This window comes from Ptychodera flava, chromosome 12, assembly GCF_041260155.1.
Source record: "Ptychodera flava strain L36383 chromosome 12, AS_Pfla_20210202, whole genome shotgun sequence".
NCBI classification, from domain to species: Eukaryota; Metazoa; Hemichordata; class Enteropneusta; family Ptychoderidae; genus Ptychodera; species Ptychodera flava.
In genome coordinates, this window is record NC_091939.1 from 34,097,397 (window position 1) to 34,234,736 (window position 137,340).

Below are 137,340 nucleotides of genomic sequence, written 5' to 3' on the forward strand. Positions count from 1 at the left end.
TACAGATGCACGTCGATTTGTTTTGTGATACGATCCAATATGGCCGCCAGGCGGCCATTTTATTACGATTTTTAGCGACGAAGTTACGTAACTGAGGAAGCTTATAGAGTTGAGAGAGGCGAAATTGACGTCATTTCCGTCAACAACTTCCGTAAAACTATTTTGTCACACCACGTGATCAGTGTTATTTAACGACTATAGCATACCTCCATGGCATACCATTCACGTTGCACACTCACTATCAGCGAAAATACCAGATCGTGTTGAATTGACATTATAATTGAACTTAGAGCGTACGTGTGAGTGTATTGGCTTACATGAAAATGCGATAGACAATGATGCATTTACGTTAGAACGTCCATGCTCGATCATATTGTTTTTGTTCTGTCAGTGTAAATTACGAGATTGATGAATGTTGACGGACATCATGCGTGCGTTTGGTCCTGACATGCATGTCGTTTCGATCTCCTTTTTACTGAGCAGGGGAGAATGAATTACGTTCCTCATGGGTTTCAAATATGTCAAAAAAATACGAAGTTTTGAGTGGATTTACGATTTCGTTTGTAAAATTACGAGCGAAAATTTCAGCTTCCCATTTCATCGGCGCAACCGTGCGAGAAACCTCAAGTGTCCTACTACCTCCATGATCACATGTTGTACCACACGAACATGAAAGGCGTGTGGAAATTTGCGTAGTGTTTTTTCTCATTTAATTTGGCAAATTATCAGCAAAAACCTCAATAATTCAAGGTAACCCTTTCTTCTCAATCGCTTCCTGGAGTTTTACATGTAAATTCATACCAACGAAAATGAGTGAAAAATTTCGATGCAAAAATCATGCATCGACGAGAGTAACATGCGTAAGCTTAAAGAGACTGAGAGTATTCGTAGAAAAATAGCCCATGATTCGAGCTTGGTTTTCCTGTTTTTCGTTTGAATTTTGGCCAAATAGTCGCTTTTTAGCGGGTTTTGAAATTTTTAAAGCATCTAAAAATATTAAAATGACTTTTCATTAACTAACGAAATAAAAAAGTAAGAAATTCAATTATTTATCTACAAAATAAAAATATTTTGGCAGGCTGAATCATATAGCTAAAAAGTGAACAATCACGAGTACATACGTGTGAGTGATTTTTCGCGAGGATTCCCCGACTGTTCATTGCTGTGGCGCTCGAATACGCAGGCAGTTTCCGTGAAACGGGATGAAATTTTCTTTCAGGCGAGGCGATTCAAGTTACTCTTGAGAAAAGTTACTTATTTATCAGTTGTTGTTTACTGTTTCATGACACATGTTTCTGATTCAATCACTTGTTGACCTGAAAAACAACGATATTTAGTACCCTTTTTCAACAGACTTTTAGTAAGTAGCCGCGGTACAGCTGCAGTGTTCGAAATAATCGGTGGCAATGGTGACATTTGCCACCAAAAACTGTCAATCTGCCACCAAATTTTTTTTCTGGTGGTATTTTTCTGCCACTAAATTTTGGATCATCATGTGTCAATCCTACGGCTTGAATGAAGGAACACTGAAGGAACACGCGTTGTCTGACGGCGGAAAAACTCATTAGCAAAAAAAACCCAAACTAATTGCGACATTTTAGCATGAATGAAAACATAGCGTGAATCCAAACTTGTGATTGGCTAATCTCCATATCGATGACAGCAGCTTTTCTACACTTGAAATGTTGTTGCCCTATGTGATAGCCGCATATGCAGTCATATGGCACAAGATAAAAGCATGTTGTGACATTTTGAAAACAAAGCCAAACTGCAGCCATCATTAAATAATAATAAATAATTGCAATTCATTAGCCAGTACAGGGCTCAAAAATTCCTATCGCCCGACGATCGTGGCTAGTGAACTTTGCGTTCGGGCAAGTAAAATCAATATACTTCCCGTCGGACGGGCAAGTGCACCAGCGGTTGAATCAACTATGAACTAAGCTCTGGACAATTCAAGCTTGAAAACGTATTTCATTAGGTCCTTCAACTCTCAGGAGTTTTTTCTGAAAACCCTTGAAAATCCGCCCGACATCGCAAAATAATCGTTCTTGCTGTTGTAAAACACAAAAAGTCGTAAAAATAGAGTTTTGCGACATGTTCTCTCCGACGACACGGCGTGAACTCACTGTTTTGTATGTGTGCCATAAAGTGGTATGCTCTTGACAGTGGTTGCAATTCTCTTTGTGCATGTGCATGACTCGTATGACAATCGATCGGCTTTACGGGATAGTGACGTTGCACCATGTGCTTGGTTAAAATGGATGTAAACTTATTCGAAGCCATGGATCTCGGCAATGCTTACTGTTCAACGTAATTAAATCAACACCCAGTTGAAAAGTACAAGTTTACATCGTAGTCGAAACGGGCTCAGTCGACCAAGGAGGCCACATATTGCAGCTACGTAGTGTGTGAGATGCAGACAGTTTCAAATTACGTGACCTTGGTTGTTAGGGATCGGCTCTCACTTACAGAAAACAAATCTGCACTGAAGAGTAACGAAAATGAAACTTGAATCTGCTCTCTTGACGAATACATTTATCAAAATAAAACAGCTGTGCTCAGTGAGCAAACATGTAAACAGGTAAAAAGGTTGAAGATGTACACGTGCGTATGCATTGGCAGATAAACACTAGCAGAGCAGTTGTCTGTGATCTCAGCTTGATGGAGCAGCAGCCAGCCATGCACATTGTAAATCACACAATCTTATTACTCTTATGCAAAGATTTTAATTTGGATTAGGTTGTGGAAAAATTCCAAATTCAAAGATGTTTTCTGGATGACCAAATCTACAGAAAAGACTTAAGTATTCTCACATTTCTTCTGCGACATTTCAGATTTGGTAATAGTCCTTCATTTTAACAAGATGTAGTTCATGTTTGAATCTGTTTTTTCCCTCTTTGAATTCACTTCATATGGCCAAACTCTTGCTCTCTGTTACAAATTACTAGTACAGCTATTAGAAATTTAGGGCAAGTAATTTTCCTCTCGGGCAAGTAAAAATGAAATTCACGTGTCCCACGGTTAGAAAGTTTGAAAAAAATTTTCGAGGCCTGCAGTATGGGTTGACTTTTTGTGACGTGTACTCACCATATTTTCAAGAATTTATAAATTAGAATGAGTATGTGGCAATGACAAAATGTTTTATTATACCGATCACATGATGTGTTAAACTGCCACCAGATTTTTCATAATTGCCACCTAATTTTATATCCGGTGGCAAACTTTTGCCACAAGAAATAAAAAAGTATTTCTATCCCTCAGCTGTCAAATTTTGACACTCAAAATACTATCGTTTTCAAAGTACATTTTGAGTGAACTTTGTAAATGAACATTCTGAACCATCGTGTAATCTATGCTTGGAATTTTGTTGCTTTTGAGGTTTATTCGTGGTTTTTTGTTTCTTTTCATCATCAAACATTGACAAGTAAGCTTGTAAAACTAGCCTTAAAGAATTATGTGTTACTTTCTGGTTTTGTAACATGTAAAGAAATAAATAAGTTGATTTCTTTTGATCCTTTCCACTTATTGGTATTTTTTCCTGGTTTAAAGTTACTAATATCCTTAACCTTTAGTCTCTACAATCTTAGAAAAAATGAAACGATTGATTTAATAAAAGAAACTTATTGTGACACAGTTCAGTCATTTTCATAACTCTGGTTCAAAATTCAGTGTGCTATACTCATATCTTAGCAGTGCTGAACTCTTCTATCATAGTATCTGTAATTGAAGAATTACTTCACGTAGAATAATTTGTAAATGTAAATCAGTGCTGTTTCCGACGTATTAGAACTTATTTTGTAATTACTACATGGCAGAACAATGTCTTCTTCATTTACATAGAAGAAGAACAGTTTATTTCGCTAAAATGTGGTGAAATATGGCGAAAAAAGTCCCGCGTGTCAATAGCCAATTTTTTTCTATTGACAGGCGCCTGTCAATAGCCGGATTCTGTCTATTGACAGGCGCCTGTCAATTATCACACTCCGTTATTTTCAATTGTCAGGGTGTTGCCAAATCTTGTGTTTATATAAGTATGTCCAGTTCTGAGATGAGCTATATTGGCATACAAAAGGAATTTGTTGATAACTGACAATTTAATTAATACAGTCAATTTTGAAATTTACTCAAAACTTTTCATTTTGAGACTGAATTTGAAATTTTACTACAAATTTTCGGTAGCTAGAGGGGAAACAGACATACCAGTGTGATGGGCGGACCAGAAAGTCCATGGAAATCAAGCAGGTTGTTCTTACATGAACATTGCTGTTTGGTGTGTTGTTTTGTAACACACTATGCCAGCATGTTTCAACACCCAAGGAAACATTTGTAACTTTATAGTCAATGCCTATTAATAAAATTATTTTAATTTTGTATCGGAATATCACAAAACAATGTTGTGATCATCGCAGTCCAGCTAGCTGTTATGAGTAAGCATGTGTACTTGGCTGGACCGATCAAATTTCTGCAAAAAATCATTTCACCATCAATGACAAGCTAAAGTGACGTCTTTAATAAATGTGTCCATTCAATATCCAAAGAAAATCAAGGCTATCAATGACACGAAGAAAGTTTGTTTAGAATTATATTTTCGTTTTAAACTACAGTTCTTTGATGCAGTGTGGTCGTCTGGCAATCCACCATCACGGCAGATGTAGTGCATGCAATACACAGTCCACACTGTCCAATCATGCGTGCTTATTTTCCTGTTATAATTCAATTGGGTCAGAATTTTGTAGCAAGGAACATACAAAATCTTGCAGATAAATCAATTTGGATGATCTATGTTGATCTATGCAAATTCCAAGTTTGGTGGACATGTGAAAATTATGTTTTTTGCCTTCATGTACAAGATGGCATGTTTACCAAGCTGGATGCTCACTGCTAAAAAAACAATAGGTTTTATTACAGTTTCACACTTCAACCCTTTCTTTGCATCTTTCTCAGCAACATTCCCCAAACCCCTCTCCTTGCATCCCTAGTGCATTTACAACATTCCCCAAACCCCTCTCCTTGCATCCCTACCGCTAAATGCACTGAGGAGCACAGTGTCATATCATTGACGCTATTTTTTCATGTACAGAGCCATAACTCAGACATGTTTCAACCGATGTTATTCAAAGTTGGTACAAGGATCGACATTGACCAATGTCATAGATATGCATGTCATGTTGTTTTGTGATACTATCCAATATGGCCGCCAGGCGACCATTTTATTACGATTTTTTCATGTACAGAGCCATAACTCAGACATGTTTCAACCGATTTTATTCAAAGTTGGTACAAGGACATTGACCAATGTCATAGATATGCACATCAATTTGTTTTGTGATACGATCCAATATGGCTGCCAGGCGGCCATTTTATTACGATTTTTTCATGTACAGAGCCAGATCTCAGACATGTTGCAACTGATTTTATTCAAAGTTGGTACAAGGACATTGACCAATGTCATAGATATGTATGTCAATTTGTTTTGTGATACGATCCAATATGGCTGCTGTGTGGCCATTTTGTTACGAATTTTTCATATGCAGAGGCATAACTCAGGCATATCTCAACCGATTTTATTCAAAGTTGGTACAAGGACATTGACCTATGGCGGGCTTATGATGAACAACGAAATAGATGCTTTGCGAAATCGCCAAATAACGAAATGACAACATTTCCACAACCCCCAAATTTTTTCTTCAATAAAATCTAATATTTAAATAATGTCCGTGACCGCAGCAGTTGGTTTGCTGGGTTTAATGAACGGATTAGGTATGTAATGGAATATTTTGAAGTGACTTCAATCACGGTCGAACTACAAAGTGATACATGGCGAAATAATGGGCCGCCATGAAAATATCAGTATGAACACGTACTCCCACAGTCACTACAGTACCTGTTTAGTCAGGGGAGTTGTGAAGCTTCACAAATCTCTCTCGAAATAAAGCCATAACATTTTGGAATTGAGGTTTTTAATCTTCAAACACTGGCTGTCGAAACGCAGCTATCTGTTGGCGGGTAGCGTGCGTAGCTATGCGGTGGCAGGGTTGACCTTTGATCCGCAAAGCTCTGCGTGCATGGCAGGGCACAGGCGACCCAATAAGTATTACTGAGTTTTTCACACTGTTTTCTCTATCATTTTCTCTTCTTTCTTCATGCTCTGAATGATCGGAATAAATAAAACAAATGGTTTACATAACCTAACCTAGCCTCTGTGACTCTTTTTAAATTTACACTCCATTACAAGGACGTATATCTCTCATACACACATGCTGTAATTAATTAGTCAACACAACTAATTATGCTAATCCGTGGACTTATCAGGGATTTTACGGGATGATCAACATCGCGAAAGATAGGAATGGAATACTAAAACCTATCTTTCCGATGTTGACCAACGTCTGATAAGTCCACGGATTAGCATAATTAGTTGTGTTGACTAATTTATTACAGCATGTGTGTATGAGAGATATACGTCCTTGTAATGAAGTGTAAAGTAAATAGTCACGGAGGCTAGGTTAGGTTATGTAAACCATTTATTTTTATTTATTCCGATCATTCAGAGCATGAAGAAAGAAGAGAAAATGATAGAGAAAACAGTGTGAAAAACTCAGTAATACTTATTGGGTCGCCTGTGCCCTGCCATGCATGCAGAGCTTTGCGGATCAAAGGTCAACCTTGCCACCGCATAGCTACGCACGCTAACCCGCCAACAGATAGCTGCGTTTCGACAGCTAGTGTTTGAAGATTAAAAACCTCAATTCCAAAATGTTATGGCTTTATTTCGAGAGAGATTTGTGAAGCTTCACAACTCCCCTGACTAAACAGGTACTGTAGTGACTGTGGGAGTACGTGTTCATACTGATATTTTCATGGCGGCCCATTATTTCGCCATGTATCACTTTGTTAGTTCGACCGTGATTGAAGTCACTTCAAAATATTCCATTACATACCTAATCCGTTCATTAAACCCAGTAAACCAACTGCTGCGGTCACGGACATTATTTAAATACTAGATTTTATTGAAGAAAAAAATTGGGGGTTGTGGAAATGTTGTCATTTCGTTCTTTCGCGATTTCGCAAAGCATCTATTTCGTTGTTCATCATAAGCCCCTATGGCGTACATATGTACGTCGATTTGTTATGTGATATGATCCAATATGGCCGCTAGGCAGCCATTTTATTACGATGTTTTCATGTACAGAGCAATAACTCAGGCATGTTTCAACGGTTAGAACGGATTTTATTCAAAGTTGGTACAAGGAGATTGACTAATGTCATACATATGCATGTCAATTTGTTATGTGATACAATCCAATATGGCTGCCTTTCGGCCATTTCGTTACGATTTTTTCATGTCGAGGGCCATAATACTCTAAGGCATATCTTAACCGATTTTATTCAAAGTTGGTACAAGGACATTAACCTATGTCATACATATGTATGTCAATTTGTTTCTTGATATGATCCAATTAGGCTGCATGGCAGCCATTTTGTTACAATTTTTTCGTGTCCTTAGCCAAAACTTGGGCATGTCTCAACTAATTTTATTCACCGATTTTATTCAAACTTAGTACAAGGACATTGACCTATGTCATACATATGCACATTGATTTGTTTTATGATACAATCCAATATGGCCGCCATGTGGCCATTGTTTTCCGATTTTTTCATGTCCGGAACCATAACTCAGACATGTATCAAGCAAATTTATTCAAAGTTGGTACAAGGACATTGACTTATTTATACATATGTATGTCGATTGGTTTCACGAGATGGTCCAATATGGCCACATGGTAGCAATTTTGTTATGGTTGTTTCATGTCGAGAGCCATAACTCTGGCAAGTCTCAATTGATCTTATTCAAAGTTGGTACATGTACATTGACTTACGTCATACATATACATGTTGATTTTTTAAACAGTAAGATCAAATATCGCTGCATGGCAGTGATTTTGTTACAATTTTCAGATGTACAGAGCCATAACTCAGACATATTTCCACCAGTATCATTCAAAGTTGGTACAAGGACATTGACCTATTTCATACATATGCTCATCAATTTGTTTCACATCATGTAGCAGCAACATGTCAATTATTGAAGTTTTGTAAGTAGGCTGATATGTCAAGAAATACGTACTGCATCAAATTCATGAAACTTTATACAGATATTAACTGATGTTAAGCTCACATTGCTTTAACATTGAAAAAGACATTTATCAGTGTCATTTTAATTAATTTGTAATTGCATAAGTAATGAACTTTCCTAATTAGGGTGATATAGCCACAAATTAATACAACGTCAAATGTGATGAAACTTGATACAGATGTTGATCTCATAGTGTTGTAAATACTGCATCAAACTTTATGAAATATGGTACCAGTGATAATCTGTCAAGTGTTAGAATTGTATGCAAAAATGTTTTGCAACATCCTGTTGATTAATTCCTAGTTGACTCATTTTATGAACTTTAGGATGGTGGCCTACATTGGTTTTATGTTTTCATCACCATGGAACTCATTCTTGGCCATTGAGCGCCATCTGTATCAAAGTATTTTTATCACAGACCTAATTAATGAAGAGGACTCTATCCTCTTAGGACATGTAATCAAAGTACCCATTAACAAGTGGGGACTGTGTCATCAACGATGACTTGTATCAAAATGTTTTCCTTTTTTTGTGTACATTTTATATTTACAATCAACATCTGTTAACATTCTGAAAACTTCCTTGTTGTGGATATCCCATCATCATGGACATAAAACACTGTGTTTTAACGGACAACTTCCTGGAAGGGAAAATAACAAGTCCAAAGTATGGTAGGAAGTGTGCCTTGGAAATTCATCAGCTCTTACTGGAGAAATGTTTTCCTCATTTATATAGGGGGGAGGGGGTGGAGAGAGAAAAAGAAATTGAGTGATTAATCACAGAAATGGGATGGTAAACCTAACCAGAGTACATGCTAACTAGGCAATTTGGAATGTGTTTAAACGGTGATAGGGGCCAGCTACTTGTCTCATAAATTAGCCGTTCTCTAACCATTAGTACTTGTACTACATGCCGAGGTTCTGTACACACTACTTGAAAAGCAAAGTGGGAGAGTCAGGGATTGCGGCCTCTCACGACAACAATACCTCTCAACTTCTGAAGATAACATGCAATCTACCATGTATAGTGTAATGACCAGAGCTTGGTGACTTTAAAGGGAGAGGGGGGTGAATTAATATTGGGTGTCAAGTAATATTATACAGAAATGCACCAGTTTCTGAATAATGATTAAAGCCTCAGAAACAGTGACTCAAACCTACCAATCATATCAATTGTTAATCTATATATACTAGTAACTACAGTTTCTTGTTCAGCTCTGTACAGCATGCAGAAATATCAAATATTTAGCATGTTAATGTGGCTTCTATGTCTATTAGGGGCATAGTTCTTGATGTTGAGTAAATTTTTATCCAGAAGTTAATTTTATTGCACATTGTTGTCATGTTTGAAAAGCCAAATGCTGAGTGTTCTAAGTGCTGTGAGGAATACTGCTTCAGGAAAAAAGAAAAGAGAGAAAATGTATGTGTGTGTTTGTGTCTGTGTGTGTGTATCTGTGTGCATGCTCAGGCGACTTGCAGTTCACAATGTAAAGATAAATAACAGTATATGTTGAATTATGAAAATCATAAAATTATTATTATTACCATACACTTCCAACAAGTAAAACAATTTTATGTTTTAATATATTTTTTGGCTTTCATCTTGCCCTTGCCCATAAATATAGACATTAATGATCACTGCGGCGTCCTTTATTCCTTTAATATATAGAGTATTTGCATGAGTGATGTGGATTCCCCTAATTTTACACAATGTACATAAAGGGACCGCACGCCTCATGATTTATGACACGCATAAAATAGGATTAGCAAGATGAATTTTTATCCATCGACCAAAGGGTTGATTGATTGTTTTTTTTCCGGTACAACAAAATGGTTCATCATCACACAGTCAACGCTTCATAATTTTTTGATGAGGTTGGTCACAGTGAAATTTGCTCAGTTCATGGAAAGTGTCTTCAAATGATAAATAATAATTTGCATATGTAAATGTGATTTTTCTGTCCATAGAACTGACAGAGATAATGTATACACACAGAATGAAATCAAGTAACACATGGCTCACTGTAATACACTGTACATCTGTTTTCTATGAAACCAAAATAATATTTTTATTAATTTTAAGGCAAATGTATCAATTTCACCATACAGCTCATTCTGAAAAATGATTACTTTTGTAGAATTGAAAATAAATTCTTTCAATACCTGCAAAATTTCCCGTTTACAATTGAGAAGTATTTTAACCTTCTGGAACCACAGTCAAAATTCAAAAAATTACAAAATATGTAAACATCTCCTGACCTTCAAAAATTGCTCAAAAACTTGACATATACTTTCTGGGACAGATTTAGTCTATCCTCTGTCACTCATTCCCAACTATAATAATTCAATCGACATGACAAATGGTTAGGTGTTCTCTGCAGCTTCTATTACTGGTAATCTTCAGTCTCCTCTCCTTTTCATGTATTTCCTGAAATGACAGAAAAGAATTAATCTTAATGATTCATTATTACAGGTCTTGTATATGGAACATCGCTCATTCCATAGGATTCAATGGTAACTCGACGATGACATCGCAGGCCGTGTAGTCATCACTTGACAGAAGGTAAACTGGAACTATTTTGAACTTGACAACTTTGGGATTAAAACATTGTAAAATTACATGTTTTACACAGGAAATACCGTTTTCAGAAAATTATGCTTCAAAAAATGGATAAGCTCATAACAGTGATATCAATATATTATCGCACCATTTGACGATGAAAATCGTCCTATTTTTTAAGAGATTTTTGTCTGACATGCAAATAAAGCACATGATTACCAAATAAACCCAAATATATATTAAGTGAAAACTATGTAAGAGAGGCATGTAATAAAAATATTATAGCCCAAACAAGGGACTATGTACCCTCGGGGCAGGAGTTCATTTGCCTGACATCAAGATGGCAAAAGGTCACTTACCCTTTGGAACATAGTCCTTTGTTTGGGCTATAATATATAATACTTGAATTATCGCCCATGAATAACTCAGAAAACCAAAACTTTTTGCCTGTGTTGCAGTTTCAGTGCATTGATGCCATTGCAGAGATAATTCACTTTGAATGCTTACCAAGGGAGGAGTAGGGGGGAGGGGGGCAAATCACTTTCATTTGTCTGGCTGTGCACAAATTGGAACAGATAGTGATCTGACAGCCATACTGGAATGTATTGCAAAACAAATTGACAGGCACACCTAAGACTATCTTGGTTCAAAAGAGTGCAAGTCTAGCTCTCTCAAGTAAAAGCCAATTTGTATTAGATGTGAACACAATTGACAAACTGATTGTAACCAGGTGACACAACTCAATTAGTTTACACAATATTTGTATGATTCCATTGTTTGGAAGAATTAAAGTCAATCCACATTTTGTAAATATAGCTGTGAACATGACAGAATCATATACAGAAGTACTCCTTTCTTATACCATATAAATTGATGTACATGTTGAAGTTCAATATTTGTCCATTTGGGAAGTTGAGGAAAACCAGTCTGTATCACATCGCAATTTATTACCCCTGGCAGACAAAATCTTCCTAATATATGACATGCACACTGAACTGCTTGTCTTGAGGTCAGTGTCAATTCTCAGAGGCTGTCTTCTATTTCTCACAGAAAAAGTTTTGAAACATCTAAACCACATACCATTGATGCATATCAATGTAGGGATTTGTTTTACTGTCCTACTAGCCTTAAAACTTGATATTTAAACTATTTCTTTTTTCCAGTGAAGCTGTCACTGGCACATGTACCTTTCCTTTGAGAGACATCTGGATATTCATTATACAATCACAGTTAAAACATTGTTAAAAAGCTGTAACAAACTCATACATATCTCTCAAAGATGGACAGCAACAGAAATATTCTTGACATTTCACATAAAAATGCTCCTCTGACGAGTTATTAAAAGATGATATACAGTTCATAAAAGTAGGTTTCATTTTCAAAACAGTTATAAAATCAACTGATCATTTGTGTTTCATGGAGATAGAGCAATTAGACAGGACAGCTGGCAGTGGTGTGAAAGCAACTCGTACGCGACATGTACAACATTAAACCTAAGTTCAAAGTAAATGGGGATCCCTTTTGACTTCAGAGGGTAATAAACAGATGAGACTGCCACTGGGGTCACGAAAACCAATTTTCTGTCAAAAAATAACGATCTCGCCACCTGAAATTGTTGCAGAACCACAATAACTGGAACCTAAGAGTTTTGAACCAACAGATATTGAAGTTGATCTTTGTACGAGTCAACTTGCATAACAACCATGGATAAGATCCAGCCAACTCAGTTTTAACCACAAATATATCCAGTTTCTTTACTACTAGAATAAACAAACAAGTTTAAGGCAGATACAAAGCATATTACATCTTAACTTTAACAGGTGGTAAGGAGTACTTTTAATATATTCAGCAAGTTACAGATGCTCCCTCTGCCGTTGACATTCATTATTAGGTCCGTTCTCTTAAAAATTCATAAATTACATATCTAATATTTATAATGAGCACACAAGGGAAAAATATCAAAGCTTAATTGCCTGGATACATTAAATAGGATCTAACCCCTTTATCATTAAGCTGTATTATGGCCCTAGGATTGGTCCAACACAAAAAGACTGAGCCGCACATCAGCTCCCAAAAAACTTTTCTGGCAAAGTATTCACATATGTTCAGATATTAAGGTGTGTATCTGGCAAAAACATTGCTCTGTAAACTATCATGGACGGCTGGTACACAAGGTTTCTGTTATTTTCCACACTTGCAGTGACAATGGCACAGAAAACATGTAACATGAACAAATGCTGTTATAATCTCTATGGTTGTTTAGTTGACTCACAACGTAGTGAAGTCTACTGCCTGTATAGTACGTGTTACCGAGTGAGTAAAACAGTCGTCTGTTGAATGGTTCAGCTGTTTCTAGTGGTGATTTGTGTGGTTTCTGACTGAGAGTGTGTGACCAAGGGACATATTTCATGGTAATTAGTGATGTGTGACTACACATAGGGAACACACACACATGCGTGCCTTTTATCATATGGAACGAAAAAAAAAGTTGGCTGAAGGGAAAACACACAAATATGGGCCATGACATGTTTTGTACACACATGATTACAACTGTACCCTAGTTGAGTACTTAAAGCTTTATAACTCTTTCACAAGTAAGGGTAACGTAGTTCTACAGAATGGCGCAGTGATTGACTTTTTCCATTCATTTTGATTTATTTTCACTTTCTTCTTTTTTCTAAAGATCTGTTTCTTGCTGCAGTAAATTTATGTGTACATGTAACTGACGATACATGGATTACAGTGAACAGTTTCAGGGAAGAGCAAACGATATCTGATATGCTCAAATCTGAGGTCTGAGTAGTCTAGGATTTGTCTGGCATTTCAATACACAATATACTGTCGCTATACCAACTGAGGTATGAAAACTCCAGAGAGATTGGAGACTATAGGACCTGTGGGACCACCAAATGACTCTGATTTTATACCATGTACTGGTTTGTAGATCTGTGAATACTAATGCACTTGTATGAATGAACTTGAACTTGTGCACCGCTTCTATTTCCTATAATACAGGTAAACACTCACCATTGACAACAATGGGTTTGGGCCAAACCATCAGTGGTTGGTGAAACTGATAGAATAGCCTGCAGGACTGCTCGCTCACAGTGATATAGGTCTGAAGAGTATCTCCCAGTAATACTGAATTTATTTGCTCAAACCTAAAGTATGAATTTTTACAAAACTGCCAATGAATCTTGTATTGTTTCAATACAAGTGATATGCTCTGTTAAAAGTTTTTGCTCTGTATGGTAGTTAGTGCTAAAACATCTAATTTTGGAAAGAATTCTAGTGGACTTTTACCCTCAAAAAGAATGTAAAGTTTCACTGACAATGCTATACGTCAGATGACAAATCCTGTGGCTAATATACCCATCACATACAATTGAAATTGAAGATGTTTCTTTGTTAACACAGATAGACTTGAGTTTATCATAAAATTTAACTTTGCATGATACACAGACATGAAACTGAATTAAATATTCATTACAGAATCTTATTTGATGAAGAGGTGATGAAAACAAAACACACGTAAATAATCTGTCTACATGATGTTTTCCACCCGGCTATAAATATGAAATGTCATTTTTTAACTCGGTGATAAAAGAATGGTTGCAGTAAAAGCTAGCACACATACACAATCTGAAGATATCATATTCAAGCCTGCATATTAAATGATGTTCTTTCCATAAATTATTTGGTCACTGCTATCAATGGAACAATCATGACAGAAACCATATCATATCTTTCAGTTGTAAGAGCATGAATTGCTCAAGTAGATAACTAGTTGTTTACCAAAAACATTTGAAAATAATCGCACAAATTTTTCTTTCATATTTTGACAGTGATACAATCTTACCACCGTGACATTGTAGCTGAAACCATCATCAACACTGGGATAACATTTGCCCGATCAGTTTTCATTTCATTATTAAAATAACCTCTGGTAGTGATGGTGAGGTCTTACAACCAATATCAATTACTACACATCGTAACAGCTGATATGCGGTCACTCGTAAACAACAAAACAGTAAAAAGACACCGATAGTCTGAAGAGGCAACCAAAATAACTTTCTCTGGCCTGACTGGGGCATTCTGTAATGCTACAAATCAATGTTGCCATGAGATTCATCGGGGTCAAGTACTAGGTCTGTGACATCTTTATTGGGGGGGGGGGGGGGAGGGGGAGAGAAGGACTGAAATTTACAGAAATGTACACAGTGATATATGGAGAAACCCAAGGTCAAAAGGTCAACAGAATCATCAAAATAACCCTTATTTATGGTAACTAAGTAACCAGCCCTCATAAAAGTGACAAAGTGATGGAAGGCAAGGGGAACATTAGTGACAAATGTAAATCAATGTTCTGGATAAGAATCTGAAAATGACAGCGTGTCAACAATCAATGCATCTGTCAGATTTTTTTGTTAGATTCTGATTGTCATAGCAACTCCCCAGCTGGAAAATAACTTTGCCTTGAGTTGAAGAATATGTTTACTTTCTTCTGAAAGTGAATGCATCATAAAAAAAAATTTGCGATCAAGTGTGGGATAAAGCAATGCTAATTTTTGCTTACGCTTTGGTCTTTTGTTCAGGCAGGTCTAATAGAGTTCAGACCTGTGCCACTGAGATAACACTGTACTAATACTTTGGTTCAGATTGGTGGAGGGGGGGGGGGGAGGTGGCGCCCTGCACTACATCACACTCAGTATCTGACCCGATAAAAATGATGCCATTAACCAATTACTGTCAATGAACTATAAATTTCACAACACAGGTGAGCACAGCCCCTGGGGAGTCCTCACTTGGAAAACGATAAATACTGCCTCCCTTATTCAGATGTTACAGGGAAAAAAGTAGATGATGCTAAACTGATAATCAGTGTTTGTTACTTTGATATAGGCTCAATAGGTGTAAAGGTATATACCCTGGCATGTCCCGGAATGTGTTTTAAACAATGATTCATTTGTACTGCTGGGATGATGCTAAAAATACTCTTAGATAAGTGGACTGCCGCTAATTGATGGTTATCAACAGTAGGGTAGTTTGTGGTAGATCTCCTGGCACACGCCTAAATCAAAAGAGGGTTGATATTATGATACAATGTGTGTGGCTGAAAGATGACTACCTGTGCAGGAAATCTTCCTCATTATCACGCACGGCTTCATGGGAAAGCGGCTGCATTCAAAAGAACTGCATTGTGGGAACTGACTCACATGAAGAAGACCTTGAGATGACCCCTGTCTGATCAGCATAGAATGTAACCTTTTATCTAAGTGATTAAGTGATGAGCATGTCAATGTATTGAAATCAGTCAGCGGCATCCTGATGACCTCACCGGTAGAATCACATCCAACACATTAAAGACCCATTACTACAGACTCACATGACATAAAGTGTCCAATGTTTGATAATGTTTAAAAAAAAAACTGTGGAGGTAAATTCATAAAAATTACATTATCTGTTGCGGTGTGCAGCATTTAAGAATAGACAGGGTCTGGTTCTAATGCATTGGTTTCGGTTTAATAAGATAGTGACCATAGAATAATAAAATATCAGACTATAAACCACATCTGTTCCTTGTCTTGTCACCTTCATTAGCATGCAAAAAACATTTTTCTTGTAGTCAATGAAAAGTGAATTACAAAAAAAGAAATAAACAAATAAGCAGTAAATACAAAAACAAACAAACAGATAAATAAAAACATAGATTATATAAATGAATGAATAAATAAATAAGTACCATTGATAACCATATTTTCTGAAATAGCATTCAAAATTATTGAGTTTTGGTTTTCTCTTGTTTGATATTTGCAACTGAGTAAAATCAACAGGGTTCTCCTGTCTCTGAATTTATGATCAGTACAAAACATAGCATTTTTGTTTATATGTTCTTCATTGATATTTGTCTGTTCTCCGGAGGTTCACTGTTTATTAAGGATTGAAAACATTACCACTTCAGAGATTCTCAACTGAAATTCTTGATTACTCTCTTTAATGTTGTATTAGCCTGGAGACACCTGCACTCCACTCAACACTGCTGGTTCCAAGCTCTCGACTTGAGTCAGCTGATCGTGCCAAAGTACGCTCTCTGCCTTGGCAGAACACATCAATTTTACTGGGAGCAACCAGTAAATCGACCTGTGCCGTTTTTCCTATCTGAGGAAATACAGTACATGGCGGAATATGATAATGTTGCCATGGAAATGTTAATACCGCTAACCTCATTTGGCAGACCTGGACACAGCAACAAATAACAAGCCTTTCTCAGTGGTCAAATTAACGTGGGCAGACTGATAGCCGCCATGCCGAGATATTTTGACTTTTTTAAGTGGTATGAAAAGAGGAACACACAAAATACTGCACTCATGAGTTGATACCCTACAAAAACATATTAAAGGATACAGGAACAATGGAACAGCATAGATTCCCTGTCAAACTGTTTGGAGATGTTCATCAAATATGTATGTTTTTTAAAAAAAAAATGAGGTGTAAGTTCTCATTTTAAACAGCATCCATAGAAACACAGAAAAATTACACAGACAATTTACAACTGAAACACTGTGATTCAACATATTCACTTGTTGGGGGAAAAATAACTTATGGGAAAATACTTTTTTTATAAAGTTTGAATTATTTGAGTGGTAAGTTGTGCTGTTTGATCATGTCTTGAAATATGCAGAGTGGTTGACTGAATATCATACCTCCAAATCACCTTACAGATAGAACAGATTAAAGAAGATATGACAAAATTGTTTGTAGCTACCAGATTAAATGGACAGATAGCTGCTATATACTCAACTAACAACTACACAACACAGTGGGCATGTACTTCACTCTGATAACACTGTATAAAACTGCAATCAGAATTTATATGATTTTGTTATTGTTTTCTAACTTTTTGTTATAAAAAACAAGGTTGACAAAGAGCAGATGCCCTTCCCCCCACCCTCCCATTTTAGAAAAAAAGCACTATGAGTTGATATACTGAATAAATACACTCCTAGCTACTGTTCATTTGGAAGTTTATGAAAGAACACAAGCCATTGACTGCTGGGTTTTCTACCTTGTCATCTTACGGTGTCAAACATAGTCCTCCAAGATTTGTAAATATTGTCCAACGTTGTTCGTGTCAATCAATCTGACAAGATGTGGTTTTTAAGGTAAACAAGTGATGGAAAACGCACTGATCTTTGAAGTTTACACACTCTCAGTACACAACCTGTTCTGAGCATGCTCACAAGTGAGGTTTTCATTTAATCAGATTGCCTATAGGAGATGTTGTTGCAGCCTCCATGTTGCTTGGTGACAATATCACATTATTAACGGAAGTATGACAGAATTGCTTGTCTGGAAAATTTGTCAGAGTCTGCCCATAAGGTGAACTGCTTTTTTCGCACGTAACAAAACAAATAGGGTTATTTAAACATTCCTCCACTTTTGATCAAAGCTCACATGAAAAAATGAAAATTTCCCACACCCTACTTCACAAACTCCAAACTTACATTTGTGTTGACTTCAAAGCAATCGATTGAAAAGGGAACTGCATTGTACATTTATATATTTTATTTCATTTTTAAACCGACTATTCTATATATAAGACACATTCAATGTATCAAAATGGCAGCAGTAACTCCAAATATATTGATTGGTAAATGTATTTAAACATTCTTGAATTAGTAGTTTCTGTGATTTCAAATCCGAGCATATTCAAAGCTACACAGGTCAAGATTAAGCAACCCACTTTCCTAGTTTACATAACACTGTCAAACAAAATGTCCATAATCAAAGTAGGACGGAAAGTGGGGGGGGGGGGGGAGGGAGATTGCTGCCACAGCTGACCTGGGTAGTACAGGGATACTCAAGCTTCGTAATTCTTATGCAATGTGTGTATCTTAGAGCTTTTTTTTTAGTTGAAAATTTCTAAATCTGACGTTTTTTATCCAGACATCGATCCAGACACAAACGCAAATTGGTCTTGTTGGAAAGAAAGAAATAGAATGATAATCCAATTAAACATACTATTACCTTTTTTCACTTTTTTCAAATTAACCTGCATATATTGTCCACCCTGTATGCAAATTCCAGGATGGGATTCAAAATCACTAATATCATTGACGGTGGATTAACACATAAATTTCAGATGCCATTTTGATGTTGCCATGTGAAAAAGAGAGAAAAAAACTGTAACAGTATTCGTGTAGCATTAGTACCAAGATAAGCAATAAGCTATACTTTGTCTTCGGCTGAAACACCAGTTTATTACATTCCTTTTACGAGCACGAAGTTTTAGATAGTTGGAGATTATATAACCATGACAACGTCTGCATGTAATTTATAAATTGCGTAAAAGAAAGCTTCTCTTTGTATTGAGAATTTTGATTTGTATCGCAAGAGAAAATGGAACTTAGAAAATGATTAATTGCTGGCAAGCTCTGTCAAAACCCCCCACTGTTTAATTCAGACCAAATCTAATAAAGCTGCTTCGGTACAGAGTATTAAAAAGGCAATTTATCAAACACAAAACCTAATCACTTAGTTAAGAAATGACCAAACACACATATAACACTTGGTTTCATCTACATCTCTCCCGTGGTATGGTGATCCAGTGTACATACCGCCACTGTCAAAGTACCTTGTACCGACTGAATACTTTAATCATAACCTGGGTGCCGAGAGCATAGGCCGCCGGTTACCATAATAACGCACCGGGAGAGAGCAATGTTTGTGCTACCAATGCCGATGAGAAAGCGCTGCTGACACGACACACCTGATAAATAACTATCTCACCCAGGAACACATACTGAATACCATACTGTTTCTCTGCTGGACCAGCTGGCCATAGGTCAAAGGTCACACAATTCACACCTTTGGCTGGACAACTAAAAAAAAGCCATATTTGGGATTCACATACAGACTTTTACAGTAATTATAGAGTTATGAAATGTTTTCTATGAATAATATGCAAAAATTGTGCTCGTACTTGATGTAATCTTAAAAGGGCCATTAACTTAACTTTTGATGATTTTTTTTCACAATTTATGTTTTCAATGTCAACTACAATTTCTTGTTCTACTCTCCAAAAAATGTTGAGGTACACAGTATTCAGCTTGTCAACCCAGCCTACACATGTACAAACTGCATTGTTATTGTTGACAAGTGAATTCTGATCCAGACTAGAATTCATACAACAACAGTACATTTTACACCTATAGATGCTGTGTTGACAAGCTAAATAGATGTGTCAATATGCTTTGGGGAGTAGAACAATAATTTGCGATTGACATACAAAACAAAAATAGTGAAAAAATCCCTAAAAGTTACAGCTGCTGGTTCAATGGTGGAGCCTCTCCATTGTCTATGGCTGTACCCGGTGAGTTTGTAATTTCACTTCTGCAATTTGGTTGCATGCACCTAGAGCACATAATTTGTCAAATATCATAAATTCAAATTTTTGGCGATCTGATGAAGAATGGAGATTCCTATTAGTTTCACTCATTGATCATAAAAGGGAATAATATACAGTACATGTTCCTTGAGGTGAAAAGGGATCAAGAATTTCATTCATGAAATTCTGCCTTTAAGAAATAATTAAAGGCCTGAACTTGCACAAGAAACTGCCAACCAATTTCTTGATGTTTATGTTAATTGGCTTACTGGCTTTTTAACTTCTTTTGAATAATTTCTGATGATTCTTTTATTTCATTATAATAACATTATAATTTGATCATCTAAATATTAAATATTATGGCTAAGTAAACTTCCTAGTCACTGATTTTACATTCATTAAAAATTTGTATGTAGCAAAACTTAACTTTGTTGCGCTGCTTATTTACATTCTGTTATGTTGTTTCAGTTTTATTAAAATTTTCCATTCAAATAGAGGATTACCTATTCACAAATGGAGAGATGTTTTCCACGGATGACTTTCTGGTGACTGGTATGGAACAGGGTAATATAGAGTAATTGCCACAGGGTAATACGTCATCAAAACTTGGCCATTATTCACAAGCTAAGCTATAAATTGCTTTTATCGCCAGATCAAAGGCTTGTTACAATTTTTAAATAATTTATTGACCAATTTCCTGTTTCTGTTCCTGACTTTAATAAATATCTTTTTTATTGACAATTACTTGGAAACAAACAAATGGAATCAATGAATGAATGAATGAATGAAACCACATCTGAAGCAGCAGATAATATTAACACTGTATATATCAAGACTTGTTTATCATACTTTTTTACCAATCTCCTATTTCTTATGATTAAACAACAGCACCATTTCTATTGTCATTCCCTGCCATACCCCCACAACAATTTTGATGTAGGAAGTTTGGAGCATTTCTAATGTTTACAAGAATTTTACGGCATACTGAGATGATTCAAAGCTTGAAATTCGCAACAATGTTCCTTCTATCACCTATATGATAGGCAGTTTGTCCATAATCAATCCTTTGCTTACATATGTGGTTTTGAATACCATTTTCCCTTGAGATTTCATGCAATTCTAACATCTTTTATGGAAGTTTGTTCAGGCTGAGTTTGGTATTGGTGTTTACAGGAGAGCCACACAGATCTTTTATGTGAAATTTGTGGATGTAAATACTTTAATCAGGGCGTATGACATGTGGACTGGACAAAAGAATTTATTGGGTGAACAGAAACCGTGCCAGTAGGTGGTCCAGTGTCTCCTCCCCCTTGTCTCTGATTTACCATAGACCCCTATTTTTAATAAGATCTATGGATTTACTGATCATCAAACAGTTTCTTGCAAAATGGAGTCTTTTCTATTTTAACTGGCAATGGGGGGAGGCTAATGCATTATTGATTATCATAGAAGAAGACTACAACCATCCTATTCACTTTTTACATTGAAGAACTACTATGTGTGAAGTACATGTAAAATGGGTTTGGGGGACTTTCGAAACTACTCCTTGTGTTCCGTAAAAGGGAACTTAACAATTCTGAAAATTTGTTTTTGTCGCATTACTCCCTAACAACTGACTTCTGAAGAATAGACAGACAAACACAAAAACAAATTAATGTCTGGTTACTTAGGTTTGACATTATCAATTCAGCAGTTTCATTTTGTTTTTTCCACATATTTGAACACTCTAGATCTTTTTATTACAGGTATAAATTCCGAGTAATCCTCCATTTCTTTGTATTTCTTGTAATGCCAGACCCGTTCTAATTACAATTCATATGACAATTTCCTCCGAAAAGCACGCCTTTACAACACAAAACCATAACCCCTATCTGAAGTGGGTGTAAGCGACTTCCAGCGGTTTTCACTGGACATATTAGACATTCCTGCATAATTGCGAAACAAATCAATTAGTCGCACTTCCAGAGTTATTGTCTCTGCTGATGTGACAACGACTTGTTGAGTGCAATGAATAACCCACTCAGACTGGTTTAAGTATCATCAATTTCAACAATCTCATTGGCCTTTCCTGTGATCTATTTAGCATGATTGGCTTACCGGCATTACAACGGAACGCCTGCGAAATTAACAACAATATGATAAAGTCACCGTTGATTGAACTAAAACTGAGACTGATATACACGAGAGGATGAACAGACGATAGCAGCTCAGAGATCACACTTTGTGTACGTACGCACCGCGCTCCAGCCGACAATCTCGGGCTCCATCTCACTAACGTTATGAAAAATCGCTATTGCGCTATGCCAGAGACACTCCCGACATATCAAGCCCAAATTTTAAAAACTAAAATATTCATTATAATATTTCATAATCTGAAACTTGAATTTTTTAAAACTTCCCAAATCCAGTCAGAGAACAAAATACGTTTTTAATGAAAAGTGCGTTTCGAGCATTCGAGTTGTCGTGGGACAAATAAGGATACGACCAAGGCTGAAAAGTATAAGCATGGAATACATATAAATTTGTTATTGCGACCAGCGGGACTGTAAAATCTGTATCTACGTCATGGTTTTAAAGTTTAATGTCAGGGCTGTATAATCCACCCGCTGGGTAACTGTGGTTACGAGGCATTCACTTTAGGCCTACCGGCAACTTTTTTACCGCCAATGGACGTGTGCAGGGAAGACGACAGAACGCCAATATACGAGCGATCAGGTTCGCTATGTTGCCCGTCGGCCTCGGGATTTAACAAGAGACCAGCGAGGTGATATAAAAACAAACCGACCTAAAACTGAAACCGCCACGACGAAAGCTGTAAAGTTACCATGGATGGAGGTCAATGGCGGGTCAACTATAAAAACAAGTACCCCGGAGTCTCGTCGGCGCATATACGATATAGGCCTACATCGTGATGTTATAAAGAAGGATTCAAGCGAACGCTAATCAAATTTCATGACAGCAGTAAAACTCAGCCATAAGCCGATATGGCCGATAAAACCAAGGCTGGCATGACATTTAGGCCGACATCGGCATGAAATTTCTTTTGCGACGGCACGAACCATCGTCACAGCAGTGTTTAATATTTAGCTATTCTATAGTGATGGCCCGATAGATACAAACCTTACACAATGCCGGCAACCATCAAAAGTTAGACAATTTCGCAGTTGTGTGGTGATTCTGGCAAGTACCCGTGAACTAGTGCCGATCAGTTGTGTTTAGGACCGCTTCTGACCCGGAATCACTTGCCCGAGACAGGAAGTATCGATATAATCAAGAGTTAATGATATTGTTTGTCGGCATGCGGCACACACAAAGATATCCGATTTCAAAGGCGCTGAATTGAAATTAAGTCGAGAAACCGACAGCCAATTACAGACTTTTATTAGCATGATCACGTGTCAACGCTGTTTATTACACTGAGTGAGTGTTCCTTAGTGGATTACCTTCCGCGAAATAACAAAGTTCCAAAAATTATATTATTTCCGATCTGTTCGGTTGATAACGCTTATTTTAATCCCCCCACAAATTATAGTAGATGGTTTTTGGCAATGCATATGATAGATATTAGCAAAATATATGTAAAACAGCAAATTGTCCTGGCGGAACGATTTCTTTGTTTATAAGTGATCCGTCCCTTCGCATGTGTATTATGGAAATAAGTGGTTTAGATCTATTACACTGAAGGTAGCATGCATAATGCCATTTCTCAACTATGTTGTTGAGGTTCAGCCGAGAGATCTACCGACGTTGATGCCCTGTCTGATGTATGATCGTACTACTAGGAGGTGATTATGCCTGTTGTTTTCCGGCCGAGCGGACGGCCGAACGCCGCGGTGGCTCTCGGATCGTGTATTATAGGCTGGTTTCCCTTGCTTCTGATATTCAGTCAGTTTGACGGTAAGGTTTTAACGTTTGTTTGTGGCATCGATAGATTAGCGGCGTAATTCGCTATTAAGTACAAACCCCTACACAGACAAGTGTATACTAGTACAGCGATCTCGTTGTCGCCGCCGAGCCGCGATCGTCGACGGAACTCACGGCAACGTTACCCCTGTTACTGATCACCGAAAAGAAATAATAACAATAATAATAAATGTGTTTGTATATTCGAGGGGAAAGTAAATCGACACTCTGGTACGCGCTGAGAAGTCGAGTCCTTATCTCGATAGAAATCTGCACCCCGTAGTGAATTGAAACCGGCGTAGGCATTTCATTGGAATTGAAACACCGCTTTTAGAATATCACTGACAGGGAATGCTGTTGATTATAAAGTGGTGTTCTAGTTGCATGAAAGCTATACCGATTTTCGAAAATACCTCACGAGCAGTACTTGCAACTCGTGCGCTTCGCGTATCATGAGACAAGAGCGCAGCAGTGCGGCCCTCTGCAGCCGCGATTCAATGAAGTGTCTCCCTGCTAGCTGTCCACTGTGAGGTCGTACGTTTGAAAGGAATCCCCGACCGGCGATATTGCAATTCCTCCCCAACTTTCACTGAGCGCGTCGAGTGAGAGTAACCATCTCACTATGCACTTTTGCAAGGTAGTGACAGAAGACGGCTTTTGAGTGTTGCTCATGCATTTGGCAATAGGTAACAATACCTGTGATGTTTTTATTTGAGCTAGTGTCATTAGCATGCAGTACAGGGCTTTTCGATTTGACAGCTTTCAAATACGGCAAGCCCCAACAATTGTCTTTGCCACAAACACAGAAGGCTCAATTTCTAGAGTTCGGGAACAGTAAAGCCTTTCTTTTGGGAACAGTCCACGTATTACTCATGGTACCACTTTACTGCGTTTAGTTTAAAAGAATGTACTTGCCCGTGAGCTGGTTGTTGACTAATTCTCTGTAGTTAAAAACGACGCACTGATAGATAGTGTTCGGGACTGTGTGATAAATTATATTGAATCTTGGTTAAACTGTACCGAACTTTACAAGTGTGTGTGGCCTTGTGTCGCCTCTGTCAATGGTAGCGACGTTTGTAAGTCTCTACAACTTTCAAGACGTGTACGCGGTTCCAATGACAGGGATTGAGTACATGTATATAGGAGCTAGATATGTTTGCGGTGCGAAAATAATCTATTTACCGACTCTATTATTCACCTACAATGTGCTTTGCATATGCGCTCAGAGTTGTTGGGGGAAAAAAAGGAAAGTTCTCTTTGCCGCCGTGTGCTGATATCTCATAGACGACCAGCGTGAAATGTTGAAACCGTCCGCCGTCAAAATTAGCAGAGCCCGGGGAAGAAACCCTACAAAAGCTATGCGCGGTTAACTAAAAGGTCGTCTGCTAGGAAAAACATTTGTGGAAACTGTGTCTGTATCAAGTTGCCGTAGAAAGAATTTTCACGTTAAAAATTATGCCAAGGAATTTTCCCTTTGTTTGGATTTTGTGGCTTATCGTGGTTAGAGTCGGGTCACTTTGCTAGTTGAATGGCGGAGTTTGTAACGCAGGTAGCGCGCCAGACACGCAAGGGGTCCTTCTACCCACATCATCCCAAGCGGTGAAATTCTCAGCTGAAAGGTGAAACCACCCGGAGGCGTTCGGAAGATACGGAGAAAAAAACACGCAAATCTTCTGTACGTGTGACAAAAAAAGTCTTGGTCGGTTTGTTTGATGATATGACCATGTTAGCATTTTATGGCCATTTAAATGGTGCTGTACGTAGAGCGGCCCGGCCCATTGAAGTGTAAATAGTTAGTTAGAAATGCACTGAATCGGTTTTGGGAGTGTGCCATCGACTGTGCGTGCAATACTACCTATGTGTTTTAAGTTGAGCAGTTTTATGACCCTCAATTCCAATTTCATGTAACCGTGGCAAAATCTTCACACTTGTTAAACATTTCTTTGAATTCCACAACACCACATTGTTGAGAAAATCTTCCAATTCTTCAGAGAGGTGAAATATGGGAAAGCTTTACTTAAACTTTGATTAGTGCGCACACATTTTGATCTCGAAAGTATATGAAGCAATTGTGTCCTGCGTAGACACTAAAGCATGCATGTATAAAATGAAATCGGCAACAAAGTTATCTGATATTGCAGCTTAGGAAGGTGAATTATCCAACTCAAATCTGCTAAAACTTAAAATTTCCTGTATGAAAATATATTGCTGTTCAGTCTGAAGCTAAATCAGGTGAAATTGTTGAGAAAAGAATTTTGAATCAGATGAAGTGAGTATTCAATTGCTGCATATCTCCATATATTGTTTCCTTTTAGTATAGGAGAGATCGTACATTTGATGAACGACAGATAAAGTTTTGAATACATCGATCATTAGACCCCCCAAGTTAATATGAAAACCATTTGTACACTATGTTATCAGCATCTTTAGCCATAGACAGTAGACAGTATAAGGGAAGACCTACTCTCAATATGGTTTAACATTTCTCAACAGAAAACCGCTGAAGAAAATGTTTACATTTAGAAATGAAATGTTTCATTTTAAAAAGGTCAGACTGTTGTTGTTTTTTCCTCTCTTCATGTGGTAGATTACCTAAATATTTGCAAAGTACTGAGCCCCCCCCCCCCCCCCAATGCTCACTACTGGCGAGAGCATTTGGTGGTGGATAGGCAGAGATTTTGGTATGCATTTTAACTGTACCGTGTGACTTTTTTAAGGGGCTTCTTCTTGAGGAAGCATAAACATCTTAAGAGAGAGAGCCATACAAGGGAACATTCAGCTAGCATGACACAGCTGTACAATTGACGGTCATAAAATTTTATAAACCCAACATGTCGTAAAAAAGACCCCTGTCCACAATGGCCCACTGGACTCCTTGGAAACAAAAGCGTAGTGGCCATGAACGTTTGAGGCTGATCCACTCCTCTTGAGAGACTACACAGATTATTGGGCAAAGTACAAAGTTGTAAATTTTATTCAAAACCATATTTGTTCAAGAGTGGACAGTCATTTATTCAGCAACTTCAAATATTCTGACACGAATTTTGAAACACCATGAAAAGTCACTGGTATGAGCATGAAATTTAAGGGCTGTGGTTTTTGAAATTTCTGACCCATCGTTAAAGTCAGACATGCAAAGTGAATCGCCTCCCCTCTTCCAGAAATAGAGTAGGACCCAGTTTTATTATGCCCAGGAGATGGTGTTTGCACTGACATAAAACCAGTCTAAGCATGTAGTAACCTACCCTTCCTATGTCTGCCGTCTTTATCTCCGCTTCAATCATAAAAAGTTATACCTTTTCCCCATTCAGTCTTTATGTCTCCTCTCAAACTTTTATTTCGCCTGACCTCTGCTAGCAGACCCCCTAGGTCAGTGGTTGTATGTGCCATGCCTGTTCTTTGCACCAGGGGTAAGGAATAACAAGACAAATTCTTGTTTAAATGCAGACTACATTTGTGATCTGAGACACAAGATATGGAAAGAGGATTTTTAATTTTAATTGCAGGAGCACAACACATGGTACACCTTTATCCATTGCTGTACTTTGCATTCTTTAGAGCAAAATTAACCTCAGAAATTCTTTAAACAATGTTTACAACTTGAAAACAAAAAACTTAGCCTTGTTTCATATGTTACACAAACCGACGGCATTCAGAGAAAAAAAATTGTAAATTTTATTATAAACACAAATTTCATCATTTTGCATGATTCCAAATTTATGATGAACATTTAGAAAGATTATGGCAAGTCTTTTCAATTTCAACGTAGGTAAAAAAGAATTTTCATTCCGCTAATTAGAGGTACACTGGCTTTTTTTTCAAAACTTTTCTTGCATGGGAAAAATTGTTTGGTCTGGGCATCTCTGCATTTGGCAGGTGTTGGGCCCACAAGATTATGCCTCTCGTACGGATATGAAAAAAAGAAGCAATTGAAAAGAAGTCTAAAATTCGTAGCTGTGAGGTGCAAGCATTTTTAAAAGCACTTCTTTGTCATTGCCTTGATAGCCGGGCCAATCAGAAGCAAAGACCTGCCTGAGATAGGAAATTCTGACCCCAAGCTGCAGATTGATCCGTGTGTTCCCACATATCTTCATCCTAGCCAGGGGTTGTGCACAAGGAAGAGAAAAAAATGTCTGGTATATTTGACCTCACTGAGGTGAAATCAGAGACAGTAAAAGCCGAAATGCCCCGCTTCCAGAATATATTATTCTGGAATACTCTTTGTGCATTCTATAATGGATAAGAGATAAAAGCAAGCATTAAATATTCCGCTTTAGGTGAGAAAGCAAAACCTGTGTTGTCTACATGTACCTCTGTCATGTTTCTAGGACAGCCAATGAGGTTGAATGGCAAAGGTATTAATTTTCCAGGGTGTTTTTTGCCAACATAATACCAGAAATGCTATGTATGAGAAATTCAAATAGGCACTCGGGCCACTGTGCTTTGGAGCTGAAGAAGAAAAAAATTCTATGATTTTAAAAATGGTAATCTATCTCAACACATTTGGTTGGAGGCCATGGAATGCATTTAAGTCAAACTCTAGGCTTCAGTGTGAGCTTCATTTGTTGATGTGTTGCTTTTAGGTATGTTGGGATCTGAGTATTTTCTGTGAATGACAAATACAAACTTCTCCTTTGTGCTTGCCGGCTTATGCCTTTGATACCAGAATATTACCCACCGACACGAACTCACACACCCACTCACACATACAAAACAGCATCAGAATTTCATCCTGAGTTGCTGTGGATATAGTCTGTCATCTTGCTATGTAATTGCCTAGAAATCTGAGAGCGTAGCCAGATATGACCGTGTAAACTATACCCCGCCATGACCACATTGTTGAAATTAAAAAAAAATCACACGACCTACTTTTTTTCTGTAACATTTCTGAAGAAAATGAATTGCCTTCATCAGTGTCATACCCCTTCTGTCGTCAAGTCCACTTGCTGTCAGTGAACAATTCCCGGGCTAGTCACGGTTCCAATCTGCCTCCATGCACAACCTTATAATTACACCAAGATTGGGGTCAGGGGTCATCCATCACCTGTTGTTGGGTTAATTAAGAACTACACACCATATTGAGTGATGGTGAGCAGAGACTTGGTTTTGATGCGACGCTTTTAACTTTGTTCCATCCCATTTTTTCCCGGTTGAGGTTTTGGTCATAATTTGCTCCCTAACAAAAGTTCTCCGTTAACAATTTTGCTAGAATGAAATATTATCTTGATATCAGCTGACTTATACATAAATTAGAATGATTTTAAGAAAAATGGTTTGTCTTCTGGCAAAATCCAAAAAAATTCTCTTAAATAGAGAAATCTTTGCAAAAGATTTTCTACAGTTGTTTGTTTTAATAGGTAGATTTTTTGACAGACATGACAAATGCTTGTCTCCAGACTGATTTGTAGTGGGCTTGGCCAAGGCACTGCATGATAGTACCAGTAGTACCAATGAAACATTGCGGAGGTACAACTTACAGATGAGCATATTTCTTTGGTGTCTGCATGTATCAGACAGGAGTCTCAGTGCACAAAACACACAAGCCAAATATGAATCTAAACCAGCATAACAGGACCTGTCTATAGGCAAGGCCAGACGGTGGGGATCATGTACAGCTCATTTGATCTCACCTGAGACCACCTGAACCCACAGGGATATGCCACACAGGCATCCAGTTTCCCACCTATCTTAAGACATGAAATAGAATACCTTTGTGACTGAGGATAAGCTGCTTTTTTATTGCGTGGATAGAGTGAAAAGAAGGCTTTGCTTTGGTTCAATATATGAGGTTTCAAGTCTCCTGTTGTTAGGTCCTCGGGTTCTGAATGTTGTTGCCATTCTCTGCTGTAGCCTATGCCATCGAGTTGCACAGCGTCGATTGGCATGTACCTCCTTCTACAAATTGCTATTGCTCTCATATTTGCCAATCTAAAAGACACTTTTGCTGTGCCTTTTATCATTTCCACAAGCTCAATTTTCATCACTTTTGTATTTACCCTGTCTCTACTTTTCCCAAAATGAAAATACTGTAATTTGGCAGCAGTCCTATGTAAATGAGGTCTTTGAGATGAAAGAATAGCTACGGACCAAGTCAACCTTGGAAAAAGATGATGGTGATGTATCGTTGGTTTGTCTTTTAGTCAGAGATGCCATGTCGGCTTTTCTGTCAAGGACTTTGGAGTCTGCCTCATGTTGAATTCAGAGGGTACATTTTTACACAGATGAACTCAAATTTCTAATGTGGCCTTGTCTAAAGTTTCGATGAAGCCATTTTGCGTTGAATGCTTATAACACGAAGCCAGATATTCAGGGATATGTCTGAATTGGCCGATTGATCTTGCATGTTTTTAATCTGCGTTGGTTACCAGTGTACCAATATGCCTGCATTCATCCATTCACTGCCTTTATCTGCTTGCAGACATGCACAACAGTGCTTTCTCTGCTTTTGCCCCCTCTCTGTCTCTCCCCAGCAATCCATCATAATTTGAACTTGTCACTTCAGCTGTGAAACAGTCCATTCTCTGGTGTGGGCATCTAGAAGCTTTGGGGTCCCTACAGGTCCTGACCTGGTTTCTACCAGTACAAAGAGAGCAGAGAATCACAGTAAACTGACAAGTGAAAGAGACAGATATGCTAGCCTGTGTGAAAAAAAACCTCCTCTCGCTTGAATTACTTATGAGGGTAAAGCTAATAGGGTAAAGCATGCACAACCCAAGATCTAGGACAGCTTTACATGAATCTGACAACCCTGTCCACGCAGAGAGAAGATGCGAGCCAATCATTCAGGTGTGTACATCAGTGGGCACTTCTATGCGGACAGTCAAATCAGCTACAGAAAAAAGCCCAGGCTGTTTTGATTGGATCAATAGAAACGCCAATGCTTTTGGTTATTGTTTCATTTTGAGTTGAATGAGAACCATAACACAGCAAATTAGCGCATTATCTTTATTCAGTAAGGTCGTCATTGCTTTTCAAGTAAGCATGGGAACATTGTTTTTCTTTCGTTAATTGGTTTCCCATATTACTTTGCAAGTGAAAATAGGCCTTCCTTAATTAGCATCTTTTTTTTTTTTCACTGCCCCAATGTCAATTTTCAAAAAATCTGTTATATGTTCCACTGAAGTTCAGTGTCCAGGTTCATATTTCTGTACATAAAAAAAAAATTGAGAAAAGTGACTGCGTATTCCAGAGTAAATCTTTCACAGAGTGTATATACACATACATACACACAAATAGGAAAACAATCTTTTGTATTGGTTCACCCAGAGTGTCTTTTCAGGAATCACACAAAGTTCAAAAGTTGTTTTGCCACTTCAAAGAGTTTTTGAAATCCAGTCGCCCAAAAAAGAGCTGGTGTGAGGAAAGTTTGCCGCCGAAAAACACTTATTGAAAGACTATCTGGAGTTTCACTGCTCAGACAACACCAAAAGGTGAAAACAGCTCAGTTTTTGTTTTCGCCAAGCTAGGTGGTCTCAGACTCGTAAAGTCAACTAAGTCAGCCTGCAGTGCCATGGTCAGTTTACAACCATCTCTCGGCTTTGTCACATTTGAATTCTTTCTATGGCTGCGGGTGCAAACATAAAAATTGTGCTTCCTGTGTTGGATGGCTGGCTTCGCTTTTTTATTAGCAAGCAGAACTCTTGTCTGCTGTTTTTATGGGAATTTTGCTTAACAGAGGCTTCAAAGGTGTTTTTCCAAAGAAGGTCAGCTGTGAGTGAGAATTGAGCATTGCAGTTCTCTGCAAGGAGAGGTGTAACTTTCTACTTCAGGTCTGAGACCCGATCTCTTTTATTTGACAAAGAGTCTGAAATTCACAAGTGTTTACAAAATTCACTACGTTCAAGTCATGACTATAACCCGCTGCATCTAATAGTTCTGTTGGTGTTGTTGGGTGGATGGAATATGTCAATAATTTCTCACTCACCTGACAAATTCCAAAACGAATGCAGACTTTCTTGTGTGATATCATCTGTGCTTGATTGATTGATTGAAAACACAACCAGCAAATGCTGCTGAAATGAAGTTGAGAATTTTAACCGTCAATATTCAGCTTGGAGGCAATGTTACCAATTTTTAGGCTGTGAAAAGGTACTAATTGATCAGGTCTGACCCGATTCAGCCAGGGCTAATTGGATTTTCTGAAAGTCATTTCAGGCCGGGTAATTGCCTTGGTATAGAATTCTGGAGTTGACTCTGACAGATTAAAGTGAAGTCTGATAAATATCTCCCATCGATGCCTCGAACTTTTGACATAAAAATTGTTCTTCTTCCAGAGTGACATAACAAGGGTTAAAAAGAAACTTTCACAAAATCTTACCTACATAATAAAACGATAAATGAATGTCGCAATCAGTGGATGTTTGTGTAAGTGGACATGACTGAAATAGTTGCATTTCACCCATGACTGTGCCATATGGAATGAATGTTGCAGAAATAGAAATTTAAACCAAATGAACAAAGCTGTCCGTGAAATACCGAAATACCGTTTGTTGCACAGCAATGGTTTATAAACAGAACCTATCGTGAATGCAGTCAAAGCCAAGTACCAGTATACATGGAGGGGTGGGGAGGGGGGGGGGGTGAGTGTTAGGAGGTGGAGGGGGAACTGATTTCAAAGGTTTCACAGAACATAGCCTATCAGGCTAAAGGGCCCTTGTGATGAATGCCTTTTACAGAGGTTTACAAACTTGTACTTTTGAGAGGGTGTTCAGATGTTTTGTCAGCTTTTCAAAGCATCTGTCATATTTTAGACCATTCATAGTGACAGCTCTGTCAACCAAAGAATGAAGTAAAACCTGCCAACTGTATCACTATAACATATTTGAACATCAGTGCAAAGTGTGTTTGTGTTTTTGTTCTCATTAATAAAAATTCTTTAAAAACGCATTTTTCTTTTCCTTTTTTTCCCCAAGTATTTCTGTCAAGAACTTAACCTCCAGGGTTATTTATCAGATATCACATGACAGTGTGTCAATCACTGTAATCTAGCACTTGAGGAATTCTCGGTGTTGACAGTTTTATTCTCAGCCTGACACTAGCCCGTATGCAACCAGAGGCAATTGCTACCATTGCGCAGTGGAAATGTATGAAAAAGGACTAAAGCTCTCTTGTCGGGCTTATCACATCTGATGCATGCCACATTTGTGTAAACTAAACTCTCAACATCTTGCACGCGGCAAGCTTCAAAGGCTTGGAACAGGATCGCCCGTACATGTTTTTTTGTGATATTAATTTACTTTTGCTGTTGACCAGACACCAGAAAATAAAGCCTCAATTTTTTTTGTCATTTTTCCCCCACTTCTGCAAGCATGCACAATATGTATACGGTGTGAAGAGGTGCTATACACATGCTCTTTGATGCTTGGATCTTGTTGACTCACCATGCTATCTCATATTAATTTCAGCTTGGCAAATATTGAGCCCTGTAAGTGAGCAAATATTGATCCAGAGTTTTAAGTGCTGTTCACATGAATGTCCAACATGAATTTTAAAGTATCTTGTCTTTTTTCTTTCCTTTTGTAGTGACCACATCCAGCAAGCTCAATAGCAAAGAGGAGTGGAGCTCGTTGTCACAGCTACAAGCAGAGTTCTCTGTGCCAGATCCGAGAGGGGTGTTCTTTCTTAAAAATCGTGCGTTTGATAGCCAGAGCGGCAGACAAAACTCGACAGAAACCTTTTCTGAGGTTCTCATTGGAATAGTTAATCCTGCTAATCATGTAGTGCAGGCCTCATACGGACCTTTCAGTGTGGAACAGGACACACTCAAACAGAACACATCGAAAAAGTATTATTCGCATGTTGATATTGCGACGTACATGGTCAAATCCACCGTCAGAGCTTCAAGCTCAGTCGTCAAAGTCTTATTCCACATTACACATGGGTTAGAAACCCACAATAATGGCGCCACAAGTACGAACCTTAATAAAGAAGTACCCTGCCTTAAACTCTACCTTCTGTACAATGAACATGAGCAGACGGCCGCTTGCAAGCCGCACGGCCGCAAACTTATCTGCCTTTTGGAGGTTGAGATCCCCAATAGCTGGTGGATTGAAATGGAGACTGGGGGACATGATCAGATCAAGGTTTACTACACCATTGAAGACTATGAGGAAAACTCTTCATGTCAACAGAGCAGTGGAAATTCCATCCGACTGGGAAAACTTTCTGACAATGGTAAAGAGCCTCAGCTCTACCGCGTCGGTGACGTTACCATGATGCGGTCGGATCCAGAGTTCAAGTTGGTGAAGGATAACCCACACATCTGGCTGGAAGTGCCACAAGAAGATCTTTTCCCTGGAACAAAATTTGTTATCAGTGCCCTGCTCCTGCCAAACTCGACACTTTCATCGTTTTCTATTAAGTAAGTCTCCTGCCTGACAAGCTGTGTTCTTGCATTTATATACATATAAATGCAAGAACACACATATATGTGGCCTTTGCGTTCAATGAATAGCAAATGTTGTTTGTAAAATGTAATGTAACTAGAGGAAAAACTCACATGTCAAAATTTTCTAACTGAACATAAATGAGTATCATTTTCTTGGAAAACTGTTTAACATACAAAAGTAAACAATTTCGTCATAAATGACAGCATTTATCAATTCTCAATAGAAGCGGTGACTCTGTTGATTCATCGATTTTGAAGACATAGTTGATATTTTGTTCTTGGTTCAACCAGCAGACAATATTCAGATTTGTGTGGCTGAGTGAATGGGTATACGAGTGTGCTCTTGTATGTGCACCAATGAAGATATACGCATACATGTCATTTGAAGATGTGGCTTTGCATAAAAATGCTATAAAGCCGGGAATTTTCATAATAAGGATAAAATTTGTATGTTGTAGAATCAAATGTGTGGTAGACCTTGGTATTTTCGATTTGGTTCCATTCAAAGCAGGTTGCTTACATTGAGTATGCATTGTTCATATGGAAAGAGTTAGCATCCAACAAGCAATTGTATGGTTTCACTGTGTGACCGTACAAATTGTTGACTGTAAGTCATCTGTGTTTCATCGCTTGCAGGGATGGATTCCGAGTTGTTTCAGTGTTGTATTTTTTTAAGAATTAGTAGAGATGTGGAAAGGATTCCATCAAGCAAAGGGATGTATAAACTCAGACATGAAATTTTGTAAATTGTTGATGCAGTTTCCGTAATTTCCTTTGAGCCAAATGACACCAGACAGTATGTTACTTGTAAGCTGCTCCTAAGTTGTTTTGAATTTGTGTCCAACCTGTGTACAATACATCGATTTTTACCGGCTGACTGCAACACATGTCGGCCAGATTTCAGTCCCATTGTGCTGATTAGAAGAAATCACCTCTTCAAGACTTGTAACTGTGTGACTCATCATGCTTGTATCACTAGTGGCAAAGACTGAGGACAAATTTAGTTGCCTTCTGCCTGTTACTAGAGTTCAGATCGACGCTGCTTTTAATATCCCTAAATGTCGTTATCCAAACATAATCTGCCATGAATGATTGATTAGAACATGCTTAATCAAATACTGATAAGGAAAAGATTGCCAAGTTCTAAATGATTGAAGAATTATCTCCCCCCCCCAAAAAAAAAAACAGAAAGAAAGAATAAAGAAAATAAAACTGAAGACAGACAAGTTGAATTTCAAGAATGTATGACAACTGTTGTTAGTTGCTGACATTGCTTTTGAGTGAAGTGATGATAATATCCGTGTTCTTGCTTTGCTGTCAGGACTAGGCGCTGCTAGCTATCAGGCTGTTTGGAGTTTGCACAGTGGTAGGAGGCTTTTCCTCATTTGTGTAGAGTTTGCCATTTATCAAACTTTAATGAGAGCCACTGGGAATACTTATGGGTTATCTAGACAACAGACCAGTTGATGAGCTTTGCAATCAGTTTGGTGTTCCTCTCAAGCCAGGTTCTTACATAATAAGCCACTGGGTCCAAAAGTCCCTTCTACTCGTCCCATTGCCTGATAAACGCCGTTACAAGATAACAGCTAGTGGTGACATCCTTGTTTAGAGAATGAATCAGGCGAATTGAATATGCAACAGTGGTTGCAATTTAAACAGATTTACAAAAAAAGCACATTCCATCAAACTTGTAAGTGGTTTTACTTCCAAATTGCATGCCAGGGCTTCGAGTGTATTGTTATAAACGACAGTTACAATCAATTAGACCAGTACATGTTTGGCTAGACACAATGCCAAGTTCTGTTAAGCAAGTTCAAGTATTTTTTTGTCGCAGGATTAATTATTTTATTCTTGAGTTGTGTAACACAGGGTCAAGTTGAGAATCAACAGATTTTGTAGAGTTCATTTGGTTACAGAAGAAATGGTATTTCAGGATTTACATATTATAGTTTGGTCACACAGAATAACAAATTTTGTTTTTTACCAGTTTTCTCTGTCAGGGAAAAGAACAGATGCATACGCTATCTTACAAGCATACCATTGCCAAACAAATATCCATGGCTTACCAGCTACTTCTAGATATTTCCAGCTGATAAAGTGCATTTCTTATCAGTGTCAGAAGTTTTGGTCTGTGGACCAAAATCATTGATAAATTTTCAATCACGTTGAGTTCTGCAATGTTTCTGCAATTGACCAAGATTCAATCATAGTGGGTTTGTGGTCAAGACTACATAAAGTCCAATGATTTTATCGGCAAAGTTGATCAAATTTTTCTTCAACTTTATATTTTTAATAGTGAACAACTTCCAACATTTGATCAATTGAGAGTAATGTTACATCCACCATAGATCAAATCAGCAGCTTATTTGTGTCCCCTTGAATATTTGCCTTTTCAAGTAGTATAGTGAAATGTCAACTAGTACATTTGGTTCACACTATCTCCATATTGGGATTATCATATACAATTTCATGATGTCTTACATTGTATCTACATTGATTTAGTCCTCTAGCTTTCAAGAAAAGGAGGTTTTGGGGAGGAATTTCTAACTCTCTCAGATACCACTGCTTGAGACAGACAAGAAACATCTCGGAGGGAAATGGACTTTCCATTCACTTGCAAATCCTTGTTTGTGTATACCTTTTCCTGATGATGCCAAAAATGATCCAGATACTATAGTAGCTGTTAAAGCTTTCCTTTTTCCAACTCAGCAATGTTTTTAAAAGGCTGGTTTCTGTGCACGATTGTATGATGGCAAACTAGAGTCGAATTGCCAAGAAATCAGAGCGTCAAATACATAGTTGCTAAGTTTTTGACCCTGCCTATTCAGGGAGCCAGAATTCATGTATGCAGAGAAAATACAGTGCTAGACGACTGATTGTACTGGGCATACAAAAAAGAAAAGCACAGGACACAGGTCGTAGTGGCGAGGAATGTTTTTCCAAGCAGAGTTCTGAATTTGATCTGCATTGTGCATGCATAGAGATAGACCAAAGCAACATCAGCTAGCTTTCCATGGCCGCAGGGGGAGGGGGGGGGGAGGAGTTCTAATATGGAGGGTGAGAGTGGTATAGAAGGTGTCTGAGCTGTTTGAGATGGATTAAATTACCAGGTAAATGGAGACGATACCACAATTGTTCCCGCAGAGTGGCTTCATGAAACTGATGAATGGTTAATGAAATGGCTGAAATTGTATCGCTAGATTCACAAGGTTGCCCCCAACATTTCAAACTTTCCAGAGTTTTAAATACAAAATCGTAGGTGACCAGGGAAGATGGCACATGCCTTTAAGTGACTATACTCTTAGTTTGCGTGGTGTTGAGCTCTCTTTCTCTCACTCTCTCTTTCTTTCTCACCTTTTGTCTAGACTATTGTGAGGATGCTGAAGTCAGTATTAAGTATGTGGCCAGCCTTTTATGTGTGTTCTGTTCACACAAACTGACGTCACCACGGCAGGCCTAACAAAGCCCGGCCTGGCAGTACCCCATGATTGGCTGCATGTTGCATGGCTGACAAAGGCCACGGCTGCAAATGACTGGGTGTCCATAATAGGATTGTGTACCAATGCACCCAGGTTTTCAACATTAAAAGTAGCCGACTCAAACCTGATCAACTGAACACCATTCTGGACTTCTTTTAATATGCAATTAGCTAAGCCTTTTTTCCCCTCTTGAAAACAAAAAACAGGAATCAGAAAAGAGTAGGAGATAGTTAGCTGTTTGCATACAGTTCATCTAATCTACTTACTATAGCTTTCTGTGCTCATAATTATTGGTCCAATAGGCCCAGAAACAACACTTGTCATTGACATGAAAGAGAATCTCTCGAGTGAAGCCTTCTCCTTCACTAGTATATTGTGATTTTGCTTTTTAAAGTGAAAGCCTCCTCCAGCGTCACTGTGATGTGTCCAAAGCAATGCTCTGAAGTCAGCCGATCCTCTCCCCAAAGATACAACATTTACTTGAATCAGGGATTGAGAAATGGATTTTGGCAGATTGGTGAAATTTCTTTTTTCTATTTCACCAGAAAGGGAGTCTCTATTTTTCAGTCAAGCTTTGATCTTGTGTCGTGTTAATGTGTCTTGGCCATGGTTGTCCACTTGTGTGTGTTAGTCTTTCTTGGTAAATTTACTCTCAGTCTTAAGAAAGACGTGCTGAGGGGATAGATATTTTGAGTTCTCAAAGTCTTACATTTCTTCCCTCAGGTCTAGAGCTTGTGCAAACTCATTTTGAAATGTAGAGAAAATAATTTTCATCATCATGTTTGTGTCAAAATGAACAAAAATAATGTTTTGCTCAGAGAGTTACCGGGGGAATTTGGCAGCCATTTTGAATTTCATAGTCTGGTACCATTTAGGTAATTTGCCTTCCCTTTTGTGTCAAAAATGTATACAATGTTCTTAAATCACTGATAAGAATATTTTAAAGTTTGCATGAACAGACATGAGCACCAGTTAAACTCGTTTTCAAGGTGTTCACCATACTCACCCATACTTGTCTGTCAACCAAACAATTTACTTTCAATTTCATGCACATTCATACAAAATATCACTGTTGTCATAAAAATCATTATGAAGAGATACACACATTCACACAAAGGGTGAATAAAATCTAGGACAATTACAGGGAGTTGAAGTAAGTTCAAACGCCAGGAATCATTGTGAAGTGCGCAAATTGGGAATGTTTCCGTTGAAATGCATTTATTGCCTCAGAAAAAATTCTCAGCAGTATAAATATTTGCTTCATGCATGCCTCAGCAGTTTACTCATAAAATTTAATACCTTTGCAATGAAAATCAACACCAGAAAATGTTTGCATCTCTCAAGCCAAGGGTGTCATGTAGTTTGAGAAATTCAAAAATCTCTAACAAACAATTCCTTTGACGGAAGGTCGGAAGACGTTTCTGTTACAAAAATGAGTTTCATTGTCAGGATAAGAACCTGTTCTCCCCGTTATTCCAAAGTAAATAGAGAAGTCCCAGTGGCTGTTAAAAGTGCTAGATCATACCAAAGTGCACTGCAGTAGGCAAAGTAGGGGGGTTTTAAATAAAAATGAGAGAATAATGAATAGGCTGCACGCGAGCTGCCTGAGTGGATTCTTTCTTTATTCAGTGTATTCTTGTTGTTCTGCCCAATTGACGAGTACTTTTTTCGGGGACTCTTTGCACCCAAGTGAAAAGAACTGATTAAGAATGAACTACAATTTGCCATACTTCTCCTGCACTGTAGTACAGCATAGGATACTAAGTAGCAGTCGAGAGTAGGAGTCTGGTGCATGGCAAAATCAGCAGGGAGTAACTATTAAGACGAATAAACTATCGTTTGTCCTTTCTTGTCACATGCAGGATTTATCCTTATATAGTGTCACAAATTATTATTAACCCCTAGAGACGTTGAGTGTTACAACACTAGTTCTCCAGAGTGGCAATTTATTTATTTTCTATGCAAATACATGGTATTTGATTTTCTGTTGTGGGAGTAGGGCTAACCTTTGACCAAATGGAAGGTCGGCGGCAAAACAAACTTGCCAATCTTGTTCCTGATATGATAAGAGCTCTGCATAGCTATTGATCCGACATGGTTAATTATGTTTCCAACCTTGAGTGGTTTGAAGAGGGACTGCAGAGCCTGTTAGAGATTTAATTTGATCAAAGTTGTTCCAACCTGATGTAATATGAAACTTTAATTTACAAAAATTCAAAATGTATTGTAAGCATATGCGTGTCCGATCAGAACAATTTTGTACCGCAGAGTTTTGCTTCAACATGACATTTTGAATGATAGGGTGTTTTGGGTTGAGGTACATGTTTAATGATTGTTTGAGGAGAGAGGGATTGCTCCGTTGACAAGGTGGAACATGACAGCTTGATGCGTATATCGGCGTTTTATTAAGGACTTCATCATGTAATTACGACCAGGTGACAAGTCAACAGGAATATGAGAGTAAAGAAAAAAATTATCAGTAACATGGTTCCGATGTTGACAGTGCTGTGTCTGTATGGCCATGTACAAAATGGGTTTGAACCCTCTGACCCGGTGTGAGACAACACCTGTATTCACGTCGATAGTGTTGTATCAGATGTAGCCATCTTGTTGATTCAGCAAAACTATTAACCAATTATTGCAGGGAATAATTATAAGTTTGCAAAATTTGAAATTCACCGAAGAATTTTCGTTGTCTTTGCAAAAATTAAACAATTGTTCCTGTCTCAGTACTCAGCTGTTGTAAGTGTTGAAATGTAGTGAATGAATTTCTAGATATTTCCAACAGTGTGATCAATCATAGTAGGGTGTCAGGCAAGTCATTCTTAATAACGATTGTCTTATCGTTTTCTTTTTTTTCTTTGGCCAACAGAGCAAAGGCCAAAAAAGGCATAAGATTCAGCTCTATCAGCCCACACGATGGACATGGTTGGGATTTTGATTTCACCTTCAATGATAAACAGTCCAGTGTGTTGATGTTCCATGGTGTATATACAGAATCTGATTCAAGGTAAGTCTTGTGCGTTAGAAATGTACTTGCACTGCGATGGTCATCTCTTTACCAAATTTAATTTTATCACTTCACAAGAAGTCTCAGCTGTGCTTTGTAAATGTAGAACATCAAATGAGTGGTTGAGTTCAAGAAGTAACATTTTATTAGTTTTGCATAATAAATGTGTACGTGTAAAACTGTACGTTAACAGGTAACCGTTTTGTAGAGGAAGTTTTGTTTTCCTTGTATTATCTCACGTTATGATTGAGGGGAGGGGGCTTCATGCTTTGGCTGAATAACAACCCCCTTCCACCTTTCCGACAGTAGAATAGGATGTGTAGTTCATGTACATGTAAGCTACATATAAAAGTGTTTTAGTTAGACTTCTGTGCGAGTACACGATTTGTTCCAGTGATAAGCTGAATGGGCGTAGCTGACCACACTATGAACTACCAAACACACTGCATGAACTCCTCTGTGACGATTTTTACTTTTTCTATCGTGAACATGAGATACAGTACATCTGTCCTCCTCTTTGCTCCCTCAGTAAAACTAACCTTCCCTGTTATCTGCCAAGTCCCTCCTTCCCTGACCCCCACCCTAAACCAATCGGCAACTTTTAGAATTGAAAAAACTGCATTGTGATCCATGCCTTATGGTGGTGTTATGCGATACTAGTGGGGGGTTTTTGACGACATACTGTCTGCCAGACAGACTTTGTTTGGATTGCATCTCCTCAACTTCAAGGCCATTACGTAACGAACAGTGGTGGTTTAGTCTGTATCCTCCTCATGCTGGGAGAGAGTCTGGTAGAAGTCTGAGAGAAATCCCATCCCCCATCATGCAATTATCCCCATGGGGGTATTTCTACTTCTGTGTTTCAAATACTTGCAATAATAAATTAGAGTAGCTCTAAACAAAGATTGCTTCTACTGTAAGATGAAGTGAATTGCCTGTTGTTCAGGATTTGAGAGGCAAGCCAAGAAACCATTCCAATGTTCATCATTGGTATGTCTCTCTCATTGATCATTTCTGGGGTTCATCCAAAGGGTTTCTTCAACCAAAACTATTTCTGAATATTTGAATAAACAAATTAGAACTTCAGACCGAGAAATGCCAATATTGATACTCCTAGGACGTGGATGTAGTTTTTTCAATCAAAAAAAAATTATTGCAACTAATACAGTTGACTGTCTGGGAAGATTTCACATAGTCTAGATTCCATCCAGCTAAGTTTGGGGTCTTTGTAAACCCCAGCACCAACTTACCAGCTAGATCCTAGACTGAAGGATGGATTTTTGTCAAGATTTTTACTACCAAACTGAAAGTCTTTCTTTATATGTTCATTTCTGTTGATTTCTCAACTTGAATTGATGTCTTTATTCAGCCATTAATTTTGTGGAGAACTTCAACAAAAACAGAAGAGCATCTTCTTTCATCCAGATTTTCTGTTGATAAACTCAAACATCTTACAAGGAAAAAAACTGTTACTACTTGCCATTCTTGTAAATCTTGCAGAAATACTTCAAACCAGTAAAAGACAGCTGTGTATATGCAACATCAACTTCTCTACCTTAAGGTACATGCGGGGATTGGTCTTTGGAAATACAGTGGATTCTTGACTTTAAATTCTCATCATATTTCACTGTTTTGTTTTCTGAAGTACTCACTGCTTTGTCTCAAAATATCAGTGCTACAGTGCAGATATTATGCCTCATTCTCACCTGTATTTGGAGGATTATGTTTGAAAAATTCTCCACTTAGTAAATAGTTTGTGTGTTTTACTACGAAATGTCAAAAAAGTTGCCATGCAGCATGTGTGCCTCAAACACTCTGGCATTGAAATCACCTCTGAAAATGTCAAGCAGCGAGCGCCACTTCCATCCCAATTACAGTGACACAGACTGGAAAAGATTAAAAAATAAGGTCTTTTGAGGACAGATGCCAACCGATGTCCAATCATCTGTTTGGTCTTTTGTGTAACTTTCTTATGGAAAAAAAATTTGATGCAGGGCCGAACACGAAAACACAATTTTGCCCAGGGGAAACTTACATCTGTGAATGTTGGACAAGGCGTTGTCATAGTTACACTGAAATTGCTCACTGCCGGTAATTAATTGATGATAAAAGGTATCTGCTGGGTAACCCAATAGAAGATAGCAAGTATGTATCCCATCATGCAAAGCATTCTAGAAGGTCTTGCTACTGTTCTCCGATAAAAAGCACCAAAAACTCCTTTTTTCTTATCTTTTTTTATCACTTTTCCTCTTGGCTTTTTAGTTGGATATTCTATGTTAATAGGGTGTTCCTGAGATCTTATTTTTTGCTTTTTCATGAGGGTTCAGGACAGGTGATAACCCCTAAAGCCACATTCTTGGAGAAAGTATGTAATACACATGAGTAGATCTTGTCAGACTACCGTGGCAGACCTAAGGAGTGGGTTCTATTGGTCTTCCATTGCCAATTGAACTGGAAAGACAGACCGTAAATAAGGAAGGCCTTGGTTTGTACAAAGGCAAATCAAGTATTTTTTTCTCTTTTCTTCCTTTCATTCCCTCCCCCCTCTCTTCTGAGGCCATGCGGATGTAGAGAGGCGTTGCAGTGGAGTGTGAGTTCTGGTTGAATGATTTGAACATAAGGCCCAGAGAACACCCAGTCACCAGCAACCGACCATGAAATTGCATACTCAGCCTTTGAGTCGCTGCTTACAGCTCATTCTTTTTTGGATCCCTGGCACATAATGTACGCGCACTGCCCCGCGACATTCCTACTGCAATGAAACAATTTCTAGCTTCTCAAATGGTGGCAGTTTTCAACTCAGTGTTATGGACGAAGCTGTTGTTTCCCCCTCAATATTCTCTGAGTACCCCCACCTCCCTTTCCCCCTCTCTTGTATACTATTTTTTGTCAGCTTTGGTCTGTGACAACATCGTGGTGCTACGGCTGGATGGATTATGTTTCAAGGGCGGTGTATGCATGTATGTGCGCCGACATCTAATTCTGTAAAACCTGCAACTTAACACTCTCAAGGCACACATACCTGGAGAATACATGTATTAAATATTCATGTGATGGCACACAAATAATGCAAAGATGGCAACTGACCATTCACATCCAGTGATTTCACGCCGTGTTGCCTTTAAAGTCTTTATGTAAAACACAGATTCAAAAGAGTCACTATTTGACATTTTCAGTCCAAAAGTTGTTAAGTCTGATGTTCAAATTTAGTTAACTTACAAATGATTGAGATGGGTTCAGTCCACATTGAACAGGTCATTGAAGGAGTCGTTGATAACAATGTCGTGATCAATTCCTGCAGGATTACCAATGGTAAAATTATATCAGACAAGCTACACTTTTGCCAAATCTTTTATTTTCATGAATCAATCTAAAACTCAGTATGGTCAGATCTGGCTTGTAAACCTGTCAGAAGGTCATCTCAAGAGTCAAAACTCTAATTGTTGTGAGCAGTAACAGTAACAACTTGGACAATTCATCTATAGTATTCTTTGCTAAACCCTTGTCTTAGCTTACTGTCTTAATAACAAAAACAGAAAGCGTAACTGAAAAATTTACATATGTGTGAGTCGGTGAACGGTGGACTGGACACAAACAACAGTGGAGTTGTAGTTTGCATATTGCACCACAACTTGACTTGCCTGCATGGCTTTCAAAGTCACCCACTTTCAAGATTAAGCTGAATTGAAAGATTCTGCTTCTTTGAAGTAAAGAGCATCAGTTTTTCCACAAAGCTAGAGCAAAATGCTACTATTTTTCAGATTTTTAGGGGGATACGGAAGAGAGATGCAGAAAAAAAGAAAGAATGGAAAAGGTTACCTGGAGTGATTTTGGAAATAGCTAACAAACGTCTTTATAGGCATTGTCTATGGGATATTAGCCATGTCCACCAGACAGACTTATACATATTTACTCGACAGCTTTCTCAGCAAGACAAAAAAACTTAAGATGTGAGATTATGCGGGTATATGGCCCCTAAGGCGAACCAGGGAGACCAGCGGAGCTGATTGGCCAATGACGGCCACTTTCTTGGCTAAGCCTCATTGTGGGCCCAGATTCACTTATCCCCATTGGAGGTGTATAGCCAATCGGGAACAAAAGCAAAGAACTGGCAATGAGACCAGCCAAAGTACTTGGGCGAGCTCTTAGCAAGCACTAAGCAAGGGAAGTGCCAGTGGGCTTGACTATTTAGGATTTTTGTTTGCCCCTACTTAGCAAGGTTTGGGAGTGGAAGAGGTCGTGGTAATACAAGCAGTAGGTCAGTTAGAGGCTTTGAGAAGCATGCAGTAACTCCACAATCAATGCGAGGATTACTTTTTCTTTAGTCCTTCACTTTGTTATTTTTCTATTTACTCCGAAGCCTGCCTCTTTCAATCAATTTTTTTTTCTTTTTCCCCCTTTCCTTCACGATGGGTCTTTTTGTTCTGTAGGTGTCCACAACAACATAGCTCAGGTCAACTACATATGAATTTTTATATACTTATGGCTAAATGTATTTGTGCTGAAATGTGCAAGAAAGAAAGCGAGAAATTTTTTATAAGCAGTGATATTAATTTTTGAAAGATTTTGGCCAAGGTTGCTTGCTTCTGCTGCAATGGGGCTTGATAGCCCATTCCGTGTGAGAGATTTTGTTCTTCTAGGCAGGGTTACGGGATGGCTGTCAGTTTGTGATTTGACCTCTGACCTAAGGTGCTGTCACTGATGCTTTGTAGACGTCCATGCTTAAATGACAGAGAGAGAAAGTGAGAGAGAGTGCATCTGAATATGAGCGAGAGAGATGAGAGAGACTCAGAGTGTTTGTGTGTGTGTGTGTGTGTGTGTGTGTGTGTGTGTGAGAGAGAGAGAGAGAGAGAGAGAGAGAGAGAGAGAGAGAGAGAGAGAGAGAGAGAAAGGCCAACCTGAAAGGTTGATGAAAATGGGTCAAACTTAGTAATTCTATCCTCTATCCTCCTCTTTAACCCTCCAACCCCAAGTTGTGGAAGAGTCCCCATCATGTCAAGCTGATCTGTTCACCCCTTCATTCTACCACCTCCTGATTTGGTATCATCCATCCGTGGTGTGGCATCACTCTGATCATCCAGAAACAACTAATATGTCCCTGATAATTCCAGGAGGGAATATAAGGTTTCGGAGGGAACGTTCCACATTAAAAACAAGACAATGTTAGTTGCTGTTTGTTAGAGATAGAGGTACCATCCAAACTTAAAACAGTGGCGATATTCACCATAAGTTTTAGGAGAAAACGGAAGCAAGTAAACTATAGTCGGCCAAAAGAAGGGAATATTTACAAACATTCAGCGGATGTGTAGATAAGTTAGGTCATATTTTAAAAGGATGATAATGCAAAATAAATATTTGTTCCTGATTGGTCGGTTACACCCACTGGTTGTAGTGGAAGTTACAATGTGGATACTTTCTTCCCTTTATGAACTTCCTTCCCAGAATGCATTGGGTCATTCTTCTTGAGGCAGGGAACCTTCAGTTTGGTATTTCATAATACAGGTGTTGACATCATAATTTGCATGTGTTCGTAAAAACAGGATGGAAATCAAGTTTATTGACTGGTTCTTATTTAAAATGAAAAATCAAAGTAATTCAAGTTCGCGGCTTGATACTTAAACTCTTGTAATTTATTTTACCATATGTATTCTTTTATTGATGGTCATTTTGGTGTTTTATTATTTTTATAATTTATTTTAACTATTAAATACATGTTTTGAATTATGGATCTGTCAGATTTATTATTGTAGCATGACTACCGTAAATCAATTTGAAAACAGAAAAACAAATATGTATGACTTCTACAAGATAAAGGGATGTACAGTCTCTGATTGTCTCTCTTTCCTCCGAATTTAAATCATTCTCTTAAGTTTAAATCTCTTGTCTGAAAGTCACAAACATGCTCCACGAGTCCTTTTGAAAATATTGTAGAAAATAGAAATTACTGTAAAAGGGAGCCAAACAAACTTGTATTCCAACAAAAAAATTTATAATTCTTGGGAGCAAAGTGACAGGGTAACACAAACTTTTGCGGAGATCGTGATCAGTGTATAGAGATAGGTAATAACATTGCTGATCCCATTTCATGTATATACACTTCTCAAGGTTTAATCTTTTTAAAGTGTAATTATGACGACTGTGCTGTAGCTTTAATTAGAGAAACTCTAGCTTTTTGTTGGTTATCGCATTACGCACAAAGTATGCCAATCTTACAGGCTCTAGCATGCATTCTGCCCATTCAACCAATGTGACCCAGCCTATTCATCTCGGGAAAACTTCAATTTTGGTCCGCAAAAGATAAAAAAATGAATAGAGTGAAGGGGGGAGGGGGGGGAGGGGGAGAAAAGAGGCCTAGTGATGATGAATAAAAGTCACTGTAATTAAATAAGTGACAATCAGACAAGATGTGAAGAGAGAAAGATTCTTAAAAGATACAAAAAGTTGACTAACAATAAAGGCTGTGTTTTGTGCCAACTAGTGCAGGGACTTATATGGGTCTGTTTGTTGATGGAAACTGAGTGGGTTTTTGTGGCGGGGTTACCCCTATTGATTATTTCATTCCTGAGGTGAAATTAACTCCGGCAGAAAGGGATCTCATAGCCGGGTAACATGAAGCCCCTTAGCAACAATACCAAGGGAACTCAGGGGAGAGCACAAAAAAGGAAAACTTTGCACGGTCCGATGGATACACTTTCAAAATTTTGTGACACGGCTTCAACCAGGAGCACAAACATTAATTTTTGTGTAAATTAAAAATAAAACTAAACCATATGGGTGATGGTTTCAGCACTTCATTAATGTGTTGGAGTCAATGTAATGGATAGCATGCTAACTAACTCCCGGAGCAGTCAGATTTCCTCCCTGTAACCCACCCAACATGGAATAGTGAACTAGCAAACACATTTTGCGTGTATGCCAAGCGGCAAGCATTCCAGCTCACGGTATCAGTTTCAAATCTATGCGATGACTTCATGCAGTACTTGTTAAGGTGTTTGAAACTCAAAAAGGACGAGCAGTACCACTCACTTGTTTCAACTTTAGACGGTAAACATCGCTGTTGTATGCACGCAATATCTGAGTGTTTTTCTCTTGACTAAAAAAGCACATAAAAGCCAATAAAAGCCAATCAATAGACATAATTGTAAATGATGTTCAGCTCTGAAGTCTAAGGAGCTATGAAAATTTCTAATATCTTCTCCATACCTGTATTAAGCTGCTCTGGTGAAAGATTTGAATAGTTTGGTGGGTATAGTTTTCAGACACTGCAAAAAAGAAAGACATTTTTCCACCCAGTGTTTGTTAAGGTTTATACTTGTGAGGCAAGTTGGTCTTACAGTTTATTAAACCAGTAAAAGAATGTTTAATCCTCTTGATTCCAGTATTCACAACCATGGAAATTGTTTACAACGCCTGCTTCTTGAATTTCGATTGAATGATGAGTACTGTGTGTTTTGTAGCAAGCCACCAGGCAAGCTTGCCATACATTCCCTTGCTCAGAATGAGAGTTATTACATTTGCAATATTTTGCACAATATTTTATTATTCTTAGAGTAATTTCCATATTTGATAATAATTTCCTCGTCACTATGACAACAGTAAGATTAAAGTGTCCATCGACCCACCACCTGAACTTGGTCAGATTTGGCCAGATTGTGATAAACTATTCTGTGTCTTCCTTGGTTTCTCTTCCTCGTATTTTTCCTTAAAAGCTTTCAGAGGCCAAATCCAAAGAACTAGGCAACCTTTTCTATGCTGCGGCACTAGGGCAGAGTTCATTTCATGCAAGGAAAGGTAGTAATGTTTTATAGCTGCAAACTGATATATTTATGAGCTTGCTGTGTGCAAAAACAAGAATCCATATTATCCTTCCTTCAACCGTAAATCTTCTTCCGTCAAGAAAAAGGTCTGCAATAATATGACCAGGACAAGACTGATTCTCAACTGTTAAGACCAAATTTTATTACAGTAAGTATTATTTATGATCATCTGTACAAATTTTGGAAACAAATAGCAAAGTTGACGACTGCTCTTTAAAAACGAATGGTGATGGTGCTGAACAAGCAAAAAGTGTCTAGGATGGAAAAGAATTTTTTTACGATTGGAAAAAGGAATTTCTCTGGTGTAGAGTTAGTGATTATGAGGTTTATTTGATTGGTCATGAGTTGTGTGCGATCAGGGTATCAGCAACAAGAAAGTTGTTTGTATCAATGGTACACATAGTCTTTCTGGTATTCATGGTTCAGCTTGAGTGACCGCAGTTTTCCAGTCAATTTTTCATGCTTGCCTTCACAATGAAGGCGGTGATTTCGGTGTCCTCAAAAGTCCGCCTTTGTCCCCCTGCACCATCCGGCTCCCTGCCAGTCTGAGGCTTAGCCAACCAGAAAGACCCTGCATTATGCTGCTGCCATCCGTTACACTCTCTGTCGACTTTTGGATTTCATCTTGATACACAAATAATTGTCATTCTATAGACTGGTGGAGAAGAGGCCAGCGTTTAACTGATGAGTGGCTGTGAGTTTGTCTTCAGTCCTGTCACACGGTGGATGGATCCCAGACTCCAATCAATGATCACTCATGGACAATCATGACAATCCGTGAGACAAGAATGTTGAGGGCCTCTGATTTGCTTGACAGTTTGTTTTTAAAATGTTTACTGATTTCACTACAGTGTTAACATAGATTTTCACCATTTTAGGTGATATATTCTTGTCTGAAAACACACAATGGTAGATTATGGATTGCCGTAACTTACCCAACTCAGTACAGGTGTTAAAATAGTTTTCTTTCTGTAATCATGATTATTAAAAGCCTGGCATGTGATGTTGTGGTTATTTTCCGCCAGTTTGTTACAATGTTTCTTGTTCACGGACCCCTGATAAAACAGAGATTCAGAGAAAAATTCCTACACGACAAATATGAAGCACTTTTGTAATCCGGTAACGTAAAAGCAGCAGTTAAACAGACCTCAGGGTTTCAACTTACTTGCCTATTGGAATAGGGTAAAATCTGCACATATGTACTTCATAATGTGAACACTGAAAAATATGTAATCATTTTGTTTGGAAGTATAATTTCAGACTAATTAGGGATTTTGGGTGAGAATAATCATATTACTGACTGGTACGGTTGAAAATTGTGGGAACATTTGTTTCTGGAGGAATTGCGCTGACGCACCAGGGACATCTGTTCAACACTTCTATCATCTGCCTCCAGTGGTGTACAACTGAAGACTGAAGGAGGATTTTTCTGTCGGCATTGCAGTATCAATAACATGCTTCATTCTATATAGAACCGAAATTCTTGACTTGCGGGGATTGTCACCGTATATTCTGAATTTCAAATTTCATGCATAAATAACTGTAGGATACTGCTTGAAATTTTGTGCAGTTGTTAGCTGTGTGTGGCAGGATGTTGCTTGATTCTGACAGCCTGAAAATGTATGGCTAAGTCGTAGACTGCCTGTGAAATATTTGACTCTAAATGTGTTCTCTCTGAAAATCACAGTCTCCACAGAGAGGTATATGCACACTTGCAAACCCTCTGGTTTTCAGTTGCATGATCTGACCATTCCATTCATGCCTTCTGGTACAGTTGATCCTTCGTGTGGAAATTGAGGTGAAGTCAAGTTAAAAACAAACAGTCGGTGTTATTATGCCCCAGTGTCCCTGTGAAAATAAAGTTGAACAACATAGAAGCAAGTGGTCTTAAAGTGGTCACACATCTCAAAATTTTGAAATTTGGGACCAATGACCATGGATACCTTGTTTAACTGGAAGGATTGAATGCCTATCTAAGCTCTGCAAAAGTGTTAAAAAATTACCTCACCCATTTGATGGAATGAACTAACCACTTGGTATTCTTTCAGAAAGTTTCTTATGCCGGTCGTCCAAAGTTTTTCCGCCCTGCTGCTCCAGCGTAGACCCTGGCATGTTGTGTGAATGTGTTTGATTTGGTGTTGATTTTAGGTGGGATGCAACAGATAGCCCTAATGGACATCCATCAATGCAAACAAGACACAAATGATAGTGTTCCCAAGAAATTATGAGATTTGGAATGGGTTTGCTGTCACTAGTCTACATGTTGGATTTATTGGCATGTATGGGGTGAAAGTTCAACCTACCACTGACAGAGCTTGTTTCCACTACTCATTCAAGCTATAATATACCATGGCATACAAGTTTTGCCACAGAGCTTTTTCAGAATGTTCATTCTTTTTATGTATTCAAAGTGATTTTTTCTAGCCTACACTTCAGTTTTCCCTTTTCCCCTTCCACATAAAGCCTTTGTCGTCCATGTCAGTTGGTAATAATTACCTTTCTCTCACATCATGTGGTCTATGGATGCAGGCCAATCAAAATACAAGAAAATCAAAGTCATGTAAATATTTGCATACATTTGCATAATTAATGAAGTCAAACATATGCCCTCTTGTCACCTGGTCCTTTCGAATTTCCAAATGTTCATATATGGTATCCAAAAAAGAATCATATCATATCTGCCATGTTTTACTGTATTTATGGAATACAGTTCTGGTAGCACACATATTAAACCGTTGCCATAGTGATTATCAATGACTTGTCCTGTAGTACAGGGGTGATACTTAACTCAGCAAACATTAGAAAAAAGAGTTTTTGAGAAAAAAATCATAACATGCCTTTGTTTCTATTTTGAAGGGTAAAAATAACACTTAAAATTACAATGGAGCCATTCTACTTGGGCAGTCGGAGTCTATTCGTCACAACAAATTTTGAACCACTGAAAGATAAATGTACAGTACATTAGAAGGTGTGGAAAGTTGCCCCACGAAATGTTTTGAAGATAAAGATCTTATCAGGAGGTAATCGAATAGAAGAATATTATGGTTGTTTCAACATATATATCTTGGCAAAGAACTGACTTTTTGATGGAAATTTTGGGTATGAGATAGTATAATTTTTATTTTGTCCAGGTTTGGACTCTGTGAAGTTTTTATACCTCAAAAATAATGTAAAAAAACTTAAGCACCTACAGTTGTCAATAATTTAGTGTCAGTTCAGTTATTTTTGTCATATGTAAAATTGAAGGAATTGTGTTGGAATAATTGAACAAAAAAAACTCAAAACTCCTGACTATGAGAAAAAGCAAAGGAAGTGAAAGGCAAGGAATAAAAGATTCTTTGAAATGCAGAGAACGTTGTGTAGGAAAGTTTTGCTTGCTCAGAAGTAGTAAACAAATATGAAGTGGATTTCAAAGAGTTAAAGACCATGTAGATAGTCAGTTGCTTTGGCTTCTGTGTGCGTGTGTCCCTCAACTATTTTGTTGACATACTTCTCATGCGGAGGCAGTTCGGGTTACGATATAATGGCAGTGTGTACGAAAGTCAACTCAAAGGCTGCACCATAGCTCCCCAGTGCCACCATTTGTAAAGCTCTCTTTTGCTGGTCCTTTTTATCAAGAAAGAGCAGAGTGGTTCACCATTGACAAATACCTCAGATTTGTCTTGTGTTTGCTCCCGACTGGTAAAAAGCCCAGGGAAAGCACGTTGCGTGAAAACATTTTGTTGTACACGATCCAATACAATATCCATCCGTCTTGTATTTGGCTGTTAGCTTCAGACTTATACAGTCAGTGGGGAGACAGTTTTGCAGGGTTCGGAAATGATGATAAATGGATTCAAGGCTATCCCCTCCCCTTCATTCCATTAAGAGGGGGGGGGGCTTTAATTACCAGACTGACCATGATGTAATCCCAGGCAATGATTTATGGTTGAGGAGGGTGCAACTGGTGTGTGTTTGTTTGTTTACCGGGGCTGCAGCAGTGGCCTTGCCTTTTATCTCTACTTTCACTAGGGGGAGTGCATTTTCAAGAAACACCACTGATTCAACCACATGAAAGCAAAGCTGAAAATGTAATATTCATCGTGATTGGTTAAAAAACATCCATGTTTGGCAGGCAGTCTGCCATCTGACCAATTCGCACAGATGTTGCATAGAGAAATATTCTTCAAGGTAGTCTAGCTCCTGTAAGCCACTGATTAAGTTGATAGCCATTCTGGTTTGCATGTGTCAATTTCCAGCAGGACTTTCTAAATTGGCTGTCAGACTACATCAAATGAAACGGATTAAAAAAGCTGACTCCATGGCAAGATGTTCTCACTTGTCAGATTTCATTAAAATAAGTTTCTCAATGTCTTGTGCTCACAAGTGGTAATTGTGATTGTACATGTATGTCATTGTATTTAGTGAAGGACATAGCTGTCTGGTATGTATATTGGCTGGGTGCAGATCGAATACACTGATACTAAACAATGAAAGCATGAATTGCAGACTAAAAAATTCAAGATTTACGGTGATGTTCTGTGTGGAAAAGCAATGAACAGATAATTTTTTGATGTAATTTATCAGGAAATTCAGGAGTTGTCAGTTGTGTATTTAGGGATTTGCATTTTACTGAACCACAATGCTTTTCAGTACACGCTACAGAAGTTTTGGTGTGGAAATTGTTATTTGACCTGATATCAAGTTTCTGGAGGGATTTTCAAGTGCCAGGTCGAGTGTATTGTTGAAAAATTTAGTACCCTAATTTCACTGAATAGTTGTCTGCTGCCAGATTGGTGTTGGAATTCATTTCAAAATTCTGTTTTATGTTTTCCTGCATCAAAGATGGAAGCATCAGAGATTTATCATGAATCTTGAAAACTTGATTGTTTGTCGAGCTTTTGCTAGCCAACATCAAACTTGAATCATGCATGGACTCCATCATGCCATGGGTTTTCAGACAATGTTCACGGTTGATATAGTCTGAAACTAGATTTCTGACCAGCAAACCTTGTCAGAAACACATACAAACATCACAAAAAAGACTGCAGGTTCACTGAAATTAGATTCACCATGTAATCTGCCTGTTTTCATGGGCTATTGTCAACACAAAGGCTCCTTCAGTTTGAAAGCTATTCAACACTTGTTTAATCTGGAGTTGGAAGCTTTTGTGGGATTGAACTTGAGAATGTCAAATCCCCCTCTTGTCTCAGATGAAAATTAGATGATACGTTTGTTGTGTGTGTGTTGTGAGTGTGTTATAGGGTGGATATGAACAAATAGATCCTGCGTGATTCTGCTCAGATCACGGTGTAAGTGATACTATTGCTGTTGATGCGGCCGGTATCAGTGTTGGATTGAACAGCTTTCCCAGAAGACACTGCTGTGGTCTTGTGTGGAAAGAAAGGAAGCAGGTGTGTCCGTTGCCTGGGATGCCTTCAAGTTGGTAGAAATCTGATATGGAATGGGGCTTGGGGAAATTAAACAAAACAAATATATAGATGGATTACCAAATTGTTCCGATTCAAACGGCATATTATTTACCTATTGATATACAATATATTTATAATTTAAACATATTAATTAGTTTTGTAACAAGGTTATTAAGATGTATATATTTGCAAATAGTGTTAAAAAAAAGAGTTTGATGAATGTGTATGTGTAATGAGGAATTGAAATTTCAGTTAAGTTTCGGAGATGTTACTGTTAAATTTCCAATAGACATTTACTATTGTTTGGCCAAGTGTGATTTGCAGAACGAGATTCCGCTTTGAACGCTTTTTAGCCTGTAATGGTAAAATTTCTGAAAGATGAGGAAAACGCTTCTCCCACTACCCCCCCCCCCCCCCCCCCCCAAAAAAAAAATGGAAGCTGACAATTATGAAAAATGTGGAAGTAGGTTGTTGCACACAACAATCTGCTCAGAGTACGGCATGATATGATGAAGGAAGACAACATAAGACATCGGAGATGTTGCTATCTCTTGTTGCAAACCATCAGCAGTCATGAAAACAAGTCAGTCAAAGGATTGCTCCTTCATGTTAGCAATGATCAATGGATACAAAAACAAGCCAGGCTGTGATAGCAGAAGCTGCAAAGTCACACTGACCTTTCACTTGTCCCTGGTTCTTTGAAAACAGTATTATCATGGAGACTGCTGGGACAACAATGCTGGTTGCAGATATGAATAATATGCACCATACTGAGATAAATTTGCAAATCATCAGCAGGTCTTGTTGCTGTTGTCAGTTAAAGGGTAGATCTTTGTTGACGATATGTTGTGCAAGAATGAGCTGTTAAACTTGGTTAAAAATGGCGACATAGAATAAAACTCTGCAGTTCTCATCTTGATCATTTTGTGTTATTCAAAGACATGCCTGTTGGTTTTGTTTCAAATCTGCTATATCTGCCGTTAACAAAAACTATTTCCTACTGGTTCAAATTGTCTCAAACTCTAAAAAATCTAGTGTTGTGCTTACAGAGAACCCAGGCTTAGTTTCTAGACAATGCTATTCAGTTTAAGACTCTCGTAGTCTGCCCACATCATTCTCCATATTGTCATGCTGGGCTATCTTTAGCAAAATAATTTTCATACCATCCAACATCACCGCAGGTGGTGCCACAGAATGAAACACTTCTCGCCGGGAGGGAAAAATGCTTGGCAAATTGGACCGTTGTCGGCTTTGCTTTTTCCTCCAGATATGAAACTTGGTGAGACTTTGTGGGAAGTGAATCAGTGGCTTTGAGAACTTTGTTAGGCAGCAAGGGAAATCCCTGATCTCAGATATCGTGCCTTGCAATGGCAAAACTGTTAGTATCAAGTGATACCTAATCCAGGTGATGACAGCCTTTGGCTAGCAGATGCCCATTCCAGATTCCTCTGTCTGTCCCCTGGGCTCCCTAGGTCAACCACCAATAGACCCAAAGGTCTGAGTTGCCCTGTAAAGTCTGCAACCTTATGAAAAATATAAAAAGTTGGAAATTTTTAGACAGTGGGTGCCAGATGATGATTTTCTTCTTTACTTTTGAAATTCTCAAAGTTATCAAATGTCTGCAAATGATAAAGATGAGATAATGTACATATCTAAATTTTCCCTGCTGTGTTCACTCTCTATGATACAATGCACAGTGTACTGTGTAGTATGTTGCTGTACTATCTCCAATACAGTTAGCTAGAGTGGACACCACGTGATGCACGTAACATGGTTTTTTGGGGCTCTGCAAAACAAAATGGAGAATGACAACCAGATTGTGGAGGAAAAATGATCAGGCCTTGAGGTTGACACCTGGTCTTAATGATTGAATGCATCCTGATGTCCAGTTAAAGTTTAATTGGGTAGAACCTTATGAGCAAGGACGCTCATAGATGGTGACAGGAAGAAAATGGCCCTAGGGCAGGCTGTTTTGGTAGCTTCACAGCCTGCGTCACACCAAGTCAAATTTTAAAAATGCAATGATTGTACCATTAAAGGCAAAGACTCTTTTGACATATTTTTAGTCAAGCATCCATACTGTCTACATTGGGTTTTGTTAATCCAAAAAGAGTTAATGGATGCTCGACTAAAAACCTTTTGCAATAGATAATCGCAAGTTTGAAGTGTCCTTAAATATCTTGTTGAAATATGTATATTCTTATATAAATGGTCCAGCAACTTTGAACTTAGGCCAGCCTCTTCCTGCCTACTACAATCTGTTCAAATTCATAGCATGCAGCTAACTAGCTAAACAGTGACAATATCCATCATGGAACCAAAGCTGATCATGCGGCCGATTGTGCTGATATGTGAGTGTGTAATGCATGGCTTTCTGAAAGAACATCACTGGTGTGCCAGGCCTCTGCTATTTTATCAGTGAGAAATCTTAAGTTACAAGATATCACTGCTCAACATGGCCTTTCCACATGAAGTAGAAAATATGGAACGGTTTAACTTCATGTTAGTCCTGAGAAGTGGTCTCCAAGGCACACAAAGTCAGTTTCGTTGCTGCCCATGTAAATATTTTGAAGACTTGCAACCCACAAAATGTGAGAAAATACAGAGCTGATATTCCCATAAGGGCAAAACAGAGGAGTGTGTGATCGGCGTATCAGTTGCCAGCAAATGTTTGCTGCGAGAGATGTTAGTTTCCATACGCAGTGAAATTGATCAATCCTTTTGAATTCCGCCCCTAGTCTCAACACCATCTGTTTCAGCCGTGTACAGCTCTCTCTCTCAGCCATCAAAACATAGGGAAAAAGTGCAGCCTATTTCTCTGAAGCTGCATTTCCATGGCAACCAAGCTCTCTCAATTAAAAAGTAATAACGTCACCCTAGACCCTTCTAAAAGCGTGAATTTCCAACACATGGAAAAATGAAATCCAGACTTAGCCAAATTTCGAAAAATAGTACCAAACGGATTAAATAATTATCGTGCCTCATATTTTTCTTTTTTTGTCTGATTAAAGTGCTCTGGACTGAAAAAGGTGATTTTCTTTTTAAGTACCTGCCTTTGTGAGGGAACATTTAAATTTGAATTTTCAAGCTGGTGAGTGAAAGAAGGATGCCCAGCTTATGAGCCATATTGCCAGTGAGCCTTTTAAACAGCACGCGATGATCAGAGTTGGTTGGAGACCAGTCTACTCTGAAAGATTCATATTATGGATTGAACGTATGGTCCCGGGGCTATTTCATCTGTGCAGAACACATTCATGCATGTAAATAGAATACCCAGTTATAATATGCAGAAATTTCAAAATGTGTCATTGAAACTGGTCCCCCGTAACAGAATATTGTTGCCTGTGTGTATCATATCGCCCTGAATAAGCAGCTGTGCATGTTTTTCCAAACAAATAATGTCAGGCAGGCCTACATTGCTGGTTTAATCATGTAGAAATATTTGAAATAAAAGTATGATTTGAAAGAAAGGATGACTGGTCTCTCTGCAATCACTGTTGTTTACTTGTTTCTACACATTCCATTTCAATGTTGTACGTCAAAATAATTATTCTGTCTTTTCTGGTAAGGGATGCAGTAACTTTGAGTTAAATTTTGTTTGTATAGAGTTAAAGGTCCCTTTCAGTCGTGCTGAAAATATATGTTGTCTGTTTAAAAGGTAATATGAAGTATCTTGAAAATTTTGACATCCTGGATTCATAAAAAGCAGAAATACATGCTGCAGAAAACCCATGAAACTGAATAATTTCATACAACAATGTCTTTTGCATGTACTAACACATACTTGCAGTACAATCATATATGATTTATCAGTCAGCTTTCAAGTATGCTCAAGAACCAACCTTGGGTGTACATACCCACAATGCAACACTTCACAATTTTGATACAAACATTTGTGGGCTGTCCTAAATGTTTGGTATAGCTCAGGTCAATCTGTAGAGAGAAAGCTCTTCACAAAGATTATGAAAGGTATTGTAATGTGTTGCGGTAACATTTCCCAACCACAACCAAAAAAGCTTCAACAACTTCAAAGACACAAAAGAAATTTAGAGAAATTACAGAAATTTTCGTCCTGTTTCATTTTCTTCAGGCCAACGGAGTCCGTGAACATTTGTGACTTTGAGTTTGAAGTTGAGAATATGACCTCAGCAAGTGCAGGTTCACCCCATGTTAGCTGGAGAATAGACGACAGACTGAATGAAGAAAGTGTTCCCACCAGAATAAGTACTGTGTTTTCAAGAAACACTGGAATGATTGAAGCACTAGTGCCATTGAGAAAGGTAAGCCTTGTTACTACACAATAACATTGAAGTATGTAACTATATAGAGCGCCCTCAATCATCACTTAAGGTAGTTTGCATCTCAAAAGTGAAAGACTTAAACTTTTGCTCAAACTTTCCTCAATGAAGCTTTTGACCATTCTCTTACCAAATCAAAAATAATAATCAGGGGTCACCGTGCAAAATTTGGTACCAGAGAGAAAATTACCTGAGATTTCTCAATATTTGAAATTCAAAATGGCCGCCATCCCTGTGTTAACTTTAGGGGGAAAATAACATTTTCGATTTTTGAAAAACTAAGATAATTAAAAAAATTCTCGTACACTAAGAGCTTTAAAATTGAGCCCCACAAGTGGTAGTTCAGAAAAGAATTGTAAAAGTTCTAGAGCTTGAATATCTGTGCCTGAGGCACGTTCTACTTTAAGTACTTTATGAGTTCCATCCCTTCATATATAATTGTACACTCATATATAAATTTGATCTTTAGGAAAAGAATTTGGTGAACACTGCATTGCTGAATGGGGAGAAAGTGTCATCCCCACTTAGTATCATCAGAATTGGTTATTCAAATGAGATGGAAGATGTCACAAATACAGCAAAGTGTGTATCCATGAACCCCACCGTACTCCAGGTATGAGATATTTCATGCTTCCATTAGTTTTTTTGTCATCGTTCAAAAGGAAATAATGTGTTCGATTTTGTCAATTTTAAGATTCTGATAGACAATGGGTGAGTATGAACTCCAAGAAAAGGGGTAGCTTTAATTTGATGATCTGCTTTTGTAGTTTTGTAATTTATTGTAATTTGAAGAGTATAAATGATGACACCTAGTTAATATCCGTGTGATGCCAGAGATTCCAATGAATGATTTCAGTGCAAGTAATACATGTTCAGGCTGATTGCATTGCACATACATACAAACATACAAAACACAGAATTATCCCCGCCTTGAGAAAAGTTTATCATTCTCAGTGGTTAAACTTCAGCCACAACATTTGGCATGTATATCAACATTAAATTTCCATCATATCGCTGCCCTTCATTTTCAAGTAAATGACCGCTAGCTCATCACTCGAAAATCCAATCTTCCATCAAATATCGGTCAGTCAGACAGAATCAGTCAATAGAATTCATTTCTTCTCAGGCTGCTGCCGACTGCAGTAATGTCTACCTCGATGGTACAGAGAATGATGGCGCCCTCAGTGTCAACATCAAGGTGACTTACAATGGAATCACAGAGGACGTTACCTACACTGTGTGGGTGCCAGAACTACCTCTGACTGTCACACTCACTGATGAGAAACTTAGCTTAATCAAGAGTTGGAAAGTACCAGAAATGGATTTGATGAACAGGTGTGTAGAAATATTCTGTTTCATAAATAGACCTGTTGAATGGTTTGTTCATAATTTCCGGGGCTGATGACCATCTAGTCTTGTCATAAACTGTCTATAGATAAATTGTACACATTGATGACTACCAATATTTCATTTTAGGTTTTGTGTTAGTTTTGATAGAACTTCATTTACAAAAATTACGGCAACTGTAAACAGAGTAATTCCATCTTCCATGTTAATTTTGATGAAAAAGATGACAATTTTGCTTCATTTGACTAAAACTATGTATGTCTTTTGCAATTACAAAACATCCGCCTATACAAATGTAGTAATGATTTTGTCAGCATGTTTTCAAACCTTGTCATGTGAGAGCTTTTTAGTTTCTCAGAATATTGTCTGGAAAACAGTGTTGATTCATATCATGGGAAGCTGTCAAGATGAAAAGTTCATCTGACAAGACTTGGAATTCACATGTGTGATGAATTTTGAAAGGAAAATGTAAATCTGGATTGATCTCGTTTCAGATTTCCCAGAAATACAGATTTCAGCAACCCGACATCACTATTGAAGGAGGACACAGGACGTGATCATGAGCGAAACTACCGATGTCACCTGCGATACCAGGATTCGGAAGTGGACGTCTACACACGGTTCTATGCCCCTCATGAAGATACAGACAGTAGAGCGTACTTATTCAATGAATCACTGATGCAGAGAGTGACCTCACTCTTATCGGACCAGTTGAAAATATCGGATAAAACCATTGCAGTTCTGAATGGCCGTAAAGTGATCGGTCATTCACCAGGCATTGCTCAGGTTGAGGTAAGGCTGAATATTCACAAACATGATTTGTCAATTTTGTCAATGATCCAAATGAGGATATTAAAATCCTTCAATTATAATGAGTTGTGTATGTACAGCTCAGCCTATAACAAACTTTTACAGAGATATTCAGATGCAACGGTTGGTCAAAATATTTTGAGTCACCATTAGCAGATATCTTCATGTATTTGCCTTATTGTTGGTTCTTTTGTAAAATGAAGTATCTTATCCTAGTCCCAAAGTAATGTCAAAATGCCCCGTGTTTGAATGGCCAACACATCCTGCATGTGAAGTCACAACCTAATTTTAATCCAGACTAGAATTTATATGCCAACAAAGACATGTTTGACACTGCAATGTGGAGCATGTTGGTGCATTCAAAGTATCAAAAGAATGTTGATGACAATATCATTTAATTTTTATTCCCCATGATATTTTAGGTCTTGGCACCGTCAAGTAATGACATACTTGGAAGCCAGCAATTCTCTGTAGCTGGTGATAAGGTTTCTGTCATTGATCTCCAAGTCAACCTGGTTACAGGCCTTGCCTTAACAACCAAGAAATATGGCTCCTTGGATGATGTGATTGAAACCAAAGCAGTAGCACAGAGGGCGCTATTTGCAGAAAGTCAGGTGGGTAGTTTTGTGTATAGTGTATTCTACTGGTGTCTGCCGAGCTGTACTCAGATTTTAGTTGATTTACAAGCTGAATTCATCTGGCCAAGCATATAATGGCAATGAGCATGTTGTGCTTTTGTTCAGCAAAATCAAGATCAGGGAATCTATGACTGATCGTAAAAATATCTGTGAATGTTGGTCTTTGGCACCCATGGTTGATGAAGAAATGTAGCAATGTAACTAATGCAAGTGAATGGCTGTAAAATACCAGAAAATTCTTTGTTAAGAAATACATTCTATTTGAATTCATTAATTCACAATTGCTGTCTTTGTGCTAATTACAGTGAAAGACATTAATCATACATGATGGCAGAAGCCTACCATCCTTGACAAATTTTACACCACTTTTTTTTTATTTTTGAAATTTACAGAAAGGCTTCATCGACATTACTGTGTTCTTTGATGACGGCAAAACAATGTCCCTAATGAATGCCAACGTCATGGAGTACAGTGTCGACATGACAAGTTTGAATAACATCGTAGCCCCAAGTCCAACTGATCACCCACCAGGACTGATTGCACTGGCTGAGGGTACCACAGGGGTTGTGCTGAAACTCAAATTGCCAGAGTTCTGCCAGAAACCGAACAAGCCGTCCTCAAATGAACTCAAAGAGACCGTGCTGTATGTGAGTGTGGAGTTCACCATTGACGGAAGACGGAAGATCATGAACAAAACAAGGAATGAATTTGACCCGGGAATCCTTCATACCGAGCCGAATACCGGTCTTTTCAGTGAAGAGGAATCCAAAGAATCAGAAGAAGAAGGACCTAAGAATCCAAGCCGAGAGGACAACCATGGAATTATACCAATTGATAAGTTGACCATTCCTAATGCAGAATATGATCCGAATGAAAATGATGATTATGAACTCGCCCACCCCAGTACTTTGCCCAGTAGACGCAGAGGATTGTCCGAGCTAGAAATCGGCATGTATGCTCTACTGGGAATCTTTTGCCTAGCGATAATCGTTTTTCTAATCAACTGTATATTATTTGCTGCTCGCTACAAGAGCAAAAGAATTCCCAACGATGGGAGGACAGTGGGTAACACACACGACTGGGTGTGGCTGGGGAAGCCAGCAGACTGCTCACAAATGAATGGAAGTTTACATGAGACTATACCCCTGGAGATGGCGTGTTCCGCCAATCATGGGGAAGATGCACAGGCTGAGGGAAAGGGGTCTGATGAAGGAGAGGGGGAGGGCAGTGAACAAGGCAGTGAGGGGCATGATGGGGGAAACAGTGTTAGTGGAGATCAGGGTAATGAGGACACGCCCAGTAGTGGTCGCAGGAACCATGACTTAGAAAGTGGCTACCACAGCAAATCAGGGTCACAGGAAATACGAATAACAATCAATCCTGGACATTGCGAGGAGGAAGAGGATGACGACAATGACGGTGATGAGGACAGTGTTACTGAAACTGTTATTGCGAACATTATTAATACAGACCCAGCTGCCATGGAGGCTGGCGACTCACCAAAATCAAGCGTTCACTTTTCTTCACACGAGAAAGTGAATGCAGACGAACTCTTGCCGCATTCGGAACATTTGAGAGAGACCCAAGCATGATGAGATAATTCCCACCTGGTTGTAGAAATGAATTAGAACAATAGGAGAAATAATGACAATGATGTTTATGAATAATATGAACTGTCAGTCAGAAGGTTCAAGTCAATTAATTGATTAAATTTAGAGGATTTAATTAATGGTCATATCCTCAAGAGGGCACTGTTGATTTAATACTGCCCTCAACTTGATGTTTTCTCATCAACAATATGCACTTCTAGGGTCATCCCCGTGGAAACTGCTAATGCTACTGACCCACCTATTCCCTGTGCCAGCACATGTCCATCAGAATGGTGTGCTTAAAACATTAACGGGAAGATGAAGGTGTCAATAAGTTTCTGAGGTAGCAGGATCAAATTCTGAAGGCTACGTACAGTACCTATTGTCAGTGCATGGCCCAACAAGTCTGAAGCAAAGATGTGTTCCTGCACAGCTGACTAAATCTGTAGTTGAAATGACATGCGTAGAGTTGTTGTTACACATACAATGATGGTCAGATTGCAGTTTTCAAAATTGATGCCATTGAATAAACACTGCATGTCTTAGCCAATCTACTGCTACCATCAAGTGAAGACATTACTGTAAACCACTGGGTTATTGTGGAGAGGCAGGGGCGTGTGTGGCAGTTGTGTTTCATGATTTTAATCAGAACATCTTTGTTATGGATACTTTTCTACATCTCTTGCATGCAGGCATTATGGGGGACTTACCACATGACTTCAACAATAGTGTTTGCACAGCAACACATGGCAACAGTGACCCTGGAGAGTCAGTGTGTGTTACACACAGTGGAATTATGAAATAACAAGCAAAACTTGTCAGTGTAAAACATTTGACAGGGCCAGTCTTTAAATGTTATCTTCTCAGAGAATATTGATTGTACAGTGACAAGACATTTATTCTGCCATCCCCTCGACATTTCAGTAAACATCCATGGCAGAGAAATACTTCAAGAAAAGAAGTAAGTAGTTCGTTGAAAATGTGATGTGTTTCTACCTTCTGGTTGACAGTTCACAAAGCAAATCTGTACAGTTTCTGGTCCAAAAACTTGCATAATTTTTAGAAAAAAGATTTTAGCCGGTATTTGTTACAAAAATAGATGGAGATTTTTAATTGTATTTATATATTGTGCTATTTAATAATGTGAATATGCTGTTAAGCATCAGTTGACCTTTAACCTCTAGTCCATCTTGTTTTCAGCCATTCTTGATCTCAAGAATGTTGTCTTCTTTCAGAATCAACCTTTGTATATTATCACTTTTCCCCCATCTTTCTCCTGAACTTGTCGTTTTATGAGAGAGTTTTTGGTGTTGCAGTTCAAGCCAAAATTCTGCAGCCCCCTCCTCTTCTGTCCCACCCGAATCAAGACATGACTATATTTTTGCTTTTCTGTTTAAAAAATTGTAAATGAACATTCAACATGACTTATGGGCTCATTGATGTCAAATAAAAATGCAGTTTGTAAAACCTTAGCTCTTTGTTCTGTGAACCTTGAATATGTGTGGTAATGTGAGTTTATTGTGTAGGCTGGGAAAAGTATGTGTGGCTGTATGTCTCTATATGTATGTATGTCAAGGGTTTTGGATAATTAAAACGTGCAGGACAAATGAAATATATACCTCTAGGGGGCAGGCTTCATCTCTGTTTCAATTATTGTGCATATCATACCATTGTTTCGCCATGGAAACCATACATCAGTCCGGGTTATGTCCATATAGAGGATAGTAGGGAAGAGCCAATGGCGTACCGTATATGTAATGAAATTAAGGCAAGAACCAATCACGTACTGTATATGTAATAAGGGTCAAAGGTTACGTTGGTTCACTTTGTTCAGATAGCGATGTGACCGGACAGATCCACCGATCGAGTGAGACTGTTGGCTACCCGGAAGTATCTTAGCTCCAGTCGATTGGCGACGTTCTACCGTGTTAAAAATTGTAAGATTTCTTCAGGAATAGTTTTCTAAGTTTCTTTACCCTTGACCATATTCGACAAAGAGTTATTGGACGTTTTTCGTTCTCTTTTCCAGCTTTTGGTTAACTTCTCGGCGATTGATCCGGCGCGCGTTTTTCTGAGCAAAGGGTCAATCATACCGGGAAATGCATGGTGATCAAAAAAATCGTGCTCCATCGTGCTCCGATGACCGACTAAAACAGTTGACCCATCTTTGCAAAGCTTGAAACATTCTCCATACTGCAGATTACAAGGTTAAATTGAAATTTGACCAAAAATAGGCGATATTTGTCGACAAATAACTTACTGTAGATTTACAAGGGTCAAATACTGATTTCTAGGAGTCGTACCCGGCCAGGAAATTCATCCAAATAAGTACACTCAGTGTGACAGTTTTCGGACGACCTCAGTTTTCGGACATTTAGTGACATGCCGTTAGTTACACTCACTTCGCTCCGTATCGATAGCGTTTTACAGGTCATGTGACCTCATATTAAGTCAGGTGACACTGTTGTCCCGTTTTCGATAGTTTTTTTTGGTAGACGCTATTGAGTTCGCTACGAGCGGCGGTCACAAATTGTCGTCTGATACCGCGTCAGTGATACTGTCAACATACTGCCGTCAGGTCAAAGTAACTGAAATTTTGACTAAAGTCCTGATTTAGCATTGAATTTTGAATGTGGGGGAGAATAATGATTTTGAAAATATTCTTTCTATTGTTCGCTACGATTGCATGTAGTTTAAACGAAAACTGCGCAGTTGTTTCGAGAAAAAAAGTACATTTAATGAACGTAAGAAGTGTACAAGTTTTCGGACAGATAATATTTAGCATGTGTAAACGTAGTAAGTGACTTACCGCGTAAAAAAACTTGACAGGTAAATAATTCCATACGATGAAATATACTCGCTATTTTTATCAAATAATGCCTGTGCTATTCTAATACAAACAAGATATGCAATGGAAACAATTATAAGTAATACTCACTGAACTAACTTAGCGAAGTTAGCCACACCGTACGATACAATATGCCGAAAGCAACACGCACAGAGGCAGCCCGTGTCCGATATCTAAGCGCCATACACGTCGAAATATAATTGAGTTGTCCATGGATTAAACATAACTAATTATCATGAAATATTCTTATGGCAGTTTTCTAAACACATCGAAATTGAAAATCGGTGGTTTGAAGTTTCAAATTATCAATACTTAGCTCCTAATCACATTCCAAACACGACGTCCGATTTCTGGGATTGCAGTCCGATTACTACGCACTCAACATAGGGTCAAAACTTTGGCAACTTTGACCCCGAAATACCACTCCCTTCGTGTCAACTGAGTTTGAGGATAACCACAATAAAGTTTCGAAAGGTATGGTAATAAGATTTCGTATTGCTGGTCATTTACGAAACGACTTTGGGCGAAATTCACTACCCTGTCCGAAAACTGTCACACTGAGTGTAATTTTCAATGTACTAACCACTTGTGTCGGTCACCATCTCGACCGTACTAAACATTGTGAGTAACGTCTACATCTAAAAACTACCCAGTGCTAAAAGTAAAGGGCGAAATCAAGCCGAAAAGTTCCAAACTCGTTGCAATGTACGAGCCCAGGTTTGCATGGTTAATTATTCGTGACGTTGGTGGCGGCAGGTTCGCTGATTGGTCAATCGTAATATCTTCTCTATGGACATAACCCGGACTGTACATATGTGTGACACTCGGTCACCATTCAGATTTTGTTTTCAAATGTTTGTTCTTTAAAAACATTGCAACAAGTGAAAATTGTAACACTGGCACTTCATTGTGTTTAGGGATAGTTCTAATTTCTTCATTGGATTTTTGCACCTCAAAGCTTTCTTTAGGGGAAGCAGACGGCTTGAGGTCAAACTTTTGTTTCAGTTGCTATGCACATACTTTGATTATCCACAGTTCTTTAGTATGTCTGTCTGTCTGTCTGTCCAATGTCCACTGCAAACTGCTGTACACATCACATTGTATTTGTGTGGAGATTCAACATGGCTAGCAGATTCGATTTTTTCAAGTGGATGTTCAACTCTAAAAATATGCAGATGAACTGAAATAAATGCATAAATGATTAAAAAAAGTAAAAAGTAAAGAAGTAAAGGTCCAATTGCGTTAAAGTTTGGCTAAATGTTGTATTCGGGATGTATTGGCCAACATTTGTCCATACTAACATAGAAATTACGTATGTAAATTTTTTAGAATTTTTTTCTCATATATCATTCTTAAAACACCCTTGAAAGTCAGATAGTTACGTGACTCAAATTTAGGCTGCTGTTGATGATCTCATTCAAGTTTGTTCAAATGATGATGAAATTATGATTGGGTTAAAATAGTTTTTTCTCCGTAACTTTCGGCACATGACTTTAACATTTTGAATATAGGTTCTATGGGATGACTTCATGCTGATTGTTCAATTGATGATGCACTGTGCTCGTGTGATTGTATCAGCCTATTTTCTCATTTGTGGTCAAAACAGCTTTTGTTGAACCACTCGACTAGTAGTGTCTCGACTTTGATTTATCAGGTGAATTACTGAAAAGTTTCACTGAATGATGGTGAAGTTAATGCACAGTGTTACAAGTGTTGCATCTGGATGCAACAGAAAGTACTCATAAATAATATTCTAATTTCTCCAGCCAAAATGTCATCAGTTCAGATCAAATTGGAGCTTAGCATCACTGACATTTTGTGATCAGAAATCCCCCTTTCCAAGCAATGGTGGTGCTCTGAGATAGGTTGACCCCGCTGCCTCAGCATGCCATAAGGCGGTGATTTACCGCATTTTCATGAAAAAGAATGTAAAGATGCAACAAGCTAACATTGTGAGACAAGATTACAATTGCTGTTATCCAAGAATAATGCAAAGGCATGATTATTTTCCCCGAAGGGGAACAGTTAGTTAACCCTTGTTTTCTCAATGTGACAATTGCAAAGGTTTCAATAGCCAGCCCCATATTAAGTGGGTCCACAAGATGGGGTCACAGATGACCAAAACGCAGATGAAATGCCCCAATTAATATTGATATCTTGGAAGTGACCTGATCCAATGCAGCCTCTGAGTGCTGCATTCGTTTTTCAATTTCATGGGTCTTCACTGTCCCGAGTTGCTAGTAGCAGTGGAGCAAGCCAGTCTCAGAGATCCATACTGCTGCAGGAGCCCGGTCACCCTAGATTCAACGACAACTCATCTTGTCATGCATATCTCTAGAGGGCGCTATGGTGGCACTGGTTGGTAGATATTTGAGCAAATGCATGGTTCATTATATAACACATAATTGACATCAAAGTAACGAGCCATGGTGGCTGAAAATTCACATTATCAAAGCCCAACTTGAAAGCCATTGCTCTGTATTACTGGTACAGTACAATCGTTAACTTCTTGTTCATTGATGACTGGTAACTTACTCTTTATTCTTTTGGTAGCCATCTACAAGGAAACAAGAAACCTTCACACATTCAAAGAAGTGTACTCCATAAAAGGAAAAGCATTTCACTCCTTTGGAATCTGATATTTCATACCTGTTTTATCATTCTTCAAATCTATGAGGAATGGGAAAAACCTGCTCTCCTTTTGGAAATATGCAATAAACAAATTGGCAGATGCATGCCGGGTATCTTTCATTAAATGCTGTAATTCCTATTCAGGAAAATGATATGCTATCAAAGTTTGTTCCTTTATTTACCAATTTCTGTTTGTCAACTTTGATGTTTCTCAGGAATGTATAAATCAGATTTGAAAGTGATATCCATGACTTTAATTGTCAGAGATTTCCATATAATTGTGTGTAACATGATTTAGTTCTGATTCAATCTGCTTGCAATCTCAACCACTGCCTTCCCCATCTGTCAACTTGGTCTAACATGGTCACCCACTTTACGATAAAACACCAAAGAAGCAATTGTAAGACACTGATCATACACAATATATCCACTCTTTCAAATCTTTCTCAAATGAAACTCAAATGACAATGTGAAATCCTATCAACACTGATTTTATTCTCATCTACTAATAAAATTCTAAAAATCATTGGTAGGTTATGTTGTATTGTTTATTACATGACAAATACAAACTCTTACAAAAGTATGAAGTACTTTCAAGATGAACTGTTTCCACTGTCAGCCACAAATGGTATGGTATGACACTTTGTCAGAGACTTTCTGAATTGAAGTGTTGAAGTAAAAACAATAAAATTACCCGTAGCTCAAAACAGTTAAGTTTTGTTGGAAAAAGAATAGAAAAAGAGAGCACACTGTTTTTAAAATTAGTAGTTGTTGCCACTATCATTTTGGTGTTAACAGATCACAGACTCGGCAATGGGATTCACTCCCTGCTACAATCTGGGAAATTCAGCCATGTCTATCCAATCCTTTGTTACAGTTCCAATCTGGAGTGTTCATTCTCAGTTAAGCCATTTTAGGCGTTTGTTCCACCTGGATATAATCTCTTCATTATGGTCCTATTATGACACCTGAAAGCTGCTTTGTTACGGAGACACTTTCAAAAGGAGCACAATAATCTTGCCACAGAGGGCCTACATCACATGCTTGATAAATTTCTTGGGCACGAGTACAAGTGTGATTTGATTCAAGTTATTGCACAAATCTCAAGCTTGAAAGACAAATGTTACATTATAGATTCATTATTCAACCAAATTAATTGTTAAGTTTTGAGTGCACAACAGCCAGTGTATTCTATGTACAAATTTCTGTTTTCTTTTCGGAAAATAATTGAATGCTCCGACATAGATATTGTGCGTCCCAAAGAAATGGACATAATTCTATAATATAAGGCAGACACACAGGCATTGGTAGACCCTTTGTGAGTCATGGGAAGTTGCTTGAAACAGACTTTTTGATGACATAGTTTGTACCTGCATATGCAATCACTGCATATGAAAGCAGAGATTTCAGATAAATTTCCTGTACACAATATTCATAATTCAATTTAAAAGTCCCAAAGTTCACAAAGGGTCATAACAAATCATTATAAAATAATTCATCTTCTCTGTAATGAAAGTTTTGATTCCCTGTGTTTTGTCTTCGGTAAATTATAAATCAGCATATAACATGAATTTGATAATAAGTTTGTTTTACTTTTCTGGCTGAGTACCAGACTCTCCAAGCTCTGTCAACTTTTAAAGCTCTACCAGCACTCTCTCTGACATCATCAGTCACACAGCCAATCACATGACTGACTGCTAAATTCAGCCAATCAAAGACCTGGATTTTCCATTTCTAAATTGAAACTGTATCTGTTTGTGATCCATTTCAAATCCTTTTCATCAGTTGGTATGGGCTCTTCTAACGTTTTCTCAAGGTACGTAACCTCATCCGTGGCATCAATCAAGATTATCGTGTGAGTCCTGTTTAAAAGGAGGGAAAAAATTCAAGACTGTCAGCAAAAGAGAATTCCCAAATCACTATAGTAAAGGTTTATGTTGCTTTAATGAAAGAGGTAACAATGAAATGGTACACAGTGAGCATTTACCAGTAATGCTAACAATGCTATACTACTGCCTGAAAGTTAAACCTTTGCACATTGAACATTTGGAACATCAAGAGATCTGCACAGACTACACAGAATCTTAAGGCTTTCTAAGTCCTCAGAAACCTATGGTTGAACGGTTCTTTATGAACTTATGTTTCTTGCAGTATTTTCTTCCCTGTAATTCAGAATGGACTCACTTAATTGGTCAAGACTTTATAAACTGCAGTAAGAGTTGTACATTCCTGGTTGAGTTAACAGAATGGAGAGAGATGAATGCTTGGTGCATGTGCAAATGGTGATTGGTGCATGTACATGGAAGGGATTAAATCTTGGAGTACGAAAATAAATGACAGACAACCAACTCATTCAAAACAAACTGATCAGCTCAAGAGTTTCTCAAACAAGAGGAAAAAGCATTGTATGTAGCTTCTTAAAGTTTTGCTTTTGCTATATTTGGCTTGTGAGCATCTGTTATGACACATATCAAGGCAGAAAGCATTGGAATTTGATTTTTTACAAAGACATGTAGCAAGAAACATTCATGGAGAGATAACAGCAAAATGAAAGTAAGGTCAAGGTCATCAGCCAATAGCAGCTTTCAAGTGATAAGCTGTGAATCTTATGATGAAATTCCAACCATTGCCGTTAGCTGCTAATCATAAAACATTATATTAATTGCATGGTGTAACTTTGAAGATGAGTTGATTATTTGGCACCTATTCTCCCTGGTGAGATGCTGCAAGTCACTACCTTGTTCCATAATTTGGTAACCTTACAACAAATGATCCAAGCTGCTTCAAAATAAAGTCTGGCATAACTTCACCCTTTTGCTCCGACGGTCGAGTGTCGTCATACCTAAACATGTACAAAAATTATGATTGTTTCATCCCTTGAGAGATAATGGTTCAAACCAAAGTAAAACCTTCCTGGACCACAGGCACTATCCATGGGGTGGTTAGCTATCCCAGGGTACAGTTCAGTAGCCTGAGAAGCATCATTTTAGTCTTGGTTACCCAGCCTGCACTTGGGGGCTCTGATGGCCACCCTTATGCAGTCTGGGAAAATCCCATTCAAAATCTCAAAGCAAAATGGCACATGAGTGACAAGAGCAATTCATCCTGGGAGCACTTATCTATGATGAAATTATTATGTGTTGAGACAGTGTCATGGAAAATAGCTTCAAGGTTGTGTTGAACAGTCTTTCGAAATCCAAGCTTAGTAATGAGTGTGAACTATGACTTTAATATCCTGGCTCAGTTGTATAATACTTGTCTGTAAAACTGATCAAAGACATTAAAGTCATACGTCACACTCATTACTGAGAACTGACTTTGTAAGCCACTTCCAATATACCTTGAAACTGTATTTTCTGTCACTTTGTCTCCAAACATAATAATTACATCATAGAAATGTTGCTCCAAGGATGCATCACTTTTGTCCACAATGCGCCATCTTGCTTGGAGATTTTTGAATGGGATTTCCTCAGACTGAGTAAGGGTGGCCGGATGAGAGCCCCAAGCGCAGTCTGGGTTACCGAGACTAGCATGATGTACGCTGACACCCCTTTGAAGATAGTGTACGAGATCAATATCAGGGTCTACTTGGAATGTTCCATTGACACTAGGGGATGTTGACAGTAATGTGGAGGGACTAGAAAAATCACCTTGAGCCATAATTTTCGTCCAGTGACCTGACACATATTGCACTTCTTTCTTGTTGAAGTTTTGGTGACAGAGTTCCTGCACACTGACGATGGATAGATTGGTCTGGATAGCTGATTTTATGGAAAAAATGTTCACCTCTTAATCAAATGAAACACTATTCTGAAGTTTTTCAAGTGGCTTTTTCTGACCAACAAAATTGAAAATATGATGTACAAAAACAAGTTATTTGCATACATTGTAACTATTACTAAAGTACACCTGATCTCATGATAGTTCTAGGTATACAAAATGAAACACTTCATTGGAAATGAGTTATCCATATCATTTTATCAGGGGCAAATCAGTCCATTACATGAATTATTTCAAAAAAAAATGGCTCTATCTCTTTATGCTGGAAAAACATAGCAAGAACACAGAAGTACAAGTACTTACGGAGTTGTATCTGACATCATTTCTATGAGTGCGTCCATGAGTTTCTCTTTTTCACCTGTGGTGGCACCATTGACAACACTGCCAAACTTTTCTTGGCCAACTACACATTTCTTCCATGGCTTACTGATTGTAGCATTGCAAAAGCCGTGTGTGCCTGAGTTGGAAATCAAAACATAATATTTCTGTCCCCTGAAGATTTTTTGAAAAAGCCTCTTGTACATTGTTGAATTTCAAGATATTTATCAAGTCATTCACAGGAAGTTGTGCTAGTTCAATGACCATTGATATTTTGGTATTTGGAATATCACAAATATTTGGTGACTGTCAGATTTTCTTTACAATTCTGACTAGTTTTGGTTTTCAACTGTCTCTCGAAATCTTACCAGGTGTTACCAACTGAGGTTCCAGTCCAGTCTTGTTGCTATAGTAACCAATTGCTTGTTGGGAATTTTGCCTATACGAATACGAAACATACACCACAGAGAAAATATTACATTCTTAAACAAAATCACAAAAGATTCCTTTTTAATACACATTTGAAAGGAGATTATGAAAAGCAGTTCAAAAGTAATACAGATAATTACACATTACGTCTGTATTTCTAAATTTTGTCAAAGGGAATTCCACAGATGTGGCATTCACAGAGGCCTTCACAGGAACATGTTGCCCCAAAATGGAGGCTAGTTTAAACAAAAGTACCATCCCTCCATCTGTGGATGGTGGTTTGAAGTATGATTACAATTTTACAGACAGCAATACTCCTTCCTGAATATACCTCAAAGCCCTAAGGTACAGTTAACTTTCTACTGTGAATGAAAACTTTCCCTTAGATGTAGCTTCCTTTTGCTGTCATTTCAGACAACTTTGTTATTTACTTTGTTATAGCACCAAGGTGACAAAACGACAGTGTGTGATAATGTCCTCACCTTGAAAGATCAAACACCAACAAATTAAAAGCATTGTACAGTTCACCTTCTTTTGAAATTTCTTGTAAATATGGAAGACACTCTTCATTGCCCTTGAGAAAATTGGATATCAGTGCACCTTAAAATGGGATAAAAATGAAAATTGGCATTGATACAGTTGGTGGAAGCTGACCAATTGTTCTTTATACCACAAATACACATGGCGAATAGAAACAATACAGGAATTCAGTGAATTGTCATGTTGCCTTATTTTGTTTTGGTTTAAAGCCAAAGGGCCACAGAAAGAATTAACAGAGACTTTAAAATAATGTTTCTTTGTGAATTTAAATAAGTTCTTCGTCTATATTCCACTATACATCAGGCCATTCATTTGATGTATAATAGCTGAAAAGTGAAAATACCTCTTCACCGATACTACTCGGAAAACGATAATGACTTTTTGACAAGAACAGAACCATCAACCTTACTCCCTCTCACCAATTCACACAAAATTATCAATCATCTGTTGAAAGCTTGAAAAATTTAAAGAGAGCTGTGTGTGTCATTCTTACCTCTTCCTTTGGCGTTGGGATCAACCTCAGGTTCTAAGATGTTCAGCAGTGTTGCTAGGCGACCACTTTTAGTTATTCCCAGCCATGTGCCACCTTCCTTACCCTGTTGTAGATCAACTCCTGCAGGAACAGAAATGAGACAGGTAGGTGGAAATTGTACAACTTTTACCCTCTAGACATTTCAACACTAGACTTGGTAAATTATTTGGCATTCGTTTCCTTTACTGTGACATCGATACATTTACCAAGAGTTCTATTCATAAAGGATTCAGTTTCCCAACAATTCAGTGCTTCAGCATATTTTCAGAAAGGTATTTCAAATGTCATTGCTATCAGCTTCAACCATGTATCTTTGGAATAGTACCAAGTACAGAATAAATAAAACCACATGAAAATAATAATGTACTCAAAGCAGCCAAGGAAGCATATTTCCATAATGTAAAAGTGAAAACATATTAAAACAATAAACTGTTCATGTAGTCTCAATTTATGATTTCATACTATTCATCTTATATTCACAAACAACAGAATTCGCAAAATGAGCGACAACCAGACTTATTTCAAGACTCTGTAAATGCTAATAATGTTGGACACAGGAAAATGCAAATAGAAAATGGAACTTTTCTGCTCCAGGAGTATCAGTAAATAAATTCCCAGTTTTCCAACTGTTTATGAAGTCTCGCTGTGATTTCCCCCAAAGATAGTTTTCATTTCAGCAGCCTGTAACTTCAATTTTTTATACAAACCATCAAGGTGAACAGATATGACTCTCCACATTTCTTTTACTCTGATATAACAGTGTAGGGTAGTTTTTGTCGGTGAAATTATTCTACAAACTGGGTAGTGAGAACTCTTTACATGGAACTCACTACCAATCATTGATAACTCCATGGTGTAATGAAGGTATGGTGAAGGGCAGAGGAAAACAAACAGTGACCAAGAAAATTAGAAATGCCTTGAAAGACTTGTACCTCTAACCAGATGTCAGATGATCACAAACAGGAAATTCAAATAATGCCATTGAGCCAGTTTTGAAATGGTACTCAGGCAGAAATGTTGTTTGACTAGGAGAAAAAATGTTCTTACCACTGAGGATATTTTGATTGTTGGGCCACCAATCAGCAGGCTTTGTCGGACGATCTAAGTATTCATCCCGATTTGAAACCAAAATCAGCCGGAAGCCATCAGGAGGTGGATTTGGATCAAACTTGAAGAATAGTAAGCACATTGTAATACTACAATGTCCTGGAGATTTATCTATTTATCAAAGACAAAATGAGATCCTTGCAGTGTTCACTTTGCTTTTATTCTGACTGAGATTAAGGATTGAGATACATCAATCTCACTGCTGTCAATCTGATGGTTCTGTTTTTGAAGTTAATATTGATGTATAAATGATTCTAGACACATGTTAGGGGTAAGTACCGGTATGGTCTACGATCTCTCCTTGGTTACGATATACGCTACACTCTGTACTGTAGCTGGGGAGAGGTCCTAGGCTAAGGTGAGCAAGTCCTGCATTGTGAGGTTTCATCCCAAGACTTAGTATATATGTGCATGTTATCCCAGTGTGCTGCAGTCTGGTAGGCTAGTTCAACCACTGATCCTTGTAGACCTTCCAGCTTTTCTGTGATTTTCTCAAGGCAGTGTCTAAAACCTGGACTGGACTCATGGACTGGACTCACCTAGTTTTTTTAATTGCAATATTTCGATGTAATAAAAATGCATTCCAATGCTGATGCAGTTTTCCATTCATGAAAACCAAAACCAATCTTCAGACTCGGTATCTTGCATGTAAGCACAGTCCGGGATCATGATGTATGTTGACTCATTGTTACCTCGATAGACATACTCTTGCATAGTGAGGAGTCTGACTGTTGGCCAGACATGAGTGATGTAAGAGTTGACAGAAAATTACATGAAGACAGTGATCTCTGATTTGGAATGTTTAGTTTTCTCTTGATTACGTATTAATTTGTAGGATCTCATGTATTGTTGAATTAACTCATTAAATGAAAAGGTAGCAATAACAATACATAGATGCTACAAATTTATCTGTAATCAAGGGAAAGCCAAACACTCCAAATCACAGATAGTTCACTCTAGATGGAGTATTCTTCTTTTTTTGTAATTCCTGTAACTCAGAGCAAAATGCTATGAAATGTGAACAGAATATGATTCAAGAGCAAGGAAACAATATATTTTGTTGGAGTATTTTGTTGTCATATTGTTGCCATACATCAATATCACTAATATCATACATCTCACTGTGCAAGAGTTTGTCTATCGTTGCTAACATACTGTATCACATGCAAGATACCAAGCCTGAAAAATGTTTTTGGTAAAGTCATCACTTCCTACCGACTATTATAACTACCACGAAAACAAAAACAGCAGTTACTGTTGTATGAAATAACGTTATTATTAGACTGTTTGAGCCCAGTCCATGAGTCAAGTCCATCAGTCCAGTCCAACAGTGCAACACTGCCTTTTCTCAAGGGTGTGTGTTTCCCTCAAGGGTCTGTGGTCCCATACTTTTTTATCATCCCCGGCGATTTTGCGTGAGGGGAAGATGGGCGGACCTTGTCAAAGGTGGACAACCGTTGCCAACCACCCAACATCTCCCAAGTACATAGCGGATCGCACATCACAGACCAGGCTGCAGGCATAACATCCATGTCTGTACATAGAGTGGGCCGAGCACCTGTAGTCGCATATACTTGGAAGCAACATAATTTTCACGTACCTTTCAGAGGTTTATAACAAAATCACGCAATTGACAGGATATCACCTTCCTTTTCAACACGCGTACACGCACTCCATGAAGCCAAAATGCAGAGTGACCTTTGCACTCACCGTACCGTTCGTGGCAAATTCAGTATCGCCCTCACACGACGTAGCAGGGTGAAGTAAACGAACAAAATATTGGCGGACATGACTAGGATGTGCGATGCTTCTGTAAAGTGAAAACGTTAACCAGGTATTGATTTTAAACTACGGAGGAGAGGATACAGGGTTATACTTGTTTGACTTGTGAGTACCTTTTTTAAAGATCAGCGTTTTAACTTCTAGTTTAGAACGAGATTTGTACACTTGTCTTACGTCGTGCACAGTACAGTACAGACGCCATGACATTTACAACGATTCTGACATTGGGGATGACTCAGAGACGTGTGGTCGCACGAGACGTAGCAGAAGTAGCCCTTCGCATTCTGCGGGGTCATCGACATACAGACAACCCGACAACTCTACCATATGTCTGAGAACGGGCGGCAAAGGTTCGTGAGCGACCGTGATGTAAACGTTGCGCTCTTACAGATGTAAGGTTGAAATACCAGACCAAGCTCCAAGAAATCATTCCACAGTCAACATACAGGATAACAGTACTCAACCCCGAACTTTTTACACAGATAATCTTAGACTTTACAAGACACCCGGATGCGAACAACCTTTTAAATTATACACATTTCATCGAATTATGGAGTAGGGAGTACCTATATACAATCCACACCAAGCGTGCAGTTCTGCTGAAGAACGGAAAGGGAGAGTTGGACAGACCACCTTAATTTTTTTTTTTTTTAACTCTACGTCTTTTTCCTTAGACGATGCTGCGACAAATCAACGCAGGGATATAAGTTCAAACGACAACAACATACCGGTGCTAGCGACTCCCTTTCAATTTGCTGTCACTGTTGCGTTCACGCACAGAGAAAGCAGCTTCTACCTACATGGTTCACGTATGCCTAGTTTAAATTGTTGGCCAGTTTAGGTCAGATTATGCAGGTAGTGACCCTTCCTACCTCCTTGAATCGCGGGCGTAGATCGAACTCTGTGAATATCAACACTTTAACACACACTTTATTGCATAACAACAGTTTGGAAAGTGCAGTAGAACAAAACTAAACATTGCACAAAATATTGTCGTCATATCGAATCTATGTTTATGTGTCATTCCATACTGTTACTGGGAGCAGCACCAGTCAGATCCCAAATAATATAGAGTAGATGAAGACTGATGAAGTACGTGAATTTAGCCATAAGATTATCCCTGGGATAGTGACAGGGCTGTATGTTATAGGTTACCTTTCCCACCACATCAATGCTGACTGCAATAGCCCTGCCGCTCCCTGGCTGGTTGTGTGGGGAGTCAACACATCCAGCCAGACAGTGGCAGGGCTACGGAACCGCAGCAGTAGGCTGAACTGCTGACTCACATCAGTTTTGTGGAAGAAGGTTTTCCTGCTGAAAACAGCTCATTTTGAATTCAAAATTTGTGTTTATCTTCGTTTTTGAGCGGACCTACCTCATCTATGTACAAAATGTGTTCAACTGCGCTTGTAAATTGATACAAAGCCCACTTTTCTGTTTCTATGCAAGGAAATCATAATTAACAATCTGCCATTGCCATGTTGGGCTTTGTAAATTGATGGCAACATGGTTTTTCGTTTCAGGCATCTGCAGACACTTCATGCCAGGGGTGGGGGTATTGCCATAAAGCTTATCTTGGATCTAGGTAATTCAGTAAAGGGATGGGTGCTTGTTACTACATGAGTTTAGAACAAATAATCATAGTGATAATATCTGGGCACATTCTCATACACTGCAAAGCTATATCAAGCTAAATCAGTGCCATCTTATTTCCTTCTTGAAATCACCCATTCATTACTACTCACTCACAGTTCCAGGGAATTGATACATATGAACGAAATGGAGATTCTATCAAAGTGAAAAAAGTGTGACTTGTCTAACCAAGGTTTTGCTCTTATTTCAGTAATTTCAGTGAAATACAGAGAAATACACACAGTGCAATATGTATCGTGCAGGTTCAAGAAAGGAAACATCACAGTTTCCATCCCTCTATGACATGAATGTTGAACAGTTGCAAAATATTCTACAAAATGATGCTACGCTGAATGACTGGGTCAAAGAAAATGATGAGGTAGGTATGGCTAAAACTTTCGCAGCATTAGTGATTTGTTTGGAATTGTTACATCCAATGATGGTTATTTTGATACATTGCGGTGCTAGGGTTCCAAAACCATAGAATCTGTTACAAAGTCATGCAAATCTGAGCAAATGCACTGCGCACTGTATTGTTAGATCCTACCCATATCACTATTAGCATAACTAGCCACACCAGTAAGTGTTAGGTTACAAGTATTACTGGTATTCATTATGTCTGTATAATAATTACCAACATTCACAGCATAATTTACCCTGTGCTTATGAATTCAAAGAAGTACGTATTTATCAGGTAGTTATCGTCATCTTGCAAGCTTTGTACATGGTAGGCATCCTTTTGAATGGCTACAAATATTCAGGGGAGATTTGTCAAGGTCTGCCATTTTCATTGATTGAATGATGCCCCTTGTTGTGACAACAAATTGAATTATTGGTACTGTTTCTTTGTCAACATTAACATTGTTGCAATGGCAGGTAAGGTCAGTCCAGCTGCAGAGGGAAACCCTTCTAGCCACCAATCGGAGTCTGGCTGAGCACAATTTATCCAGAGAGCCAAGACTTAAAAGCAGTAAGGCACGTTTGGCCAGTGTTCACATGGAGGCTGCAAAACAGAGGCAAAAATTTGAACAAGACAAACAACAGCTAGGTGAGTTTCTCACTTCTCAACTATCCTTGCAAATTGATTTATCCTTTTCCACCCCACATAGAATGTACAGATAGACTGAAAACATTAAGATGTTATCAAAGTTAGGTTAGGAGTGGTAAATAACCTTTCTTAAGAGAATAATTTACTCAGTACTAACATTTTACTGCTTATGCCATTAGTTTCTTTAATCATATGCAAATGTTGGCATTATATAAACTTTACTTTTCCTTTCATATTAGACAGAGTGCACAGTATAGACACAAGCACAATAGGAAAGAATACCGCTCAGTCAATCTGAAAAAACTTTGACTATCAAAATTATTCCTTTTACCTTCAAATGTAAGTGTCAAAGTGAAGTGGGTGAGCATGTGAATGTCCTGTTTTTTCAGCTGTTTTTTTTTAATAGATTTGTCTTGGGTGTAACCCACATGAAATTTTGAAATTGATATGTGCTTGTGAAGCATAAAGTACCCATAACATTAGTCAATATACTGATTAAGATACCCATGGTTTTTAAATGTTGCAGATGCTGCAGCAGCACAGAACTCCCTAGATACAATTCTTGTTATGCTACGATCTGCAGCTGGAAGTAGTGAAGATGAGGCTGAGGTAAAACAAATAATTTTGTGACTTTTTGATCTGTGCTGCAATGTACATGCAAATTTTTGATAATTGTTCAATATGTAAATGAGATCCCTGATGTCTGTATTCTTTCTTATCAGTAAATTTATTCAAATGTTTTAATAATATTTCATATGTACATAGGATCAGTAATGTCAGTAGATTAAACTGCATGGAAGCAGTCGTCAATTCCTGGTTCTCACATCAGTGGTTGTTGACATTCACTGTTTATGTGGTTTTAGTTCTTTGTTCTCCTGTGAAATGGAGTATACTTAGTCAATTACCTCAGAGATAAAGCTGATAAAAGTTAACTTTTTCATTTTGGTCGTCATCACAGTGATTTTTATTTTGTTTTAGACAAAGGCAGCTCTTTGAAAATAACGGTACAGTGAGTAACCATAATCTAACATCAATTTTGCAGAGGATTGCTGACCATTTCCTTGAGGGCGACCTATCATCACTGATTTTCCTTGAGCAATACATAGCGAAGAGGAAGGAAGCACATATCCGCAGAATCAAGGCTGAAAAGATGGCAGAGATCCGGAACAAGAGACAGACCCAGCAACATGTGTATCAGCCCTCAGCTCAGACATACACACCATATACACCAGGTGCCAGTGCCAGCACTAGTGCCCCCAGTGGTGCTGCTACAAGTACAAGTGGTAGTGCACCATATCCTACAGGTGGTTACACACCTATGCCATCGCCATTTTCCTATTCTTAGTTCCAAATTCTCAAGAGGCAGATCCATTCCTATTGACTCTAGAGATTTCTATCCAAGTCTTTCAGCACTCCATACTCGACAGAAATATCTGACAGTGTGAACATAGGGGATCATATAATATTGAGCAACCATGAAGAGCGCCCTCAATAGCCATGCGGTTGATTCTCTTGAAAAACCTATTACTTCAAACACAGTGTTCCAAAAATGCAGAAGCTTTGGTTCAGGACTTACTAATTATTGATCTTGTAGCTTTCACCTGTGACTCATGCGCCACGATTACCTACTTTCCGTAACGCTTCACTTAGCTGGTTGAGCCTTAACAACAGTACTCATATGTAAACAGACTCCAAGCTAGCTGTGTAAACGCAGCTATCTGTTGGCGGGGTAGCGTGGTCGCTATGCGGGTCAAAGGTCAACCCTGCCACGGATAGCTGTGGGCCAACTGTGAGCGAAAGTGGGTCTATTACGACGGCACCACATGTATTGGATCTTTGATCGGCAAAATAAACCAAAGTGAGTGTCATTCAATAAAATGACCTATACCTGCCTGAACTCTGATTATTCCTCATTCCCTAACTTCTGTTGTGAACAAACTTTCTGGTTTGTTTATGTATGTAATTCGGCTGATTTTCCAAGGAGTACTCAAAATTTTCACTTCAGCAGCGAACTTTGACTTCTACTGATATGCTAATAAGGTCGTCGTGCGTTCGAACGTGACATTACGAGGCTATATACTTGTGTGAATTATAGTAGTATTGGGCATCTCTCTCCACTATAGTAGAATGTGCTTTTGGGACAGGTGTCCTGACTCTCTAACTTTTACAATGCTTTTGTTGTTGGTCTAACACGTGTGGGGGCTCAACTGAAACTCTTGGAGTAAGGAAAGTTTTAAATGTTTTAGTTTTGGGCAAATCAAAAATGTTGTTTCCCCATGGAGTTAACACAGGGATGGTGGCTATTTTGAATTTCAAATATCGGTAAATATTTAGTAAATTGTTTCTTCATTACCAAAATTTGCATATGGACCCTGATTATTTTTACTGGATTTTGAAAGAGAATAGTTACAAGTGTCACATAGGAAAGATGAACCAAAAATTTGAAGTCTTTCACTTTAGAGGCACATACCACCTTAGAAACATGTTTTGCTACCTGTTCAGGTTATCAAATGAAATTGCACTGATAGCAAACAAGAATGCAGGGCACATTGGTTTACTGTCTGGATCATGCATTGTAGCCATAAAATTCTAGAATATTATTTACACATTTGAACTTTGTTTATGCATTTGAACAATATCATATCGCCATCATCATGGACAAGAACAGGCAATTTAACAGTCCAAAAATTTAGGTTAAACAAAGTGTTGCCTTATTCTGATAAGCTTTTGTTTATTCAGTAATTGTATTTTTTTGCACCTGACAAATGGTTACTTTCAATTTTTGAAAGATGTACTGTATGTTATAAAAATATAATGTATTTTAGACAAGTTATTGATTTGCTCACATTAATTGGTACTCCTTTGTAAGAGTTAAATTTAAACAAATCTTATAAGCTTTGAATCCGCCACATAGCACAAGTAAGAAATACTGTTCGTTTCCTTTTGCTTGATGTGTTTTCAGGGATTTAAGAATCGTGAATTTCAATTTGTAATTTCATGTTTCTCAGCAAATATTGACTGTCAAAATGAAATAATTCACTTAATACAACAGTTAATGCTACTCTTTCATGGGATGCCGTCTAAAGATGACATTCCAGTAATTTAGATTCTGTTACGAAGATGGATAAAATTCAGTAGCTTTATTCTGCTGACTGAAGCGCTTAAAGGTATTTATATGATAGTGCAGATTCTTACATGGGATAGAAATCGTGGATAGTTGTGTGCCACATGTTGGTTGAGAATTAGAGCTGTTAGTTGGATGAACAATGACAAAACATGTTTTATTCAGCAGAATGAAATAAATTAGGTCTCTCACAGACCAAGAATAACCAACACGGTGTGAACACATGGCAGTTTTATCCTGATGTTAAATCATGTGACGTCTTTCTGTCACAGTGACTTGTTTCAATACAAAACTCTGGTTTTTATGCTGCTGTTTTCTCCGTCAATGTCAGACCTAAGTAGGAAATAATAATCAATGGTGGAATGGTCAATTTATTGTTCAGTGAGTGAAATATAGTTGCTAGATCGTATTTTCAAAAATCTTTTGAATTATTTTCTAAAAAAAACAACATGAAACCAGAATTGAATGTACATAGTGGGGAAGTAGCTTTTAAATAGGCTAGATTGAAAGATGGCTTTTATTTATATCATCTGAGCTGTGGTTTGTAACTTTCACTGTCATATCATTTATATTGTAAGGACCTGGATTTTTATCCTTTGTTAAACAGCTAGTTTCTGAATGTCAAATGAAATTTGCAAAACATTTTAAAAATAAAACTAAAGAATACTTGTGATGTTAGGAGGCACAATCAGATCTCCTCACGTCAATGTCATAATCAAGTAGACAATGCAAAACCAATGGTGACAATGATGATTTTCAAAAGCAATTCTTGTCAGAACAGTGTATTCATACATTACTTGTTCAAACTATATTATTTGTCATCGAAGAAACAAAGTAGAAATTCACCAAAGCGTCCCTCATATTTTTATTTTGTTTCTCAGCCCAGCAGATGTTACAACACTTTGGATAGTCTGTTATTCTTTTCATCTTTGTGTATTGTGAAAATAAATCTTTGTGACCATTGTTTTTGTACAGTACACTTGATTTTCACTGTAATTTGTTAGATTTGTTTCACAGAGAGAGTAATGATGCTGTTCAGCTACCTAGGACATGTAGGAATGTAAGGTATATGGTGTCTTCACTCCTGTATTGAGGAATAACATGTTAAATAGCACACTGTGATACTGCAGCAGTTGTGTATAAACTGTTTTGTGTCATGCATACAATCAGGGTGTTTGAAATTGAATGTCTTTCATTATGTCATAAAGGAACACCTGTAACGAAAATACAACTTTGATCTTTGATTGCACTGTGACATTTTGGTGCTTGGTTAGTCAACTGTTACTGATGAATTTTACATGCTGAATGTGTTGTGGTATGTTTAATAAAATGTAGCACAGTTCTGACGTAATGTATGATGGTGAGTGAATCACATTGTATTTTCTTTCTATTATGATGTAGTAAATGACTCATCATAACTTTTGATTATGTAATTTAATAAAAGGATAAAGCTCAGGCTTTCATCCACTGTCTTTCATGGTCTGACTAACCCTTTATTTGGCTCTGAGCACAAAAAGCAAGCGCCCTCAGTGGCCAGTTTAAGTAATGGCTCATCCTCCCAAAGACATTGTTTTCATTCGGCACTTTGAAGTGATATGCTCTTGTAACACCAATTTTAACATGGTTACAAAGTTACCTGTTTCTACTAAATTGGTTTAAATTTATTAAAAGGGATCTGTTTAAGGAATTTTTTAAATTCCCCTATATTTTCCTCAGATTGACCTACACAACAGATCATACTTTACCCATTAGTGCCTCAGGGACACTTCATGTACTGGATCTTATTGTTTTGTTTCATAACTGTGACATCAAATGCAATAATAACAACAGTGATGATATAATAATGGGGTGGTGGTATGGCTTACTGTTTTTGCTGAAATTAAGACCCCCAACATTAAAATCATATCAAGGGTGCCCTTTTGGCAGAAACCCAGTTGTGACGTCTTTGTTGGCTTCAAAATCCTTTCAATATCATATTCCATCTAACTTTAAAGACTAATCGGCAATTTTATATGCAGAGGTCCAATAATACGGTGTTGTATTTTTTCCACAAAAGCATTTTGCTCTTGTTAATATTTTGTTTCCTTTCTTCTGAGTAAAGTTTAATTGTTCAAATTTGAATCCCCTTGGAAAATATGGACAGTGTTCTGATCATTGAATAGTTGTGCTTGAAGTACTTCAATAATTCATGACAACCTCAAGCATGTAATATTTAATTGCTACAGTCAGTGGTACAAGGGCACAGCACACTTACCCAGGCTGTTTTGGCAATATTTCAACATGATAGGGTGTAAAACAAGAGATTAGAGTTTACACAAATAGAAAAAAAACTACTTCAAAAAAGATGTCAAAATTTTAGTTTAACATTGTTGGCATAATTTATGTTTGGCCAAATAGTATAGGGAGATGTGATTATTTTTATCATAAAGAGGGTGGGGTTTGAAATGTTTTGATTTGATTTGATTTATTTAGCACTGAAGAAAAACATAAAAAAACAAGAACAAAGACAAACACTTAAGTGCTTGGATAACACAAAAGTTAAAAACTTATTTCCAATGTGGTATTTAGGGGAATTAAAATGAATTAAGTTTTCAATCGCGATCCCCCCCCCCCCCACCAATCCATCCCACTGTTTATGAATGCAGCCTATAGTACAAATTTCCGAGAGCAGGCGCGCATTGGTACGTTACAGCGCCAGTGGCCAACCCACCGCCAGCGTAGAATCTCCTTGGCGCCTTATTAGTGAAAGAAAGAAAACAGATTACGGTTTTGTAATGACACTGCTGCTTTAATTGATCACGTTTTATCTCGCGTTATTCTAAGTGCGAGAAAAGAAAGCCCATTGCCTGCGGAAACATATCGATTATCTCCAGAAAAAGCCGACAAGCTCGCGTCACACCCGAGGGAAAACGTGCCAGTAGAGATGTAGCATGGTACTTTCAGGATATCAGAGAAAGTCAAACATATGCATATGAGTTTACCAATTCTTCCGCGGGAGGAGGGCAGGGGGGAGGGACTTGCGGACAAGACTGCATGATCTGCTTCGTGTCAGCGGTAATAGTCAGTCGTTATTTTGAAGAAGTGTTCCATGATATCACACATATGTCATGCATTGATGTAGAAAAGTGTCATCTCTGACGTTTTTGATCTTTAACTAGACCTGTTTTGCAAATAAACCTCAGCTGAAAGTATTTTCTCTTTTCGAATGACAACTAAAATCGATTAAATTAATACTGATACTAGAAAGACTGAAGGAAACCCGGATGCACATCTCCGCACGTTTTTTGTCATCTGATTTTCTATCAAAGGAACGGATTGCTTCCTTACTGATAATGTTACTATGACGAAATGCTAATAAGTCGGTGATGAGACATGCGCAGAAAGAACTCAAACAGTAAGGTATTTATATCTCTACATTTTGATTCAATCACCTGTTAAACCAGTTTTCCGTCAAAAGCACGGTGAAATTAGACTACTGTGACAAAGCATAGTGTTTTATCATAACAATAAAAAGATCCTATCCTCCCAAAACTAATTTGGGAGAAAAGGATCTTTTAATTGTTAAAATTTATCTAAAATGTTAGGTGCCCTATAGCAGAAAGTTGCAATATTACAAATTACACTAAAAAACAAGTGAATTGCAAAAAAGAAAAGTAGATGACCTTAAATTTGCTGATCGGAAACCAACATAACTACCATATCCTATTCTCCCAAATCAGTTCCAATCATGTTAGTGGTTTCGGAATGCCAATAACACTTCATCAACTTTCTCTAAACGTGTAGTTGCCTTGATGTACTATGTAGACCCAGTACAGTGGACTTTGAAACCGTAAATTAAGTCACTTGCTTGTCGGCCGCGATGAAAATCGCGACACTGTACTGCCAGTGTGTAGCTTTTGCGTCATGGAAAATCACAAAAAGCGAAGTAAAATTGAAAGCTACTGCGAATAAAAGAAGAGCAGTCTTTTATGTAAAAAATAACCTACGAATATTTGTAAATTCCTTGATAAAATCATCTCATTAGACCAAGGAAAAATGTGTGTCCAGCAACCCGGACTACATCGGGTCTAACTTCTGAACTCTTTATAACCCTAAAAAATAACTTGAATTACCGATTTTTGTCTGTTTTCTTTGGATTACTTTGAGGAAAAGCTACAAAACAACACCCGACTGAACATCGAGCACTGTAATTTCCCACGAGGACATCTGTCAACTTATATATATGTCTGTGTGTGTGAGTGTACCTAGTATATCTCGCTGTATCGTGTCTATATGTCGAGCTATTTTATAATCTCAATCATACTGCAAATATAATCATAATAATAATCAGATAATCATTGTCAATTTAACCACGTAAACTTACGTACGTAAATACTAGTACTGGCTGGAAATTAGTTTTGAGAACTCGGTCGCGTTTCTCGTGAATTTGCTAATTTTGCATGATACTCCACGTTCAACACAAAAATATTCTGATTGATTGTTGCATAGCCTTTAATAAAATACTTGGTGCATACTCTTATGTTATATTTCGAGTGTAGTCAAAACTCTCCCACATGTTGAATAAACTGTTTCGATCGAAAAAAGTGTCTCGTGCACCTTTGGTTTGCAGTGAATGCTGTTCTGAAAGTATAGGGCAGGTGAAAGGTTACTGTAGATCACAGGTCTAGACGCTCTTCTTGCGCTATTAAATGTCACTGCATTGTACATTGATAAAGCATCGCCTTTTGTCTATACGCTATTTTCTCAATTATATGCTATTGTTAAAATTCTGCACAGCCTTGAGACATTCCCATTGCCGTGGACGATTTTAAGCCAGCGATGACTTGCCATCAGCGGTTTGTTTTTCCGTGTTGTAAATAACACAAACCATTTTGTATTGGCTCATGAGTCGTTAGTGAAGGTTTGACCCGAAGGTGCGTCGGAACACTATATATCTCCAAACAGAGCGAATCCGCGTAAGTCCTTTCATCGTCACACGTAGTGCCTCCTTAGAAAACAAGGTGGGCTGACATTTCAGCGGGGGTTGTTTTCACAGCCGTACTGACTGTGCGAACATTCATCGGGGCTGAGAGACTGGGGAAGCAGCTAACGACGTCGAGCGGTCTGTGGTGAATACACGTATGCCCGGCGGGACCGCGCACACAGCGCTCTCAGTGCATCACAGTCAGTAAATCAACGTAGCGCGAGCACCGTCACTTGCAAACCTCGCATTCACTCTGATCGCCTGTGTTCCCGGAAGGTGATTATTACTGCTCTCGACAGAAATGTCCAGTGTTTTCCAGGTTCTCGTGGAAAGCGTGGATGAGCTGAATTCAGCCATCAAGGAACATGAAGCCAATCCAAACACCTTCCTATTTTTCACCGGTGCGTTAGGACCAAGCTGTGAAAGCTGGTGCGATGATTGTCGAGACGGTAGGTAATATGTATTGTCTTTTTTCCTCTCGCCTTCATATTTCTCTCCCCTTTCCAGAATATTCTAACCGACAATCGCTGTTTATCAAATGATGGTTTCTTTATATTAAGAGAGGGTGTAACCGTGATATTTAGCACTCAATCCCCCAAAGCTGTAAAATTTTTCCATCCAGGTCGCTCGACGAAAGGAATTTTCTACGATTCAATTGCTTATTTGTGACCCACGCCCATTGGCATTTAATCATAAAGGTGTGATCGGTGAAATGCGAGTGTTGTTTACGGCGATGACATCTAATGTGCAAAGATGTAGAATCCGAGAGCCATCTTTTGCTTTTTTAAAAACAAAATAGGTTTCATTTTAATTCCACAAAATATGTGATTCGCGCGTACGGTCTAAAAATGACTCAAATCGGCCAGTTTGTTCAGCCGTCTGCGTCGATGACCTCCATTAAAAGGTCATATAAAGGGAAGCAGCCATTGTGTCGGTGTAAAACGACAATTTACATCTCCAATCTGTATGATGAATAATTCCGGTTTCTTTTTCTCGGCGCGCAGTTCATACCTGTAAATGAATGTAGAGACAGTTACCCGTGTATACGTATTGGACACATTTGTATGAAACATTGCTCCAACACATTTATTAACGACTTAAATTATCAATTGTAGAAAGGTGGTCGAGTTATCTGCTGTTTGCGTTCAAAGTCAGCACACATATGAACATACCTACCAAGGCAAACTGTACATGTTTCTATATCTGTCAACAATTACTAGGATATAGTTTATCATGATACATATCAGATTTTGCGAAAAGAGGAAGCAAACGGACTCGAACGACGACAGATACGCAGCCTCGTTCGACAACAAAATATAGGCCTAAATACGATGATTCAAAACGTGGAAAATAAGGACTTGGTTTAAGACAAGTATTAGCGCAGCAGGCCTAACCTGGCGAAAGGACAACAGGTATTACAAATAATGTGAGGAATTGTGATTTATACGTGGTTTTGAAGATTGATCCCTTCTGAGATAAGAAAGGTTTACTAGGCGTGCCTAAATCAGCGAGAGTGCTGGCCATGCCAGCTATAACGTGGGATGTATTTCCGAACACAATGCATAGCTCATTTTCAAACGATCGATGTTGTTCCGGCATGCTTTTCTGACGATGTAGCCATAACAGGACATTGTCCCATTGAGCATTTGCTTGTGCATTAATGTTACAGGTTTCTATGACAACCTGTGGCGACATTTCTGTATTGAAGAAAAACCTTATTGACAGCCCGGATAAAGATTATCCTCCCGTCGGTATTAAATTCACATTGTTCGTAAACAAATGCAGTTGTCATTGAAATATTTTACAAATATTTGACAATAAGGATCTTTACTTTACCTTGAAATATTATTATGTAGCCTCATATTATGACCAAAGGCCGGGTCGGTTTTGTTTCATACAGGATGTTCGTGAAAACCAGTTCACAGGTTCGTTAAACAAAAGTAATTACATGACGTCATTAACACTGAGAGTGATCACTACACGGCTGTTCTATTTTTTCTCTTTCTACTCACGTTTCGGTCTTTTTTCAGTTATCCTTTCAGACGACAAGAAATAAGCGACTTTGCATATGTATGTCTGGCAACAAAAGCTATGATCACGAACAGACACTATTCATCTGTACATATATCACGTACTCTCATTTTGGTGTTGATCGTTTGCATTCTTCGCGCCATGCATGTCAGTCGTCGCATGCGAATTAAGCGCCTACCCCGATCTCGTTGGTTTGCTTTTAATTTCAGGAAAACTTTAAATTGGATAGTTGGTCGATTCCGCTCGTGAAATTTAAACCATAGGCTGAGTGGAGCTTGGATTCTCAGGCGAAGCCAGTCGCAGACTATCGTTCGTTGCTTGCGACATTGGCTTGTCACCGTATTTGTTCGATCACATGCATGGAATCCCGTGAAATTTTCAATGTTTTGATATATCTGTGAGCAGGCAACTTTACCGACACGAGTTTCCTTACTACAGGTTTATAATGATTCTTTTTTCTACTTTTAAATGTTTAAGGTGTTCGTTCAGACAAACATGGTGCTAGGGCACAGTCGAGTCGCGTGACCGTGCAAATAATAATGATTCTCAAATATGGCAGCGTCTGAAAGTATACACTCACTGCGCATAATTACATGCTCATCACGCAGCCTCCTTTAGGTTCCCTTTAGAAGAATTCCGCCCGTGATTTTATAATAGTAAGGTAGAACTTCATCCGGAAAGTGTATATTAGGAGTGTAGGAAGGCCTGACGCAATTATTGGGATTGGAGGTGTATCCCCTTATGGTCGAGACACTCACTAAGACGGGATTGGCCTACATGAGCGTTAAAAAATTAAGGAACGGAACGAACAATAATTAATCGACGGTAGGCGAGCTCTCCAAGAACGACTAGACTCAGTTAAAAAGGCGATATTTGCTTGACCCATTTCCCACAATAGTTCACCCTTCTTGAAAATATAATTCTTAAATGCTAGAACGGATCTTCTATCCGGAGAGATGAATGTAGTTCTCACAGATTGACGTCACTCTGGATCAAAGACCGTGAGATTTACAGCAAACTGGGAAGTAGCTATTGAACCCAATACTGTGAGCATTGCTGCTGTAATGATTTTACACTGCAATGTGTATTTACATGTAACACGAAGAATCTAGACGCATGAGATTTTCAGGCCTCTCAGAGTATCAAATACGGGACGTTTTGATCTTTTATTGCTTTGCTACGTCATCAACGTAGGATCGTTTGTTTAATCACGGAAGTCGACGCTTTTCGTAACCCAATCAGCGGAGGTAAACTAGGAAAGTCATCGATTACTTCATGTTAAATATGACACACGTATCGTCAATCGATAGCCGAAAAAGATCTAAATTTCTCGAATACAAACAATTTCGATGAAACTTCAACCAACGATCACTTTCCCTTATCTTGTCATTATTGACATGACAAGCCAAAGTATCAAAATCATGACAATATTTTCAGCGCAAGGAGCAGAGACAGACTCATAGTTTATGAAAGCAATGTTAATGTCTACATTTGTGGGTGATTTCCGTTGTGTTGTCAATAGAACATGACAAATTGTTATATAGTCATGTTTATGAGACCATGCTCATTTAGTAAACGACTATACTTTCTTAAAACAAAAGGATGGCCAAACTACACTGTATGTACAATTGATGTCATGTCAGGGCAGTTTTTACAGGAAGGTCTATGCACTGGAGCGATATTTTCCAGACATGATCGTTTTCATAGACAGTGCAATGAGGGCGCCATCAACGCATGTGCTGTATAGTGTACACGAATGCGCTTGCAGGACGACATGTCGTGTCAAAAAGCGACACACTGGTGCAGGTCCCTCCGTCACGTAGGCCTCACTGATATCACAGTCACAACCCTGCCTGTCATTCCTCTCATGGCTTCGAAGAAGTGCGTATTAGTCATAAAATCACAGAAAACTGTAAAATAAAACCACTAATAATAACTGTTTTATCTTCTTTCCACAATTTCAGCTGACCCAAATATCGAGAAAGGTTTAGAAAACGTTCCTGAAGGTTCTATCTTCATCCTTTGCATCGTTGGAGATGAAGCTGGGTAGGCACGGATGATGTTTTTTCTCTTGTTTTGTTGATATCTACCACAAAAATCGAGTTTTTTTTCTGTGTCTGCTCATTTCAAACGATTTTTAACCGTCTCGGCAGTTACCTGGGCACGGAAAAACATATAGGTTTTCGGAGCTCTGAAGGGGTGTGACAATTTTCAAACAAACACCTTGTGTTGTGAAGTTTGCTTGATGAACGTAGAAGTAATTCCAGAGGCGTTGCTGTTGCAAATTAAGTGAATATGGTAAAATGAAAATGATATTCCTGGAAAGAAGTACAAGTTCCCAACGGTATACTTGTACATCAGCCTTGACCTTATCCGTTTTCATAATCAAACGTTCCTACATCATATGATGTCATATCATTCACTTATCAATATTCATAACTAGTCATAATTCCTGAAAGTCAAATCATATTTTCTATTACATCTGCCATGTTTCATACACGTCATAGATGCCATATCTCCCCAGAGTTCTTTACAAATAACCAGTTCTCAATTTGTTTCGATGGGTTTCAGCTGGAATGACCCCAATAACGAATTCAAGAATCACCCATCCATCAAAGTCCTAGAAATTCCAACGCTCCTGAGGCTGTCAACGGTAATAGTTTCCCTTCAGTGGTTACAATATAGAATTCATGTGTATGTGCTAAAATACAGACGCCAGTTGAAAAATATGAAGGCGTATGTATGTATGTATGTATGTATGTATGTATGTATGTATGTATGCATGCATGCATGCATGTATGTATGTATGTATGCATGTTTGTTTGTATATAAATACGTATGTATAAATATTGTTAGCTTGTGTCTGTAAGTGTAGTCTGTGTATTTTTATATGTCTGGTCAATCTAATGCTAGAGCGTGATTATGCAAAATTTATCAACGACTCTTGTTTCTGTATGCCTATTCGGAGGATATAGAGAATATCCATGAATCTCGAATCGCCCTCTATATGTAAATGCTCTATTTTACAGCATGTTTATGTTGAAGTACAGGACACAAACGTTTTTCTTTTCCCTCGAAATTTTGGTCCTCAGAAAGAGACACTTGGGCCTAAAGAGTGCAAGAACGGAGAGCTGGTGCAGCGATTTTTCCGTGGATGACGTCACAACCTGAAGCCCTAGTGACGTGGACCAGCGAGTTTATCCAAACTGATACCAGTTATCAAAGTAGAATACCGTGACGTCATATAATTCACCTTTTACCAAGTTGAAGCGCATGGGGGTCACCGTAAGGTTTTGCTATCACGGATTAAATTTGCAATATGTCAATATATCACCGGAAGTACAAAATACTCTCTTCACGCCGTCACCATGTTCGTGCTTGTAGCTGTAAATTTTATTTTGTTTTCGTTCCCCGATGGTCACTGAAAGATACCGATGAAATCGATGAACTTGGGCGAACCGCTTTGGATTAGCAGCCGGGACAACGAGTGCTTACTGACCCCTGGCTCGTTTGCTTGCCATTAGGTTTACACGGACACAATGTGAAACGCATGTTTTAAGCATGAAATAGGAAGTTGACAGCCAGTATGTGCCTTGAAGCTACCCCGAATAATGCTTGATAGATGTTGAACTTTCACACCGCGAACGAGGCTGGCATATCCGTCGGAAGGGATCACGATAGTAGTGCAATGAATTGTTAGAGTCGATAAAGGAGAGCATCGCATAGAATTCTGTGTTATTATTGTGTATGTCTGGATGTATTCATATCAATAAATAGAATTCGAAAGAAAATATCATGCAGAGTCAACTGTGTATATCTTGCATCAAATCCTTGATGGAACGTGTCTCCACGTACCCTTTCAAAATGTGATATTTAATTTCTTGCGTGGATGTTACATTATTGATGATGAAAACGAGTGTTTGAAAATCGAGAGTTCGCGCATAAATTACAATGCAGACGTCACATTTTAATCTTGCGATATTGTCAAGGATCATTTTTTTTCAACATATGTTTAGGCAATAGATATTCAATAGAGTTTATTCTTTCATTTGTGTATTGATTTCGCTGAGGAAGGGGCGCCTCGAGCGTGAATTTCAACAATTATTTTACATGAAAAGCCCGAGATAATATTGCAGGTTCATAACAGGCAGGGGTGCCCGGATAGTCGATCAGTTTTCGGTCCTAACGCGTTAACGACAACGCAAAACGTGCAGTATCTCCAAAAGATAATAACACTTTATTTGCTGGACCTTTTACGAAAAATTTAGACATAGTTCGAATCAAATAAGCGTTGGAAATCAATACAATATTCAACGTGCTGTCAAATTTCATGAAGCCCCTCAGCCTCAACCCGACTGCTGGAGCACTTTTTTTATGCCAATAAGCTCTATAGAAGGAATTTTGTGAATAGCCTAAATGATTTTGAAGTTTTCCGTAACAGCTGTCTGACTTGTACAGGTGGCCACGGATTGTTAACAATGCATTTGAAAGGCCGCGGATTGTTAACAATGCATTTCAAAGGTCGACTGCTCATTGTATGTGATGTGTCATTCCGTACATGATGACGGCGAGGGCGTAAATCAACCGTCATTTCAAAACGGTGCATGCCTTGCAACCCTTGCAGTAAACACTTCAATAACAAACTCAAGCTTCTTCCCACTCAGCCGTGCGTGGCCGTGGCAGGGTCCCACCAATCTTCATTTATCAGACATTTATCATTTTATCATAACATTCTTTATGACATCACTGTCTTCTTTTTCAAACATGCTGTCAGGGAAACATTTGATGTCAGATTTGTAACTTTTCTAATAAAGAAAATATGTATTGTCTAATTAACTTTAGGCCTATATGTGTCTGTTAAGGCAGGAAAGTGCTGTTTAGCTTTGGATAGATGCGTATATGATCAGCTCCTTGTTCACTGTACGCTTGTTTCTTTTTCTCTTACGTAGCGCATCACCAAATACGAGTTCTTTGTTTGTGAAGAAAGACTTGTTCATTATCATATATGACCACAGCAGTAGCACGTAGCAATAAAAGAACAAGCATGTTTCACTTTTGTGTGAGCTCCGTACGGTTCACAGTGTCCTTGCCTCAACTATTGCATGTATAATGAATGATGACAAGTTGAATACCAAATGAGTATCTTGACAGTCTTTAATTAAGGTAGAACGCGCCTCGGGGACAGATATTCGGACTCTCAAACTTTTACAATTCTTTTCTGATATACCACTTGTGAGGTTCATTTTAAAGCTACGGCGCAAGAAAACTATTCACCCCTTAGTTTTCGAAATTCGAAAATTTTAAGCTTATATTTCTCCATAGAGTTAACACAGGGATGGCGGCCATTTTGAATTTCAAATACCGGTAAATCTTGGGGTATATGTTACTCTAGTACCAAAATTTGCACCGTGACCCCGGATTTTTGTTCTTGATTTTGAAAGAGAATAGTTGAAGGATCACTTAAGAAAAAATTGAGCAAAAGTTCAAGTCTTTTGCTTTCGAGGTGCATACTAACTTTTAGTAGGCCTATATTGCCAAAAGTCAATAGCGTTGATCGCGATTTCGGGTTTGTTACTAAATATAGCAGCACGCGCGCGACTTTCGGACAAATATGCTGAAATTCGGACAAATTTTGTCGTTGTATGCGCGGCTGTTGTTGCAGCTTGTAGCCTCAGTCATAATTTCATACGAATAAGTGTGATGCTAAATAGCCTTTCTAACACTGGCAGGTTTTATTTTCGTCGTTTATGCGGAAAATGCGGACAAATGTTTATTTATGCATATTAATGAGAGAGAACAGTGACGTCATTTGCGATCAGCGCTATTTTCAATACATTTTGAAACGTGCATCACAACTTATATCACAGGTTCAATCAAGTTGGAAATCGGAAGGGAAAATATGTAAATGGTGGAATCCCGTCAAATACAATAGATGCATGGTATAGAAATTATTCTGTTATAAAATGACATCACATCCGGTCACATGGTATAACGGCTGCCCAGCGGACGGGCAACCATACGTACATGCATGTGCAGACGGAGGAATGGAAGCTTACAAAAAAAATACAAAAAGCACGATTAGAAGCAGCAAAGTGTGCCCATGCGTGCATCCTCGTACGCGGATGTCATTTGAAGGATCAAAGCAACGTGCTTCTTGAGATACTTGTTTTGTGTCTCTAGAACCACAATCGTAGTGAAATCCACATGTGATCGTATCGTCCGTGCTCTCTGTTTCCAAATACGACTGGTGTTTCTTGCGAGACATATTTCGTATCCTTGGAAGCACACTGTAAAAAGACATGAAAATAAAGAAATTGCACCATTTTAACCACTTTACTCAAAACCCCTTTTTTCCCCATTAAATTATGACTGGTGCTTCTTGCGAGACATATTTTGTGCCTTAGAAGCACACGATTAAATACATGAAAATATAAAGAAATTGCACTATTTTAACTTAACTTACTGATGAATTTATTTCACGTTTTATGAAACAATTGTGACTTATCTTCTACTGACCATCTGTAATAAAAAAACCACAATTTTTCCTTATATCTTCCTATTTGAGCTTCTTGCGAGACATATTTTGTATCCTTAGAAGCACATTGTTAAAAAACATGAAAATATAAAGAAATTGCACCATTTTACCGTAACTTATTGATGAAATTATTTCACGTTTTATGAAGCAATTGTGACTTATCTTCTACGAAGCCACTTTCAATTGAATAAAAAAAAATTCCTTTGATGTTATGGCTGGTGCTTCTTGCAAGACATGTTTTGTTTCCTCAGAAGCACACTATTAAAAACATGAAAATATAAAGAATTTGCACCATTTTTACCGTAACGTATTGATGAAATTATTTCATGTTTTATGAAGCAATTGTGACTTATCTTCCAAAGAACAATTTTAATGATTCAAATAAAAAACCACACTTTCCTATTGAATTATGACTTGTGCTTCTTGCGAGACATATTTTATATCCTTAGAAGCACATTGTTAAAAAACATGAAAATATAAAGATATTGCACCGTTTTAACGTAACTCATTGATTAAATTCTTTCACAGTTTATTAAGCAATTGTGACTTACCTTCTACCGACCACTTTCAATTGAAAAAAAAACTTTTTCCTTTGATATTATAACTGGTGCTTCTTGCAAGACATATTTTGTGTCCTTAGAAGCACACTATTAAAAAGATGAAAATATAAATAAATTACACCATTTTAACTTAACTTACTGATGAATTTCTTTCATATTTTATTAAGCGATTGTGACTTATCTTCTACTGACCATCTTTAATTTAAAAAAACTTTTTCTTTTTATATTCCAATTTGTGCTTCTTGCAAAAACATATTTTGTGTCCTTAGAAGCACACTATTAAAAACATGAAAATATTAAGAAATTGAACCATTTTACCATAACTTAGTGAAGAAATTATTTCATGTTTTATGAAACAATTGTGACTTATCTTCTACCGACCACTTTCAATTGAAAAAAAAACCTATTCCTTTGATATTATGACTGGTGCTTTTTGCGAGACATATTTTGTATCCTAAGAAGCACACTATGAAAAACATGAAAATATAAATAAATTACACCATTTTAACTTAACTTACTGATGAATTTCTTTCATATTTTATTAAGCGATTGTGACTTATCTTCTACTGACCATCTTTTATTTAAAAAAAAAACACTTTTTCCTTTTATCTTCCAATTTGTTCTTCTTGCAAAAACATATTTTGTGTCCTTAGAAGCACACTATTAAAAACATGAAAATATTAAGAAATTGAACCATTTTACCATAACTTATTGATGAAATTATTTCATGTTTTATGAAGGAATTGTGACTTATCTTCTACCGACCACTTTCAATTGAAAAAAAAACTTTTTCCTTTGATATTATGACTGGTGCTTCTTGCGAGACATATTTTGTATCCTTAGAAGCACACTGTTAAAAAACATGAAAATATAAAGAAATTGCATCATTTTACCGTAACTTATTGATGAAATTATTTCATGTTTTATGAAGATATTGTGACTTATCTTCCACAGACCAATTTTAATAATTCAAATAAAAAACCACACTTTCCTATTGAATTATGACTGGTGCTTCTTGCAAGACATATTTTGTGTCCTTAGAAGCACACTATTAAAAACAGGAAAATATAAAGAAATTACACCATTTTAACATAACTAATTTTAACATGAAATTATTTCACGTTATATGAAGCAATTCGACTTATCTTCTACAAACTGATTTTAATCATTCAAAAAGCAAAACAAAACCCACTTTTTCCTATTGAATTATGACTGATGCTTCTTGCAAGACATATTTTGTGTCCTTAAGAAGCACACATATTACTCTCGCCGCTGCACGATTTTTACATCGAAATTTTTCACTCATTTTCGTTGGCATGACTTTGAAACTCCAGGAAGCGATTGAGAAGAAAGGGTTACCTTGAGTTATTGAGGTTTTGCTGATAATTTGCCAAATTAAATGAGAAAAAACACTACGCAAATTTCCACACGCTTACACACTGAGTGTTTCAGAGGCCGGCCTTTCATGTTCGTGTGGTACAACATGTGATCATGGAGGTAGTAGGAGACTGAGGTTTCTTGCACGGTCGCGCCGATGAAATGGGAAGCTAAAATTTTCGCTCGTAATTTTACAAACGAAATCGTAAATCCACTCAAAACTTCGTATTTTTTTGACATATTTCAAACCCATGAGGAACGTAATTCATTCTCCCCTGCACAGTAAAAAGGAGATCGAAACGATATGCATGTCAGGACCAAACGCACGCATGATGTCCGTCAACATCCACCAATCTCGTAATTTACACTGACAGAACAAAAACAATATGATCGAGCATGGACGTTCTAACGTAAATGCATCATTGTCTATCGCATTTTCATGTAAGCCAATACACTCACACGTACGGTCTAAGTTCAATTATAATGTCAATTCAACACGATCTGGTATTTTCGCTGATAGTGAGTGTGCAACGTGAATGGTATGCCATGGAGGTATGCTATAGTCGTTAAATAACACTGATCACGTGGTGTGACAAAATAGTTTTACGGAAGTTGTTGACGGAAATGACGTCAATTTTGCCTCTCCCAACTCTATAAGCTTCCTCAGTTACGTAACTTAGTCGCTAAAAAATGCAACCTCTTAAATCTTCCAGACCCCCCAGGATATCAAATGGTCCACCCCTAAATTTGTTCTGAACACAAACATTCCGAACAATATAGAAAATATCGACTGTTCACCAATAGGGTTTGTAACCATGCGACACTTGTGCAATACGAGGGACCGTTTTCGATTTCCGAGCACGCACAGGATAAAGTGAATTATGCCGTACTAGCTTGCGCGTGCAAATCCGGCACGCTGATTGGTCCAGAGGTGAAAAGATGATGATGAACAATGGTTGGTGCATCACAGTTGGATCGCTGCCATCTTGCCTTAGACCCATTGCCACAGACCCATTGCCACAGAGGAACATAGACAGAGTGGCAACGCTTGCATGCCTTTTGTTCCATGGTCGTCTCGGTAGGCTATTGGCTTTTCATATTAAAATGAGCTTCAAAAGTGTTAAACTTTTTGGAGGCTTTGTTTGTGGTTGATAGTTACACGAGATTACGCGAAAAATACGACGAGATGGCATCGTACTGCCAGTCGCGTTGCAACCATAGTTACTTTGTGAGCTCCCACGCCAGAAATACTGCTTCACGCCAATCAAAACATAACACGCCAGCAGTTTCATAAACATGTCCTTCCTTGACGCACGTATAAAAGACGGTATGACTGACCGTAAACCATTGAGCAAAACCAGACAGTATCGATAAAAGACTTTCAAATTTGGTTCAAACACACTCATTATATATTCATAAAAATATGAGAGGAATTTTTAAAACGGTAAAACTCACTTTCCTGAAGCTCAAATCACTCCCGTTTTCGCCAGCACGTCAATTCCGCTCAGCACCACACGACAACAACAACACAAACTTTGCCGAACATACTGTCGCTTAACAATTGGCGAAAATCCGAAAATTACCGAAGGATGCATGGTCGGCACTCTTCGGAAAAGAGAGGCGAGAGCAGCCTGAGGCGAGGCGAACATGGATGGGTTACGTAACCGCTTCACGCCTTAAACAATACCCGTTGCCACTCTGTCTATGTTCCTCTGTGCCATTGCTGAACAGTCGGACGGCCGGACGACACCTTTTAACATTCGTTCGCTTTTGGTTGGGAGAGCAACAGTTTATGTCAATTATTAGCAGAGAGTACACAAGATGTAATAATTCATATTCTCATTGCAATATTTCAATCCATTTCTGTGAAACCGTTGTGTACGTATAACTATTTGTATGTCATCATCGCCAACTGACTCAAAACAGCATGCCTGTTCTATTCACCCCTGACCCTTGTTTTAAATGCTATTGATGCTTCTCAAAATTAAATCGAAATATCAGTAAATCAACCACATCAACATTTCTCCTCTAAAATATTGATATTTACAACATCATTCTTGAACGTCCCCAATTTTCTTGATGGTTGAACGGCGACATTTAAAATTTCGCCAGTGTCTTTATTGTACGGGCAGTGACGATCCTTAGAGTCATGAGCTTTATGTGCCTGTACACCGTAAGCCTTATTACTCAGGGGCGTAGGAAGCACTTCACGGTTGGGGGGGGGGGGGGGCAAAGATAACCTATATTCTGGTGATGAATGAATTACGATCTAAAATTTGCATATATGAATAAATTAAAATATTAAATCATGCATGAATAGATTTAAATAATTAAAACAGGCCAAAATCAATCTAAACAGTAAAAAATGTAATGAAAGCACCACTACTTTCACATACGGCAATGTCTCAATATTTGTGTTTTTATGTATTAGGCCGTGTAAAGAAAATTCTTTGTTTGCCGTCCTTGGATTTTTGAAAAACCTACAAGCCAGCCAGCAAAAAAAACAAACACACAAAAAAAAACCAACATAGATCAATCGCATAAACTTTAACTTTCCCATCGGTTTATGGGTCACAGGGATGAAAAATCATGTTACATTTACAATGCAGTGTTTCTTATGCTCTTCATTAAGCACGTTGAAAGCAATGCTTGGAAACAAAGGTTATATTTGTATAAGTACAACAAGCATACTTAGAGTTGGGTTACTGTGAGTCTGAACAAAAATTCCATAATAAACAATGGCAATAAACACTATACCAGTACATAGACCCTAATTTACCACATGTACAGTGTGATAGTAATCAACTGGTTGTGTTGCGTAGATCTATAGTTTGTCTCCGACGGAGGTTTATGCACTAGGTAGTCATAGGCAAGAGTAAAACTATTAATTAAAATAAGATCTCAATTATGAATACAAAGCATATTTGCGACAAATGTAAAAGATGCAAATTACGTATTACGACGATGTTTACGAAGTTTTGAAGAAAACAAAATATATTTTAATCAACACCTAATGAAGGAACATAAGAACTTCACCGTTTACGCAATGGCTTCAATTTTTCAACGTGTCTAAGTGACATTTGTATAATATTATATAGGGCTCAGCCCTTGGTGTCGCGCCAGGGGTTAAGATTGGCAAAGTTATTTGTATTGATTCATGATAAACTGTAATTGTTACTTCATAAACGTTTATATGACAACTATGCCCAGTTTCCCTCTGATGAAAGCAGTTCACGTACTTACACGACGTCAAACCCTGCAGCAGGGCAGGTATAGATTTTCTGTAGCATGTAAAAATTTTGGACAAAAATTTGCAATTTTTACAATGATAACAGCCTATGGCGTTAAACAAGGGACGTATTATGCAATAATTATCATTGCAATGGTAACCGCACTGCCCACCTTCCACTTGCAAGCTGAAAACTATAGCGTTCCGTCTAAAAACTTGCAATTTTTGAATCTAATTATTGACACAGGGGGCGCTCTTCTATAATTCAATCCCAGCATTCTTTGCGTATGCCCCCGTTCATATGCACGACAGTTTTCTCCGTTTATCTATATCAACGATACTTTGTATCAGCGACAAGGTGTATAATAACATTTACTGGCTAATAAAAGAGGTATATTTTATAAAAGGCATGTTATATCATAGTAATTTGTTTCGTATTTGTTTATTTACGAGTACTCAAAAAAAAAAACATGGCGGCGCCCATCATGAGAAAGAAGGGTACACTTCCGGTTACTCGCATAGTATATTATGAATAAGCGCATGCGTAGTCAGTAAGCCGCTGGCGCGACTATTAATTATGACATGTTCATTTAAGATCGAGATCTGTCTTGATGTTTACGATTGGACGTATATTTCCATCTTTAATTCATATCTATCACATGATTCAAACCAAGCCTTAAACATAACGTTTAAAATCCCATTCTAAAATAATACGGGAAAGGGAATACAAAGGACAAGAGACAAAAATACAACAGACAGGGCAGGAGGACAGACAATTGGAGAAGCGTATCTTGGGCGATGGCAGCTGTCAAGCTTGTCTACCGAGAAATAAAGTCTATGTAGTACCAACGAACTCTGAACATCTCGTGTAGTCAATCGAAGACTACCAGCGCACCTCTCAGCAAGCTAAGACGAGTCCATGAGTAAAAGCAGGCCAAGATGAGGTAATGAGATAATAGGAGAAAAACGAGTAGTAACAGTTGTTTTGACAACTGTACACTATCATGTATTTCAACATGTTGGGGTAAGCTTGGAACCAAAAGGTGTTCTTGCAAAACCTGAAAATTCCAAATGTAAAAACTGCAAAAGTTACTGAGTATAACAAAGTAGCCTAGTTGTCACTCAGAAAACAAATGCTAAACATCTTGTTGCTGCGAAAACGAGCCCTGCCACTCCTTGACGTGTTCTGCTGGGCCTACCACTCCAATGACCAAGCTACCCGAGTGGCAAAGGCTACGGATTCGCAGCAAAACATCTTGGTAAAAGGTGAAACTACTATCCCTTCCATAAAATTACAATTTTTACAGTAAGAAGAGTCGGTAGCTGAACAAATCATAACAGCCTCGAGTACAAATCCTCCTTTTTAAGTGTCAAATAAATACTAGTCCTGATCACTGTTTTGCTATTTATTCTGAATTTTGTGTATCAACTATTTTTTTAGCCGAATTCAATAGCGCTGATCGCGATGTCAGGTTTGTTACTAAATATAGCTGCACGCGCGACTTCAGACACCGCTGCCTGAAATTCGGACAAATTTTTGTATGCGCGGTCGTTGTTGCAGCTCAGTTGTAGTCGGAGCCATAAATTAATAGGAATTAGTGTGAGTTTTTGTATTCATTATAACACTAGCAAGTTTTGATATCATCGCTCTTGCCGAAAATGCGGACAAATAGTTAGTTTTGCATATTAATGACAGAAAACTGACGCTATTGCGTACTAAAATGCTCAATATTCTGCTTGTCAAGACCGCAATGCCGAATGGCCATTGCTATTTTTGAAAACTGAATTCTAATCCGGACTTATAAAATGTCCAAATCATTTTTTAGCAGAAAAAAATGTTCAAAGTAAGGGCAACTTCCACTGCGTACGAACTATTTGGAGCATTCAACAACGAACATTTCACCGGCGGTACCTGCTTGCCACGGTGCAGATCCAACATCATGATCAATCGCGGATCGTGGAAAAGCTGATGGAAATTCAGTTCCGTTCCTTATTCGAAGCTAAACCAGTCAAGAATTGTTTTCGATCCGTCTTGTATGGAGACCAAAGAGATTTCACGCACTTCCGCCGATTTGAAAACTTTGAGGGAGAAATCAACTTGTGAAACGGTCGATTGATCTTCACTTACGGTACACTGCAGGCCGTTACAACAGGAGGTGCACATGTACACTTTACGTACAGCGGTTGATGTAGGCCTACCCCTTTACGATAGGTAATCTGATTTGTATTGGAACGATCGTACGACATTTGCGTTTTTGCGACATTAAAGTAAATTACTGCGACATTGCGAACAAAGGAAGAGCACATCCCGCCGTATTTTCGATCATACGATCTGTGTTTGTTTTTCAGATTTCGTCCAAAAACTACCCGCACGCGGACGGCAAACAAAGAATTTATTTTACCGCGCCTAGTCAATGTGTATTTAACAGCCCGAAAAGTATTTTCCAATTTCCAAAAAGTGGCTTTTCTCCTTTTTTCCTTGATAAATATTTATATTTTTCACAACAGTATTCTTTTTAATTTTTTTATAGTTAATTCCTTAGATTCGTGCACCATTTCTATAAGCTTCCGCCAGAATTCACAATTTTTGGGGAAAAAATTGGGGTATAAGTTCAGAACTGTTAATTTCATATATTTCCAAAAAATGAAGCAAATTAAAAAATATATATATATAAAAATTCGGCTTGTGCTTAGAAAATTTGATAAAACACCAACATTGTAACTGGAACTAAAATAACTGCAACTGTACTGATGAAGGGGGGTGTGAGGTGTTAGTTGTAGGACATGTCTTGCAACTGAGGTGGGTGAGTCAGTTGCAGGACATGTCTTGCAACTGAGATGGGTGTGTCAGTTGCAAGACATGTCTTGCAACTGAGATGGGTGTGTCAGTTGCAGGACATGTCTTGCAACTGAGGTGGGTGTGTCAGTTGCAGGACATGTCTTGCAACTGAGGTGGTGTGTCAGTTGCAGGACATGTCTTGCAACTGAGGTGGGTGAGTCAGTTGCAGGACATGTCTTGCAACTGAGGTGGGTGTGTCAGTTGCAGGACATGTCTTGCAACTGAGGTGGGTGTGTCAGTTGCAGGACATGTCTTGCAACTGAGGTGGGTGTGTCAGTTGCAGGACATGTCTTGCAACTGAGGTGGGTGTGTCAGTTGCAGGACATGTCTTGCAACTGAGGTGGGTGTGTCAGTTGCAGGACATGTCTTGCAACTGAGGTGGGTGTGTCAGTTGCAGGACATGTCTTGCAACTGAGGTGGGTGTGTCAGTTGCAGGACATGTCTTGCAACTGAGGTGGGTGTGTCAGTTGCAGGACATGTCTTGCAACTGAGGTGAGTGTGTCAGTTGCAGGCCATGTCTTGTACCTGAGGTGGGTGTGTCAGTTGCAATCCATGTCTTGTAACTGAGGTGGGTGTGTCAGTTGCAGGCCATGTCTTGTAACTGAGGTGTTAATCACAAAACCAGCTGAAGATATATAAGTTTAAACAGGACTTTTATTCACTGTTGAAATGATTGTATTGTTAACAAGATAACTAATTACAACCAAACTTTGTCATTTCAAATTACATCTTGAAACATAAAAAGAACACCTGCTTAGGGCCTTTCAAGGAAATCACCTTGAAAAAATATAAGGAAATAATAAAGTTTCCATAAATTATAATGTCATCTGAAAAATTACATCACATAAGGGTACCAAACTGAGTTCCATTATATTTCATATGGCACTCTTAAACTGTGTAAAAAGATCAAGTTTTGACGTAAACGACTGTAAAAACATATTTCACAAATACTGAGTCACATTTCATTACAATATAACAACATCATCAATACTTCAACTCATAACCTTTTGTTAATGCTGTTTATGACAAGTATTTACATTCCTCTGCATGTCCACTGCAATGAAATCATCAGTCTAGAATAAACCTAAACTCATGTGTCCTTGCCATTAGACACATACTGACACATATGCATTCATGCCTACATTTAGGCTTCTTAAGCCTTCACAAAGAAGCTTGAATCTAACTCTGAAATTTGATAGTGAAGAAATCAAAATGTGATTTTAAACTGCTCCTAATAAAGCCATGTGAGATAAGAAGCTACATGTATATCCATCAACATAGTTGAAAATAACCTAAATTAAAATTTCACTCAAGATTAATAATTGAACAGCTTTAACAGTTCAATCACTGATTAAAGACATATTTTCTCCTTAACAATTAAAGAAAAATACCGCAATTATACGGTGTCGCTCAAATTTGATCAGAATTGGTATATACCAGTATGGGTTACCAATGATCAACAATAAATGTTGTTTCTATCTGTTCAGTGGAGGAAAATTCTACGTTGATGTTATGACAATGATTTCTGCACAGTACAACCAGAAAAACAACAAGAAATATTTAAACCAGAAAAACAAGAATGACAAAAGTAATTAAGGTCTGAAACTTTAGGTACTGGAGGTCAACTTTAGCAACATGCATAGCAGAAACAAGCCCCTCTTAGTTTGAGTATAGACGGTCTCCCCCCCCCCCCTCTACTGTCTATGGTTTCAGCAGGTCTGTTAATATATAAAAGTTCAAAAACAATGACAGGCAATGACTCAAGATCAGTGGAGTTGGCCTTTTTCTTACTGGCATGCCATCACTCCTGCACATTTGCAGGATTTCACTTTTCTTACCTCATTTGCACATTTTTGACACTGATGTGTTCATTTGAACAAATTCACATCTCAACCCCTGCATCTACCTGTACACCAAATACTGAGATGGAACACCCAGATGAGTCCTTGAAACTTTCAGGAACCATCAAGATGTGACCCTAAATCTCTCAAGGACTATCCTAATGTGACCTTGAAACTGTTTGATCTACAGTATAAAGCTCATTTCCACATTTAACACTGACATACAGAAAGAAACAAGAAAATTATTCAAAACAGCTTAAACACTGTTATACCAAATTCAGTGGACAGATGAATGAACAGTAAAATTATGGACAGCAGAATTCATCTAATCAGTAAAATCACCCTTCGCTATACACCTCAAATAACAGGTTAACAAGATGATTTCATTCATCAGATTCAATGTCCATCACTGCACCTAAAATGTCGCAGACAATGTGTAGCCTCTCAAGATTCCTGTTCATGTAGATACAGTGTCTTCCAACATTTACTGCTGCTAAAATTCCAGTTCCTGTCAAGTTAATATGAGGATTTGCGTTACTGTCCAAATTCAAGGTATTATTTTACACAAGTTCAGATGATTGTCACTTGTTTAATGATGTAAAAATATTTAGAGCTATAAAAAATAACACAAAACAAATCTGTTGCCTTGGCTGAAGAAACCTGATGCCATGAATATTACTTAAGCCTTTGCACACTCTAAAGCTAACTTGACATCTTAAAACTGATATACACTGGGTTAATTGCGTGCAAAAAGACATCAGGGATGGACCATTTGATATGGGGGTGGGGATGGGATGTCTGGAAGATTGATGAGGTACATTATCTTTTTTATCCGATCCATTGTACATAATTTTTTCCCACTCTCCCACCTTTTCTTTTTGTCAAACATTATCTGGCTGATTGTTTTTATTGACATTTGTTTGGAATTTTTTTCAAAATCTGCCAGGACCCCCTCCCAGGTGATAAAATAGTCCGCCCCTGTGTATTGACCATCTTTGCATGAGATATACAATGACCAGATGGTAGGAAGTGTGTCAATTTTTTACAACCATGGTACTCTTAAACATTGAAAACATTTTGGAATATATATAATATTTGTTGGAAATCGCATTTCAACACCACTTTCACTGTACCATGTCAAATATCAAATATCAAATGCTTACCAAATCACAGCCATCCACATTGGAAACATATCAGTGAGAAACAGTGCAGTCTCAAAACATTGAGCAGCTTTCATCGGAAACTCAGCCTTCATTGAGGCATGTTCAACATTTTCATGAAAAATGGTTACACGATTTCAGCTGGCTCCACTACAATGTAAAAAAGAACTCAATGACTTGCAAAGTATGCATGAAGCATAATAATAAACAGAATACCATGACCTGAGCCAACATGAATTTCGGAACAAGTACACTTGCTCGCCATGTCGACTGTGTAGGACCATAAAACCACAGTACTTGCAGAAACTTTGAGTGTGAGTTTGAACTTCCAAACAACAACAACACGGGTATGGCACGTAATAAAGTGTATAATTGTCTGAGAATGACCCCCTTTTTTCAACAGTGACCGCTTTTTGAGCTTCCATTGGCCCTCAGACCCAACTGATGCAAAAGTTTGGCAGAACACTGCCCCCCCCCCATCCCCTTCAGAAGTGTTTGTGAACATACATGCAGCCTTATTAATATTACTGGCAAGAAAGAGGACTTTGGGCAAATTTTATCTTTGTCAAAAGATCACACTTACGTTTTAAGGATTACTGAAGGGCTGGTGTACTGGTGGCCTTCTCTTACAGGTAATAAGTCTCTGATGCATCATCTCTGAGTAGAAATCCTGGAAAAGAAAATTTTACAGGAGTCATATATTGGAAGAGTGATCTAAATCACAGTCCCTCTCTGAACACTCAAATGATATAGTTTACACCTTATTACATCACAGAAAGTGGAGTTGGATTGTTGTCTATAAAATTAATAATTACAGTATACAAGTATATGTATGGTATGAGAAATGACAAAGTTCTGCAATTATTTATGGAATATTTATGGAATGTGATACTCAGCACCCAGAATGAAAAGATGGGCTTCTTTTGTGAATTTTGCCTAGGGAAGGTTTTTGCTAAATCATGATAACAACTGGGCAGTTTGTCTCTCCTGGGATCATTTAAGCTTAAACCTGACAGTTTGTATGGCAAAAATAAATACAGTAAATAAAGAGTTGATAATGTAATGATTACTTCTCTATCTCAAACTCTACTGTTCCTGTCACACAAGTAATAACCTACAAATCATCATAACAGCTCAGAAAAGCAATCAAGTGATCTTACAACAATGTAATAAAAGTATGGATCACATTTCAAAGTTCTGTTTGGTCACAAAAATGGTTTGCTAATGGTCAATATATTGACATACCCCCCCCCCCCAATTGTATACAGACTGTGGCCTTCTTTCCACAATCAGAGGGGCTTGGATTTGTAAACAATTGTTTGTAAACAAATATAACATTTACCTTGATTCACGCTTCGCTCGTCAGCTTGTGCATTCACAAGCATTACTTGGTAAAGCTGACAGACAGAGGAATCACTGAAAAGATTTAGTCAAACTTCCTGCACATACAGCGTATTCATGACGGTCGAGGTTCAGATTATGTAATGGCTAATGGCGTCCCCATCGCATCGCTCCGATGTGTGACTGGTCGGCCGGCGCCGAAACCCGTATTTATCACGCGACGAGATCTACAAGGCATGTTCTCCCTGGCATGAATGTGATGAACTGGGCAGTGGTTGAACCTTCAGTCGATTTAGACGAGAAGTCTGGACAATTCATGGCAATATACTCACTCGTTGAGGTATTAGCTGTGGTCCAGTAACTGACGCGCCGCTGGTCTTATAGTAAAGAATTCGCGAACAACCGTTTCATGATGGCATATTCCATTTTAGTCTACAGGGACACCTAGTGCGAATCGCGCGATTGTGTAAGGTACATGTTGCTCTATTATGCCGTAAAGTTTTCCTACCGTTTAAAATACTGTGGTAGTATATTACAGTCTTCATGATTAATTTGGAGATTTAGTCAATGATATTTTTTTCGTTAAGCGAGACACCGAATCGTACACCAACTAATATGGTCCTTGCTAATTAACATAGTAAAGGTCACGGGTCACATTGTTGTGAGACTCTGTATCGTTTCAAGTCGAGTGTGTAAACGGCGCGACGTTCGAATGAGTTTTATCCACTGCACTAATTCCTTCGTCGGGAAAGGTTACCGATTCTGAATGTAGGACGCCCATTACTCTGATGATTTAGTGACAGGACTACATGGAATGCAACGTAATACTGGATATCGCCGATGAATTCGATGTCTGTTTACCACGGTCCTTTGTGGAATGGCAGTGCTATGCTGTTCCCGACCTCGACAATGATGTCGGCAACTCTGATCGCAGCGTGAACATGCATGATTCATGAAGAGGTGAAAGCGCTGCCAAACGGACCCTTTGCTTTGGAGATTACGTTTTATTGGATGGTACGTACAAAGCTATATTTTCAGTGTTATCCGAGGTTAGGACATCTTAATTGAAATGATTTGTCATTACAGTCACCAACGATAAGGGACTCATCATTATTTACAGGAGGGGTGGCATGCAAATATTCACACTTCTACAAGTGGGGTCGATGCTAAATACCTCACATGTTAAGATACATGTAGTTGACACCTGGTAGTAAACAAAATACTTATGCTTACATTTTCAAAGCAAACTTTCAACCATTTTTTTCAAAATCAAGGTCAGAAATTAAGGGTCACCAATCCAGATACACTGTACATGTACATTGTATCATGCTGTAAAGTTCATCTTGACACAACATACATTGTACCTAAATGCATTGCTGGAGAAATTTCAGGTGCAGTCCTTTGCCTCAAATTTGTTTTTGTCTTCTTAATTACCAATTGCTCAGAAACAATGCTGCAAAAATGTTTTATCATCGTAAAAAATTTGCTCATAGAGGTCAATGGATGTTAGATGGAAGGTGTGGTGCAGGTATGTTTAATCACAAATATTTCTGAGCAAATGAATTGCATACCTTACATATCAAATAAATATTTAAGACTATGTCTCAACCCCTTATACATTGTAATCTGAGATTTAAAATTATTTGATAATTGGGCTCATGCAGACAGTAGTCAAACCTGTATCACAAGTAACCATGCTGACAACTAGTATAACCCACAAATGGACAATGGAAGTCTCCCCATTACTGAAAGAGTTGTAGGGTATTTCTGACATTGCAATACATGATGAAAAATTAAACTTCCAAGAGTCAGTATTTCCCCAAAAAATAATTCCTAGGACCTCTACTTTTCCCTTGTCTAACTTTCTGTCATTTCTTTCCTTTCTTTTACAGGAAGTGGCCTGGTGTTTGGATTGAGAAACGGTCTCAATGTTGTTGGCATCGACGATTGGGAGAGATGTGTGAACTTTTGCAAAGTATGGTGTGAAGTGATATCAGGTACTGTCTCTTGTGAAGATACAGACTCAGATGAACAGTAATTCAACAGAAATCCTTGACAAGCTTCATTACAGGACATGTTTGGGTGTGTTGTACTATGTACATGTACTGTTACAGTGCTTATGATAATAATTTAATGCTGAGATTCCAGTTTACATAAGTCAGTTACTAGATTAAGTTTGGTTTTTAGTTCCTAGATTCACCCTGTTAGTGTACAACTTTGTCAGCAACACAAAGCTTATCACATCAAAATTTTCAGCAAGAAGCATACATGTATTTGTCTGCTACTTCTTGTTCAATTGCTGTAAAATTTGATATGTAAATTCCAAGGGGTGACCCGGATCAGTTTGATAAAGATAGATTTAATAATAGAAGGTGTGAGAAACAGTTTTGATATCTTAAGGTAATTGTGAAGACAGAACTTTTGAGTGAAGTTACATTCTTGACTCTGGATTCCAAGTCTTCGAAAATGTTTTGAAGAACGAAAATGTTTTGAAGAAACTATGAACAACAGTACTGAGTAATGGGATTTTATGTGGTATAGTTTGAATAATTGAGCTAAATGTGTGAGAAAAGGTCAAATAATTACATGTAAGAGTTTTTTTAATCTTTAAAAATTTGTTTGAACCATACGCAGTGCTACTGTGCATCTTTGTGCTGATCTTTCTATTATTTTTTTCATAAATTGCTTGCAATGACCTCAGTTTTGGGTAATTTATATGTTTTAAAAACTTTGATCGCCTTAATTTGGATAGCAGAAATCTTCAGAAGGTAGTGGGAAAGGCTAGAGCGTCAGGTAAAACTAGTATTGAAACATGTAAAACCTGGTAGAAATTGATATTCTAAGATAATTAAAATTGGGTATCAAGGCACTCCAGATATGCAGCCTATAGAAATTATCTGAAAATTGGCAAATTACTGCTAAGCTAGGGAGTCTTTTTTTACAATATTCATAATTTTTTTACATAAATTACTGGATTTTGCCCGTCAAGCTCTGGAAATTCATCAAGCTGGAGCTTGTCAACAGTGGCAAGGTTCTTTTGGTCCACTTAGGCACATTAGTATGACAGTGATGTATGCATGGATAAAGCTTACATTCTTTCCCAAGCAACTAAGAATGATAATGTTGATCAAAATGTTATTACACTACAATAATTGGTTTGGGAAGTTGTTTCAAAAGTTAATTGAGCTGCAGACAAAACAAAAACAGACAATGTTTATTTTTCCCCAGTTGGTGTCCAAGTTTATGGGTGAATAAGGGATTCAGCTCTGGAACTACACAAAGAAACCAACTGATGAAGTCACCTTTATGTTTGAATGTAACACAAACCTTGACAGTGTTTGTGGTATTGACTAGCTTTAAACAATTTTCTCTTGTACAGCTTGTGGTGTACATCATGTACATGGTGTAGGTATATCTCTTTTTCTGTGAATCATGGTGTATTTTCAGCTAACAGTTTGTAGATAGAGAAAAGGGAAGACTGGCCATGCTTTGATAGGAGTGTGAATCAAGTAATATTCCTGCTTTTAAAATGTAGACTATTTTGAGCAAGCATTGCAAGATGATCACCTAATGTTAGACAGTAGTTTACTACCCACTGTTAGTATTGTTACACAACCTCTTTGAATTTTACCACAACATCAACAACTCAGTACACCAGCTGAAGTAAAATTAGGATAAACTTTTCAAACCAATTGCAGTATTGTGATAACATTTAGATCAACAAAATTGTTCTTAGTTGCTTGGGAAAGACTGTAATAACCCCAACTCCCTGCCAAAATGTTTGTATAGGAAAAAGCAAATCTGTGAAAGTTTAGGAAGTCATTGTTTGCATATAACATGAAGGACAGCTGTAAATGTAATCTTATTCAGTCCATAAAGTGGCTGAGAGTTCAAAAAAGCTGAGTTTTTGAGAAAATATAGCTTAATGACCTCCAGAGACATGCCTGAAAATAGCCTAAATACAGAAATTTCAGCATTTTGGCCTTTTTTTAGTTTTTTTAGATTTGACTTTTCTGGCAAACCAAACAACAAACACTACTGATCTTTTTCCAATGCATTTTAAAGGGTTATTTTAATAAATGCACAGCAGTTTTTCTCCTGTTGAGTGTGGTTGGTATGTAAACCAGTTGTTACTTTTTGATAACTGTGTTACACAAACATCAATATTTTACAGATGGATATTAGCATAATGGGGTCATCCAAACTACAAATATGCCATAAACAGTGTTGATTATACTCATACTTTGGTAATTTTAATTTAAAATCAAGGAAAGAACCTGAGATAAAAATTTAAATTTGAAAAAAAAGCTGAGTATTTTTCAAAGGTATCAAATTTCAGTGATTATACACCTATGCATTTTTCTAATGACAGTTAATATGTACCAAAGCTACACTGAGAGTTTGAAGTCTGTATTATGGTAACTTGCTTAAAAAATGTATGTTTTTTATTTAAAATAGCCTTTCTTGCTACCTGAAATAGATTAACAGATAATATTGATGTTGGTATGTAGACTATTGATAAGGTTGACAATAATGTTCTTTGCTATCATTATTGTTTTATATTGTTTATATATGTATGTACATAGCTTTTTTCATGATGACCATTGCAATGTAGCCTGTCTGGGAGTTTTCTGGAAATGCTCTGTCAACCTTTTTTTGTTTGAAATTTCTTATTGAAAAGTACAAATGTTATTCATTTACACGTTGCATGAGTGCAATATGTTCTTGCCCAGTCAATACTTGTAATACAGTTAAGATTTATAATGTATTTTCATAATAAGTATTAAACACAAGGTATTAAACATGACTTTTTTTCAAAGAAAAAACTTTATGTTCCTAATTCATGTGATTTTTCCCATGGTAAACATCATTGAGTTTTCATTCACCTCGCTTGAACCAACACTTGCTGTACCAAATCTTGCACCTCAGTTGCAAGACATGTCCTGCAACTGACACACCCACCTCAGTTGCAAGACATGTCCTGCAACTGACACACCCACCTCAGGTACAAGACATGTCCTGCAACTGACACACCCACCTCAGTTGCAAGACATGTCCTGCAACTGACACACCCACCTCAGTTGCAAGACATGTCCTGCAACTGACACACCCACCTCAGTTGTAAGACATGTCCTGCAACTGACACACCCACCTCAGTTGCAAGACATGTCCTGCAACTGACACACCCACCTCAGTTGCAAGACATGTCCTGCAACTGACACATCCACCTCAGTTGCAAGACATGTCCTGCAACTGACACACCCACCTCAGTTGTAAGACATGTCTTGCAACTGACATCCATCTCAGTTGCAAGACATGTCCTGCAACTGACACATCCACCTCAGTTGCAAGACATGTCCTGCAACTGACACACCCACCTCAGTTGTAAGACATGTCTTGCAACTGACATCCATCTCAGTTGCAAGACATGTCCTGCAACTGACTTCATCAAAATTCCAAAATGTTTAACAATTTATTAATTTCTAAAGCAATTTGTCAATTTTTTTCTAGACTTTGGATTGAACTCGTTGAATGCAATTATTTATTTTAATATTACTGCATTACATGGCAAAAAGACATAAATGGGAAATATTTTGAAAAAACGAAGGTTTGACAATGCAACTTTTGCAGTTTAATTTTTTCAGCTGTAATTCCTGATCATTTATCGCATTCTGAAATATTCCTTAGAATTATAACCTGGATTAGAGAGACAGAAAAATAATCTGAATTTCAAAGTGAAAGGTACTGCTGTGTAAATGAGTAAGATAAAACCTCGATTATTTCCATGGCACAAATTTACTACATTTTGCAACCAGAAAATGATGTAAATCATTTTCTTGTGGTACAAATAGAAGGAAGTGATTTGCAAATGCCTCATGCTGTTATTTCTCAGAAATTTATGAATTTAAAGAGAAATTTAGTACCCTTTATAATTTTTCTGTAAAAATATCATGAAATCTAACCTTTTCGGAAATTTGAAAATGTTTTTTCGTCGTGTTATTTGTAAAAGTTGGGGGGGGGGGGGCAAAAGTATACCTTTGCCCCTCCCCCCAACTTCGGCATTGGGGGGCGGCCGCCCCCCCCCTGCCCCCCGGTTCCTACGCCTATGTTACTGTTAATATGCAATCGGTTCGCGTCAGACTTGTTTCAACATTGTACAAGATGTCATCTCCGGTCCAAACGTTTCCAAGGAAATGCAAATGTGTGCTACCGACCACATCAAAATATTAAAATTAAAAGCGGGAATCGCTGAATATCAAATGTGCAGTGTAAAATAAAACCATCAAGTTGAATGGCTTCATGTTTCTTAGTGGATTTTGGGCCTTTGTCTTTGCAATTGTCTTCACGTCGTGGGTGAAGCAGCAGGTGCTGGCATCAGGAATGACTAGTTGCTACAACAGTTTTCAGGAAGTACATATGACACTAGATTACGAGACGGCGAACACTAGAAAACGTGGCTAAGACAAGGACACGAGGTAACCAATCACAGTGCTGCTAGGTGATCACTACATGATAATGAGACCTAAGAGAAAGGGTCCAGCCAATCAGTGAGCTGTAAGCGGACCTTATAGGACCGCAAAGACCAATCACTGTGGCCGGTACATATGTCTTGGACCTTACTTATGAAACAGGACGACTCAAACATAACCTACGTTGTGTCCGTCTTTCTCTATGCTAAATATTCAGACCTTTCCCGTTCGAAATTACGTCACAGAGCGGTTGACCATCTTATGATAGTCAGCATGGATAGTAAAGAACAATTAATTCAGTAGTTTTTGCAAGACCAGCTCAGTAACCCACCTCGAGAAACTACAACTGCAATGCAGTGGTCGACAATTATCACTCGATATCACGTTGAGTTCATAGGAAGCCATCAAAACTGATGAGCCGTCGGTTACAACTGACAATTGAAATCAGAAGCACGACGTGAGCTACGATTCTTGGTTCTTTACACATGTAATTTTGGTATAAAGACCAGTTCCAAGTTTGCATTATTTCGATATCCCCAATAAAAATGACTTATCCGTACAAATAACCCCCCTTGTTGTTAAAATGGCAGAATCCGGTGTAATTGACTATTGAGGTCGCTAACGTACTGCAAAGTTTTGAGTCAATCATGCGCCTGAATACAAAAATAATGCAATTGTCACTTCTGCAAGAGGTATAAAAAGTTCTGCTACACTGTCTTTATTTTTGAAAAATTCGGCATGATAAGACAACGTGCGGCAATCTTCACATCCTTTGATGATGTGTGTCAGAGTAAAAAATCTTGTACGTTACGGTCGAAATCCGTGTGTGCCAAACAATGAATCTCCACGACAAACGCTGTATCTGTCGAACATTTTCAAAAACAGTGTAATGCTGATTATATTTATCAAGGATAAAACTCTATCATTTGCAAAACTTGTTACTCTCTCAGGGAATGAAACCTGCTATGCTGTCATCTTTTCAAATATTATCTAGCACTTCTGCTGCAATGGTATACAATAATGTTGATAGAATACACGCTTGTCTCACACCCTTACGGAGCCGTCATTATATACGGCATGGGGTCGGGGAATCAGAAGGGGGGTCACCCAAAAATTGAAAGCTAGAAGGGGGTTGCTCAAAATGTGAAGAGAACAAAGGGGGATTGGAACAAAATGAATTGAAACAGGACTTAGATTGCACCATTTCACGCATCAATTTCTCAAAATTTTCGATGCGAGAGGGGGACACATCCTCTCGTGCTCCCCCCTTGGCGCCGTTTAACATTTTACGTTAGTAAAAATGCAAATTGAAACATCTCACAGATTGCACCACACCATTGTACACATCAATTTCTCAAAATAGTCCACGCAAGAGAGAGAACCACCCCTCTAATAGTTTCCTCCTCAGCCTCCCACGTGTCCTGCCACTGTACTTTCCAATTCTGCCTTGTCAGATATCTCAGTGAAAACCCTGTCATGATACCCATCCAAAGTAAACAATACTATATGGTTGGCTATCGGTTATAGCGTGAGCTTTTAGGGAGAGTTCAGTTATTACAGCCGGGGGTTGGCCGGTAAAATCCAGGGGGGTCACCTTAAATTTGAAAACGGCAAAGGGGGGGGGGTTCCATGTATATTTCAAACGGCTCAGAAAGGGGAGGGGGTCACTTAATTTTCATAAGTATCCGTCCCGTCAAAAAAGCAGTTTCAGTGTTCAGAATTATTCTGGGAGATAAAAATGATTCGCTGCATGATTTCATTCTCTGAAGTCACTTAACTGTAAATCTGAACAAAAGTGTAATTATCTGTCACATGAACATCTTGTCTTGGCAACTCTGAGGCTTGTCTTATTGTAAATAGAGCTCACTGAGGGCAATGAACAATTCCTATTACTTACATATTAGAGATATAGCAAGTTTTGCCAGGGAAATTATTTAACAGTTACCTGTAGACTGCTAGTACCATGAAAAGTGAAATAATGCTTTTAGGTGAAATTCCAATATCAATATTGTTGTCAATATCTGAACTTTCAAATACCCTTTTTTAATCAAGTACATTTGTATCAATTGTCAAATACCTATAAAAGTACAGATTAGCATCGTAAAAAAATTATTCATAGTTTTCTCATAGACTCCAATGTATAGTGAATCAACATTTTGGTGAAATTCCAAAATCAAATTTCTTGCACACATATCAACCTTTAACCATCCTAGTCCAACTAAGTACTTTAAGATGAATTATCAAATGTCTATAAATACACAGATTTACATAGTTTTGTATTGGAAAAAATTATTCATAGTTTCCTCATAGACTCCCATGTATAGTGGATGAACATTTTCAGCGAAATTCCAAAATCAGATTTCTTGTACACATAATATGCACCTTTAACCATCATATTCTAATCAAGTACAATTATGTTAATTTTTCAACGTCTGTATGTGCACAAGTATAGCAAGTTTTTCCATTTGAAAAAAATTATTCACAATTTTATCATAGACTCCCATGTATAGATGAACATTTTTGGTGAAATTCTTAAGTTAAATTTTTTGTCCACATACCAGTTGTAACAACCCTATTCCAATTAAGTACATTTATGTCAATTATCAAGTATCTATTAATTAATGCATAGATATAGTTTTGTATTGAAAAAGTGTTACATAGTTTTCTCATAGACTACCATGTATAGTGAATAAACATTATCAACAGCTGATTATCAATTAAATCCAAATATCAGAATTTTGTACGCACACGCTTGCGCAAAAATATTGCAATCCGCCTGTAATTTCTGTCCAACCCCTTTGAGGGGTACTTTCAAAATTATAGTAAGTCAGAAGGGGAAATTTGAACATTATCACCTTGTGAGTTTGTAATGGGGGTCATTTGAAAAAATCTAAGAATCTATATTTTTGGATTCTATCGCCACCCCCCTCCAGAGGTGTTTGTGTGTGCAGCTTTACTCAAGCAATATGGGGGATGCCATGAAATTTTTGTCACCTTAAAAGGGGGGGGGGGGTTCATCAATTTTTTGGTGCAATGGGTAGGGGGTTCACTTATTTTGACTGATGCACAGGAAGAATTTGCCGGCCCACCCCCGGCCATAATAACTGAACGATCCCTCATATCTACATTTTGATGCGACTTTGAAATTCATTTTGTTGGTTTCACATTTTTCAACTGTCATAAGATAACCGATGATAATCTAGCAGGGCATAACAGGATTTGAAAGGTCTTTACTATTGCTGCATTTTTGTAAATTATACAAATACATGTATTGATATTTAACTTTTCTAAGTGGCGGGGGGGGGGAGTTCGGTCAAAATTTCTGTGTTAGAGAGGGAGTACTAAAATTCATCGTGATTGGCGGGGGGGGGGGTTACTCGAAATTTCAAGAGTTTCCGATGAAATTCTTCCGACCTCCGGCCGTAAATAATGACGACTCGAGATAGAAAGCCATTGCACTTTACTTTACTTGTATTAATTATCCACTGGATGAAGTCACTGCCACAGTTGAAGTTGAATTTTGCTTGGCGGCCATATTAGATCGTATCAAGAAATAATTGACATGCATATAGGCCTACATGCCATGATTGTACAATATCTGTGTACCAACACTGAGTGAAATCGGTTCAGGGATAGTTGAGTTATGGTTCAAAAACATGAAAAAATTGCTACAAAATGGCCGCGCCTGGCAACCATATTGGATCTTATCAGAAAATAAATTGACGTGCATACATGTGCCATAGTACTTTATATGTGTACAAACATTGAACGAAATCGGTTCAAAAATAGTTGAGGTATGGTTCAAAAGCCTGAAAACTTTGCGACAAAATGGCCGCCATATTGGATCGTATCGCGAAATAAATTGACGTGCATATGTATGCCACAGTACTTTATCCTTGCACACAGTTTGAAAAAAATCGGCTCAGGGGTAACAGAGAAACGGCTGCTGACAAAAGGACGGGACCCAATCTATGTCCCCGCCGGACTGCGTCATAAACACTCGGCTGCGCTGCATGCACCACTCAAAGAACATTCTAAACATTTTTGTAATTGTTGCACAAAACCAGCAGCAATCTGCCGTAATCATTCTTACCAAAACAACAGAGAAAACTGAACCATCACTGGGATCACAGAATGTCTGTAAAGACCGAAAATGCCGGAAAAAAATATCAAAACATGTCTGTAATGTTGTTGGCGTAATAATGTTTGGCTACGTGACAGTGGGTGATTTGAACATTTCTCTAAACGAATTAAGATTTCAATCTCGATTCCTCAACCGCCCGTCCATCCAGTGTTTGTGAATGCAACTTTAAAAGGTAATACTGCTAGTTCTATGCGATAGTCCTATATGTTATCGGAAAAGAAATATTTCTGTACAAAGTGGTTGATAAAGAGAGATAAATATTTTGAGCAGTATTTGTACAAAACCGCCATTTTTTTTTACAATTGGAGGACTTTCACGATAGACAACAAACTTTCAAAAGAATAGTAATTTGGCTACTTTTTCGGACTGGTTGTGTTGATTTCCAAAGGGACATTTATGCCAAACGTATCATGACAAAAGTTTCCAAATGAAATTTTATAATAAACTCTTCCGACTAAAGTTTGATTTAGCTTCTGTCGGGAAATTGAAATTTGTGAAAAGTTGACAAATCTTGTCATTGGTACTGTAAGGGTAAATAATGTCGTAGAAGCAAAGTTTAGGATTGCATGTATATTGTTAGGTGTATTTATGTCATCAAAGTAGTTCATTCAGAATAATGATGACCGACTCTCAAATATAAATTGCTGTTACGATTTTTCATATCATATATTGATAATGAAAGTGAACGAATATGTCATATGAATAAGTCATATGAATCAGAATGTCTCAGGGTAACCAGTTGGTCATGATATACGCCATCATCAAATTTCTCACGGTAACTTTGACTCCAAAGGAATAAAACGGGCTTCATGCGGGATCTCGTAAAGGAGAACTTTACTGCGTGACCAGTAAACAATGGTGATTCAGCAAAGAGTCGCGGGGACCATACTTACCGTGGATTGTCAAACAAACTTATGTCACAGACGCTGACGAGAACACCCAGTTTGCCTGGTTCTTCCATACAGTGAACAGTGCTGGAAACGCCTCAGTAAGTATTTTCTTTATTGTCACAAAAAATCGAATTTATCTGACAGGGAAACAGCCGACTCTATTGATTTAAGTTGGATACAACTAGACTGAAAGATTCCGTCGCGTGCGGGCGCTCCGGCGCACTGCGACCTACGACTCTTTACCACGACTGAAGGGACACAGTTGAAATCCTGTTCTCCAACAAAATTTTGTTGGAACCAATCGTATTACAGAAACGAGTTAATATTGACAGGTCGTAGGTCGCAGTGCGCCGGAGCGCCCACACGCGACGGAATCTTTCAGTCTAGGATACAACTTGCAGTAATTATATATAATCCCATGGTATTTTTCTCTGTTTGACGTCATCGTATACGAGTGTTTTTCGCCGAGCCGTACAACTTCGAGCCGAAGGCGAGAAGTTGTGCGGCTCGGCGAAAAACACTCGTATACGATGACGTCAAACAGAGAAAAATACCATGGGATTATATATTTATCACATGAACAGTCTTCTTATTTTTCTTTTGACATAGATGGATCAAAATTAATATCGTAACAAATTGCATGAATTTCGTCGCGATTTGTGTTTTACTTACGCGGATTACTTTCATTTAAAGAGTAAAGCGGCACGTCACCCAGGAGATACTTTCATTCATGAATCCCATCAAGCTGAAATTTGCTACATTACAGGGTATCTCCACCAACCAGACGTACGGATTCGGTCACGTGAACGTGTCAATCATTGTCTCGCGCTGTATCGATGCCAAGGCAAGTTGGCCATCGGCGGACATAGCTTTCACCGTGCTAGCGACGGATAACCATAGTATTCAGAGTTACTTAGAATATTTACAATTATATTTATGAAGTAAATGAGACGACACGATCGAAACAGTAATTCTCATTCCCAGAGATGCCGTGGCTTTCAAAATATCACACAAGTTTACAACCTTTGCGAGCGCGAAAGATTCCGTTCGATGACACACTCATTGCATGTCTGTGCCCACAACGTTGCCGTCACCGGTCTCTGTCGTGCCGGTGTCAACTCGTCAATCCCGATCTCGGTCATCAATGTTTTCGTCTTACGAACTTTGATGTTTGCATTGACACATATCTCGTCCATGGATACATCCTAATTTTGTTGACGGAAACTCTGTTTTGAGTGTTGTCTGAGTCAACTTTCAAAGTACATGGGATTCCACAGCGCAGCACACAGCTCGACAGCTTTCTTCGCTACAGCATTATGCAACGCCGCGCTGCAAGTTTGATTCCGAGCGAGACTTTACGGAGTTTTTGTGTGATTAATTAAAGCCCCAGTATTTGTAACTTTTAACAATTTTTTTCATATTTTTGATTAAAATGACATCCTCAGTATGTGAAAGTAGACCATAATTAATACTGAATCGCATGATTTGCATGCCCAGCCCGCCTCACGATTAACAGTAAAAGGAGTGAAAAATGACTTCTTGTCCGGACCAGAAGTCAGCTTTGTTGACACACGAAACGAAACGTAATCACACCACCGCGCATGCTCAACCACATCTACGCAAGTTTTACTGTGGCGTCCGTAGAAACCATACGCTCTTCGAAAAGGTCTGGTCCATCGAAACTGGAGACTCAGCTAAAAACGCGCGAAAGTTGGGTGAAATCCCGGAAAGATATACATATGTAAGTGTTTATAGATTGTTCCGACTATAATGAACCGTGAAAACAAACGTCTTGAACAGCTAGACTAACGACGGAGGCAGTCGATTGCAAGCTTCATGCAAGGCACTGCACGTTGTGACCGATGGTACGGAGATCAAGTTTGCTGAATGAATTGAGAGAGAAAAACATATATGAATAAAAATTCAACGCTTCACCATTGTAATAATTGAAGTAGTCGTTTCTTTCATTATGGAGTGTAATGAAAATTTCGTTGAAAATAAATGACGGGACTGATTCTGCTCCGTCTACTCAAACGAAGTTTTGTGTACAGCCAGGCTACGCTGCAGGCAACACAGCCTATCAAATTCGCATATCGTTGCCGTACGGCGCTATTGAAAACGCTCAGAAAGGAAATATTATATCTTGAATGCAGTACAAAAGTCTTCCTTATTAAATTTAAAAGTATTTCCAAATAATGTCGAACGTAACGGGTATCTAATCCTCACAAGGACTACAGTAGTACAATTATCGGCTAGCTGCGATGCGATGGAGCTCCAGGCATTGTAAGCTTAGAAGTTCGAACACAAGAGAGATCCCGGCCTCACTGCAAAGTCGTCCCCTGCGCACCCGGCCCGACAGCAAACTAACCTCTTGGTTTGATTCTGTTGTTTATATATTTTTGTATAAAATTCATGATACATATATCTGACTTTCACAACTGTCAGGACTGTGAGTTTGGCTGTAGTCTACAGACGATCGGAGGGAGCTAAGGCAGGCCCCAAATTTGCATGGACAATGCCCGGGACAATTATAGACGCAGCTCGATGAGAAAGTCATTCACATAAACCTAAATGAACTGATCAATACAAAACTTTTAAACATCACTGGTTCTGAAAATTTATGATCAACGGTTCTGACCTACGGATTTTACACTGCGACGTTGTTTTTTGTGTGTTTGGCCGGCTACTAGTCCTGTAAGACTGTACAAGTGCAGCGGGGCCGGGCCGAGATTGGTGTGGGGCCTGCAGCAAGGTAAAATTGACAGCGTCCATTGCAGAATGCCCGCGTGTTAGGGAGCCTTCAGTAATTACAGGGGGGGTGGGCCGGGGGAATTTCGCGAACACCTGTACCGTAAAATGTGACCCTCCCCCAATCCTCCCGTCTAAAATGTGACCCTTCCCCTTGTCCGACATTCTAAAACTTGACCCTCCCCCCCAACCACTGCGGTATTCTCCCCGGGAATAACTAAAACACTATCAGCTAATTTACATAACAATTGGTTCAATTGTTATGTTAGGGACAAATTACAGAGGGGAGGGCTGGTGTTTTTGGAGGGACAGTCGCAATTTATCACGCAAGAATTTTTGAAGAGATATGGTATTTCATACAGTTTAGGGAGGGTCACCATATTTTGTGCAACTATAGGAAGGCAAGATGTAGCTGATTTAGTGCTTCATCCAAAAATATCAAATCATAATATATGGAGTCTATCAGGCAAATTATTGACAATTTACCCCCACAAAGCATGCTATATCTGTATTTTATATATGTTTGATAATGTATTTAAATGTACTTTGCTTGAATAGGGAAGTAAAATGAACATTTGTGTACAAGAAGTTGATTTCTGAATTTCATCTAAAAAGTTGGTTCACTATCCATGGTGTTTATGATGAAATTATGAATAGTTTTTTCCAATACAAAAATAGGTAAATCTTTGCATTTTTGTACTCTTGATTATTGATATTAATTTTCTTGATTAGACTAGAGTGGTTACAAGTCCATGGTTGTGTAAGAAATTTGATTTTGGAATTTCACCAAAATGTCGATTCACTATGCATTGGGGTCTATGATGAAACTATGAATAATTTTTTTTCAGTACAAAATTACATAAATCTGTGCATTTATGTATGCTTGATTATTCACATTATTGTTCTTGATAAGACTAGAATGGTTACAAGTCCATGGTTGTGCAAGAAATTTGATTTTGGAATTTCACCAAATTGTCAATTCACTATGCATGGGGGTCTATGATGAAACTATGAATAATTTTTTTTCAGTACAAAATTAGATAAATCTGTGCATTTATGTATGCTTGATTATTCAGATTATTGTTCTTGATAAGACTAGAATGGTTACAAGTCCATGGTTGTGCAAGAAATTTGATTTTGGGATTTCACCAAAATGTCAATTCACTATGCATTGGGGTCTATGATGAAACTATGAATAATTTTTTTTCAGTACGAAATTAGATAAATCTGTGCATTTATGTATGCTTGATTATTCACATTATTGTTCTTGATAAGACTAGAATGGTTACAAGTCAATTGTTGTGCAAGAAATTTGATTTTGGGATTTCACTAAAATGTCAATTCACTATGCATTGGGGTCTATGATGAAACTATGAATAATTTTTTTTTCATTACAAAATTAGATAAATCTGTGCATTTATGTATGCTTGATTATTCACATTATTGTTCTTGATAAGACTAGAATGGTTACAAGTCCATGGTTGTGCAAGAAATTTGATTTTGGAATCTCACCAAATGTCAATTCACTATGCATGGCGGTCTATAAGTGTGTGCGTATTTTGTTGGTGATTTCCTATTCAGGAAATATCACACGGATAATCAAAGTTTTGGCCATAAAATCAGCTTCTGTCCAAAGTGACCCTCCCCCCAAGATAGGTTTATACAAAGTGACCCTCCCCCTTGAACTGTTTTCTAAAAAGTGACCCTCCCCCCAATTCCCCCGGCCCACCCCACCCTGTAATTACTGAAGGCTCCCTTATCCTTTCTCGTTTGGGAGGAAATTTACCGCTGTATTCAGAATGCCTTTTTATCAGTATAAAAGCTCAGTAACTGATGCATCAAGAGCAAAGAGTCTGTAAATTTCTTAGCAGTAGCTCCATCGTTTTTTTCTAAATTTTCGCTGAGATACAGCAGTACGTATACTGGTGCCGATCGTTCTGACTCAGGCGTTCACAGCTGTTTAGGGAGCCGTCATTATTTACGACCTGGGGGTCGGAGGAATTACATTAGAAACTCCGAAATTTTGAGTCACACCCCAGCCAACCATGATGACTTTGAGTAACCCCCTCTCTAACAGAAAGTTTGGCTTACCTGAGCCCATGTAACAATATGTAGATATAAAAGCTCACCTAATAAGCAGTCTCCGACCATATAGTATTGTTAAATTTGGATGGGTAGCATGTCATTATGGTATGGTTATATGTCCAAATGGTTGTTGAACTCAAGTCAAATAAAATATACATTTCTATGATAATATAAAGGATGCATTCAAAACAGTTCAATTTTGTCCTAGATCCTGTGCACTTATAGTGATATCTGTCGAGAACATTTCTCCATGACCCAGCCTCTCCTTCCAACCCTGGTAACGACTGCAGAAAACTACTGTGTGACATCATCATCATCACTCTTGATCTTCATCTTTACTGTCGCTGGTGCCATTGCGTACATGAACAACGATATCATTCTCATTGTCACTATCTTCTCTTTCATAATAAGTATTGCTAGTAGTAGCAGCTACGTTTAGTTGTTTGCCTTGCTTCATCTAGTTGATATTTATTTGTACTGTTAGAGTATTTATTTTCTTTTTCAGAGTAAAATATATTTAATCAACTACTCATTATGTCATTGAGGACAGAGTTAGACAAAGAAAAAACATTTTGAGCACCCCTTATAACTTTCAATTTTTGAATGACCCCCAGGTTGTAAATACTGACGGTTCCCTTACTTGCTGCCAAAGGCTATCGAGTTCACTGCATTCGACAGCCTACCATACATTGCCAAACTATGTTGCTTCGATTTCGCAGTCACCTTGCCGCTAAAGCGACAATCAGCTGAAATTTATTACTTCAAGTTACTCAATTTTGATAGCTATTTGCCTACAGAAATGAGCCAAGTGTATATAGTGTCGTCTTGATTTTACATCGGTACCCGTTGCTGCGAATCCGTAGCCTCTGCCACTCGGGTAGCTTGGTCATTGGAGTGGCCCCACTCCCAGCAGAACACGTCAAGGAGTGGCAGGGCTCGTTTTCGCAGCAACGGTACCCGGAGTTCTGAGTGACCAACTGCAGGGTGCGCATCGGTGCACTGCCGACTGCAGTTTGAATAATCCGTACATAACGCACACGGTACCAGAATAGAATGTTAGCCTCCTCTGCCAAAGTTCTCTATCCTCTGAAACACAGTAGCAGTGCGTATTAGAGCGGAGAAGAACAAAATAAAACCATTCGCAGGTCATTCAGCCGGCGACCATGGGCGATTACCCAGGCAGTGTGGCGTGTGGCATGGCAAGGCCCCAGGAATGTTGCAGGCTCGATGATGTCATCAGTATCGGCGTTCTCGATCACGTGCACAGCCTACAAGTTGTCAACAAACCCGCGCGGCAATCCAACTCGATCGGGCAATATTTAGCGTTTGTATGTCACTACAAGAGCACAAATTTGGCTTATTTCATTACTAAACAACATTTCACGGTGGATGTAAGAGAATAATATGTAATTTCGAACATAAAAAAGGTTAAAAGTTACAAATACTGGGGCTTTAAGGAAATTGATCGTAGTTAGTCGAATGACTTTAGGCTTGTGCCTCCTATGTCGCTTTCCCGAAGATTATACTATACTCAATATTCAGTTTGAGGTGTAGGTTTCGGTTTTATCAACCGAAATCGCAAGGTACGACGTCCACACGACTCGACTGGAGCCGAGACGTTATAATTAAAATAACGATCGTCGGTACCTCCATTCGATTCTCGGAAAAAGCTATTGTTTTAGCGACTTGAAATTTCGTTGGACAAATATGCCTTCTATGTTTCCATGTCTGGATTTATCGGGTCACCTTTTTGTAAAAATAACGTGCGAGCTAGCACGGCATCGATCACAACAAATCTGTTCGTGTCGCGACGCCAGCATGTATGAACGGTACCATGAAAGAAAAAAGTTCCGGTTGATGACGTACAACAGGGGTAATTCGGATTTCTTATCCGTCCTGTTCTACGTCACACAGGTGGGAATTCGGGCCAGTTCATGTGATAATGTAAATTATAACACGCCACATGCTCATTCCATGTCGCGATTCGCTAGAATACGTCACGTGATGAGAAAATAGATACGTCTAGTCCCCATCGGATCGACAAAAGTGACGTCAGAGGGTAATTTTTGAAAAGCTATTTCCCTAGGGAAATAGTCCTGACCAAATTTGGAAAAGTGTCTGGTCACGTGATCGTGGTGTCGTCTGCAGCTTTGCAACAATGGCGGGTGACTGGAACGTGGTGCGTCCGGGATACGTGACGACACATTCTCTAAAACAGATTTTCCAACATTTTCCAACATTCCAACAGCGTAGGAACTTGAACAGCTCATCGACGGAAAAGATTAAAGTGCAACTAAGGATGTCGCTAGGTATGCATAGAATATTTGTTGAAAGAAAGTGGTACCACGTACAACTGAAACCGCTGTGGAAACATTGCCCAGTAAACTTGTTACAATGGATTGTTGTGGTGCAAAATATCAAAACACATTAATATATAACAATACAACATGAGCATGTGGTGTGTTATAAAACACCTATCGCCTGGTCTTTATTCGGGCTATAGCGCTCGTCTATAACCCCTCATGGCCGTGTGTTACCAGAAACACATCGCTAAACCCCTCAGCCTACGGCCTCGGGGAATAGCGATGTGTTTCTGGTAACACACGTCCCCTCGGGGTAATAGACGGGCGCTATAGCCCTCATGACCAGGCAATAGGTGTTTACTATGGTAATTTTTTTGGCATAAAATGGCTGTCAGAAGAAAGCCGCTCTACGAATGTCACAGAAGCAACTAAAATTGATCAGCGTTCCTTTCGATGAATATTTCGCTCATGATGATTTTTCTGTGTCTGGATTCTCGAAAAATATTGTTGTAATGATTCAAGGAGTCAAACATGTTAGCTTTTTATTTCGCGAAGAAGCACTATCTGACGTTTCTGCCGTAACAATTGTTATACGAGTGTTATAAGTTTAGAACATGTCAGCGTTTGTGGGCACTGCTTGATATACAGCATGGATCATGATTTTGAGAAGGGTTTTTGACAGTGTATGCTTGAGCAAAAAGTTTCAAGATCTTTTTCAGGGCTGTCAGTTTTAGGGACGAACCAGTATATCGAGTATCAAAACGCGAATCGTTGCACGGCAATTTTTAATCGAATATATTATTTTTTAAGGAATAATTCAAGACGAATACAGTAGATGAAAAGAAGATGAATAATATCTTAACAGAAACACCGTAAGTATGGAATCGTAATGCGTTGTCAAGATAACGTGGTAATTCGTACAATTGATTAGATCTGCCATCAGCAACTCCCTGTTCAAACGAAAGAATGGAAAAATCTTAAACCAACCACTGAACGGTAACATTAAATTACGAAAACATATAATTTATACACTTTGTTCTTTCAAAAAACAAAACAAAAACCAAAACACAAAAAACGAAAATACAAGAGCTTAGCTAAATGATTTACCATAACCTACTGTAATCAAGAAGGTTATCTAGTTTACTCGCCCATTGGAATCAAATTACAAGAATGAGTTAATATACCATTGATTTTTGTTCACTTTTTAGTGCCCGCCAGAGAATACTACTAAGACAGTTGTTGAAGTGTATATGGTGCTGTGCTGGACCTACCCTTGATGATGATGTTGAAAATGAGGTAGGAGGGATTATCAGTGTCAACACACAGAAACATATAGACACACAGAGGCATACACACACAGACACATATAGAAACAGGGACATACACACACAACTATATGTATACATTTATCAATTCAGAATTTTTATAATTTCCTGCTCATTCATTCATTCTATGATTCTGTCATCAGACATAAACATGTAGTTTCTTCTAAAGACTTCCGTTGGCGACTCCCCTCCCAATATTGTCTAGTGGTCATTTATGCCGATGTTATGTAGAAATACATTTGACAGTTGTGTGCGCTTCGATGAAGCTCGACCATTCTCACTAATTCAAGAATAAAACTCAGGGTCACCTCGCAAAAATCTCGTTCTATAGAAACAAATTACGTAACATTAACTGATATTTGAAATTCATTATGGAGAAAAAACACATTTTCGATTCTCAAAAAACTTAGAGGGTGAAAATTTGTCTTTTTCGTAAAGCTTTAAGATGAGCCCCACAAGCGGTAGATCAGAAAAGAATTGCTATAATTTGAGAGTCCAATATCTGTTCCCGAGGAGTAAATTACCATAAGAGACTTTGAATCTCAAAAAAGACAGATACGAAATGGAAGAAAGGCATACGACTAATAGCGTGGATGAATATGTTTGCTTTACAGGTCAGTCCACGGACATATGAAAGGTCTTGTGATGGGAAGTTTGGTCAGACAAAATATGAGGCTGGAAATGCTGAAAGAGAATGAAAAACTTGAGATGGTAAACGTAGAAAGGAACAGACAGCCTCCGGAAATTGATTATCAAAATTCTACAAAAGACAGCAAAGAATGCGATAAGTGAAGAGACAATGTCAAAGGGATTGCTGAGTCAGATGGAGAGAATAACAATGAAAAGACAAACAGACAAACAATCCCTTTTTTGATGGTAATAAGGATGATGAAGAAGAGGATAAAGATGATGCAGATGAATTAGATGAAAGCAACCCTTTTTCTGCCAAGTATGACAGCCGAACACAGACGAACGATCGTAGCATTTGTATCAGTTTACCAGTGTCTGCTGCACAGGACAACCTGGTATTGGGTATTGGGAGTTATAACAGTCAATGTGGATAGGCCTACTTCTGCAACAAAGAAACCCACCCAGCATGTCATGTCTTTGTCTGAGGACGGTGAAGAGGAACTTGATAGAAGGAAAGAGACAGAATTCAAGGAATGGAATCCTTTTTCTGTCGGCTATGACAACAGATGTCAGCAAAGTAAAGACTCCGCCCTTGAAAGCATGGCTACTGATGATATATTTGAAGTGTTCTTCCGTTACTACAACCCGTTCTTTGCTGACAAAGACCAAGAAGAAAAGTTGCTGAATGAATATAGATGAATAGATGCTATAGATGACATGGAATTCGAAGAGACTAACCCCTTTTCTGTTGGGTATGACACAGCAGGTGTGAAAAAGGTGATTTAATCAAAACCTCTTCATCAGGATCACCAGCAGACAAAGGAGCAAACCCCTGCCCCATGAACCCCTTCACCTGGTCAACACTTACGGCCAGAAAAGTAACACACCAAGTTCGTATGGCAGGAAAATGGGTAGCAACATTTACCTCTACCGTACTATGGTCTTTAGGCCTGGCAAGGCACATGCGCCTGCATGCATGGATGGAACTTTGCCTGAATAGGAGTGACGTCATCTTATACGCATGCGCAGATGTTAATTTGTCTCTGTTGTTGGCAGCCTACATTGTTCATGTTGTTGGCTGATGTGCAGCGTGAATAAGGTTCAAGCTAATTGGCCAATTTGTAACCACTTATTTGCATATAATTTACCTGAACAATTTTTTTCAAAATTGCAGTTAACTTTCAAATAAATTAAACGCTGTTGAATAAGTGTTGAACCACGTTTGAAAATTTCACAGTGTATGAATTTATCCCCTTTATGTGAACTTTTAATAACTTTGCCCATCAGCTGTAAATAAGTTATGGTAAACAATGTTGAATGCTGTTGAACACTGTTGAACTATGTTCAACAACTTTGAACTCCATCTTCACTCATACACAAATAACCTTCAGTTCATCGTTGATCTGTGTTGAACACTGTTGAACATTGTTGAACAACGTTGAACAACTTTCAACCCAATCTTTACTCATCCACAAACAACCTAGAGTTCGTCTTGAACACTGTTGAACAATGTTGAATATTGTTGAACACTGTTGAACAACTTTCAACTCCATCTTCACTCATCCACAAATAACCTTCAGTTCGTCATTGAACTGTGTTGAACAATGTTGAACGTTGTTGAATGCTGTTGAACAATGTTTAACAACTTTCAACTCCATCTTCACTCATCCACAAATAACCTAAAGTTCATCGTTGAACTGTTGAACAACTTTCAACCCAATCTTTACTCGTCCACAAATAAGCTAGAGTTTGTTGTTGAACGCTGTTGAACAATTTGAACAATGTTGAACAACTTTCAACACCATCTGCACTCATCCACAAAAAACCAACAGTTCATCGTTGAACATTGTTGAACGCTGTTGAACACTGTTGAACACTGTTGAACAACATTCAACCCCATCTTTACTCATCCACAAACAACCTAGAGTTGTTGAACGCTGTTGAACACTGTTGAACAACTTTCAATTCAATCTTCACTCATCCACAAATAACCTAGAGTACATCGTCAAACTGTCTTGAACACTGTTCATCCTTGAATGCTGTCAAACAGTGTTGAATGTTGTTGAACGCTGTTGAACAATGTTCAACAACTTTCAACACAATCTTTACTCTTCCACAAATAACCTAGAGTTCATTGTTTAACTGTGATGAACACTGTTGAACGCTATTGAACAATGTTGAACACTGTTGAACAACTTTCAACTCCATCTTCACTCATCCACAAAAAACCTAGAGTTCATCGTTGAACTGTGACAAACACTGTTGAACGTTGTTGAACGCTGTTGAACAACATTCAACCACATCTTTACTCATCCACAAACAACCTAGAGTTCGTCGTTGAATGCTGTTGAATAATGTTGAACAACTTTAAACTCCATCTTCACTCATCAACAAATAACCTAGAGTTCATCGTTGAACTGTGATGAACACTGTTGAACAACTTTCAACCCAATCTTTACTCATCCACAAATAAGCTAGAGTTCATCGTTGAACAATGTTGAACGACTTTCAACCCAATCTTTACTCATCCACAAACAACCTAGAGTTTGCTGTTGAACGCTGTTGAACAACTTTCAACTCAATCTGCACTCATCCACAAAAAACCAGCAGTTCATCGTTGAACATTGTTGAACATTGTTGAACACAGTTGAATGACTTTCAACCCAACCTTTACTCATCCACAAACAACCTAGAGTTCGTCGTTGAACGCTGTTGAACAATGTTGAAAAACTTTCAACTCCATCTTCACTCATCCACAAATAACCTAGAGTTCATCGTTGAACTGTGTTGAGCACTGTTGAACGTCGTTGATCGCTGATGAACAACATTCAACCGCATCTTCACTCATCCACAAACAACCTAGAGTTCATCGTTGAACGCTGTTGAACAATGTTGAACAACTTTCAACTCCATCTTCACTCATCCACATATAAGCTAGAGTTCATCGTTGAACTGTGATGAACACTGTTGAACGTTGTTGAACGCTGTTGAACAACTTTCAATCCCATCTTCACTCATCCACACATAAACTAGAGTTCATACTTGAATGCTGTCAAACAATGTTGAATGTTGTTGAACGCTGTTGAACAATGTTCAACAACTTGCAACACAATCTTTACTCTTCCACAAATAACCTAGAGTTCATTGTTGAACTGTGATGAACACTGTTGAACGCTATTGAACAATGTTGAACACTGTTGAACAACTTTGAACTCCATCTTCACTCATCCAGAAATAAGCAAGAGTTCATTGTTGAACTGGAACACTGTTGAACGCTGTTGAACAATGTTGAACAACTTTCAACTCCATCTCCACTCATTAACAAATAAGCTAGAGTTCATCGTTGAACTGTGATGAACACTGTTGAACATTGATGAACAATGTTGAATGACTTTCAACCCAATCTATACTCATTCACAAATAATCTAGAGTTTGCAGTTGAACGCTTTTCAACAATGTTCAACGACTTTCAACCCAATCTTTACTCATCCACAAATAAGCTAGAGTTCATCATTGAACAATGTTGAATGACTTTCAACCCAATCTTTACTCATCCACACACAACCTAGAGTTTGCTGTTGAACGCTGTTGAACAATTTTCAGCAATGATGAACAACTTTCAACTCCATCTGCACTCATCCACAAAAAACCAACAGTTCATCGTTGAACATTGTTGAACACTATTGAACACAGTTGAATGACTTTCAACCCAACCTTTACTCATCCACAAACAACCTAGAGTTCGTCGTTGAACGCTGTTGAACAATGTTTCAACAACTTTCAACTCCATCTTCACTCATCCACAAATAACCTAGAGTTCATCGTTGAATGCTGTCAAACAATGTTGAATGTTGTTGAACGCTGTTGAACAATGTTCAACAACTTTCAACACAATCTTTACTCTTCCACAAATAACCTAGAGTTCATTGTTGAACTGTGATGAACACTGTTGAACGCTATTGAACAATGTTGAACACTGTTGAACAACTTTGAACTTCATCTTCACTCATCCACAAATAAGCAAGAGTTCATTGTTGAACTGGAACACTGTTGAACGTTGTTGAACAATGTTGAACGACTTTCAACCCAATCTTTACTCGTCCACAAATAACCCAGAGTTTGCTGTTGAACGCTGTTGAACAATGTTGAACAACTTTCAACTCCATCTTCACTCATTAACAAATAAGCTAGAGTTCATCGTTGAACTGTGATGAACACTGTTGAACATTGTTGAACAATGTTGAATGACTTTCAACCCAATCTTTACTCGTTCACAAATAACCTAGAGTTTGCAGTTTAACGCTGTTCAACAATGTTCAACGACTTTCAACCCATTCTTTACTCATCCACAAATAAGCTAGAGTTCATCGTTGAACAATGTTGAATGACTTTCAACCCAATCTTTACTCATCCACACACAACCTAGAGTTTGCTGTTGAACGCTGTTGAACAATTTTCAGCAATGATGAACAACTTTCAACTCCATCTGCACTCATCCACAAAAAACCAACAGTTCATCGTTGAACATTGTTGAACACTGTTGAACACAGTTGAATGACTTTCAACCCAACCTTTACTCATCCACAAACAACCTAGAGTTCGTCGTTGAACGTTGTTGAACAATGTTCAACAACTTTCAACTCCATCTTCACTCATCCACAAATAACCTAGAGTTCATCGTTGAACTGCGTTGAACACTGTTGAACGTTGTTGTACGCTGTTGAACAACATTCAACCCCATCTTTACTCATCCACAAACAACCTTGAGTTCGTTGTTGAACGCTGTTGCACAATGTTGAACAACTTTCAACTCCATCTTCACTCATCCACAAATAACCTAGAGTTCATCGTTGACCGCTGATGAACACTGTTGAATGCTGTTGAACAATGTTCAACAACTTTCAACACAATCTTTACTCTTCCACAAATAACCTAGAGTTCATTGTTGAACTGTGATGAACACTGCTGAACGCTATTGAACAATGTTGAACACTGTTGAACAACTTTCAACTCCATCTTCACTCATCCACAAATAAGCTAGAGTTCATCGTTGAACTGGAACACTGTTGACATTGTTGAACAATGTTCAACAACTTTCAACCCAATCTTTACTCATCCACAAATAAGCTAGAGTTCATCGTTGAACAATGTTGAACTCTGTTGAACACTGTTGAACGACTTTCAACCCAATCTTTACTCATCCATAAACAACCTAGAGTTCGTTGTTGAACGCTGTTGAACAATTTTGAACAATGTTGAACAATTTTCAACTCCATCTTCACTCATCCACAAATAACCTACAGTTCGTTGAACTGTGTTGAACACTGTTGAACAATATTGAACATTGTTGTACGCTGTTGAACAATGTTGAACAACTTTCAACTCCATCTTTGAATTTGAAGTTAGATGGCATGTCGCTGGTGTTGTCTATGGACCTAGTAATTGAGTGCTGTGGTAGGAGTGCCATAAAACACTGGGAACACAAAACATTGGATGCATGATAAATAAATAACAAATAAACATAGGGCCAATGCCCCTGAAGCTACTATAGACAGATAGACATGGATACAAAATTAAGTACTTTCTGACTGTATGAAATTATCTCACTAAGATCATCATTGGGATCTGTACACCAAATACTAAAGCTGTCTAACCAGTGGTTTTGAAAAAACAAGCGACTTAACAGTCGACAGAGCTCTGCTGTGCACGTAGAGAATAACTTTTTGTGACACATGTATTGATGATGAAGGTGGATATCTTTGATAGCTCATTTCAGGATGGCCTGAAAAAAATGGCAAAATTAGCTGCAAAATTACAAAATTGAAGATTTCATCATAATTTCAATATATTACATTAAGATAAATCCTAGGAACCTGTATACCAAACATCAAAGGTATCAGATGAGTAACATTTGAGAAACAAAGTTTTTGACCAAAAATGGCAAAAATTGCACCAAAAATACAAAATTGCAGATTTCATTATAATTTCAAAAAATTACATTTAGTTGATCTGTAGGAACCTGTATACCAAATATGAAAGCCATCAAATGAGTACTTTTTGAGAGATAATTTTTTTGACTATAAATAACGAAAATTGCCCTAAAACTACAAAATTGTAGATTTCATCATAATTTGAATATATTCAATATGATTATATATCATATTTTGATCATCCCTATGAACCTGTATACTAAATATCAATGCTGTCAGACAAGCTGTTTTAATGAAAGAAATTTTCAACCAAAAATGACAAAAAATTCCTTAAAATTACAGATTTGCATATTTCATCACAATTTGAACAAATCTAAGTTGGGTTATCCCTAGGGACCTGTATACCAAATATCAAAGCTGTCTGACCAGCGGTTATGAAGATTTTTTTACAAAACAATTGTATCAAGTCTAAAGGTCACACACTGAAGTTATAATTCCAGAATTACACATCACAAAATTACATAAAGTTCGTTGGTAATGTTCAATTTGTCACCCATTTTTTGCTCACGTGTTTACACACGTGGGCATATGTCGCAGCGATGTCTGTCTGTCTGTCTGTCTGTCCGTCTGTGTGTCTGTCTGTCTGTTGGTCCATTATCTCAAAAACGGCTTATCAGATCAGAATCAAATCTGGTACATATATTCAGTTAGCAAATGGCAAGAACTGATTAGTTTTTGGTGGGTCTGGCTTGCATACTTTTTGCTCATTTGCATAATTAATGATTTTAGAAAAAATGGATATATATTAAAAACGACTACACAAAATTTGATGAGATTTGCTACAAATGTTGATCACACCAAGATATATCAGCAGTGGGAACCATTAAGGGTGACATGAAAGATAAATGCTAATTTGCATATTTAATTAACTTTCCTAACTAGGGATATATGTCTGATTTGACTCGATCAAAATTAACCAAACTTGGTATGTATATTAAAGATACTATGATTTAACATTATTGAAAGTCATTAAGCGTTTAATTTCAGCCAATTCCTAATTTGCATATTTCATGAACTTGTTAATTAGGAATATATATTTGAAATGACTGGACCAAAGTTGATGAAACTTGCTACATGTATTGAAGCCACTATGATACAACATTTTTGAAAGTCATTAAACATTTTTACTTCAGCCAATTCCGAATTTGCATATTTAATGAACTTTCCCAATTAGGGATATATATCTGAATTAACTTGATTGTAGTTGTTGAAACTTACTATATACATCAAAGATACTGTGATATAACATTATTGAAAGTCAAAAGACATTTTTACTTCAGCCAAAACCTAATTTTAATATTAAATGAATTTTCATAATTAGGTATATTTATCTTAATGGACTTGATCAAAATTGATGAAACTTACTATGTATATTAAAGACTCTATAATTCAATATTATTAAAAGTCATCAAGCACTTTCTCTTCAGCCAATTCCTAATTTGCATATTTAATGAACTTTCCTAATAAGAGATATATGTCTGAATTGACTTGACCAAAGTTGACAAAAGTTGCTACACATATTGCAGATTCCATGATACATCATTACTGACAATCACTAAGCATTTTTACTAAAGCCACTTCCTAATTTACATATTTAATTAACGTTGCTTATTAGGGATATATACCGGGATTTACTTGATCAAAGTTGGCAAAACATGCTATGTACATTGATGATTATACCAGGTACTAGATCAAAACAATATATAAAGTCATTTCACATTTTCATGTCAGCTTATTTATTTGCATATCTAATGAGCTTTCACAGCTCGGCATATATGGCTTAAAGGACTTGGCCAAGGGTAATTACACTTGCTAGATAAAGTGGTGATACAATAAGAGCAGTAAAATTACTTTAATATTTTTATTTCAGCTAATTACATATTTGTATACTTCATGACCTTTTAGAATTAATCGGCGGTGATTATTGTTCATTATGTTGATCATAATAATTTCAATGAAGTTGCAAACATGTGGCAAAGGTTCAAATTTACACATAACTTCAATATATAATGAAACACGTGAGCATTTACAGTTCATATCTGGTTGATTATATCTAGCCTACTTGTTTATCATAAATGGCGTTTCCTTGACTATGCCAAAAGCATAATAGCAACAAGTAAACAGATCATCGAGGCTTTGTTAAATTTGCTATGATTTGAAAACAACAATAACAAAACATCACTATCATCATCATCATCATCAACAACAAGAACAGCAACATGTATGATGTACATAAAAGAAAGAGCTATTGTAGTCGATCACGGTCAAAAAAGCAAGTTGAGCTGAAGTGTGTATGGCTTCGACGAGTCGAAAACTTACTTGCTCGTAGGTC

At 38.0% G+C, this 137,340-nt stretch overlaps 4 protein-coding genes and 2 long non-coding RNA genes across 9 annotated transcripts; 4 read left to right on the forward strand and 2 right to left on the reverse strand.

Moving 5' to 3' along the window:
* The first annotated feature begins 23,736 nt into the window (after nucleotides 1-23,736).
* LOC139145710 (transmembrane protein 132E-like) lies at nucleotides 23,737-64,248 on the forward strand. The gene is made up of 9 exons (XM_070717021.1): nucleotides 23,737-23,984; nucleotides 33,513-34,350; nucleotides 40,729-40,866; nucleotides 58,185-58,374; nucleotides 58,862-59,005; nucleotides 59,519-59,727; nucleotides 60,234-60,531; nucleotides 60,972-61,163; nucleotides 61,580-64,248. The coding sequence occupies exons 1-9, from the start codon at nucleotides 23,879-23,881 to the stop codon at nucleotides 62,777-62,779; spliced, it is 3,315 nt and encodes a 1,104-aa protein (XP_070573122.1). The 5' UTR covers nucleotides 23,737-23,878; the 3' UTR covers nucleotides 62,780-64,248.
* Nucleotides 64,249-68,730: 4,482 nt separating this feature from the next.
* Nucleotides 68,731-76,665, reverse strand: LOC139145711 (transport and Golgi organization 2 homolog). Of its 3 annotated transcripts, XM_070717022.1 has the most exons (9): nucleotides 76,562-76,665; nucleotides 74,902-75,072; nucleotides 73,816-73,935; nucleotides 73,265-73,382; nucleotides 72,722-72,792; nucleotides 72,339-72,492; nucleotides 71,906-72,016; nucleotides 70,993-71,097; nucleotides 68,731-70,117 (listed from the first exon to the last, which is right to left on the reverse strand). In XM_070717022.1, the coding sequence occupies exons 2-9, from the start codon at nucleotides 75,041-75,043 to the stop codon at nucleotides 69,967-69,969; spliced, it is 972 nt and encodes a 323-aa protein (XP_070573123.1). In that variant the 5' UTR covers nucleotides 75,044-75,072; nucleotides 76,562-76,665; the 3' UTR covers nucleotides 68,731-69,966. The 3 variants fall into 3 exon arrangements, with proteins under 3 accessions (XP_070573123.1, XP_070573125.1, XP_070573124.1); XM_070717024.1 differs by lacking the exon at nucleotides 71,906-72,016; XM_070717023.1 differs by lacking the exon at nucleotides 70,993-71,097.
* A 30-nt stretch (nucleotides 76,666-76,695) lies between these two features.
* On the forward strand, nucleotides 76,696-84,016 carry LOC139145713 (vacuolar protein sorting-associated protein 37B-like). 2 transcript variants are annotated; one of them, XM_070717025.1, is made up of 5 exons: nucleotides 76,696-76,848; nucleotides 78,587-78,754; nucleotides 79,252-79,423; nucleotides 79,950-80,032; nucleotides 80,466-84,016. In XM_070717025.1, exons 2-5 carry the CDS (start codon nucleotides 78,626-78,628, stop codon nucleotides 80,766-80,768), a joined length of 687 nt encoding a protein of 228 aa, XP_070573126.1. In that variant the 5' UTR covers nucleotides 76,696-76,848; nucleotides 78,587-78,625; the 3' UTR covers nucleotides 80,769-84,016. The 2 variants fall into 2 exon arrangements, with proteins under 2 accessions (XP_070573126.1, XP_070573127.1); XM_070717026.1 differs by having other exon boundaries at nucleotides 76,707-77,598.
* A 3,404-nt stretch (nucleotides 84,017-87,420) lies between these two features.
* On the forward strand, nucleotides 87,421-93,332 carry LOC139145714 (thioredoxin domain-containing protein 17-like). Its single transcript, XM_070717028.1, has 4 exons — nucleotides 87,421-87,959; nucleotides 91,506-91,587; nucleotides 92,113-92,194; nucleotides 92,634-93,332. The coding sequence occupies exons 1-4, from the start codon at nucleotides 87,812-87,814 to the stop codon at nucleotides 92,697-92,699; spliced, it is 378 nt and encodes a 125-aa protein (XP_070573129.1). The 5' UTR covers nucleotides 87,421-87,811; the 3' UTR covers nucleotides 92,700-93,332.
* An 11,384-nt stretch (nucleotides 93,333-104,716) lies between these two features.
* Nucleotides 104,717-108,804, reverse strand: LOC139145715 (uncharacterized). The gene is made up of 3 exons (XR_011554991.1): nucleotides 108,425-108,804; nucleotides 107,666-107,752; nucleotides 104,717-106,430 (listed from the first exon to the last, which is right to left on the reverse strand). It is a non-coding gene; the product is annotated as an uncharacterized lncRNA (long non-coding RNA).
* Nucleotides 108,805-109,084: 280 nt separating this feature from the next.
* Nucleotides 109,085-113,230, forward strand: LOC139145716 (uncharacterized). Its single transcript, XR_011554992.1, has 3 exons — nucleotides 109,085-109,437; nucleotides 110,316-111,216; nucleotides 111,652-113,230. It is a non-coding gene; the product is annotated as an uncharacterized lncRNA (long non-coding RNA).
* The last annotated feature ends 24,110 nt before the right edge of the window (nucleotides 113,231-137,340 follow it).

Coding starts and splice junctions, on each gene's coding strand:
- LOC139145710 (XM_070717021.1), top strand. CDS start 23,879: ATGCCTGTTGTTTTCCGGCCGAGCGGACGGCCGAACGCCGCGGTGGCT. Junction 58,375..58,861: donor CACTAGTGCCATTGAGAAAG/GTAAGCCTTGTT, acceptor TTTGATCTTTAG/GAAAAGAATTTGGTGAACAC. Junction 61,164..61,579: donor CGCTATTTGCAGAAAGTCAG/GTGGGTAGTTTT, acceptor TGAAATTTACAG/AAAGGCTTCATCGACATTAC.
- LOC139145711 (XM_070717022.1), bottom strand. CDS start 75,043: ATGTGCTTACTATTCTTCAAGTTTGATCCAAATCCACCTCCTGATGGC. Junction 71,098..71,905: donor GACGAAAATTATGGCTCAAG/GTGATTTTTCTA, acceptor GTACATGTTTAG/GTATGACGACACTCGACCGT. Junction 70,118..70,992: donor TTACCAAATTATGGAACAAG/GTAGTGACTTGC, acceptor CCTTTTAAACAG/GACTCACACGATAATCTTGA.
- LOC139145713 (XM_070717025.1), top strand. CDS start 78,626: ATGTATCGTGCAGGTTCAAGAAAGGAAACATCACAGTTTCCATCCCTC. Junction 78,755..79,251: donor GGGTCAAAGAAAATGATGAG/GTAGGTATGGCT, acceptor TTGCAATGGCAG/GTAAGGTCAGTCCAGCTGCA. Junction 79,424..79,949: donor ACAAGACAAACAACAGCTAG/GTGAGTTTCTCA, acceptor TAAATGTTGCAG/ATGCTGCAGCAGCACAGAAC.
- LOC139145714 (XM_070717028.1), top strand. CDS start 87,812: ATGTCCAGTGTTTTCCAGGTTCTCGTGGAAAGCGTGGATGAGCTGAAT. Junction 91,588..92,112: donor ATCGTTGGAGATGAAGCTGG/GTAGGCACGGAT, acceptor GATGGGTTTCAG/CTGGAATGACCCCAATAACG. Junction 92,195..92,633: donor CGCTCCTGAGGCTGTCAACG/GTAATAGTTTCC, acceptor TTTGGTCCTCAG/AAAGAGACACTTGGGCCTAA.